Source organism: Martes martes (genome assembly GCF_963455335.1).
Source record: "Martes martes genome assembly, chromosome: X".
Taxonomy (NCBI): Eukaryota; Metazoa; Chordata; class Mammalia; order Carnivora; family Mustelidae; genus Martes; species Martes martes.
In genome coordinates this window covers 44,163,284-44,285,179 of record NC_137897.1, presented here as the reverse complement: position 1 = coordinate 44,285,179, position 121,896 = coordinate 44,163,284, and the positions used below count along the sequence as shown (strand labels likewise).

At 39.5% G+C, this 121,896-nt stretch overlaps 1 protein-coding gene, 1 long non-coding RNA gene and 1 pseudogene across 5 annotated transcripts; 2 read left to right on the top strand and 1 right to left on the bottom strand.

Annotated features, from left to right (window-relative positions):
• Positions 1 to 593: 593 nt before the first annotated feature.
• Positions 594 to 6,452, bottom strand: LOC308337156. The gene is made up of 3 exons (XR_013966297.1): positions 5,727 to 6,452; positions 5,399 to 5,453; positions 594 to 805 (listed from the first exon to the last, which is right to left on the bottom strand). It is a non-coding gene; the product is annotated as an uncharacterized lncRNA (long non-coding RNA).
• FAM120C (family with sequence similarity 120 member C) lies at positions 5,402 to 116,032 on the top strand (the record flags this gene model as incomplete). 3 transcript variants are annotated; one of them, XM_080795211.1, is made up of 16 exons in its annotated part: positions 5,768 to 6,460; positions 27,524 to 27,770; positions 29,462 to 29,544; positions 34,362 to 34,490; positions 51,100 to 51,202; positions 51,772 to 51,848; positions 52,292 to 52,572; positions 53,864 to 54,137; positions 54,801 to 54,972; positions 67,139 to 67,388; positions 105,327 to 105,441; positions 105,830 to 106,039; positions 107,654 to 107,855; positions 110,383 to 110,521; positions 110,908 to 110,965; positions 115,145 to 116,032. In XM_080795211.1, the coding sequence occupies 16 exons, from the start codon at positions 5,768 to 5,770 to the stop codon at positions 115,397 to 115,399; spliced, it is 3,288 nt and encodes a 1,095-aa protein (XP_080651337.1). In that variant the 3' UTR covers positions 115,400 to 116,032. The 3 variants fall into 3 exon arrangements, with proteins under 3 accessions (XP_080651338.1, XP_080651337.1, XP_080651339.1); XM_080795213.1 differs by lacking the exons at positions 105,830 to 106,039; positions 107,654 to 107,855 and having other exon boundaries at positions 115,145 to 115,902; XM_080795212.1 differs by lacking the exons at positions 27,524 to 27,770; positions 29,462 to 29,544; positions 34,362 to 34,490; ... (10 more) ...; positions 110,908 to 110,965; positions 115,145 to 116,032 and adding an exon at positions 14,531 to 14,816 and having other exon boundaries at positions 5,402 to 6,460.
• On the top strand, positions 82,116 to 83,706 carry LOC308336946 (beta-galactoside alpha-2,6-sialyltransferase 1-like; annotated as a pseudogene). Its single transcript has 2 exons — positions 82,116 to 82,474; positions 82,838 to 83,706. The product of its transcript is annotated as a beta-galactoside alpha-2,6-sialyltransferase 1-like (transcript).
• Positions 116,033 to 121,896: the final 5,864 nt, after the last annotated feature.

Here is a 121,896-nt window from a genome sequence, read left to right as displayed (position 1 = left end):
TCCCTTCTAAGCTCCTCGACCGCCAAAAACTGCTTTCTCCTAGTGTCCAGCTTTATTCCTGGCATGTAGTAGGGACCAAATCTGTTGAATGAATTAATGATTTCTATTTCACATTCTATCACACAGATATTAATGATATCTATTTCACAGATACAGTAAGGGATCAAAAGGCTAAGTAACTTGTTAAAGTTAGATAGCTGGGACGCCTGGATGGCTCAGTGGGTTAGGCTCGGGTCATGATCCCAGGGTCCTGGAATCGAGCCCCACATCGGGCTCTCTGCTTGGCAGGGAGTCTGCTTCCTCCTCTCTCTCCACCTGCCTCTCTGCCTACTTGTGATCTCTGTCAAATAAATAGATAAAATCTTTAAAAAAAATAGCTAATAAGGAGTTGAACTAATATTGGAACCCAGACCTTGGCTCCAAAGCACGCAACTTAAATACTATTCTGTGACATCTACTATCCCCTTCTGCTTTCAGGGCTTTGGCCTATGTTATCTCTACCCTCTCTGGCCTATTGAGCATAAAGTTTCTCCTCTATTAGGTATGTTAAGACTCTTGTGTACAAGTAATAAAAATCCAATTTGAACAAGCTTAAGCAAAAAGAGGAATTTATTATAAAGATGGTGGTGTCTCACAAAACCCAGGGATAATGCAGATGGACCTGAGGAACAAATAAAGTGGTTGAATGCAGCCAGGATTTTTCACTCTTCTCCAGCTCAATCCCAAATTCTCTGTGAAGGTACATAAAGGATGGCTCCTGCTACAACCATGAGGATAAGGCAGAGAAGGTGGTAGAAAAGGGGTGCTGGCAAGACAAAACAACAGATGTTTACCTATATTCCACCTATCTGCCCATAAACACATGCCATTTTCCCCATATCTACAATTCCAAAAATGCCCATACCTAACAGAATCCATGGATAAGTGCAAGTCACTTGCAACTTCTGCATCCAGAAGCAATAGCATAAGGTAGACATGCCCCTTCCTCATCTACTTCAGTGACAACCTAAATGTGGCTCCTCTTGATCCCACAACCTTCAGTAAACTTAACTGCAACCAATAGATCTAACATGAGAAATACAGAAATAGATTAACCACGATTAAAATCTGCTTTCCCTTTTAGGAAAGCAGAGGGGCACACCATTATTAGCCACCAGGTCCAAGTATGCACCATTTCCACCCGGATAGGAATAAAGGAAATAAATTACAGGCATAGAAAAACTTTTGGGGGGCACCTGGGTGGCTCAGTGGGTTAAAGCCTCTGCCTTAGGCTCAGGTCATGATCTCAGGGTCCTGGGATCGAGCCCCACATAGGGCTCTCTGCTCGGCAGGGAGCCTGCTTCCCCCTCTCTCTCTGCCTGCCTCTCTGCCTACTTGTGATCTCTCTGTCTGTCAAATAAATAAATAAATAAATAAAATCTTAAAAAAAAAAAAAACTTTTGGGAGTCAATTTACTAATGCACCTTCTCACTTAACCATCTGTACTTGGACCTATGGCATGTTCTAGAAGAGCAGTGATTCTCATGCTTGAGAATGCATTACAGTCACCTGGAGGTGACAGACCTGCAAATACTCTTCTCAACACAAACACTCCCTTCAAACACCTGTGCCAAGAGACTTGACCAACCTTAGTATGGCTTCTAGCAGCCTAAGGCTGGTTCCTGAGATGACCCATTTCCTATCTGGAAAGCCCAGGGCTGTTGCTCTAGCCAACACTTAAAGATAGGACCCTGACCTCCCTTTTTTAGAGCATTTACTAAAAAGGGCTTACAATTGTGGGGCGCCTGGGTGGCTCAGTGGGTTAAAGCCTCTGCCTTCGGCTCAGGTCAGGGGCCTGGGATGGAGCCCACACGGGCTCTCTGCTCAGCAGGGAGCCTGCTTCCCTTCCTCTCTCTGCCTGCCTCTCTCCTTACTTGTGATCTCTGTCAAATAAATTTTAAAAAGGGGGGGGGCTTACAATTGTTAGTTCTTCCCCTGCCCCCTTGAGATGTATATGTACCTCTTACAGCTCAGAAAGATATTTCTTAAGGACCTGAGGGCCGTTCCTTTGAAATGTAATCATCAGGAAGGCTAGAGCCTCTATCTCAAAGTCTCTGTAGGAACAGCACCCTAACTTTGATAATTGCCAGCTAGCAGACCTGGCCTAATCGCTTTTGCACTCTTACCCACTTTTTGTAATTTTTTCACTTCCCTGACTCTACTTGAGCCTCTGCCCCTTCTTTCTCTGTCCTCCCTCATCCTCCCTTTAAAACACCCAGTCACCTCTGCACAAGTGGGAACAGAGCCCAACTCTTTCCCCTACTGATTTCCCCTACTGGTTACGGAATCAAATCTGTTCTCGCTACCTTTTTTTTTTTATTTCAAGTTTTTATTTAAATTCTAGTTAACATATATGGTAAAATTGGTTTCAGGAGTAGAATTTAGTGATTCATCACTTATATATAACACCCAGTGTTCATCACAAGTCCCCTCCTCACCCAGCTTTCACTGCTTTAACTAATGTCGAGTTTTGTTTATCTTTGAAATTACTTAAAACACAGATTGCTGGCCCCACTCACAGAGTTTCTGATTCTACAGGTCTGAGGTGAGGCCTGAGAATTTCTGAGTTTGTAGGTGATGCTGATGTGCTGGTCTAGGGACCATACTTTGAAACTCACTGTTTACGATCCCTATTCACTAGATAAACGATTTTCTGGTGATACAACTTCCTCAAAACTTCATTTGACTGCCTGTGGATTTCATTTGAGGGGACTCAGAATGCTAATAACAAGTCCAAGAATCTTGTCAAAGTATTCTCTTTGAATCTTCAGATCTACTAAAGGGAATAACCTGGCTCATCATGTTGCAGGTTCTATCTCTAAGCACTCTACCTAATCATTTGGCTTATTCCCTCTGGCATTCTGCTCAAGGTCTCCAGTTCAGAGCTTGGGTAGATAATAATAGCCTGAGTTCAAAGCTATGAGGAGTCAGAGTGTGGGAGAGGGAGAAGCAGACTCTGTACTGAGCACCCAGCCCAATGCGGGGCTTGATCCCATGACCCTGAAATCACAGCCTGAGCCAAAATGAAGAGTCTGGTGCTTAACTGACTGAGCAACCCAGCCACCCCATCCCTCTTTTTCTGATTTTCTTTGGGTATGTTACACCTACCCTCTCTTCCTTGCATTCCAGCTGAATGCATTTACAGAGGGAAGACATCATCACACTTGGGGGATTTGGAGAACAAGGAATCTATAAGGCTTATACAGATAACCTCATTCCAATTACCTAGATGCCAATTTCCTAATCAGTGAAACATCTGACATGAGAGAGTTCTACTGCTCTAAGTCAGAAAAGCCCACAAATATCGGACACTCAGCAATTGCACATCTCTTGATACAGGCAGAAGGGCTGCTCTGTTTTGAGTCCCAAGAGCAATAAGCAACTGCTTCACTGCCAAATACCACAGAATGCCAACTTCCTGTTAACTGATGTGGAAGATCTCCAGTCTCTGCCAGTTCCATATTTTAGGGTCTGTAAATTGTCACACTCCATTTCCCATATCAGTTCTTGAAGGGTGTTCTTTTTGTGTGTGTATGTGTTTTTGTTTTGTCATAAGTAGTTTCTAACCCAATTCTGTCTGAAAAATAGTAATAGTAAGGATATGGGGTTGCCTCACAGGACCAAAAATGCATCAGGAATGATAAAGAACCTGGAACTTAAACACGAAGACTATCTCTCATTTCTGTGCTGGGAATCTGCATTTTTCTTCACTTTCTATAGACCAGTATATTTTACTTCTGTCCCTCTGTGGTAAAATTGCTGACAGCTTCCAAGTTTTATGCTTAGAGAAAAACTGATATCTCTGGCCCAATTCCAATTTTCTAGGGCATGAGATTCTTTTTTTTCTTTAAAGAGTTTATTTATTTATTTGACAGATGGAGATCACAAGTAGGCAGAGAGGCGGGGGGGGGGGAGCAGGCTCCCCGCTGAGCAGAGAGCCCCATGCGGGGCTCGATCCCAGGACCCTGAGATCATGACCTGAACCTAAGGCAGAGGCTTTAACCCACTGAGCCACCCAGGCGCCCCCAGGGAATGAGATTCTAATTGACTCAGCTTGGATTATTTGCCTGCCTTTGAACCATTCAGCTATGGTTATAAGAACATGGCAGTTTTTGTTGTAACTCTGTCAATGGTAGGAGGGTCAATTCTCAGAAAATGAGGGCTGAGAGACAATCCAATAGGTGTTCACTGTACTAGAAAACCTCTATTTTTTCCATCTTTCATCCCTTCAAGCCACTGTGCTCTCCTTTCACTGCTTGTTTTCAAGAGTTATCTGTGTGCACTGCTTCACCATCTATTTATTCCTTGCCAATCTAGCTTGTTCTGTCTTGTTCTTTTATGATATATTCCTTTATGGAGCTTGAAGCATTTTCAGCTTTTGAATCCTACTAGACTGTTCTCAAACTTCATCTTTACTACTCTTGGGTTCTGCACTTCTGCATTCTAACTCTGCCTGCTATTACCTCCCCTCTTTCATTATGTTCCAAGCCAGATCTGGCTGCTACTCATCATTATAAAACAGATCTTGTTTTCTGCCCTCCTCCTGCTAAAAGAGTGGGCCCTAAAAGCCAGTTAGTGCTACCTCAGAATCAACTGAGGAGCATGCTGAAAATCTATTTTTTCCTAAAATTCTGTACATCTGCAATTGTAGCCCTTGCAGTTATTCTGCAAGAGCTCCCTAACAGATTCACAGGGAGATTTGGAAACAAAGATCCTAACTATACGACGCTGTAGCACAGTGAATAGTGGAAAGGTACAACTTTGCAGTATAATCTGTGTTGGTGCTTATTCCCTGTCTGAAAAAAAAAAAGTGATACTCAATTTCACTTTGTCTCTGCATTGGGTTGGGCAAATAATGTCGATTTCACCACTCATAAATTGGGGTCAACAACTCTTCGAAGAATTACGGTGTTAAAAGTTAAGTGGGTTACTACAGAAATGTTGGTTAGCACTTACATTTCATATGTCCCATCTCATTCATTAAAAACTACGCATATTATTCCCCCCCACCCCGGCCCAAAGGAAAACGCTCCCTCCTAGGGAAATTTAGCGTTGTTTAGCTGATCTCAATTAATCCACGCTACTTCCTTTCCCATGATGCCTCACTTCTCCACCCCCAAACTCCTTTTCCTGGGAAAGGCGGTAAATATCCTGAAGCAACTCGGTGGATAGAGGGAATTGGTGTGCAAATCCTAAACACATATCACTCCCCGCCATCTCGGATCCTGTGAGCGCTAGGGTAGAAAGAGGTGGTAATCTTGTTCCTCGACTGCATCCTGAGGCCACAAAGAAGACTACAACTCCCAGGATGCCCCTCCGCCCTGGCCCGCTCCCCCTCCCGCAGCTGGAAAGCGTGTACCACAGAGAAGACGAGACAACATGGCTCCCGGAGGTGGAAGGAAGAAGCTTCACCCCTTTTGAAGCGGTGAAGAGCGGCCGGTGAGGGGGGAAAAAAAAAAAGACAAGTCACTAGAGCCCGTCATCGCTTTTATCCTGCCAGCTTCTCCTAAATCGGGTCGGCCTCACCCCTTCTCCCCACCCAAATCCGATCTGTGGTCTCCTCCCCACCCCGCCCTCATTCCCTCGCTCGCTCACCCCTCCCCTCGGGAATCCTTTTCCCGCCCCCTCGCCCCCCGCGGAGTGCGCACGCGCCCGCCCCCAGCTTCGCGCCCAGATCGCCGCCTAACCTGCTTGCGCAGCCGCTGTCTCGTCTGCCCACCGACGAAGCATGGGCGTCCAGGGCTTCCAAGAGTTCCTGGAGAAGCGCTGTCCCGGGGCCGTGGTGCCTGTGGACCTCCTCAAACTCGCGCGCACGGTCTCGCGCCAGCAGCAACAGCACCAGCATCGTCAGCTGCCGCCTACGGCAGCACTAGCGCCCGGGGCTCCACGCGCCACCAGGGGCTCAGCGCCTCTGCAACCGCCGCTCCCGCCCGCTGCCTTGGGTGCCTACTCCGGGGGCGCGGGGCCGACTCGGCACCATCACCCCGCTCACCACTTCCACCACCACGGCCAAGCGCACCCTGGGCTGCACCCGCCGCTGCCGCCGCCGCCCCCTCCGCTGCCCGGGGCCCGGGTGCTTGTGGACGCGGGCTCGGCGCTTCCGCGGCTTTATGGTGGCTACCAGACTGACTGGGTGTGTGGCGGCCAATGGAACGCCATGCTGGGCTACTTGTCAGCGCTATGCCAGGCTTGTGCCTATCCCGGCGGCGACGGCCTGGAGCTGGTGGTCATGTTCCCCGGGGGCCTGGGAAAGGACCGGCTGGCCGAATGGGGCCGTCGGTGCCAGGCCGAACGGCAGACAGCGCAACTGATCGTGGGACACGTGGGCAACAAGGGCACCCCTCCTCCACGGGCCTGGTTCCTGCCACCGGCCTGCCTGAGCCACTGCGTGAGGCTAGCACTCATCCGCTTCCGGGTCAAGGTGAGGGAGGGGCCGGATCTTAAATAATATGCCCCACACCTATTCCCTCCCAGCTAAACACCTAACCACCCACCTGCTAACCTGTCCCCCATCTACTCACCGCCTAATCAGCTAATCCACTTGCCTAACCTTGATCATTTTATCCATCTACCCACCCTTTCATACCCCCCTACTGGTTCGCTCACCAACACAACCACATCTGCCCATGTCATCCCAGTAACTCCCCTTACCTTCACGTATCCAGTGGCCTGTCTCTGGGTTTTAGCCGAATTTCTTTTGTGATCCCATCTTTCTCCTGCTGTCTTCTGCCTCAAGCTGACATGCCTTTTTCCACAATTTTCTACTTGGCATCTCTCTTAACGTATGTCTCTTTCCAACCTGGCAACAAATCAATTAAGCAGATAATCGAATACCTTTCTTCTACAACTTTTTCCCCCCATTTTGACCCTGTGCGCTTTTTTTTTTTTTTACCCATCTGTCCATTCGGCCTTTTTCATTTCAACATGCTTCTAGCTCCTCCTGCCTTAACCGAAACAAATAAAACAAAAACAAAAACAAAAACTACTGATTCAGTCACTGTTCAACAAGTGTTAGACCACTGAGAGTGAGGGGTTTAAGGGACTGTGAGACATGGTTTCCTGCCCTTTGAAAACCAAATATATAAACATGAAATTTATTTAATGGTATAAGTGTGTATGTGATTATGCTTTATGGTACAGACTGTAAGTACAGAATCTGTGTGTGGGAGGGTATATTATGGGCTAAAAGGGTCAGGGGAGACTTCTTGAAGAAGATGGATCTCTACTTCTTCAGGGATGGATTGGATTTGAATGGGTTATGGGTTTGGGAGGGCTACTTTAAGTGGGAGAAAGAGAATGAACAGAAGCAAAAAGGAATATCAAGCATGTGAGGCCCCGTGGGCAGTTAAATCCAATCTCTGCATGTAGTTGGTCACTGCATATGGGGCCTGGAGAAGAGCTTGGCAGCATTCCCCAGTTCTTGGCACCATTCCTGTTGCTCTGTTGCTTTCCCATACTCTTAGGTTTCAAGTTCTTACGTGTGAGGAATAGCAAGGCTTGAGAAGTAAAGGAGGTGGGCAGGAAGAAGAAAAAGTAGCACAGGATTGGGTAGGACAAAACCTCAAACCCATTTTCCAACCAAGGCTCTTGGGTATGTTGTCACAATTGGAAGACAGGACAGGGAATTGTGAGAATCATAACGAAATGGTCCTGGGTGGAGTAATGTGGAGGAAAAAAATCTCATCTGAGAGACTGGAAGACCTGCATCAAGAAGCTTGCAGTGGTCATAGAGTTTGTGACTACAGTCCATTCATGCTAGAACTCCTTGTGCACGTCATCAAATCTGTGTCTGGATTGGATAGATTATAGCTGTTTTTAATAACAAAATTTTTAGTAAAGAGCTATCTCAAACATACAAAGTAGCAAAAAAATACAACATCCATTTGTTTGCCTTCCTGACTGAACATTTTTCAATAGATTCTTCATTCATAAGGATTCTTTTTACTTTGTTTTCATTGCTGCCACCCAAGCTTTAAGGACTTTTTACCTCAGTGTCACTATTAACCTGGTTGCTGGTGACAGTGACTAACTGTATGTGCCAGGCGCTAATCTGTGTGCTTTAACAACAAAATTATTTCATTTGATCCTCACAATAACCTGTGAAGCAGTATTATCCCTGTTTTCCAAATAAGAAGCTGAGGCACAGGAGGTTTAGAAAGTTGCCCAAAGTCACCCAGCAATAAACGGCGGAGCTGAAATTCCAGGATTCATGCCCGGGCAGTCTGACTCCAGAGCTCATGATCTTAACAACAGTGCTCTAAGACGAATCTAAAGTGCCAATGTGATTATTAGATCCGTCCCATACTCACCTAAAATCTTCCCTGTTTCCTGGTAAAGACAGGTCTGAGTCATTTATTTATATTCATTTATTGCTTGCTGTAGGCTATGTACTATGCCTGTTGCCGAGGATTCCGATGTAAAAAAGGGAATCTCAGTACTTATGGAGGTCAGTTTAGTAAAAGACAAAACCAAGTTGTAGATACTGTGAGCTAATTGCAATTGATGAAAAATACGGCCCCTAGAGGGGGCATGGTTAATTCTGAATGAGGGTTTGAAAGTTGGGAAAGGCTTCACAGATTGGGCTGAGCCTTGAAAGAGGGCTGGGAAGGATATAGTTCAGGTAGTGGACAAGGGTGTGGAAACATAAATGACCAGTCATGAGATCTGAATGGATTTTGATTGTAGGTTGTCAGGAGAGTTAAACACTGAGTGTGGCTTTGTTGTTTCCAAACTTTTTTTGTTCATGCACCCTATCAATCAAAAGTTTTGAGAAGCAGCCTTACTATGGCCTACCAAAACTCTCTTTTACACAGTCTCATTTTTAAAATCCCAGTAGTTCATCCTAATAAGATGGATTGATAAACCAAGTATAGTGAAAATAGTAGAATCTCAGTGGTGGGTGTTTGTGTGCTCACTGCAAAATTTCAACTTTGTCCTATGAAGTTTTTCATAATATAATATTGGGGAAAAAATTCCCAATGGTCCTGAGAACAACCATTTGAGGAATATATAAATCTTATTCCCTATGCTAGATTGTAAACAGATTCTTTGATCTTTTCATATTCTCCATAATGTCCTGAATATTTTAGGTTTAGGATACATTTTTTTTTTTACCCCTGAATGAATAGGTCAGTAACTCTAAGAGAGTGGATTGTAGGGAGTAACTTTTAAAAAATGCGTAGTGTGGGTCTTAGTATAGTGGATTTAAGACTGGCTCCAAAATCATATTTGTAAAGTATCTGTAGTTGTTCTCAGTGAATGAAGTTCTCTTTCCTGGTTCTGGTTGGTGATTTTTATTGTTGGAGTGAAGGAAAGCTTCCTGGTTTATAGTACAGATTTAAAAAGTATTGGTTGATAACTGATCATGGTTTGCCTTTATAGAGGAATGTTCCACTATCTTGAAGATAGCAGTTTTTCACTTTGGATGATCTGCATGGCAACCATTTCTTTCAACTGAACTGCTAAGTGCTTCAGAACAAAACCCCCTACTTTATTTTTCCTCCCCTTGGTTTTGTTCTTCAGCTTAGGCCACAAAATTGGCCTTTATTCCTAATCTCATTTTCATTTGTAATTGAGAAAATAAAGGTTGAGGGATTAAATAAAAGATAAAATGCTAGGTTGTCCGTTTAGCTTTAGACAACGTAAGACTTCCCATGAGAAGATTCAGCGTATATTATTGGCATAAACTTTGTCGTTTGGTTGGTTTCTTTAGTATGTTCTGCAAACCTTTGTAGTGGCAATTGTTAATGGCAGGAAAATTAAGTAAACTGACCAGTTGCTAGCCTGTTCTCTTCTTAAGGGTCTGAAAAGTAGAGCAGCCAAAAGCAGTTTTAGATTGTAGTTTGGGAGATGACACGGGTGGTTCTGGGGATGAATGTTTTGTTTTAATGGTTAATGTATATTAGAAAAAAAAGAAAACATCAAACCCACCACTTCACAGTTATAATTCTTTAGAATGGGACCGTTAAAAACGAGTTGATTTAAAGAAGAGTATTAAGTTGCAGTACTTGAATGTGGCAGAAATCATGGTGGTGGTACAAGAACGATCAAAGTTTTGAAAAGTCTGACCAAAAGCTGATGTCATTTTATGCTTTCATTCTCTAAAATACAGTAGAGCAATGGCTGCTGTACTTCTGGGTTATTTATTTACCCTTAGTCATAGACACATTCTGAAAAGTCAGGGACACTTCTAGGTGCTCTAATGGTAGGAAAAATGATTATAATAATTATTATTACTACTTCTTGAGCACCAAGTTGTACATAAAGTGCTTTTTAAATATCTCATTTATGCCTTACAAGCTTGCAAGAATGCACAGTACTCTTCCCATTTTTAACAGTTGAATAACTGAGGTACAAAGGGGTGAAATGATTTTTCTTTGGTCTGTATACTGCTAAGTGCTGGATAAAAGTTCTTGTTCTGGGTCTGTGTTGCTCAAAGTCCCTTTCCACAATTCCACCACACTGTTTCCTTCTTTTTGTAGATTGTTGTGTAAGATTGTACACTTTTATTGACCAGATAATATGCATAAATACACGAAGAAAAACAATAAGTCAACTTGTTGAGCACTTAGTTTGTGCCAGCATTGCTAAATGTACAGTACTACCAATATAAAGCACATGTGTAAGCTAAGTGCCAAGTGAGTGAGTCACAGCAGTTTCTTCCTTTTTTGAATTTTCAGTCTCTCCCTCTGGTTCTTGCACTTACAGCATAAACAAGTAACCTTTAAACAACAAAAACTTTGCCTTTACTTTGTCATTCCCTTAAGCCATTCTTCTTCTTCTTTTATTTTTTTGTTCTCAGCCATTATAAGCCATTATTCTTATCCCATTCTTCCCTTCTAACCATTATTCATGAACAAAGAAGACTGTATTAATTCCCATTCTCTAGCCTGTTGCCACTTGATATCTGATGTCACCATTCTCATGCTGCCACATCCATTTCCACTCTTAACCTTTTTTGGTCTTCTGAGATAATTGACACTATTGAGCCGTCCTTTCCTTGAATTGCCTTCCTTGGATTTCATAATGCTGCATACTTCTCATTCTCTTTATAAGTCTCAAGTTCTTTCTCCTTTCCTAAGTTGCTCCTTCTCCTTCGCCTGCTTTCTTAAGCCTCAGTGCTCTCAAGGCTTCTGTCCTAGTCATATTCTTCTATATTCATTTCCTGAGCAATCTTACCATTATTATGGTTTTTAAATATTAACTATATTTTGATGATTCCTGTAGCTCTTTCTCTACACCCAAACTGCCTCATGAGCTTTTGACATGCCTTTTCAGCTCTACTACTCAATGTGTTATAGGTCATTTTAACCTTAAAAATATTCAAGATGGAGCTCATTGTTTTCCCCGAGAACTTGTTCTATTCCCAGTATTCTCTTTTTGTTTGAACATTGTCTTTTATCTATTTCAAGCCAGAGATGATGGAGTCTTTAATTCTTTACTTTCCTGTCACTTCCCATATTCAGTTGGTTACCTGGTCCTGTCACTTCTGTCTCAAAAATGTCTCCGGCGTCCAGCCAGTTCCACTCCCATTGCCTTATTCCAAGCTGCATCATTTCTTACCTGAACCATGAAAATAGCTTAACTTTTTCCTCTGCCATTTTCTGGACTATAGTCCCTCTTAACCATTGCTGTCAGGAATACCATCCTGAAGACCAAAGCTGACTTCATTGTATGCTCAAAGATACCCACTGGCTGCTTTTTGCCTACCCTCCCAAGTCCAGACTTCTCAGCATGGCAGACAGGGCCTTTTACAGTCTGATTCCAAACTCTGTCCAGCCTTATTTGGTGCTTACCTCTGCCCACACCTGTTCCAGCCATTGGAGTGTCCCAACCATCCTAAACTTTTTAGTTTCCTAGGCTTATGGTGTGCTCACCTAGTGCTTTGCCTGTGTTACTCTTACCCTTACATAGAAAATTCCTGCAGATTGCTCAAAAATTATCACTATGCATCTTTCCCAGCCAACATGAATGATATGCTGCCCAAATGCTCTTTAACCTCTCATTTTTTTCTCTTTCATAGTATTTTCATATCACATGTAATTCTCTTTTTTTTCCCATGCGGTACATTACATCCCCAAAACTCACTTATTTTATAACCTAAAGTTTGTATATAATTCTCTATATAATTCTCTTTTAATTGAATTCCAAGAGGGCAGGGATTTGGTTCCAGGGCTTGACACATTGTATACAATAATGGTTTTTGGGAGAGAGTGAGATTGTAGTAGATTGACTGACTGACTATAGAGAGTTTTAAAGGTCAGATAAGGAAGAATTTAGAATCAGTGTTTCATGATGTTATATATTAATTCCATGTAAGTCAACTTAAATTCGAAATGGAATTACAAAACTCTGTTAACTCAGTTTGGTAGCTGCTTAGCAATATATTTATAGAATAAAGCCCCTCTTGGTGGTAGTAATAATAGCAACCACATGGGCTGGATACCTTATATAGATTCATTATGCCATTTAATCCTCATAACCACCACTCAGGATATTTATTAATCTCCACTTTTATGGCTAAAATAAAAACAGACTCAGCATAGCTACTGGCCTGAGGTTGCATTGCTAGAACATGATTGAGCCAAGATACAAACCTAAATATTTTTGACACCAAAATCCTTCATCTTTAACATACTGTAATACCGTATAGTTGCATTTTAAATTAAACTTTTTCCAGAACATGTTTCTTATATTTAGTTTCTGTAGCATAATGGCTAAGAGCATAGAACTTGGAACCAGATTGTGTGGGTCTAAATCCTTGTTCTTCTACCTACTAGGTATGTAAACTTAGGCAAGTTAACCTCTCTGTGCCTTCGTTTCCTCATCTGGAAGATAAGGATAGTAATAATACCTGCATCACACACTTTGTTTTAAGTCTTAAATGATTTAACATCAGTGCTTGTAACATTACCTGGCACATAGTAAACACTATATAAATGCCAGCAGCTATTCGCACAAAGTATCTTATATGCCAAGTAAGTTGAACATGTTTCATTTTACTTTCATGCTTTAAGATTAACATGGCATGGCATGCAGGGTCCTTCATGATCTGCCTGCCATTCTCTGGCCTCATTTCACCGCATTTGTCTTATCAGGACAGTGATTGGTTTTCACTTCAAGTAACATTTTTTGAGCATCTACTTTGTGCGAGACCCTGTATCTAAGTACTATGAACAGTGGAATTCATTCAGTCAATGAGTATTTATTGGGCTTCTAGTGTATGCCAGGCACAGTTCAAGATTGTGAAGATAAAGTAGTGAACAAAATGGATTTGTGATCTTACGAACTTTACATTCTAATGGGGAGGACAAACAATAAACAAGATAAAAAGAATACATAGTGTTTTAGGTGGTATAGTAAGTGCTATGGAGGAAAATGAAACAGGGAAGTGAGATAAGGGAGTGCTGATGTCCAGGAGATTCTCTCTCTGTCTCTCTCCAGGACAATGTTGTCTGGTAGGGGAGACGAGTACAAAAATACAGTATGAGCCCTGAGGATCATTTCTCTGACCCTTGTCATAGGCCCAATAACGTGATCAATGGAAGTGGCAGAACCAGGGTGTGCATACCAGACACCAAAACCCTTGCCCTTTTACCTGTACCATGAGGGAAATTACAAAGGTTATGGCAAAGATGGCAGACTGGCAGCTCATAGGCCCACATATTTCTTAAAAGAACTTCATTGAATGATTTTTGTTGACCAGTAGTGTTTATCAGAATCTGAAATCAAGCAGCAGGTTTGGACTGAATATTAAGGCATCATCTAGTTGAATAATTTTTCACTTTCCTCTATTTAACTTGTATTATATGAATACATTTCTTTTTAAAAAAATGAGAATTTGTTGCCAGTATTTTAAAAATTGTGAAATGTTACAGAAAAGTCTGACTTTCCAACCACTTGTGAAATACCAGATCCTTTGGCAACATTGATTGCACCCTTTTGCTTAGCCACATGGTCTTCATTTATTGGAATCTCTACTGTTCCATGGTGTCTCCCTGACACAGTGACCAAGTGCCTCTTGCCATTCATGATAGCAGACTTCTAACAATGGCTCCCAATGTTCCCCACCTCCTGGTATTCACTATTCACATTCTTGTGTTATCGCCCCCTATCCCTTGTGTGTGTGCTGGACCTAATGACTTGTTTCTTAAAAAAAAAAAAAAAGAATTTATTGAAGACAGAGAGCATGAGTGGGGTGGGGGGTGGGACATAGGGAGAGGGGGAAGCAGACTCCCCACAGAGCAGGGAGCCCAATGTGGGGCTCCATCCCAGGACCCTGGGATCATGACCTGAGTTGAAGGCAGATGCTTAACTGACTAAGCCACTCAGACGCCCCCCCCCCCCAGTGACTTGTTTCTAATGAGCAGACTGAAGCAGTGATCAGATGTCACTTTCAAGATGAGGTTATAAAAAAAAAACTGTGACTTCCATCTTGTTTGCACTCTCTTTTTCTCTCTCTGGCTCTTCTTGCTTGATCACTCTGATGAAGCAAGCTGCCATGTTGTGAACTGCCCTATGGAGAGGCCCACATGACAAGAAACTGAGGGCAGCCTCCAACTAACAGCCAGTGAGGAACTGAGGCCCTCAGTCCAACAACCTGCAAGAAACTGAATCCTGCCAACAGCCAAGTGAGTGAGCTTGGAAGCGGATCCTCCCCAGTTGAGCCTTGAGATGACTGCAGACCTGCTAATACCCAGATTGCAGCCTGAGCCAGAGGACCCAGTTAAGCCATGCCCACAGATACTATGAGATAATAAATGTTTTATTAAGCCACTAAGTTTTGGGGGTAATTTGTTACGTAGATAATGAAAACACCATTGATTGCTGTGCTTGTACTTTTTTATAGTAGTTTTGGTAAGCATGAAATATTTCTTGTACCCACATCTATGAAAATTGACAAAAAATTATACAAGAAGGTCACATATTTAAAAATCATAATTTTTTCTTTTAATTCAGTGACAAGGGATTTGTGCTGTAGTGAAAAGAGCAAATGAGTTGAAGTCCAGAGACTTGCATTCAGGTCACTAGTTGGATCTTGGGTAATTTATTATTCCATTTTGAAGATCTTCATTTATAAAATGGATAAGGAAGTAATACCATGTTTCCCAGGACAGTCAAGAAAACTACTGGGTATAATGTATGGGAACATACTTTACATATGTGTTAGTTTGTATTAATTTCAGTCCCTCCTATGTTCCCATAGTACTCTTTACATATTTCCATTGGCTTATACTGTAATACATTGTGATTATCTGTTATATGCAGGTGACTTGATGGAAGGGACCATATTTCATTCATCTTTGCATCTCCTTACACAGTATTTGGACACATACCAAGTTGCAAAAAGCATTGGTTGAAAGAATGAAGGGTTGTTTTGTTAGATAACTAATGAAATTTTTAAAACACTAAAATATACTTCAAATTCTTAACCAAGGTATCTTTCAACTTTGGGAAACTTCCTTTTGCCAGTTTGCACATAGGCAGGCATGTCTATAAGAAGGACAATTTTTACAGATAAATCTTCATATAAGGTCACTATGTAAGGCTTAAATTTGGTCTATCGAATACTTCTTAGCACACCCAAAGCATCTGAACCAGAGCTATAAGAATAGACCAGTCCATCTTCTGGGCACTCTTACATCACAAAGAATACACTTAAGTCTACATATATTTTATGCCCTAAGGCAAGAAGCAGTCATCGGGCTTGAGGCATCGTCTTTTCTCTCTCTCTCTCTCTCTCTCTCTCTCTCTGCCTCTGTCTCTCTCAAATCAAAAAGCTGACAGTATCAACTGAAGAAGGTCATATATTCCTCTATATTATATCTAAATAAAATATATGTGTTGAAATACTGCAGTTTAAGACACCATTTTAAAATAAACCATTGTAAGAAGCATGACTAGTATAAAAATGAGGAGTCCTGAAACAAAAAGAGGTTTTAAGAGGGCTTGGAATTTCAATAGGCTGTGTTTTGGAAAACAAACAGAATAAGTGATACTGCTATGAATTGCATTTATATAGTGAATGAAGAATTTGCCAGGGCTTGAAAGTCTTTCATAGGTGGTGGTTTAAGAAAAAAGTTGTCTGTTGAGTACAGCAGAAATTACATCATAAACAAGCATTTGTAAAGATAGGAAATACTGTTGCTCAGGATGTTAAAGATTGGTGGCTGAACACTTTTAGGACAAATTGGCTCAAAAAGTTACTTGTGAAGTTTTAAATTGCAGCTAGTTACAAGAGATCTAAACACTACCCAAATACCTATAACACTTAACTATGTGCCTAGCCAGTAGTTCTCAAAGTATGGTCCCTGACCAACAGTACTGTATCACCTGGAAACTGGAAATGCAGATTCTCGGGCCCTGGTTTAGACCTACTGAGTCAGAAACTGGATATGGGGCTTGTCAGTCTGTTTTAACAAGCCCTCTAGCTGATTTTGATGCACCCTAAAGTTTGAGAACAACTGCACCTAGATAAAATTTATGTGTTAAGAATTTTGGTGGAATCTGACTCTTTTGGATTTGGAGTCTGTGACAGGCACATTCAGAAAAACCTGGATTTTGTGTGTTGAGGAAAGTCTTGAAATTTTTAGTATAGGTTGGTCAAAATTAAAACTACAGATAGTGCTTCTGCAAATAGTAGTGTTAATCTTGGGCTCAGAATACTTCAATCTGAAGCAGAAATACTTTATAAGGACTTAAAGCTTTTCATTGTGTCACTTCTTAGGGATTCAGTTTTTGTGCGGAAATGTTCAAAATGAATCATGTCAGGATCTAGTGGTTAACATTGTGGTTTACACCAAACACGGTTGAATACTTTGATTTATTAGATGCTAGACGTTATGGAAATCTGACCTATTATATATAGATTGATTGGCTTAGTTGAGGCATGGTAGTGAAGATACTGGAAAAAAAGGCAGGGCGGTGGGGGGGGTAACTTGTTTGGCATCCAAAGGCCATTCAGTGCATTAGCAAAGATTGAAATAAAATATTTGATCTGTTTGGTTGACATTGCAACTCATCTAGGCACTCTGAATAAAAGCAGATTTATTCAAAAGTAGCTTCACAAATGCATGGTTGTATTTGCTCATTCCTAGCAAAATTATGCCTTTGGGAAACTCATTTGGCGGGTGTTAAACTGGCTTCTTTACTGTGCTGAAATTGGTTTCCAAGAAATGAAAGTGATGGCCTGAACTATATCCCCAAAATTGCGGAATTGTCTTTGCATTCCAGGAAAGGCTCTCTGGTATTATATTTTATGAAAAGGAACTAATATTGTACAGTTAGCCTTTCTCAATTAATAATGTTCATGGTGTGAAAGAAGAGCTGCAATGGAGATACTGAATTACTGTACGATGGTACTGAAAATGAAGCACGATATCATTGGAATACCAGAATTCTACAAATATCTTGGGAGTTGTTATCCTAAATATAAAAAAAAAGCACTGTGTAAAATGTCTGTTAAGAAATGCCTGCATTTCTAAACAGCTGTTTTCCATTATGAAATAGGATAAAATTAATCATTCCCAATGAAGGGACCAAAGGCTAAATTCTTTACTGCACATCTTAACACAAAAATATAAGACCTAACATTGACCTTTTGGTATGTAATAAAGGCATCAGACCTCCTGTTCCAAGTTAAAGGAGAATAAATCACACACACACACAAATGTAATGATGAACTTTTTCTATTTTTGTAACAGGCTTTCTGATTTCTCAATCGTTAAAATTTGCTTTGGGCAGAACAGGTAGCCTATACTGGTATCTACTTGTCTCAAATGATTTCTCAGGACCTACAGAGAGTAGTACACACCATAGGCTTCATCTCTGCAAAATAAACAGACTATAGTTTATTTTATAACCACTTTTTCAGATCCTACATGCAAGGTATTTTATATAATTTCCTAAGTCTTTTTTTATTTAAATTCAATTAGCCAACTTATAGTACATCATTAGTTTCAGATGTAGTGTTAGTAATTTATGAGTAGTAATTTCTAAGTCTTAAAATCAGGAATTTGCAAAATCTCGACTTTATAGATGAAGAAGCTAAGTGACTTGCCCATGACTTACCCATCACTGGAATTTAAGCAGAGGTCCACTAGATACTAAAATTCCTGCTATATCTTCTGATGGTAGAAGTTACTCTCAAAGTAGAGTCTCTAGCCCCCAAATGAACCACATAGCTTCACAGTAATTGAGGTTACTAAAATTGGGTATTTGCAAATTAAAACTAGTACCTTAATAGCCTTTACCAACATTGGATCAGTGTTCTATCTCCAGTTTGATGGAGATATTTAATGGCAAAGATTATACAATGCATGTGTATGTAGATAGTTGAGATTCCTGCAGTCAGGAGAGAAGGCCAGTTTGTTGATGTTGCCTTAAATTGGTTTTTCTTTTTTTAATTGCTGCTGTTCTTACTTTTGAGTTCTACATTCTTTAGCTTCATGACTCTCAGTTTGGTCTCTTACCAGTTGCTGGGCTACACAGTATGTAGTGATGAAAATTTGTTTCAATAGTAGTTTTGGTCTCCACTTTTTCAGTAGTTAGACTCCAAGGCACAAAGTCCTTGCAGCTGAAATATAAACTGTCCATATTTCTATTGCTAAAGTGGACTTAAACATAATCCACCCCTCCCCTTGACTTACAAAGTGAAATGAGACATTAAACTTTTCTCAGAGAGTTGTTTTCCCTTGAGTTTTATAAATAAAAGTGTTGCATCCTCTGGATAGCATTGCCTCATTGACTGGTTAAGTCCCTTTCCTCTGTGGTTCCATGGCATCCTGTGGTAATAACTTCTTAACATGTATATTAAGTGTCTTACTCTGTGCCGTCTGCATCCTGGCACTTAGAAGGCCTTCAGTTTGTATTTGTTGTACTGAAGAGTGAGCTAGCAATTAAAAGCTATAGGCAGTTGTTCAGAATCTCAACTCTTACTTTCTTTAAAGTTCAAATGTGCTTCTTTTCTAAGTATTTTGGGTATGTTGTTTAAACTCACCTAAATCATTTTAGTCTCTTGAAAAATTGCAAGGTTAACAAATAACTGAATCAGTTTGAGCCAGGGACTGGAAGTCAGTCTGCTTACAGGTGGTAGCAGTCATCACACATGGAAATGGAGCCAGGGTACTCAGCTATTCTGAGGGGCATTGTGGCTAGAAGGTTTCTTCCTTTCCCTGGTCAGGATTTAATTGCCATCAGATAACTCTAGATATTTTGAGAAAAAAATAAATTGCCATGCGGTGTGATCTGACTAGAGAGCACTGTTTCTTCAACTTGCCTCATCATGACAATCACCTGGGGTTCTTGAAAGTAACTTAAGTGTTCATTGTTGGATGAATGAATAGAGAAAATATGGTTTATACATACAGTAGAATATTATTCAGCCTTACAAAAGGAAATCCTGCCATTTGGGACAACATGGATAACCTGGAGGACGTCATGCTAAGTGAAATAAGCCAGACACAGAAGGACAAGTCCTTCATGATACCACTTATATGAAGAATCTAAAATTGTCACTCACAGAAGCAGAGAGTAGAATGGTGGTGGCCAGGAGCTGTCAGGAAGGAGTATTGGGGAAGTATTAGTCAAAGGGTGCAAAGTTTTGGTTATAGAAGACAAATGAGTCCTAGAGATCTGTATAGCATAGTGCTCATGATTAATAAGTTACTTAGAACTTTGCTGAGACAGTAAATCTTATTTTAAGTGCTTTTATCACAAAAAATAAAAGGGCAGGAAGAAACTTCTGGAGGTTTTGGGTATGTGTATGGCATAGACCATGGTGATGATTCTTATCTCTAAACTTGAATTATATACATTAATTATGTACAGCTATTTGTATGTCAATCATACCTCAATAAAATGGTCTAAGAAATATATTCCCAGCCTAGCCCTAGATCTACTTAATCATACTTCTCAGAGGAGAGACCTGAAATAAGTATTACCTCTAGTGAATGGGGGTAAAAGGACTAGAGACATACCTCATTTTATTGCCCTTTGCTTTATTGCATTTCACAGACACTGCATTTTTTTTTTCAAATTGGAGATTTCTGACAACCCTGCATTAAGTCTGTTGGTACCATTTTTCCAACAGCATTTGCTGAAACAAGCCAGCTCCAACATCCCCTTAAGTCAAAGCCTAATCCAGAGGAAGGCCCTAACTCTCCTTAATTCTAAGAAGCTACAGAAGAAAAGTTTGAAGCTAGCAGAGGTTGGTTCATAATGTTTAAGGAAAGAATTCATCTCCAGAACATAAAACTGTATGGTAAAGCAGCAAGTGCTGATGTAGAAGCTGCAGCAAGTCATCCAGAAGATCTAGCTAAGGTATTCCATGAAGGAGGCTACATTAAACAGGTTTTCCATGTAGGTGAAATAGCCTTCTATTGGAAAAACATGCCATTTAGGACTTTCATAGCTAGAGAGGAGAAGTCAATGCCTGGCTTCAAATCTACAAAGAACAGGCTAACTTGTTAGGGGCAAATGTGGCTGGTAACTTTAAGGTGAAGCCAGTGCTCATTTACCATTCTGAAAATCCTAGGGCCCTTAAGAATTATGGTAAATATACTTTGCCTGTGCTCTATAAATGGGAGAACAAAGCCTGGATGATACCACATCTGTTTACAACATGGTTCACTGACTATTTTAAGCCCATAGGTGAGACCTACTGCTCAGAAAAAGAATCCTTTCAAAATATGACTGCCCATTGACGGTGTATCTGGTTACCCAAGAGCTCTGATGGAGATATACACTAAATTAATGTTGTTTTCATGCTTTCTAACACAGCACCCATTCTGCAGCCCATGAATTAAGGAATAATTTCAATTTTCAAGTCTTGTTATTTAAGAAATTTTCTAAGGCTATAGCTGCCATAGGTAGTGATTCCTCTGATGGATCTGGGCAGAGTAAACTGAAAATCTTCTGGGAAGAATTGACATCTGGGATAGTTGATGCCATCTGGAATACTAGATGCCTTTAAGAATATTCATGATTCATGGGAAGAAGTCAACATATCAACATTATTGAGAGTTCAGAATAAGTTGATTCCAACCCTCATGGATGACTTTGAGGTGTTCAAAACCAACAGAGGAAGTACTTTGCAGATATGGTAGAAAAAGCAATTAGAGGTAGAACCTGAAGGTGTGACTAAATTGCTGCAATCTCATAATAAAATGAACGGGTGAGGAGTTCTCTCTTATAGATGAACACAGAAAGTAGTTTCTTGAGATGGAATGTGCTCCTGGTGAAGATGCTGGGAAGATTGTTGCAATGACAACAAGTGGTTTAGAATATTACATAAACTTAGTTGATAAGCAGTGGCAGGATTTTGAGGTACTGACTCCACTTTTTTTTTTTAAAGATTTTATTTATTTATTTGACAGAAGTAGGCAGAGAGGCAGGCAGGGGGTGGGGGAAGCAGGCTCCCCGCTGAGCAGAGAGCCCAATGTGGGGCTCCATCCCAGGACCCCGGGACCATGACCTGAGCCGAAGGCAGAGGCTTTAACCCACTGAGCCACCCAGGCGCCCCTGACTCCACTTTTGAAAGAAATTTTACTGTGGGTAAAATGCTATCAAATGGCACCAGGTGCTACAGAGAAATATTCCTGAAAGGAAGAGTCAATCTGTGTGACAAACTTCACTACTGTCTTTAGAAATTACCACAGCCACCCTAGCCTTCAGCATCCACCACCCTGATCAGCCAGCAGCCATGAACATCGAGGCAAAACCCTGCACCACCAAAATGATTATGACTTGTAGCTCAGATGATTGTTAGTATTTTTTAACAATAAAGGATTTTTAAACTAAGGAATATACTTGGAGACATAATGCTGTTGTGCACTTAATAGACTACAATATAGTGTAAACATAACTTATATGCACTGGGAAACAAAAAAATTCATTTGGCTTGCTTTATTGAGATACTTGCTTTATTGCAGTGTGCTGGAACTGAACCCACAGTATCTCTGATGCATCCCTGTATTACTTTTCACCATATACCTTTCTGTATTTTTAAATTTTTTTTAAATCTGGAGTATGTTCTTTTATTCAGTTGTAATTTATCTTTTGTATTAAGTATTGCAATTCACATTATAAAAATTCAAAAGGTACAAAAGGATATTTGATAAAATCTCCCTTTCACCCCTGTCCATTGTCATTAGATTCTTTTCTCCAGCGTTGACCAATATAAGCAGTTAGTTGTGTATTATTCCAGAGTTATTATGCCTATGAGAGCAAATACTTAAAACTACTTGCTACACACACCATAAATATACATTTCAAAAAATAGTAGTGTACTATACATAATTTGTATTTTGCTTTTCTGTTTACTATATCATCATGATTTTTCCATGTGCATACATAAAAGTTTTGTGCTTATATTTTATGGTTCCACCCTATTCCGTTGTATGTATATGTAATAACTTATATAACTAGTCTCTTATTGATGGGCAGTTAGATTTTTCCCAGTTTTCAGCTATTATAATAATACTATAATGAATACTTGTACAGTTGCAGTGCTCTTGCCTATACCTAAGCACTTGTGTTGTTCCAAGTACTTTACATATCTAAAAGATCAATCCATAGAAGCAAAATTACTGGGTCAAAGGATATGTGCATTTGTAATTTTGACAGATCTTGCCAAATTTTTCTCCATAGAGATTATACCATTTACATGCCTACCTTCAATATTTGTGTGTGCCTGTTTCCCTTACCAGTATAATATTTGGTAATGTTATAGTTGAAATATCGTCTTTCAGTATTGTTTTAATTTTCCCTTCTTATCACAAGTGAATTTGATAATCTTCTTATATGCTTACAGTCAATTTGTTTTTTCGTTTTTTGTGTGTGAACTGTTTTCTTGTGTTGTTTGGTTTTTTCTTTTCTATTAGAGAAATTAACCCTCTATACTATGAGTTGCAGGTTTTTTTGCAGTTTGTCAGTTGTCTTTTGAGTTTACTTACTTTGGCTTTTCCCATACAGAAATGTTTTATTTTTATTTAGTCAAGAGGTTTGATCTTCCTCTTTGCTCTTACTGGGTTTTCTCTTATACATAAATTTTCCTCACTGTGAAATTATATTTTTAAAAATCACCATGAAATCTTCTATTATTTTTATGGTTATCCTAGTTAAAATGTGAGGAATGGATCTCTTATTGTTCTCAAACAAATGTCCAGTTATCTCAACACCATCTGTAGAATAATCCATATTATCTTTGTAATTTAAAAAGTGAGTTAGGGTTTTTGCAACAGGTAAATGGCATTTAATAAAGGCAGGGGCAACTGTTATAAATTAAGATACTTAGAAGCCATATCAACCAAACGCAGCATGTGGACCTTATTGGGATCCTGATTTGAACAAACCAGCTGTCAAAAGACATTTTTAAGGTAATCTTGGAAAATAGAGTAGGAACTGGATATTAAGATATTAAAAAACTTGTTAATTTTGGTGAAATGATAGTTTTGTTTGTTCTTTTTTAACTCTTCATCTGTTACAGATAAAGAAAGAAGTATTTATAGGTGGTTTGATATCTGGAATTTGCTTGAAAATATGCCAGAAATGACCAACAATCATACGAAAAGATGTTCAGCATCATTAACTATCAGAGAAATGCAAAATGAAAATGAGATATCACCTCATACTCATTAGGATTGCTACTATAAAAAAGAAAGGAAAAGAAGTTTTGGTGAGGTTGTGGAGAGGTTAGAACCTTATGCATTGTTGATGGGAATATAAAATCAAGCAACCTCTATGGAAAACAACATGGAAGTTCTTTTTAAAAATTAAAAAACTACTATGTGATTCAGCAATTCCACTTCTGAGTATTTACCCAAAAGAAGTGAAAACAGGATTTTGTTTTGTTTTTTAAAGATTTATTTATTTATTTATTTATTTGATGGCGAGAGAGACAGTGAGAGAGGGAACACAAGCAGGAGGAGTGGGGGAGGGAGAAGCAGGCTTCCCGCTGAGCAGGGAGCCCCATGTGGGGCTCGATCCCAGGACCCCAGAATCATGACCTGAGCTGAAGGCAGATGCTTAATCACTGAGCCACCCAGGCACCCCTGAAAACAGGATTTTGAAGAGATATTTTTCACATCTATGTTTACAGCAGTGTTAGTCATAATAGCCAAGAAGTGGAAGTAACCCATAAGTCCATTGATTAACAGAGGAAGAAATTGTGGTGTGTACATAGAATGGAATATTATTCAGCCTTAAAAAGAAAGCCTGTCACATACTACACTTTGAATGAATTTGAAGAACATTATGTTGAGTGAAAAAAGTCAGTCATAAAAAGACAAATACTGTATGCTTCCACTTATATGAGGTATCTAAAGTAGTCAAATTCATAGAAAGTGGAAGGGTGGTTGCCAGGAGCTGGGGGAGAGGTGAAAATGGGGAGTTGTTTAATGGGTATAGAGTTTCAGATCTGCAAGATTAAAAAGTTTTGGAGATGTGTTTCACAACAGTGTTATTAAATCTAACACTATTGAACTATACACTTAAAAATGGTTCAGATGGTGAATTTTATGTGGTTTTTTTAGTCATGACTTAAAAAGTGCATTTAAAGATGCCAGAACAGGGATGCCTGGGTGGCTCAGTTGGTTGGGCGGCTGCCTTCGGCTCAGGTCATGATCCCAGCAGCCTGGGATCGAGTCCCACGTTGGGCTGCTTGCTCGGCAGGGAGCCTGCTTCTCCCTCTGCCTGCCACTCTGTCTACCTGTGCTCGCTCACTCTCTCTCTCTCTCTGACAAATAAATAAAATCTTTGAAAAAAATAAAAATGCCAGAACAAAAGGGCTGCCTAGTAGATGAAACAATGACTTAACATTGATAGTGGTTGAAACAGGATAATGGTATCATAGAGATTCGTTATGGTATTTCCTTTACCTTTGTGTGTTTAAAATTTTCCATACGTTTTAAAAGTGAGATTTAGGGAGCATGGGCTTTGTAGACAGAGCTGAATTTGAATTCTAGTTCTACTTTTTAATAATTGGAATATAATTCACATAAGACCATAAAATTTACCATTTTTAAAAAAGATTTACTTAGAGAGAATGCACAGTTGGGTGGGAGGAGGGGTAGAGGGAGAGAAAGAATCCTTAAGCAGACTTCCACTGCATGCAGAGCTTGATCCCAGGATCCTGAGGTCATGACCTGAGCTGAAATCGAGAGTCTGCCACTCAACCGACTGAGACACTCAGGCACCCCAAAATTTACCATTTTTAAGGTGTATAAGTTGTAGTCACAGAGTTGTGCAGCTATGATCACTGTCTAATTCCAGAACATTTTTAACACCCCGAAAGGAAACTCAGTACCTTCTAGCAGTCATTCTTCATTTCCCTTTTCCCCCAGTCCCTAGAAACCACTAATGTATTTTTCCCTCTCAGTGGATTTTTCTATTCTGGAAAATTCATATAAAAGGAATCATATAATATGTGGCCTTTTTGTCTGGCTTCTTGCACTCGATATTGTTTTTAAGTTCATTGATGTTGTAGCATGAATCAGTACTTCATTCCTTTTTATAGCTAAATAATATTCCCTTGTATGGTTATACCATATTTTGTTTAACCATTTTTTCTGTCGATGGACATTTGGAATGCTCCGTGGCCCTGAGCAAGGCCACGGAGCCTCAGTTTCCTCATCTGTAAGATGGGACTTGTAACACCTACTTGGTCTGATTGTGATGAAGAGTTGGAAGGTACCGTACTTAGCACTACTCCTGGTACAGATGAATGCTCAGTGAGTGACTTGTATGAGAGGTATGCTGGAACAAACTAGCACCAGTGGACAGCATAAACTGTACTCCTACTCTGACTCAATTGGAGTTCATCATAATTCTAGGTGTAAATATGTTGCAGCACAAAGTAAGGATTTTTGGTTCCTTTGCTTGGAAAACAAACATGTACACACGTTGTGTGCTATCTGCTTATTAGTGACCCTCCCCTTGTGGACTTAATGTGTGACATGACTATCTGCTGTGACTAGTCTTCCCATAGCCTAGCAGAAGCTTAATGCATTGAAACTCCAGTCAGGCTGCAGAAAACTACCATTATTTTGTAATTTAAGTGAAAATAAAATAGGTTAGTTGAGTTCAGCAAAAATATTTAGGTCCATAGGTTTGAGAGCCAAAATCCAGGCTTTGTTCCTTCTGGCCATGCGACCTTAGGAATAGCAATGTAAAAATGGGGATGATAATAATAGATATGGCCTTATAAGATTGAATATTAAATGAGTTAATCAATGCAGAGTACTTGGAATGCTGCTTAGCACATAGTATGTATTCAGTACCTGTTAACCATTATTATTCATATTGTTATGCTCCAGGTTTTATGTTGGAATCAGGAATAAAGAGATAAATTAAGTCTCTGCAGTCAAGGAAGTTAGCAAGGTATAACCAGTATGCAGATTATCTCAGTATGTTCTAAGTGCAGGGATAGAGGCATACACCAGAAGGGCATTTAAGGGTCTGCCTCTGTTACATGAAAAATAATGTTCTCTAGGAAGAAGCCTGGTATGGTAGAAATAAGTGCATTCCGGGTTCAGAACAGCCTGGGTTTGAATCCTGTGTACTTTCATTCATTATGCAACTTTAGGGGCAGCCAACCTCTCATAGACTTAGTTTTCCCATTTCCAAAATGGGGTGACGTTTCTGACTTCTACGTGCTGGAAGTGCTCCGTGGTCTAAGATGTTCCTAAGAAAGCAAGCAAGGATTTTTTTTAAAGATTTATTTATTTATTTTAGAGAGACAGTGCAGCACCCCCCCAACCCCGGTGAGTTGGGGGAGGGGCACAGGGCGAGACTTTTCAAGCAGACTCCCTGCTGAGCATGGAGCCCAACCTGGGGCTCTGTCTCACCATCCATGAGATCATGACCTGAGCCAAAACCAAGAGTCAGAGGCTTAACCAACTGGGCCACCCAGGTACCCACAAGCAAGGATTTTTTTGAAAGGTGTTAGATTTTAAAAAAAAAGAGTTAGGTGAACTTAGAATCAGATTCTAACTATGTTAATTTAACCTGTCTGTGTCTATTTCTACATGTAAGTTTTTTCATCCATACCTACCTTATTCTTGGTTGTTCTGACAGTGAGATAATGTAGGTAAGGTATATGTGGCATATAGAAGGTGATGATCAATAAATAACAGCTTTATTATCTTTCTAACAAAGATTTCTTCTGTTACTGTGTACAGCAGAAACAAGTAATATATACCATGTTAATTTCAGTATTCTCTTGAAATGCCTCACACCACAGTTTCATGAAAGTACTGGGCATCCCAATGAAAACATAGATAATACTATCTTTGTTTATAGTAGGAATAATCAAGTTTGAATCTGGGAGAGACTTTTGTTGTTGTTGAGTATTGTGTTCAGCCGTGATCTTAGATCTTAAGAGTGATCTTAAATTTCAACTACAAAATTTTGTTACTAACTTTCTGGACTCTAACCAAATATAGTCAGTTTCTGTTACATGACATGTTCCTCTCTTCTTCCCTCCTAGGTCTTTCAGAGCCTTGAAGACCACCATTTGGAAGTGGTGGCTTTTTTCAGGGAAAATGGCTTCCATGGCCTTCTTGCCCATGATTCCGAGTATGCTCTCTACAATATTCCTTCTTACTACAGTTCCCATGCTCTGAAGCTGAGCTGGAATGGGAAGAATCTCACTACCAATCAGTTCCTGATGCAGGAGGTAGCCAAGCAGCTGGGCTTGAAGCGAATGAATTTTCCCATATTTGCTGCACTGCTAGGTAGGTATCCAAGAACAGGCTCCAGTGACTGGTGAAGTTTCCTGTTCCAATGTTAAGACATGAAGACCAGCAATTTAGCCTATCATAATTGAATTTATCTTTTTAAAGTCCACATGCTAAACACTGTACTGGGGAAAACCCAGCAGGCTTTTGGGCTTCTTACTAGAAACTCAGCATGTTTGTCTTATGAATTTACTATAGGACATCCTAGAAAATTATTTTGATTTTTGTAAAACTTTTTTTGTTACATTCCATAACATTTTATACAGAGTACTGTCTTGGGCCAAATGTTTTACTAGCCCCAGATAGCTTTGGTTCCCTATTCAGAGCATTAGCATTTCTTTCCTGCTGTCTCAATTTAGATGAAGAACACAAATTGTTGTATATGTTTTTCTTTTTCTCTTGTGCTAACATTGTATTATAAGAATTTCCAAACACACAGCAAAATTGAAAGAATTTGGTAGTGAAAATCCTATATATCCTGTATTTACCACCTATATTCTGCCATTAACATTTTCCTATACTTCCTTTATCATGTATCTGTCCATTCTAGCCATCCATCAATTTATCTTTTAAAGATGCATTTAAAAGTAAACTCCAGGGGAGCCTGGGTGGCTCAGTGGGTTAAAGCCTCTGCCTTCAGCTCAGGTCATGATCCCAGGGTCCTGGGATCGAGCCCCACATTGGGCTCTCTGCTCAGCAGGGAGCCTGCTTCTCCTCTCTCTCTGCCTGCCTCTCTGCCTACCTGTGATCTCTGTCTGTCAAATAAATAAATAAGATCTTTTTTAAAAAAAGTAAACTCCAGAGAGTTGGCTATGTTTTTTTTTTAAAGATTTATCTATTTATTTGAGAGAGAGAGAAAAAATGCAGGTGGGAGAGGGGCAGCGGGAGAGGGAGAGAGAATCTTAAAGCAGACTTCTGCAGAATGCAGAGCCTGATATGGGGCTCAGTCCCAGGATCCTGAGATCATGACCTGATCTGAAACCAAGAGTTGGACACTTAACCACCTGAGCCACCCAAGCACCCCGAGAGCTGATTATGTTTTCAGGTGGCTTTCTAAGTACTGACAGCATGAAGGTTAATATATTGTCTCAGGTGTAACCTCTGCTTATGATCCCAAAGGATTTGAGTTTGGCACATCTAATGGAGTCAGCACAAGTCATAGAATTAGGCCTGTGACAAATCACTGAAGTCACACCTCCCTGGTTTCAATTTCTTCATCTGTGAAATGGAATAGTATACCTCATTGTGTTATTGACAGAATTAAATGAAATGAGACGTATAAAATGCCCAGCACTTAGTAGGCAGTCAGTAATTGTGGCTGCTATTATAAAAGGCAGAATGACTAGATGATAGATAATAGCATGGGCTTTGGAGCTTGCTTCTTATCCTGGTGGGGGCACTTATTAACCAAGCTACTTCGGGCTATGTCACCAAACTTGTCTGAACCTCAGTTTCCTAATCTGTAAAATGGGGATGATAATACTCTTAGGCATGGTTATTACAATAATAAAACATATAATGCATGTGATACATAGTAAGTAATCAACACATAGATACTATAGATATTACATTGAGAATCTACACCTCTGTGAATTATTTGATTATTTTCTTCCCCAGAAGCCCTTTCATGGCCTGGAGGTTCTATGAAAACATTTGCACAGTCAATAAATCACAAATGTACTTTATAGGTAACCACATTCTTCCAGATGAGGACCTGGCTGCTTTTCACTGGAGCCTCTTGGGACCAGAGCATCCCCTTGCATCACTTAAGGTAAAGTGCCCCCATTTCCTGCCTATACATCCATGCTTAGGGGATATCAGGTTGTTTGCATTGGAGTTTTGATAGAATAATTACCTTTCATTAGGCTTAAAATATTTCAAATACAGAAATTATAATTATGATCAGTACCCTTAATATCTTTTTCCACTATAGTTAACACACAGTATTATATTACTTTGAGGTATACAGTATAGTGATTCAATAATTCCACACATCAAGCACTCACCAAGACAAGTGCACTCCTTAGTCACCATCACCTATTTAATCCCTCTCCACACCCATCCCTGTCTCTGGTAACCATCAGTTCTCTACAGTTAAGAGTCTGTTTCTTGATTTGTCTCTCTCTCTCTCTTTTTTTTTCTTTTGCTTTGTTCATTTTTTTCTTACTTAAATTCCACATGAGGGAAATCATATGGTATTTGTCTTTCTCTGACTGATTTATTTCACTTAGCAGTATACTCTGTAGCTCCATCCATGTCATTGCAAATGGCAAGATTTCATTCCTTTTTATGGCTGAATATATATATATATATATACATACACACATATATATATGTATGTATATATATACACACACACACACATAACACCCACACACATACACACACACATACATACTTACCACATCTTCTTTATCCATTTATCTATTGATGGACACTTGGGCTGCTTCCATAATATGGCTATTGTAAATAGTACTGCAATAAACATAGGAGTACATATATAGTTTTCAATTAGTGTTTTCATGTTCTTTGTGTAATACCCAGTAGTGCCATTACTGGATTGTAAGGCAGTTCTGTTTTTAACTTTTTGAGAAAACTCTGTACTGTTTTCCACAGTGCCAGCACCACTTTGCATTCCCACCAACAGTGCAGGAGGGTTCCTTTTTCTCCACATCTTCACCAACACCTGTTGTTTATTGTGTTTTTGATTTCAGCCATTCTGACAGGTGTGAGGTGATACTCATTGTTAGTTTTGATTTGCAGTTCCCTGATGATAAGTGATATTGAGCATCTTTTCATGTGTCTGTTGGCCATCTTCATGTCTTCTTTGGAGAAATCTCTGTTCATGTCTTCTGCCCATTTTTAAATTGGATTATTTGTCTTTTGGGGCGTTGAGTTATATCGGTTCATTCTATATTTTAGATATAAACCCCTTATATATGTCATTTGCAAATATCTTCTTCCATTCAGTTATAGGTTGCCTTTTCATTCTGTTGATTGTTTCCTTTACTGCACAGAAGCTTTTCATTTTGTAGTCCCAATAGTTTATTTTTCCTTTTGTTTCCCTTGCCTCAGGAGTCATGTCTAGAACAATGTTGTTATACAGATTACTGCCTGTGCCCTCTTCAAGGATTTTTATGGTTTCAGGTCTCACATTTAAGTCTTTAATCCATTTTGAGTTTCTTTTTGTGTATGGTGTAAGAGAATGGACAAGTTTCTTTCTTCTTCATGTACCTGTCCAGTTTTCCCAGCACCATCTCTTGAAGACAATACCCTTAATATCTTAAGGCTTCATATAAACCTATGAAGTAAAATACTAATACCCCAGTAAATGAGATAATGAGCGAAAGACTGAAGTGGACAGTTCACAAAAGAAGAAATATAGTGGCCAATAGTATGGCTATATAGGTGTTAAATCTCCCTAGTGATCACACATGTAAATCAAATGATTTTTTTTAACCTAAGAGTTTGGCAGATACTGAAAAACGAGTCTGTCCACTCCTGTCGAGGCTATGTTGAAACTGATACTCCCATACATTTCTGGTGGTAGTGTAAGTTGGTGAATATATAACTTTTCTCTAATTCTTTCACTCTGCTAGTTCATACCTTTCCCTCTCTCCTCAAGCCGCTGATACTCCTTCCTCCTTGCTCACTGTCAGCTCATGAGCTAGCTTCCCATTTCACTGAGGAAATGGAGGCATTTGAAACAGCACTTCACCGGCTCCTAGCCTTTCATCTTCTCACCTACATGCATCTATGTGCCCGCATGTTCTGCTTGCCTTGTGTTAACTGTGGATGACCTGTCCATGTTCCCGTCTAAGGCCAACCCCTCTACTGACATGCCAAATCACATTCCCTCTTGCTAACCGAAGAGCATCACTTTTGCAATTCTTACTTCTTTCTCCTGCATCATCAGTTTTTCTCTCTTCACTGGATTTTTCCCATCAGACTTATAACCATGCATCCATCTTAAAAAAAATAAAGCAAATCCTGTTCTTGACCTTACTCCCTCCATCCAAGCTATTGTTCCATCTTTCCTTTTCTCTATGGCCCACATTTCTTCCTTCCTTTATAGCAAAACCCTTTAGAGAATCATCTACACTTGAACTGTTTATTATCCATTTTCCCTATTCTTTCCGCAGTCTGTTTTAAATTGTTCTTGACGAGGTCCAGATGTTCATAATCCTTGATGTTAATAAATCTAATGGCCAGTTCTCAGTTTTCATCTTACTTGACCAGTTAGTGGCATTTGACCCAATTGCTTACTCCCTCTTCCTTAGAACATGTTCTTCACTTGGCTTTAAGGACACCACTCTCTTCTAGTTTCCCTTCTGCTTCACTGGCTGCTGCTACTGTTTCCTTTGTTGCTTCTTTGTCTTCTTTTCTACTTCTTATGTTTGGAGTGTCCCTGAATTCTGTCCTTGGTCCCTTCTCTCAGTTCTCCCTACACATTTTGCCTTAGTGATTAATAGCATCCAATCTCATGACTTTAAGTATCACCAATCCATTGATGACTCCTAAATCTGTATCTCTAGTGTTGACATCCCTCTTGAACTCCAGATTATAATATCTAACAGCCTACTAACCATCTTAAGGAAGTTTATCTAAGTGGAAACTTGTGATCTTTCCCCTAAATGTGTTCCTCCCAGAGCCTTCCCCATTTTTATTAATGGCAGTCTCATCCTTCTAATTGCTCAGGCTAAAAACCATAGGTCATCCTTGACTTCTTGCTCTCTTTCTCACACCCTGTATTTCCTCTGCCAACAAATACCATCAGTTCTCCCTCCAATATATGTCCACGTCTCACCATTTTCATTGCTACTACACTGGTCAAGCCACCATTATTTCTTGCTTGGATTATTAGAACATCTTATTGACTATTGGTCTTCTGTTTGCACTCTTCCCTCCCCAAAACCTATTCTCAGTACAACAGCAAGAGTGAAGGTTAAAAACTGATTCAGATCACGTTACTTCTGTATTCAAAATCCTCCAGTGGCTCTTCATGTCACTCACTCAATTGTGACCATGGCCTACAAAGTCCTGTACTGACTGGCCTCTGTTACAGTTATGATGTCATCTCTTCTTTTCTTTTGTTTGTAGAACCTTTGTACTTATTATTCCCTCTACTTGGGATGCTTTTCCCTCCCACATAGCTTTGTGCCTCACTCTTAAGAGGTTTTCTCAAATGTCATTCTCTCAGTGAGGCCTTTCCTGACCATCTTATTTAATATTATGTGCTTGTGCACATGCACGCACACACTTGAATTCCCAAGACCATCCTCTGCTTAGATTTTCTCCATAGCACTTATCTACATCTAGCACAGTATGCATTTTACTTGTTTATTCTGTTTGACTCCCCTCACCCTATCCTGACATGCCTACACTGCAATTTAAGCTTCCATGGGGATAGCGATCTTTCCGTCTTGTTCACTGCTTTATTCTTGGTGCCTGTGACAGTACCTAGTTAGTACACAATAGGCAGTAAACACTTGTTGAAGGAATCAGTGGTACAGCCTTTTGCCCAAACAATTTTATATAAAAAGTCTTTAAGAAGTTTATACTCTTTGACTAATTATAATTTTAGGAAGCTTGTAATTATATAACTGGAAAGTGAACAACAAATCATACCTACATTTTTATCATGGCATTAAAAAAACCCTGTATTTAAAAAATTTTCGAGCATCATAAAAATAGAGAAAATAATAGCATAGGCAGTCACTATTGTAACATCTTCTAGCTCCAACAGTTATCAAGATGTAGCCACACTTGCTGGTTTTTTTTTGTTTGTTTGTTTGTTTGTTTCTGTTGCTAATGTATTATAAAATAAATTCTGGACCTCAAGTCATTTTACTCGCACATTCTACGATATGCATCTCTAAAACATGAGGGCATTTTCATGCGTGAGCACAATGCCATTATTACTTTTAACAAAATTAATGATAATTTCTTGGTATCATTTTAATATCTAGTCCATTTTAAGATCTTCCTGATTGTCCCAAAAAGGCTTTTTTTGGTTAGTTCAAATCGGGATCCGAACCTGGTCTACAAATTAAAACCTTACCTTTAATAGCAAAATATTGAAGCAGCCAAATGGTATTATGAAAGAAAACTGATGAATTATGACAGTGTCATCAACTAGTGGCTCTCTCCATAGTAGGATTATAAATGATACGATGTTATCTTTCTTTATACTGTTTGATCTTTTCCAAGTGTTGTATACTGAGAATTACAGGGGAAAATATTTTCAAAGAAAAGATTTTAACTATCTATCAGTACATTTACTGAATTTGAATTCTCTGTCTTAGGCCTACGTCACTCTTTTTTTTTTAAAGATTTTATTTATTTATTTGACAGACAGAGATCACAAGTAGGCAGAGAGGCAGGCAGAGAGAGAGAGGAGGAAGCAGGCTCCCCATGGAGCAGAGAGCCTGATGTGGGGCTCGATCCCAGGACCCCGGGATCATGACCTGAGCCGAAGGCAGAGGCTTTAACCCACTGAGCCACCTAGGCGCCCCCTACCTCACTCTTTGTCTTAGTGATCCATCACTGATGTCAGTCAGTGTACCTTGCGTATCTTATCTCTTCTAGGTGCGAGCTCATCAGCTGGTGCTTCCTCCCTGTGATGTGGTGATCAAGGCTGTTTCTGAGTATGTTAGTTCCATCAAAGACCCCTCAAACCTGGATGTGGTTGGGAAGGATGTTTTCAAACAGTCTCAGGTAAGTTGGCTTCTACTTAAGAGTCACCAGTTTTCTTACCTTCACTAGTACCACCAGCAGATCTGATTTTTCTTCCTCTGTGCTACCTACCTTCTCTCCTTGTAGCTGCTTGTCTTCTCCGTGCTTACAGACCAGAGCCCTAAAGTTTCCTTTGAAAACAGTACTAGGCCTGGGCTGAAAGGGTTCTTTAGCTTTTCCCCACTAATTATCAATGTTATATAAGCTCATTCGGGAAAATTTAGAAAATAAAGCCACTTAAAATCTCATTGCTCACAAACAACTTGCTGTAATTATCACTCTAGAATATGTGCTTCTTCTCTTCTGTTCGTTTCAGTATATACTTTAAAGAAGTTTTTGCTTAGTAGAGGTTAATGGATAATGAAAAAGACTACAAGGTCCACATAAAACAAAAATCAATACATCATTGTTAATAATGAAATATGGGCTCTACTGGGAATTTGTCTTGTGAGATAAAATTTAAAGTTAGGAAAATAAGTTAGTTTTATTTCTAATAATTTAATTTATACTTGTACTATGGGTTTTTCAGTTTATTTTTAAAATTAACATAAAGTAAAACCAACATTTATATATGTGTGTATATAGTTCTGTGAATTTTTAGCACATGTGTAGATTAAACCACCCCAGAAATCTCTCATGCTGTCCCTTTGTAATCACACCGAAACATCACTACCTCCTGCAAACTACCAGTCTGTTCTCTGTCACTACAGTTATATCTTTTAGAGAATAACATATGAATGAAATCATACAGTATGTAATCTTTTAAGAATAACATTTTTCGGGGCGCCTGGGTGGCTCAGTGGGTTAAAGCCTCTGCCTTCGGCTCAGGTCATGATCCCAGGGTCCTGGGATCGAGCCCCGCTTCGGGCTCTCTGCTCCATGGGGAGCCTGCTTCCTCCTCTCTCTCTGCCTGCCTTTCTGCCTACTTGTGATCTCTCTCTCTCTGTGTCAAATAAATAAATAAATAAAAATCTTAAAAAAAAGAACAACATTTTTCTTTCAACATAATGCCTTCAGGAATCTTCTAAATTGTTACATATTACATCTATCAATAATTTATTCCTTTTTATTACCAAGTAGTATACATTGTATGGCTATACCATAATATGTTTATTTATTCACCCCTGGAAGATATTTGAGTTGTTCCCATTTTTTTGTGGTTTGAATAGAGTTGCTATAAACATTTGTGTACTGGGCCTTTTCTTATGAACAAAAGTTTTCATTTCCTTGGTGTGAATGCCTAGGAGTGAGATTTCGGGGTCGTATGGTAGGTACATCTTTAACTATAACTTTATAAGCCCCTGCCAAACCATTTTCCAGTATGGCTCTTCCATTCCTCCCTAGCTCTTGTTACTGTCAGTATTTTTTTACAGCCATTCTAAAAGGGGTATAATGGTAGTTCTCCATAATTTTAATTTGCATTTCTCAAATGAGTAATGATGAACACTTTTTTCTTGTGTGTATTTGCCATTCATCAACCCTTATTGGTGAATATTCTTCAACAGTCTTTTGTCCATTTTTACATGAGTTGTTTATTTACTCACTGTCGATTTTTGAGAGTTCTTTGTATATTCTTGCTTAAAGTCCTTTGTCAGGTATCTGGTTTGCAAATATTTTCTCCCAGCCCATAGTTTATTTTTACATTCTCTTAACAGTGTCTTTTTTTTTTAAAGATTTAATTAATTTATTTATTTGACAGAGAGATCACAAGTAGGCAGAGCAGCAGGCAGAGAGAGAGGAGGAAGCAGGCTCCCAGCTGAGCAGAGAGCCCGATGCGGGGCTCGATCCCAGGATCTTGGGATCATGACGTGAGCCGAAGGCAGAGGCTTTAACCCACTCAGCCACCCAGGCGCCCCTTAACAGTGTGTTTTGCAAAGGAAAAGTTTTAAATTTTCATCTGTTACGGATCATGCTTTTGGTGTCATCTATAAAAATCCTTTGCCTAACTGCAGGCATGCTAATGTTGTCCTGTTTTCTTGTAAAAATGATATACTTTTACATTTTACATTTAGAACAAATCATCCATTTTGAGTTCATTTTGTATAACGTGTCAGGTGTTTTTGTTTACATTTTGCGTATGGATGTTCAGTTGTTTCAGCAGTTCGTTGAAAAGACTGTCTTTTCTCCATTGAATTGCTGTTTGTGTGGGTCTATTTCTGAACACTGTTCTGTTGAGTTGACCCATGTATCTATCTCTTTGCAAATAAGACTGTCTTGAACACTGTATCTTTATGGTAAGTCAAAATTAGGTAGTGATCCTTCCAATTTTCTTTATCTTTTTCAAAATCATTTTGTCTATTCTAATTCCTTTCTCTCTCCATAATCATTTTAGAATAATCTTTTCCGTAGCCATAAAAATAATCCTGCTGGGATTTTAATGGGAATTCCTTGTATTAAATATACAATTGACCCTTTAATAACATGGGGGTTAGGGAGACTGACCCCCCCCCCCATGCAGTAAAAAAATCCATGTATAGGGACGCCTGGGTGTCTCAGTCAGTTAAGGATCTGCCTTTGGCTCAGGTCATGATCCCAGGGTCCTGGGATCGAGTCCCACATCAGGCTCCTTGCTCAGTAGGAAGGCTCCTTCTCCCTCTGCCTGCTCTGCCTATTCTGCCTGCAGCTCTCCGTGCTTCTGCTCTCTATTTGACAAATACATAAAATCTTTTTAAAAAATCCATGTATAATTTTTAATTCCCCCCAAACATAGCTGCTAATAGCCTATTGTTGCTTGGATGCATTACTGATGACATAAACTGTCAACCCATATTTTGTATGTTAAATGTACTATATACTGTATTCTTAGGATAAAGTAAGCTGGAGAAAAAAAAAGGTTATTAAGAAAATTATAAGGAAGAGAAAATGCATTTAAAGTACTGTATTGTATTTATCAAAAAAAAATCACATATAAGTGACCCACACAGCTCAAACCTGTGTTGTTCAAGGGTCAGCCGGATAGATGAATTTGAGTTTTCAGATCCAGTAATACAATTATCTCTCTCCATTCATTTAGTTCATATTTGATTTTTTTCATCAGCATTATATAGTTTTCATCATACAAGTCCCATACATTTTTTTCTTTTTTATTATTATTCTTTAAATTTAATTAATTAACATAAAATGTATTACTTGTTTCAGGGATACAGGTCTGTGATTCATCAGTCTTATAGTCTGTAATTCATCAGTCTTATATAATACTCAGTGCTCATTACAACACATAACCCTCCCCAGTGTCCATCACCCTGTTACCTTATCCTCCACCCTCTCCCCTCCAGCAACCCACAGTTTGTTTCCTAAGATTAAGAGCCTCTTATGATTTGTCTCCCTGTCTGGTTTCATCTTGTTTCATTTTTTCCTCTCTTCCCCTATGATCCTCTGTTCTTAAATTCCACATAGTCAGTAAGATTATATGATAATTGTATTTCTCTGATTAACTTATTTCGCTTAGCATCAGACTCTCTAGTTCCATCCACATCGTAGCAAATGGCAAGATTTCTGTTTTGGTGGCTGTATAATATTCCATCATAGATATATACACCATATCTTCTTCATCCATTTATCTGTCAGTGGACATCTGGGCTCTTTCCACAGTTTGGCTATTGTGGACATCGCTGCTATAAACATTGGGATGCAAGTGCCCCTTCAGATCACTACATTTGTATCTTTGGAGTAAATACCCAGTATTGCGATGGCTGCGTCATAGGGTAGCTCTATTTTCAACTTTTTGAGGAACCTTCATACTGTTTTCCAGAGTGGCTGCACCAAGAGTGGCTGCACCAGCTTGCATTCCCACCAACAGTGTAGGAGGGTTCCTCTTTCTCTGCATCCTCCCCAACATCTGTTGTTTCCTGATTTGTTAATTTTAGCTATTCTGACTGATGTGCGGTGGTATCTCATTGTGGTTTTGATTTGTATTTCCCTGATGCTGAGTGATATTGAGCACTTTTTCATGTGTGTGTTGGCCATTTGGAGGTCTTCTTTGCAGAAATGTCTGTTCATGTCTTCTGCCCATTTCTTGATTGGATTATTTGTTCTTTGGGTGTTGAGTTTGATAAGTTCTTTATAGATTTTGTACACTAGCCTTTTATCTGATATGTCATTTGCAAGTATCTTCTCCCATTCTGTCAGTTGTCTTTTGGTTTTGTTGACTGTTTCCTTGCTGTGCAAAAGCTTTTGATCTTGATGAAGTCCCAATAGTTCATTTTTGCCTTTGTTTCCCTTGCCTTTGGAGACATGTCCAGCAAGATATTGCTGTGGCTGAGGTCAAAGAGTTGCTACCTATGTTCTACTATAGGATTTTGATGGATTCTGTCTCACATTGAGGTCTTTCATCCATTTTGAATTTATTTTTGTATATGGTGTGAAAAGTGCTCGAGTTTCATTCTTTTGTATGTTGCTCTCTAGTTTTCCCAACACCATTTGTGAAAGAGAATTTTCCCATTGATATTCTTTCCTGCTTTATCAAAGATTAGTTGGCCATAGAGTGGAGCGTCCATTCTTGGGTTCTCTGTTCTGTTCCATTGATCTATGTGTCTGTTTTTGTGCCAGTACCATGCTGTCTTGATGATTATAGCTTTGTAATACAGCTTGAAGTCTGGAATTGTGGTGCCACCAGCTTTGGTTTTCTTTTTCAACATTCCTTCGGCTATTTGGGGTCTTTTCTGATTCCGTACAAATTTTAGGATTATTTGTTCCAGTTCTGTGAAAAAGGTTGATGGTATTTTGATAGGGATTGACCTGAATCTGTAGATTGCTCTAGGTGGCATAGACGTTTTAACAACATATGTTCTTCCAGTCTACGAGCATAGAATGTTTTTCCACTTCTTTGTGTCTTCCTCAGTTTCTTTCATGATTATTCTATAGTTTTATGAGTACAGATACTTTGCCTCTTTGGTTAGGTTTATTCCTAGGCATTTTGGGTGCAATTGTGACTCCTTATTTTTCTCTTCTGCTTCATTATTGGTGTATAGAAGTGCAACTGATTTCTGTGCATTGATTTTATATCCTGCCACTTTGCTGAATTCCTGTATGAGTTCTAGCAATATTGGGGTGGAGTCTTTGGGGTTTTCCACATAGAGGATCATGTCATCTGCAAAGAGCGAGAGTTTGACTTCTTCTTTGCAATTCAGATGCCTTTTATTTCTTTTTGTTTTCTGATTGCTGAGGCTAGGACAAGCCCCATACATTTTTTAACAGTTATTTAAGTATTTTATAATTAAGGCACCTATTTTTTTTTAATTTCAATTTCTAATTGTTCATTGCTACTGTATTAAAATATGATTTTTTTGTGTGTGTTGACCTTGTATCCTGTAACTTTCCTAAACTCACAAGAAGTTTTTTAGTAGATTTCTTGGTATTTCTGTGTAGATGATCAGTTGTCTGTGAATAAGGACAGTTTTATTTCTTCTCTAGTCTCTTTGCCTTTTTTTTTTTCTTACTGCACCATCTAGGATTTCCAAACAATGGTGAATAGGAGTGATAAGAGAGGCTATATCTTTTTCTCATGTTCTCAATCTTTGGGAAGAGCATTCAGTCAGAATTAAGTTTTATATTAGCTATAGGTTTTGTAGATGTACATTATCAGGGTGAGGAAGTTATTTTCCTCTTTTACTAAGAGTACTTATCATTAAAGGATGGTCTGTTTTGTCAAATGTATTTTATCTACTGATAAGCTCATGTGCTTTTTCTTCTTTAGTCCATAGATTTTTGAATATTGAACCTTCTTTGCATTCCCAGAATGTGGTGAAGGTATACTTCCTTTCTTATATTATTGGATTTGAATTACTAGTACTTTATTGAACATTTTTGCATTTATTTTCTTGAGGAATATTGGTCTATAGGGAGTTTTTTTGTGCTGTCTTTGTCTGGTTTGGTGTATCAGGGTAATGCTGGACTCAAATGAGTTGACAAGTGTTCTTCTCTTTTTGGGGGGAGAGATTGTGTAGAATTGGTTTTTCCTCTTTAATTGGTAGAATTTGCCAGTGATTTCTTGGAGAGATTTCTTTGAATTTATGCTGTTCAGAGTTTTCTAAGCTTCTTGAATATCTAAGTATGTCTTTTAGTAAATTTGAGAAGTTTTCAGCTATTTTTTTTTTCAGATAGTTTTCTTGTTCCATGTTTTCCTTTCCTTCCATGAGTATAATGACACCAATGTTAGAACTTTTGGTATTCCTGTGTATCCTTGAGCCTCTATATTTTTCAATAAAATTTTATTTTTGTCACTGATTTTCACACTGGATAATTTCTTTTGATTTATCATCAATTTCATTGACTCTTTCCTGGCTATAGAGCCCATCCAGTGAGGTTTTTTTTAATTTTGGTTATGAATTTGGTTATGAATTGTTATGTTCTAAAATTTCCATTTGGTTCTTCTTTACATATGATCTTTTTTTGCAGAGACTTTCCATCTTTCTTTTTTGTTTCAGATGTTTGCCTTACTTTCAAGCACTTTTATAAAGCTGCATTGACATCTTTGTCAGGTAATTCCAGCATGTTTGTCATCTCGGCATTGAGATTCTTGGTCTTGTTTCAGTATAATAGGGAATGTTTATAGTTTTGTTTTAGGAGGCAATTGACCCATTTAGGTTCAGACCACAGGTTCTTACCGTCCTTCTGTGGTCAGTGGTATCATTGTCAATGCAATTTTCAAAGTTTGCAAACTTATTTGGCTTAGTCCCATGTGTATGCTACCCACTCAGTATCCAGTCTGGGACTTGATTGGTTGTTTATTTCTTCAGTTCTCAGAGTCTGTTGTCTGCTGTTTAGTGTCAGATCCACCCATTCTGTTGCTCCCTCTCTATTATCTCTTCAGTACTTCTGGTTCATATGGTTCCACCCTTTCTCAGTATCTGGGGCTAACCAGCAGAAGGGTAGAAAGAGAGGAAAAGCATCAAAGGCTCACCTTAGCCTACTGAGACTGCTGCTTCTCTGATTGGAGAGGAAGGTTGCCATGCTGCCACATTAAGTTTGTTTCAGGCTGATACACATGAAAACAGAAAAAAGGAAAAGAAAAAAAATTGGGGTCTTTCCGTATACTTTCTTGAGTTTTCAAGAACCCCTTTCCCATTCTTCAAGCCAGAACTAAACTTGGGTTTCCCCTGGCGCTCTCTGTCCACATCAGTGTATGCTTCCAGGTGTTAGGCTGCAGTCTGTCCACACCAAGGGATACTGCAAGAAAAAGAAATGCTAAACTCACACTTGATTCTGTGATACTTTGAATTCTGGTCTTCTTCCCCAGTCCTCCTGCCACTGTTTACTTTTCAGAGTCTTCAAATAGTTGCTCCTAGGTTTTATAACAACCTTCCAGTGGGAATAAGGTAGTGTGTTTACTCCATCTTATCTGGAATGGAACTCTCTCTGTAGATTTTTTTTTTAAGCAAATAAAGCATGAAATCAGCACTTCTTTTTGGGAACATAAGTTTTCCTAACTAGTTATGTGGTAGCATAATCTAGCATCCATTACTTTACATCTGACTTCCTAGCATAATTAGAAAAAGGGTTGTTTTTCATTTAAAAAAGTGTACTTGGGCTTTATTTTCCCAAAGGGCTTAATTTCTTTTGATATTCAAATCATTATTTTTCCAAGTGCCTTTCCTAACATCTTCTTTCATAATTCTTTCTTCCACTGTTGTTGAACACTAACTGTACCAGATCTCTCGTTCCATGACTTCTCGCATGATGTACACAGTCCTCCATCATTTCCCTTGACTTAAGGACATCTTGACCTTTATGACAGATTTTGCTCATTTTGTTGATTCCCATTGTACTTTCAGCTGTTTGCAAAGGCACTGACTCACAAAGAAAGAAATTCACATAGTGAGTAGGGAGAGATGTTAGTGTTAAGTAGGAGATACTGTTTGGATGGAGAATAAATTTTCCTTCCCTTTTTTATTGTGATAAAATGTATATAATACAAAATTTACCATCTTAATCATTTTAAGTGTGCAGTTCAGTGGTATTAAATACATTCATAGTGTTGTGTACCCATCACCATCATCCATCTTCATTATTCTTCATCTTGTAAAACTGAAACTCTATACCCATTAAATGATAACTTTCCATTTTCCCCTCCCCTCCAGCCCTTGGCAACCCCAGTTCTACTTTCTTACCCTATGATGTTTTTAAAAGATTTTTATTTATTTATTTATTTGACAGAGAGCAAGGGAGAGAGAGAGCACAAGCAGGGGGAATAGCAGAGGGAGAGGGAGAAGCAGGCTTCCCACTGAGCAGGGAGCCTGATGTGGGACTCCATCCCAGGACCCTGAGATCATGACCTGAGCTGAAGGCAGACACTTAACTGACTGAGCCACCCAGGCGCCCTTCTTTCCCTATGATTTTAACCACTTTAGATGCCTCATCTAAATGGAATTAAACACTATTTGTCTTTTTGTGACTGCCTTATTTCACTTAGCACAATTTCCTCAAGGTTCACCCATGTTGTAACATGTGCCAGAATTTCTTTCCTTTTTAAAACCAAATAATATTCCATCATATGTTGACGGGAAAAATTTTGTAAGTGTTCATCTGAGTGGTGAATATTTTTGATGTTACACCTTTTGGTTCCCTTTATAACTTTATGATCTTTGGAATCTGGATAATGACTACTCATAATAACAAGGATCCCCCTTTTCACTAAACAATAAGAACATAAAATTTAAAAAATAGGGACTTTGCTGTGAATTCCACCCTAAATGCTTTACAGTGTTTCCTAGTTTCCTTTGTATGTATGTATGTATGTTTTGATGTGTAAAAATTTTTAACCTGCTTTTTTCACTTAACATTATGTCTTAAACCAGTTTTCATTGTTGTTGTACAATTTTCATACATATCATTTTTAGCACTTGTAGAATTATAGAGCTCTTCTAAACAAACATACAAAAACTGCTAGGTAATAACATTAAAGGACAATGTTCTACTCTGCTTCCCATGTTCTCTGGGGATCTATAGAAGAAAAGGGTAGGATATTATTAAATATGATCATATATTAAATACTGAATATACTTCCACAGACAAGGTCCCATGCTAGACACTAAAATATAAGTGTGAATAAACTCTTCTCTGTTCTTGCAGAACTTTTGTTTAAATGGGAGGCAGAGGCGCATAAATAAGTACAACGAAGAAAAACCACAATAAATATGTCACAAAAGGAAAGGTTTCATAGAAGTTGTACCCTTGAAGGAAGAGTAGATGTTATGTCAGGGCACAGAAGAGTGATACATTGAGAGACATACTCGTAATTCAGTATTTCAGGGAATGAGGTCATAGATCTTTACTCACTGATGTTGAATAGTTTACAAGTTAAGTGCAGAAAGCAAGTTGAAAAAAACAGTATAATAATATGATTCCACATATATGAAAAAAGCAAAACTATATTGGTATATATACATAATATGTATATGACAGACACAGATCAAACTGATAACACTAGTCACTTCTGGGGAGGGGAGTAAGTACAGAGCTATAGATATTAAGGAAGACTATGTCTTTTATCTTTTAGGAGATTGTTAGGTGTGTAATTAAATATAATCTGGAAATAATAGTGAATATGTAACTAATTGAACCTTGATACAGTGGAATATTATTCAGCCAAATATCATTCTGTAAGTCAGTAATTTGCATGTAATCTTGAGATTTGGGATACTTTTTCAGACAATTATATACTCAATAGATTATTGAGAAAGCAGAGTGATTTTATTTCTAAGTGAGGCTAGAGGACCTGGTGATCTTGATTTCTGTGTTTGTGTGCCTGAATGTTTATAAATAAAGACATCTCGAATGCTATATAGATCCTAGAATGTTAACAATTATAGATTCTGAGAGAGAAGATTATAAATGTTTAAAATTTTACTTTTTTGGATTACATATTTTAATAATTTTTATATATTTCTATAAGAAATGTTTCTTGTAGTTGGATGGTTATTTTGTAGAAGGTACTCAACATTGAGGCTATATGGTGAATTGGGCACTCTCAGGCATTGATAATGAGAGTATAACTTAAGACATCAGTTTTGGAAAGAGATTTACTATCATGTGTCAAAAGTCAATGCATTTTAGACTTAAAGACTCATGCGGATTGAAAGTGAGGAGATGGAGAACCATCTCTCGTGTAGTGGACATCACAAGAAAGCTGGAGTAGCCATGCTTCTCTCAGACAAATGAGATTCTAAAACAAAGACTAACAAGATAAAGAAGGGCATTAAATCATAATTAAGGGGTCTGTTCATCAAGAAGATCTAACAGTTATAAATATGTATGCCCCTAACTTGGGAGCACCCAAATATACAAATCAATTAATAATAAACATAAATCCATTGATAATAATACAATAATAGCAGGAGACTTTAACACCCCACTTACAGCAATGGACAGATCATCTAAGAAAAGCAACAGGGAAACTTGGCTTTGAATGACACACTGGACCAGGTGGACCTAACAGATAATATTCAGAACATTTCATCCTAAAGCAGCAGAATACACATTCTTTTCAAGTGCATGTGGAACATTCTCCAGAATGATTCACATACGGGGTCAAAAATCAGCCCTCAACAAGTACAAAGAGACTGAGATCATAATATGCATAGTTTTAGACCACAACATTACAAAACTTGAAGTCAACCATAAGAAAAAAAAAATGGAAAGACTGCAGATACATGGAGATTAAAGAACATTCTACTGAAGAATGAATGGGTTAACCAAGAATTAAAGAAGAAATTTAAAAATACATGGAAGCAAATGAAAATAGAAACATGACAGTCCAAAACCTTTGGGATGCAGCAATGGCAGTATTAAGAGGGAAGTACATTGCTACACAGTCCTACCTCAGGAAAGAAGAAAAGTCTCAAATACACAATCTAACCTTACACCTAAAGGAACTGGAAAAAGAACAGCAGATAACCACCTAAAGGAGCTAGAAAAAGAATAGCAAATAAAGTCTAAGTCCATGAGAAGAAGGGAAATAATAAAGATTAGAGCAGAAATAAACTATATAAAAACCAAACCAGGGACACCTGGGTGGCTCAGGAGGTTAAGCGTTTGCCTTTGGCTCAGGTCTGGATCTCGGGGTCCTGGGATTGAGTCCCGCATCGAGCTCCCTGCTCAGCGGGGAGTTGGCTTCTCTCTCTATGCTCTCCACCCCTACGTCAAATAAATAAATCTTTAAAAAAATAAAAATAAAAATAAAAACCAAACCAGAAGAAAACAAAACAAAAAATCCATAGAACAGGTTAAAAAAACTAAGAGCTAATTCTTTGAAATAATTAGGAAAATTGATAAACCCCTATCAAAAAGAAAGGAGAAAGGACACAAATAGATAAAAATCATGAGTGAAAGAGTAGCGATCACAACCAACACCACAGAAACACAGTTATAAAACAGTACTATGAAAAATTATATGCCAAAAAAACATGCAACTTGGAAGAAATGGACAAATTCCTAGAAACCTACAAACTGCCAAAACTGGAACAGAAACAAATAGCAAATTTGAACAGACCCATAACAGAAAAGAAATTAAATCAGTAATCAAAAAAATCAAAAATCTCCCAATGAACAAGAGCCCAGGGCCAGATGGTTTCCTAGGGGAATTCTATCAGATATTTAAATAAGAGTTAATATCTATTCTCCCCAAACTGTTTCAGAAAATAGAAATGGAAGGAAAAGTTCCAAACTCATTGTATGAAGCCAGTATTACCTTGATTCCAAAACCAACAAAGACCCCACGAAAAAGGAGAATTAAAGGCAACTATTCCTGATAAACATGGATGTAAAAATTCTCAGTAAACTACTAACAAATCAAATTCAACAATACATTAAAATAATTATTTATCATGTTCAAGTAGGATTTATTCCTGGGCCACAGAGGTGATTCAGTATTTACAAATCAATCACATCATATTAATAAAAGAAAGGATAAGAACCATATGATCCTATCAATAGATGCAAAAAAAGCATTTGACAAAATACAGCATCCTTTCTTGATAAAAACCCTCAACAATGTAGGGATAGAAGGAACTTACTTCAACCTCATATAGGCCATATACAAACGACCCACAACTAATATCATCCTCAATGGGGAAAAACTGAGAGCCCTTCCCCTATGGTCAGGAACAAGACAAGGATGTCTGCTGTCACCATTATTTAACATAGGCATCCAAATTGGCAAGGAAGAAGTCAAACTTTCACTATTGGCAGATAACATGATACTCTATGTAGAAAACCCAAAAGACTCCACCAAAAAATTGCTAGAACTCATACATGAATTCAGCAGAGTTGTAGAATATAAAATCAATGTGCAGAAATCTGCTGCATTTCTGTACACCAATAATGAAGCAGCAAAAAGAGAAATCAAGGAATTGATCCCCTTTGCAATTGCACCAAAAGCAAGAAGATACCTAGGAATAAACCTTACTATAAGGAGGTTAAAAAAATCTGTACTCTCAAAACTAGAGAACATTTATGAAAGAAATTGAGGAGGACACAAAGAAATGGAAAAGCATCCCATGTACATTGGAAGAACAAGCATTATTAAGATGTTTATACTACCCAAAGCAGTTTACACATTTAATGAAATCCCTATCAAAATACCACCAGCATTTTTCACAGAGCTGGAACAAAACATCCTACAGTTCGTATGGAACCACAAAAGATCCCAAATAGCCAAAGCAATCCTGAAAAAGAAGACTAAAACTGGAAGCATCACAGTTCCAGATTTCAAGTTATAGTACAAAGCTGTAGTCATTAAAACTGTATGCTGCTGACACAAAACAGACACATAGATCAGTGGAACAGAATAGAAAACCCAGAAATGAACCCTCAACTCTGTGGTCAACTAATCTTTGATAAGGCAGAAAGGAATATCCAATGGAAAAAGAAAACAGTTCCTTCAACAAATGGTGTTGGAAAAACTGACAGCAGCACGCACAAGTTTGAAACTGGATTACTTTCTTATACCATACACAAAAATAAATTCAAAATGGATGAAAGACCTCAACATGAGGCAGGAATCCATCAAAATCCTAGAGAACACAGGCATAAACCTCTTTCACCTTGGCAGCAGCAACTTCTTCATAGACACATCTCCAAAGGCAAGGGAAACAAAACCAAAATGAACTGTTCAGACTTATTCAAGATAAAAACTTCTGCACAGTGAAGGAAAAAGTCAACAGAACTAAAAGGCAGCATATGGAATGGGAGAAGATATTTACAAACAACATATCTGATAAAGGGCTAGTATCCAAAATCCATAAAGAACTTACTAAACTCAACACCCCAGAAAACAAATAATCCAGTTAGGAAATGGGCAGTAGACATGTATAGACACTTTTCCAAAAAAAGACATTCAGATGGCTAACAAACACATGAAAAGATGCTCAACATCACTCATCATCAGGGAAATGCAAACAAAAACTAACAATGAGTTACTACCTCACACCTGTCAGAATGGCTAAAATTAACAATACCAGGAACAACAGGTGTTGGTGAGGATGCAGAGAAAGGGGACCCTTCTTGCACTATTGGTGGGGATGCAAACTGGTACAGCTACTACTCTAGAGAACTTGGAGTTTCCTCAAAAAGTTAAAAATAGAACTACCCTACCATTCAGCAATTGTACTACTAGGCATTTATCCAAAGAATACAAAAATACAGATTCAAAGTGGTACATGCACTCTGATGTTTATAGCAGCATTATCAACAGTAGCCAAACTATAGAAAGAGCCCAAATGTCTTTAGGCTGATGAATGGATAAAGAAGATGTGATGTGTATATATATATTACACACACACACACACACACACACACACACACGTACAATGGAATATTACTCAGCCATCAAAAGAGTGAAATCTTCCCATTTGCGACAATGTGTATGGAACTAGAGTGTATTACCCTAAGTGAAATAAATGTCAGTCAGAGAAAGACTAATACCATATGATCTCACTCACATGTGGAATTTAAGAAACAAAACAGAGGATCATTAAGGAAGGGGGAAAAGAACAAATGGAGAGAGGGAAACAAGCTATAAGAGACTTTTTAAAAAAAGATTTAATTAATTTATTTATTTTAGAGAGAGTGGGGTGGAGGGCAGATGGGGAGAGAAGGGACAAGCAGACTCCTCATTGAGTGTGGAGCCTGGTGTGGGTTTGATCTCATGACCCCGATATTACAACCTTAGCCAAAGCCAAGAGTCAGATGCTCAACCGAGTGAGCCACTCAGGTGCCCCTAAACCATAAGAGATTCTTAACTATAGAGAACAAAGTGAGGGTTGATGGAGGGAGGCGTGTGGGGGATGGGATAGATGGGTAATGGTTATCAAAGAGGGCACTTTTGATGAGCACTGGGTGTTGTATGTAGTGATGAATCACTGAATTCTACTGTAGAAACCAATATTGCATGGTATGTTAACAAACTAAAATTTAAATTTAAAAAATGTGTCTATGAAAATGACCATATCCTTTGACCTAATATTTTCCACTTCTAAGAAGTGGACCTAAGAAGTCCCTATGAAATAATCCAAGAAATTTATGTAAAATTATGCTTATTAAAGCATTTTTATAATGATAAAGTAGAAATGACTTTAATAGTTTATATTCCATTTGATGAAATATTAGGAAGTTCATAAAATTATATTCAAGAGGACTTTAAAATTATGTTGGAAAAGGTTTGATAAGGAAAAGCTCCTTCTCAGTCAGCCCTAATCCCTCAGAGATGAACAGTATTTGTACTTCTTTTGCCATTGATCGGTTTTACTTCTACTTGAACTTCATATGTACTCTTTTGTGTCTGTCTCTCTTCTTTCACGTAGTATAAGGTGGTTGAGATTTGTCTGTGTTGCACTTCATTCTTTTTAGAACTGTGTAGTATTCCATTGTAGGAATCTACCACAATTTATCCATTCTTCTCTTGGTATACATTTGAGTTATTTGAGTTTGGGATATTATGAATAAAGTTCTTGTTAGCATTCTCATTCCTGTCTTTTGGTGGGCACATGTAATCATTTTTCCTGGGTAAATACTTGGAATTAGGATTGCTGCACCATATGGTACATATATGTTTAACTTTTTAAGAAACTGCCATTCGGTTGTCCAAATTGTACCAGTATATGCTCCTACCAGCGATGCACTGCAGTTCCAGTTATTCCATATCCGTACCAGTGCCTGATGCTTATAACCTTTAATTTTAACCATTCTATTGGATATATAGTGATGAAACATTGTGGTTTTTATATATGCCTAAGTGCTTTTTATTTTAGTGTTTATACCTTTTGAGCCAATGATTCCACTTTGGGGACATTTTCCTATGAACATAATCTGAAATCCAGAAAAAATTTATATGTACATATATGCTCTTTGTTGCATAACTTACAATAGCCAAATGTGAGAAATAACCTAAATGTCAGGTATTAGAGTAGTAGTTACATAATTTATGATAACATTTATACTTAAAAATATGGTCATTCAAAATTATAATAGAAGGAGGATATGAAATTATATAGTATCAACTACAGAAAAATGTGTATATTAAAATAGCCCAGCAATATGTCAACAAAAAATTTTATTTTAAAATACTGGATGAAGGGACGCCTGAGTGGCTTAGTCAATTAAGTGTCTGACTCTTGATTTCAGCTCAGGTCATGATCTCAGGGTCCTGGGATTGAGTTCCGTGTTGGGCTCTGTGATCAGTATGGAGTCTGCTTGATGATTCTGTTTCTCCTTCTGCCCCTCACCCCACTCACATGCTTGTTCTTGTTCTCTCTCTCTCTCTCTCTCTTCCCCCGCCCCTTAAATAACTAAATCTTTTTTTAAGATTTAAAAAATAAAATATATAAGATAAAATACTGGAAGAAAACAGACAAAGATATATTTGGGTGGTGGTACTGTGTAATTTTTCCCCGTTCTTATCTATTTTTTCTAATGATCATATGACCATTTTTGAATAGCACAAAATACAAGTAAACTTATTTTAAGCTTAATTTTTAAATTTTACATCTTATAATGCTTTCTCACTACTTAATTTTTTCTGCACCATGAAAAATTGCTCTCTGTGTTTCTTTTTTTTTCTTTTTTTTAAGATTTTATTTATTTATTTGACACAGAGAGAGAGACCACAAGTAGGCAGAGGGGCAAGAAGTGTCGGGGTGGGGGGAGAGCAGACTGCCCGCTGAGCAGACAGCCCGACGTGGGACTCGATCCCAGGACCCTGAGATCATGACCTGAGCCTAAGGCAGAGGCTTAACCCACTGAGCCACCCAAGCGCCCTCTTTTTCTTTCTTTCTTTTTTTTTTTTTAAAGATTTTATTTATTTATTTGACAGAGAGAAAGACACAGCAAGAGAAGGAACACAAGCAGGGGCAGTGGGAGAGGGAGAAGCAGGCTTCCCGCTGAGCAGGGCAGCGCCTGATGTGGGGCACGATCCCAGGACCCTGGGATCATGACCTGAGTCTAAGGCAGATACTTAACGACTGAGCCACCCAGCGCCCTTTGGGTTTCTTAAGATATTTAATTTCTGCTACTGTTTTGACTCTTCAATTATACATTGCATGAAAAACACACTCTCATGTTGTTTCTTCTCCTGAACATCTGATGTTCCAATGTCCAGTCCAGGACAGAAGATAAAATAGAGCGATTCAAGAAAGCAGTTGAATATTATTCTGTCACAACCAAACTCTCTTCACTGCCAGTGGGTCCCTCCTCCTTTCTAGGTAAGGCTTCCATCTGATACAGAGCTTCTGTATCCAAAGGGGAAACCAAGTCCCTTGTGGGAACTCCTGGGCCAGAGTGAAATGACTTGTATTGCACTCTTGTAGAAGTCGTTCCTATTTGGTGGATATTTTCCTTTTGATTTCCATGTAATAAGAGTGGTGACCTGAGACACGGGGCACTGGTTTCTCAAGTTTGTGGATGGCGTCCAATGCCATTTCCTTTGCTTGGGCTTCTTCTGGCACTAACCTCCATTATGGCCTGGTGTATGTAAAACAGCCCTGTCTTTGAGTTCAGGCCCGAGTTTGAATTCCACCTCTGCTGCTTAATACCTATGTGATCTTAACTAGTCACATTTACATGTATGTTATGTGGCTCATGATACCTATTTTATAGGATTTTTTAAAAAATAAAATAATTTCTCTAAGTTTCTTGTCATGGCACATAGCTGGTGTTCAATAAATTATAACTTATCTGTTAATAATTTTTCAAACAATGTGGGGTTAGCAGAATGTATGTGGTAGAATTACTAGGATTGACTGAAGTATATAACCCTTTCTCTTGGCTTCAGGTTTTCGAAATAATCGGCTTGGAAATCCTCCCCTTCCACGAAATCAGATGAGCACTATCTCTGCTGGAAAGCCAATGGTAATATCTTTCAAGAGTCCTAAGACCATGTGTTAGCATTAGACTCAGGTTGCTTCTTGATTTTTATACTCTGAGTTAAGGAGTTAAGGTAATTCAATGTTATCAGAATATCAAGGCTGTATATACCTATGTTGCATTCTCAACTTGAGGCTGGCAGATTATGTAAAGAAAACATCCAGATTAGTAACCACTAGGGCACTGTGAAGGTAGATTAGCTAATGTTGGAGAGTGGTTCTAGGAGACATGTATTGGTCCATTGTCCTGCCCCTGGAGGATTCTGTCCATATTTCACTGTTAGAATAATTTCTTATTATTCTCAGTAGGTTCTTTGTATCCCAACAATCCCTGCTACTGGCATTATCCACTGTATCACAACTTCTGAGGGAACCATTTTGGAGCCTGTTCAAATGTTAAATAGCTTTTCTGTCTGTTTTATCCTTTAGTTTTCTCACCATGTGCCCCAGAAAATGAAATATCCACCACCATTCCCAATGGGACCCAACTCCTCTCTTCTCTTCTCTCCCCATGCTTTGGGGGAATCCCATGCTTTTTCTGAGGATCCCATGCTGCAGGACAGCCCCTTTGCCAATTGGGCTGTCTCTTATGACTCCTCTGCATCCCATTTTCCCAATTACCTGACTTCCAAAACCTCACCTCCTTTGGGACCAGACTCTTCTCACTCCTCTTCCTCTGATGGTGATGAACCAAATGGAACCAGCTCTGAGTAAGTATCTCAATAGGCACTCAAGAGAACAGACTTCTGGAGAATCTATCTATCTATCTATCTATCTATCTATCTATATATATATATATATTTTTTTTTTTTAGCTGGTAACCTGGGTGGAGCATGGGGAAGTATATGTTTCTGGCTTTTCTCTGTGGCTCTTTACTCTTAAATGAAGTAGGAACACTCTGTGCTTGACTACTTCATACTCATATTGACTCTGCACCAGTGGTAATTTTCAGCTACCCATGCCCCTGAAATAAAAGGAAGCATTGCAGTTGGTTAGGAAAGCTGTAGGTATGGGTGTGCTACATTTCATGGCTGTCATTTTTTAATTTTGAGAGGGAAGGATTGAATGTAGAAAAAATGGTAATATTTATAGAATTGAAGTATTATATGCAGCCATCAAAAGAAATGAAATCTGGCCATTTGCAATGACGTGGATGGAACTAGAGGGTATTATGTTGAGCAAAATAAGTCAATCAGAGAAAGACAGTTGTCATATGATCTCCCTGATACGAGGAATTTGAGAGGAAGGGTGGGGGATTTGGGGGGTAGGGAAGGAAAAAATGAAACAAGATGGGATCAGGAGGGAGACAAACCATAAGAGACTCTTAATCTCACAAAACAAACTGAGGGTTGATGGAGGGGGTAGGGAGAGGGTGGTTGGGTTAGGGACATTGGGGAGGATATGTGCTATGGTGAGTGCTGTGAAATGTGTAAGCCTGATGATTCACAGACCTGTACCCCTGGGGCTAATAATACATTATATGTTAATAAAAATAATCTTAAAAAAAAAAGAATTGACGTATTAAAACAGTTGAGTATGCAGTTATATTGCTGAAGACAGGGTTCTGAGGATGAAAACAGTGGTATTTTATACTAGCTTATTTGTTCTTAGATTATTTCTCCAAGCAGATTCTTCCTGGGAAACACTGAGGTTTCAATTGTAATTAGTTTCTTAGAATGTAAGCTGACTCTAGACATGGCCTTTTATAAGGTGTAGAGGAAATGAATCAGGTCCAATACTAATTTAGTGTCTTGATTTCCAGAGGGTCTGGAAGAATCCTTAGCCTCAGAACAGACATCTTCAGTTAGAATGTCTTTTTTTTTTTTTTTACTATACTCATATGTTTATATCTTTGTTTTTTTTCCAGCTGAATTTTCTTATTATGTTAGTTACCATACATCATTAGTATTTGATGTAGTATTCAGTGATTCGTTATTTGCATATAACACCCAGTGCTCGTTACTCCTTTATCTCTTCTACAAGATCTTTTGAAATTTTTAGTCACATCACAGAAACACTTCAGCAGCAGCCTGGATGGGAGGATCCAAATGGTGACAGAGGGTCCTGGGTACAGCCCATCGATGCTGGAGTTGCAGATACCAGCCTGGGTGATGGAGAGCCCCACATCCCATCCCTGCTGTCTATGTCTACAAGGAACCACATGGACATCACCATTCCGCCCTTACCTCCAGTAGCTCCCGAAGTCTTACGGGTTGCTGAACACAGACACCGAAGGGGTCTTATGTACCCATATATCTATCATGTCCTCACTAAGGTAAGAGAGCACATTGGCACCTACCTCCCTGCTTTCAGCATTGTACTACACACTTCTAGAACCATAAGTTACCAGAGAAAATTCTAATTGGTTCTGAAGGGAGATAAAATACCAAGTATCCTGGGGCCCCTCATTGTATTAAGGGCCTCAGGTAAAGTGACGCCAGCAGGAGATGGAACTTTATAATAAATGAGGCCCCAAGAAGAGAACTATAATTGTGAGATGTCAAAGAGGATCATACACCATATTGATAGACTGTGGACTTAGGGCTGGACACAATCTAAGAAAAGGTTTTATGCCCTTGTTCTTTACACCCTTGTTCTTTACTACTTCTTCTATTTTTCCAGAGTTGTTTCCTTCCTCCAGTCTTACTATACAAATCTATCCCCCAGCAAAATGTCTAAGATGTGACTTTCTCCATTTAGTCAGCTACAGTCAGTCATGGCAGAGACTCTAAAAATGGAGCATAGCTTTTAAGCTGGCTATGATCAGGGGGCTTATTACAGCTTCTTTTTATTCTGAAACTGTTAAATACAAGTAGAAAATTTGGTAGCTTGGCTACAGAGGCTATAGTTCATTACTGATTCTTCTCAGCTCAATTCCAAATCTTGAGGTAACTCATTTTGTTCTTTTTCCTGGACTTTTTGTTATTGTTGTTGTTAGGGTGAGATTAAGATCCCCGTATGTATTGAGGATGAGTGTAACATGGAGCTGCCTCCAGCTGCTCTCCTGTTCCGGTCTGCACGTCAGTATGTTTATGGAGTCCTTTTCAGTCTGGCAGAAACACAGCGGAAAATGGAACGCCTAGCCATACGGCGGCGGCTACCTGTAGAAGGTAGGTTTAGTTCTAGCTTCAACAGCTCTCTCAGAGCTTGGTGTGGAACAAAAATGTCTGTGCAAGCACATCATAATACTTTTGGCTATGGAGCAGTCTTTGAGAAAATACATAATTCACCAGAATACACATTACTATGGGAACTGAATTAACTTAAGCCTCAATTATTTAATTATTAAGCATTCAGAATCACTACTACTTAAAAGAACCATGCTGGACTTCGGGAATGTAGAGGTATATCTGACATAGATTTTCCTCCTCAGTAAGGTTTTGTTGTGGATTTGATCCCGTAGAGAGTTGGAGCCATTGAGATGTTTTAAGCTGCAGAAGGACATGGTCAGATTAGTGTGTTCAGTAGAACCCTCTAGATTTCTGCTTCTGGGAAGATGGAGTACATATACTTTTCCTTATTTCTCCTGCTAAATACAACTGAAAGCCCAGGACATTATATATATATAGAAAGCACAAGACATTCTCAAAGGTGACAAGAAGAAGAATGCAGACTGGCTAAGGACTTTGGGATCCAAGGAGTAATGCAGTGGTGAGTTCCCTGGGTTTTCTTATTGCTGCATATATCCTAGACTAGGTGTGGGACAAGCTGGCAGCCCAGAAACACCCAACAGGTACAGACCAGTAAAAGCCCCAAGAAATGCCTTCTCACTCTAGTCAAAGGACCCAAAAGAAAGAACCTAGCAACACAACGTTTTCAGATAATAACCACTCTACACTAGTCAAATACCACGGAAAAACTGCAGCCCACCCTCACCCCTACTAGCAAAGGCCAGATAAATAACCTAGACTTCTATCCTTGCCAGACTGTATAACCAGGGAGAGAGGGGAGCTGAGAGGGGAGCCAGGGCTTTCATTCACTCCTGCTTGGCAGGAATGAGATAGCATCCCCCTTTATTCACTGTAGTGATAGCAGAAAATACCTGCTAAAACAACAAAATTAAAATAATATCCTTTTAAAATATTAAAGATCCTTTTAAAAGATTGAAATAAGAGTCTTTTAAAATAATATCCCAAATGTCCAGGTTTCAATTGAAAATCCTTCATCATACTAAGAACCAGAAAGATTTCAAACTGAGATCTCACACCAAGGAAAGAAAGTCAGTGGGTGCCATCATTGAGATGACATAGATGTTTGAATTACCTGATAGGGATTTCAAAGCAGCCATCATAAAAATGCTTTGACGAAGAGTTCTGAACATGCATGACACAACTTAAAAATAGAAAGTCTTAGCAACGAAACAGAAGATAGAAGAAAGGGAAATTAAGAACTAAAAAATACAATAACAAAATACTCAATAGATGGGTTAAATAACAAATTGGAGACAACAAAAGAAATAATCAGTGAATGTGGAGACATAACAATAGAAATTACTCAATTTGAATAATAGAAAATAGGCTGAAATAATGGACGGGGATCAGTGAAACTAAAACAAAAGGTCTAATATTTGTGTCATCACAGTTCCAGAAGGAGAGGTGGGAGAGGGTGGACTGCAGATGTATTCAAATAAATAATGGCTGGAATATTATAAAATTTGGGAAAAGCAAGCCCACAGATCCAGGAAACCAAGTGAATTATAAATAATACAAACCCAAAGAAATCCATGCGAAGATGTATCTTGATTAAACCTGTGAAAGCTAAAGGCAGAAAAATTCTTGAAAGCCTCCAGAGAAAAGCAATGCTTTACCTATTGTGGCAAAACAGTATGAATAACAGCTGATCTCTCTTCAGAAGCCAGAATCCAGAAGGAAGTTGCACAACATTTTCAAGGGCTGAAAGGAAAGAAATGTCAGGTTAGAATTCTGTATCAAACAAAAGCATCCTCCAGGAATGAAGGGGAAATCAACATATTCTCAGGTGAAGGAAAACTAGGATAATTTTTCACAAGCAGAACTGCAGTAAAAGAAGGGCTAAAGGTATTCCTCTTCACAAAAAGGAAATGATAAAAGGAGGAATCTTGGGAGGAGCTTGGGAAGATGGCAGAATAGGAGGACCCTGAGTTCACCCCGTCCCATGTTTCCAGTTAGATATCATCCACATCCAAGTCAATAAACTGGAGAGCGATCTGAAGACTGATAGAACAAACTGCACAAACAGTAGACAGATCTGTTCATACTTGTTTCTGAGTATGTTGGGGGACTTCTGAAACAAGGGAGCTGGCAGGTGCCATTTTCCATCCCCAACTGTCAGCATAAGCACAGAGACACCTGCTGGAGGTGGGGCTGCACAGACACTTGGCACCTAACTCACTAGCAGTGCTCCATGCCCCTGAGTTCTCCTGAGGACTTATCAACTCCAAGCGGCTGGTGGGCTCAGGGCAATTTTTAAAAAAAGATTTACTTATTTTAGAGAGACAGCGCAAGTAAGAGGGGCAGAGGGAGAAGGAGAGAGAATCCCAAGCAGACTACGTGCTGAGCATGGAGCCTGACATGGGATTTGATCCCACCACCTGAGCTGAGGCCAAGAGCTGGGCAGTTATGGGGCGCCTGGGTGGCTCAGTTGGTTAAGCATCTGCCATTGGCTCAGGTTGTGATCCCAGGGTCCTGGAATTGAGCCCCACTTCGGGCTCTCTGCCCAGCGGGGAGCCTGCTTCTCCTTCTCCTCTGCCTGCCATGCCCCTTGCTGTGCTTTCTCTCTGTCAAATGAATAAATACAATCTTTAAAAAAAAAGAGTTAGATGCTTAACTGACTACACCACCCAAGCACCCCAGGGCAAATTTTGTTAAAGCTGAACAGGTTCCCTACCCAGCCACGAGGTGCACGGCTGCCACTGAGCACCATGCATGTCTGTCACACTGTGCTTAGTTGTGCACCCCTAGCTACCCCTGTGTGATCTCCAGGACATGTGACCCCAGCCTCGAGCATGTACCACACTGAGCAGCAATCCTCCAGGCACTTTTTTGTGCACCCACAGGCATCATCTCCCACCATGCCCAGCTGCGTACCCCCAGCTGGTCTTGTATTTCTGGTTGCCCAGTGTGCAGCCTCCAACTACTACAACAGTAAAGGAGATCTGGCATAGGACTAGTTGCCCAGTGTATATTTTGCTAATACAACTGTCCTGTTCCCTTTCCTTGGTGGGTATGCCCCACTCCGCCAGAGCTAGCCTGCCTGGGTCCCACTACCACCATAGAGAGCAAGCACAACCCACAGCAGGCAGAGAGTCAGTACTGATGACTACATGGAAAGGAAAAGGGACCCATAAACAAAAGAAGGCCATAAGCAATATACATAGGATATTCTCCTGAAGTGCCAGATTCTGGTGAACAGGGGATTAACACTCCAGGACCTCTTTTTTATGAAGTCACTACTTTCAAGAGGAGAAGATGGAACTGACTTTGTTAACACACAGAAATTGACACAGAGAGGCAGACAAAATGAGAAAACAAATTTATCCCAACTGAAAGAAAGGATAAGGCCAAAGCCAGAGATCTAACCAAAACAGATGTAAGTAACATGCTGGATAAAGACATTAAAGCAATGATTCTAAGGATACTCACTGGACTTGAGAAAAGAGTGGAATACATGTGTGAGACACTTAACACAGAGATAGGGATGACATAGCAAAGATAAGGGGCACAATAAATGACATGAGAAACACACTTGATGGAATGAACAGCAAGATAGAAGAAGCAGAGGAACATGTACATGGAAACAAATGAAAATGAATTAGTGACCTAGGAGAGAGAGTAATGGAAAATAATCAAGCTGAATAAAGGAGAGAGAAAAGAATTACGCAAAACAAGAATAGACTTAGGGAACTCACTGACTCAGTTAAATGTAATAACATTTATATTACAGGAGTCTCAGAAGAGAGAGAAAGGTGGTCAGAAAGTGTATTTGAAGAAATGACAGCTGAAAAGTTCCCTAAGCTGGAGAAGGAAGCAGATACTCGGGTACAGGAGGCACAGAGAAACCCCAACAGAATCAACAAAAGCTGACCAAGAGCAAGACATATTGTAATTAAACTTATAAAGTATAGTGATAAAGAAAAAATTCTAAAGGTAGCAAGGTAAAACAAGTCATTAACTTACAAGGGAAAAATCATAAGGCTAGCAGAAGATTTTGCAACAGAAGCTTTGCAAGCCAGAAGGGAGTAGCATGATATACTTGAAGAGCTGAATGGGAGAAATGAAGAGTCAAGAATACTCTATCCAGCCAGGCTATCATTCAGAGTAGAAGGAGACTTAAAGAGTTCCCCAGACAAACAAACCTAAAGCAGTTCATGACCACTAAACCAGCCCTACAAGAAATATTAAAATGTGAGACCTGATGTTATAAAAATCCTAGAAGAGAACACAGGCAGGAACGTCTTTGTCATTAGCTGTGGTAGCTTCTTTCTAGATAGGCCTCCCGAGGCAAGGGAAACAAAAGCAAAAATAAACTCTTGGGACTATATCAAATAAAAAGCTTCTGCACTGCAAAGGAAACAATCAAAACTAAAAGGCAGAATGGGAGAAGATATTTGCACATGACATATCCACTAAAAGGCTAGTATCCAAAATATATAAAGGACTTACAAAACTCAAACCCAAAAAACAACCCAATTAAAAATTGGACAGAAGACATGAACAGACATTTTTCCATAGAAGACATCTAGGTAGCCAACAGGTACATGAAAAGATGCTCAAAATCACTCATCCTCAAGGAAGTGCATATCAAAACTACAATGAGGTAACACCTCACACCTGTCAGAATGGCTAAAATCAAAGACACAAGGAACAACAGGTATTGGCAAGGATGTAGAGAACCGGGAACCCTCTTGCAGTGTTGGTGAGAATGCAAAGTTGTACAGCCACTGTGCTAAATAGTATGGAAGTTCCTCAAAAATTTAAAACTGGAATGAACCAGTTTTTGTATGAATGAACCAGTATTTGTACTACTAGCTATTTACCCAAATACAGAGACACTAATTCAAAGGGATACATGCATCCTTATGTTTATAGCAGTATTTTTATAATAGCCACAATATGGAAATAGCCCAAGTGTCCCATCAGTTGGTGGATGGATAAAGATGTGGTGTGTGTATGGAATATAATGGAATATTGTATAGGAATATATAATGGAATATTATTAAGCCCTAATAGTAACTAAATCTTGCCATTTGCATCAATATTGGGAGCTAGAGAATATAATGCTAAGCAAAATAAGAGAAAGACAAATACCATATGATTTCACTAAATGTGGAATTTAAGAAACAAAATATATAAGCAAAGGAAAAAAATGAGAGATAGAGCAAAAAACAGGCTTTCCATAATAAGGAACAAATTCATGGGTACCAGAGCGGGGGAGTAGGAGGGTGGGTACATGTCCTGATGAGCACAGGGTGATGTATGAAAGTGCTGAATCACTGTATTGTACACCTGAAACTAGTAACACTGTATGTTAACTAACTAGAGTTAAAGTAGAAACTTAAAGAAGGAATCTTGCAACATCAGGAAGGAAGGAAAGACAATGGAGGGAACAAATATTTAGGTAAAAACAATAGACTTTGCTTTTCTTGAGTTTTCTAAATTTCACAGTTGAAGCAAAAGTATCACTGCTTAATTTGGTTCTTAGTGTCTGTAGGGAAAATATGTAAGACAGTTCTAAGTCAGGAAGATTAAAGGGATGTAACTGGTGAGGTTTCTATACTTGAACAGGTAAAATGTCAATGCCAGTAGACTGTGGTAACTTATGTGCACATAATGCAATGCCTAGAAAATGCATTAGAAAAGGTGTACTCAGAAATACTCAAAAACACTATAGATAAATCAACATGGAATTCTAAAATAAGTTCATATAACCTACAGGAAGGGAAGAGGAAGAAAGCAGAGATATGAAAAACAGAAAACAAACAAAAAAAATGATAGACTTAAGCCCTAACATCGATAATTACATTAAATGTAGTGGTCTAATTACACCAGTTAAAATACAGTCATTGGCAGACTGGATAAAAATCATAACCCAATTATGTGTTGCCTCCAAAAATTCACTTCAAATATAAGTGATATGTATGTTGAAAGTTGAATGATGGAAAATTATTTACCATGAAAACATTAAACAAAAGAAATTAGGAATGGCTATATTAATACCACATAAAGTAGACTTCGGAGCAAAGCAGATTGTCAGGAAAAGAGAGGGATATTATATACTGGTAAGAGTCAATATACCAAGAACACTAGCAATCCTAAATGTCTGTCACCAAACCACAGAGCCACAAAATATGTGATGCCACAACTGAGAAAACTTAGAAAGAGACAAATCCACAATTATAATCAGAGACTTCAACTCTGCTTTCAATAATGAGTAGAACAACTAGAAAGAAGATCATCAGGAATATAGAACTCAACAGTACCATTAATGAATAGGATCTAATTGACTATTAATAGAACATGCAACAAGAGGAAAATATATGTTCTTTTCACATGCCCACTTAACATATACCATGATAGATTATATCTTGGACCATGAAACAAACTCAGTAAACTTTTTTTTTTTATTAACATATAATGTATTTTTAGCCCCAGGGGTACAGGTCTGTGTGAATCACCAGGTTTACACACTTCACAGCACTCACCATGGCACATACCCTCCCCAATGTCCATAACCCAACCACCCTCTCCATACCCCCCTCCCCCCGGCAACCCTCAGTTTGTTTTGTGAGATTAAAGAGTCTCTTATGGTTTGTCTCCTTCCCAATCCCATCTTCATTTATTTCATTTATTCTTTTCCTACTCCCCAAGCCCCCCACGTTGCCTCTCAACTTCCTCATATCAGGGAGATCATATGATAGTTGTCTTTCTCCGATTGACTTATTTCACTAAGCATAAAACCCTCTAGTTCGATCCATGTCGTCGCAAATGGCAAGATTTCATTTCTTTTGATGGCTGCATAGTATTCCGTTGTATATATATACCACATCTTCTTTATCCATTCATCTGTTGATGACATCTAGGTTCTTTCCATAGTTTGGCTATTGTGGACATTGCTGCTATAAACATTCAGGTGCACATGCCCCTTCAGATCACTACATCTGTATCTTTAGGGTAAATACCCGGTCAAACTCAGTAAACTTAAGCTCATTAAAATTTATATAGAGTATATTCTCAGACCACTATGGAATCAAACTAGAAATTAAAAACAGAAAGGTAATAGGAAAACCTGGAAATACTTGGAAAATTACAAAGCACTTTAATACAATCCATGGGTCAAAGAACAAGTCTCAAGAGGAAGAAAGAAATACATGGAATGAAATGAAAATAAAAATACAGTATATGAGAGTCTGTGATATGGAGCGAAATTGCTGAGAAGGAAATTTATAGTACTAAATGCTCAAATTAGAGCATCATCTGCATTTTCACCTCAAGAAACAAGAGGAGGAGAAAGCTAAGCCTGCAGCAAACCAAAGTGAAGAATTAATAATAAAGAGTAAAAATCAATGAAATTGAAAACAGAAACATAATAGAGTAATTAGTGAAAAAAAAACCTGGTTCTTTGAAAAGAACAATAAAATTGACAAACTTCTAGAAAGTCTGCAAAGAAAATAGGGAACACATAATTACTAATACCAAGAATGAGGCAGGGAATAACACCATAGTACCTACAGATATCCAAAGGGTTATATGGGAATACTGTAAACAACTCTACACATAAATTTGACGACTGAAACAAAATGGAGCAATCTCTGAAAATTGCAAACTACCACAACACACCTAATATGAAATAGATCATTTGAATAGCCCTGTAAATACTAATAAAATTTAAATTGTCCCAAAAAAGAAATCTGACTGAATTGGTTTCACTGGAGAATTCTACTGAATTTTTAACAGATAATTTTCAAATCCCTATGTTGTACAACTGAAACTAATATAACATTTTATATCAATTATATTTCAATAATAAAATTTTTTAAAAATTTTAATGTAATCTCTACAGCCAGCATGGGGCTCGGACTCATGACTCTGTGAGCAAGAGTTGGATGCTCTACTGAATGAGCCAACCAGGCACCCCTCAATAATAATTCTTTTTTAAAAAGAGTACATAGAGTCTGTCTCGTAAGTCTTTTAATTTCCAACAGTGCTTTATACAGTCAGGCACTTATTGTGGACAATAAACCTTTAAATTGAAAAAAAAGAATTGCCATCAATTCTACACAAATCTTTTTCAGGAAATAAGAGAGAACACTTCCCAAATCACTCTATGAAGCCAGTATTATCCCAATACTAAAACCAGATAAAGACAGTATATAAAAACAGTACTTCAGACCAATATCCTTCATCAGTATAGATATAAAAGTTCTTAACAAAATATTCATCTGTAGAATTCAACAATATATAGAAAGAATTACACACCACTGCCCAGTAGGGTTTATTCTATCTTATAAGATTGGTTCAATATTTGAAAAATCAGTCTATGTAAACTACCATATAGACAGGATAAAAAAGAAAAAGTATCTGGTCATCTCAATGGATGCAGAAAAATATTTAACAAAATTTAACAGTTATGATAAAAAAAAAATCTCAGAAAACTAGGAGTAGAGAATCCTTCAACTTGATAAAGAACATCTACAAAAACCTTACAGCTAACATTACACTTCATGGTGAAAGACTGAATGTTTTTCTCTTAAAATCAGGAGTAAGGCTAGTTATGCCCTCACTGCTGCTCTTCAGCATAGTATTGGAACTTCGAGCCAGCATAGAAAGGCAAGAAAATTATACAGAAGACATACAGATCAGAAGGGAAGAAATAAAACTGTCCCTAGTTGTAGATGACGTAATCTATGTAGAAAATCACAATCTACAACAAAATTCCTAGAACTAATAAGTGAGTTCATCTTGTTTGTAGGATACATAAATTAATTTTATTTCTGTATACTGACAATGAATATGAAGAACCAAAATTTAAAAATACCATTTATAATTCCTCCAAAGAAAATGAAATACTTAGGCATAAATTTAACAAAAGATGTTCAAGGTCTGTATGCTGAAAATTATAAAATGCTGATGAAAGAAATCAGTGAAGAACTACATAAATGGAGAGACATAGATCTCCATGAATTGGAGGATTCAACATAGTAAAATGTCATTTCTCTTCAAATTGATATGCAGGTTTCACAAAATTCCTATCCAGATACCAGCAGGGTTCTTTGTAGATATATACAAGATTATTCTAATATTTATATGAAAAGACAAAGGAACTAGAACAGCTAAAACAATTTTGAAAAGGAGTAAGTGGGCAGCAATCACTCTATCTTGATTTTCAAGACTTTCTGTGTAGCTACAGTAATTAAGACTGTGTGGTATTGGTGATAGTAATATGGACAGACAGAGAAGTGAAACAGAATAGGGAATCCATAAATAGCCCCATGCAAGTACAACCAACTGATTTTTGACAAAGCTGCAGAAGTACTTCATTAAAGGAAGGATAGTCCTTTTAAAAAATGGTACTAGATGAATTGGACATCCATAGGTGAACAGGTACCACACATCTAGATTACTGTCTAAAATATATCAAGAACTCTTGATGGCTCAGTCGATTAAGCATCTGCCTTTGGCTCAGGTCATGATCCCAGGGTCCTGGGATCAAGTCCCACATTGGGCTTCCTGCTCACTGGGGAGTCTGCTTCTCCCTTTGTCTGCCACTCCCCCTGCTTGTGCTCGCTCTCTCGTTCTCTCTCTGGTAAAAAAAAATTTTTTTAAATAAAATATATAAAGAACTCTGAAAACTAAGCATTATGGAAACAGTCTGATTAGAAGATCAGCAAAAGAATTCAAACCTTTCACTGAAGAAATTATATGTGTGGCAAATAAAGACATGAAAAGATGTTTCGCATCATTAGCCATTAAAGAATTGCAATTTTTTTAGAAGGATTTTATTTATTTATTTGACAGAGAGACAGACAGTGAGAAAGGGAACATAGACAGGGAGAGTGGGAGAGGGTGAAGCAGGCTTCCCGCTAAGCAGGGAGCCCAGTGCAGGGTTCAATCCCATTACCCTGGGATCACGACCTGAGCCGAAGGCAGACACCTAGTGACTGAGCCACCCGGGTGCCCAAAGAATTTCAAATTAAAACCACAATGAGATATAACTATATACCTATCAGAATGGCTAAAATGAATAATGGTGTCAATACCACATGCTGGATTGGATGTGGAGGAACTAGATCACCCATAAATTGCTGGTAGGAATGTAAAATGGTACCGCCACTCTAGAAAATATTTTGGCATTTCCTTTCAAAAGTCAAAATAGACTTCTCGTGCACCCCAGCACTTACACTTTGGGGCATTTATCTCAGAGAAGTGAAGACTTACTTTCATGCAGGAACCTATAAACAAATATTCATAATAAATTTTATTTGTAATAGCCGCAAGCTGGGAACAACCCAGATGTCCTTCAAAAGATGAATGGTTGAACTATGGTATGGCTATACCATGGAATACTACTTGGCAAAAAAGTATTGATATATTCAGCAACATGGAAGGATCCTAAGGGCATTATGCCAGGTGCAAACGCCAATCTCAGAAGATTACATACTATATGATTCTATTTATATAACATTCTCCAATTGACAAAATCGTAAGGATAGAGAATAGATTAGCAGTTGCTAGGGATTAGGGATGGTGCTGTAAGGCATTGGGTGTGACCATAAAAGGGGTAGCATAAAGTAGATCTTTGTAGTAATTGAATAGTTCTGTATCTTGATTGCAGTGGTGGTTATACAAACCTCCGTGTGAGGGGTGCCTGGGTGGCTCACTGAGTTTAAGCATCTGCCTTCGGCTCAGGTCATAATGGTCCTGGGATAAAGCATTAGACTCTCTGCTTAGCGGGGAGTCTGCTTCTCCCTCTCCCTCAGCCTGCCACTCTGCCTACTTGTATTCTCTTTGTGTCAAATAAATAAATAGAATTAAAAAAAAAAAAAACTACCTGTGACATAGAACTATACACACAACTATACCAAGGTCAACTTCCTAGCTTTGATATTATAATTGTTTTAGATATAACTTTTGGGAGAAACTGGGTAAGGATACACAGGACCTCTCTCAACTATCTTTGTAACTCCCTATGAATTAATTATTTCAAAATAAAAATTTTGTTGAAAAGAGAATTCTCACGGTTGTGGAGCATGCATATGAGGTAGACCAGACAGGATGAAGTCTGGGACAGCACTCTGGAGACTTGTCAGGTGAAAGGTGATGAGATTTGAACCTCTGCAATATTTGTTGTGATGAAGAAAAGGGCACAGATATAAAACATAATCAAGTAATAGAATCAGCAGGACCTTGGAAATAACCAGATGTGTACAAGGTGAAGGAGAGTGTAGACTCTGGGATGACTTCCAGGTTTCTAGCTTGGGTAATTGATTAGATGCTAGATGTCTTAAGTAAAAGAGGCCATAGCTTAAGAGCCTGACATATACCAGAAGTAGACAGAAGCCATGTTTTCTTCATCTCTTAAACCTTCAAAAATCTAAAAGATGTTGATTTTTTTGAGAATTTTATGAAATTTTAAAAAATCTATAATAATAATCTATAAGTCTATAATGAAGGCAGATATTTTTAAAGATTTTTTATAAACATACAATGTATTGTTAGCCCCAGGGGTACAGGTCTGTGAATCGCCAGGTTTACATACTTCACAGCACTCATCATAGCACATACCCTCCCCAATGTCCATAATCCAACCACCCTCTCCCTACCCCCCTGCCCCCAGCAACCCTCAGTTTGTTTTGTGAGATTAAGAGTCTCTTATGGTTTGTCTTCCTCCCAATCCCATCTTGTATGAAGCCAGATACTTATGTAATTCTTAGTTGGACTTCTTTCCTTGCTAGCCTGGTACATGTACTTAAATGAGTTTTAATATAATTAACTGTGTGATTTTGAGACTTTATTTCTTCGTCTGAAAAATGGGCACTATGTTTTATGATAATATAGATACAATATTTCTCTCTCAGGATTAGAGTTCTGAGTTCTGAGAAATAAGTGAGAACTTTATATGTAAAGTTCTTAGCATGTATCAAACATCTGATAAGTGTTTACTATTCCTGCTGTTACTACTGTTAACAAGAAAAATTAATGGTAACAAAAAATAAAAAGATGTTGAAATATGACAGATCCTGTCAATTGTGGCCAGTTGACATTCTCTAGAACCTGTTTTTCCTCAATTTCTGTTTTCTAGTTCCTTCAGTGATCCTCAAAGAGTGGTCTGCCTATAAAGGGAAGTCTCCTCAAACCCCTGAGCTGGTGTCTGCACTGACGTTTCGGGAATGGACTTGCCCAAACCTCAAGAAGCTCTGGCTAGGCAAAGCCGTTGAGGACAAGAACAGAAGGATGCGGGCCTTCCTGGCCTGTATGAAGTCAGATACACCCAGTATGCTCAATCCAGCTAATGTCCCAACCCATCTGCTGCTCATGTGCTGTGTACTCCGGTAAGCCATGTGACAGGGAGGTGGCCAGTTCATTTCTCTTTTACTTTTTTCACATTTCCTTTAAGCATGTGTTTTTATGGTGTTTGGGGATGGGGAGGTTTTTGTTTTATGTTTAGCTTAGAATTCAGAAACACTGAAATTGATTCCTATGACAGTCTCCTCAGTTCATGATCCTCTGTCATCATCAGTTCATGCATGATCTGTGTGAACTTTCATATTTGGTTTTATGTTTGGTTTTTGTCCCCTTCAGTCTTTATTCATGATCTAATTCCCTTCTCTTCCTATAGTTACCCTCTCTTGGGTATTTGGTGTATGTCCTTCCAAGTCATTCTCCATGTATTTATTTAGACATGTGTGTATCCTTGCAGAGTCTATAGTGTTGTTTGCGTGTGTAGATTTTTTCCCCTTTTTTAACAGGAAAGGTGCTGTACATCTCATTCTACTTATTTTTTTCACTCTGTTATTTTTGAGATCTATCCATATTCATACATGGTTCATACCTCATGACTGCTGGATTATGTTCCATCAAATAGTAATGTCACAGTATTTTATTTATTGATTTCCAGTTCTTGGGTGTTCCAAACAGTGCTGCAGGAAGTATCTTCATAGATGTCTTTGTTTCTTTGTGTTCCTGTGTCAGTTTATCTGAAGTATATACTCAGGAGTAGAATTCCTGGACCCTATAAGATACGCATATAGGTTTTTTGCCATATATTGCCAAGTTGCTCTAGATCACTAATGTACTAATATATAGTTCTGTGAACAGCACTTAAGGGTTTCTCTTTCTTCGTAGTGTTGCCAGTACTGATATCACATAACTTCTTAATTTTTGCCAGTCCAGTGGGCTTCAAGTAGTATCTTTTTAAAAAGACTTTGTTTGTTTGTTTAAGAGAGGGGTGGGGGAAGGACAGAGGGAGGAAGAATCTGAAGCAGACTCTGCGCCGAGTGTAGAGCCTGACAGAGGGCTGGATGGGGGTCTGGATCTCATGACCATGAAATCGTGATCTGAGCCATATCCAAGAATCAGACACTTAGCCAACTAAGCCACCCAGGTGCCTCTCAAGTAGTATCTTTTATTTTACTTTTCATTTCTTTGACTATAGATGAGGTGAGCTTCTACTTTATACATATTAACCATTTGTTTTTCTCATTCTGTGCAGTGCCTGTTTATTTTACCTTGCAAGTTTTCTTTTAGGTTACTTGTCTTGCGGATCACAGAAGTTTCTTGTCAAATGTGTGTATATACATACGTATATAGCAAGTATCATTTCTGTATCTGTGTGTGTATATCAAATATACTTTCCATTCACAGTTTTTTAAAACTATGTACAATATTTTGTTGAACAAAAGTGCTTCATTTTCACGAGCTTTTTTATTTTTATAACTTCATACACACAGAAAAGTTGGAAGAATAGTATGGTGAACACCCATATGACCACTGCTTAGGTTCTATAACTAATATTTTACTATACTTACTTTATCTTATTATAACTGTCCATCTGTCCATCTTTAAACAGCCATTTATCCATCCTTTTGGATGCGTTTCCAAATAAGTTGCAGACATCAGTGTACTTCACGCCTAACCAAGAAATATTTAATTTTGGTTTTGTCACACCTTTCAAATTGTATCCGTGTGGTATGTGCTTTTGAACTCTTATTTAATAAATTCTCCCCTACCTTTGGGTCATAAAGATACTTCTCTACATTTTTTAATAGTATTATAATGTTGCCTTCCATGTCAGTTCTTTAATATAATGGGTATTCTGTATATTCTGTAAGGAAGGATCTGATTTTATTCTCTTTACATAATAAGCTAGTTTTCTCAACTCCATTTATTAAATGATCTCTTCTTTCCCCATTGATGTATATTACCACCTTTCTTATGTACCAGGTTCCTATATATTCATGAGTACATTGCTGGATTCATTTTTTTTTCCATTGCCTATTTGATCTCTGGCCAGGAGCACCTTGTTTAAATTATTATAAGTTTTTAATTTTCCTTAATATCAGGTAGGACAAATCTCCACTGTGTACTTTTCTTGTGTCAGACGTGTACTATTTCTGAATCATGTGATCTTTATTCTTCCACATATAATTTAGAATTCATCCAGTTTCCACAAAATCTTGTTGGAATTTTTTGGTTAATGAATTGAGTTTATAGATTAATTTCGGGAGAGTTCACATCTTTATCATGTTAAGTACTCCCATCCAGAGATCATAGTTTACCTCTCCCTTTATTTAGGTCTCTTCCTTTATATCTTAGTAGAGTTACTTTTTTTCCATAGAGGTCTGCATTTTAAAGTTGTAAGTACTTGATACATATTGTAGTGATTATGGTTGACATTCTGTTATCTGTTATACTTTCTCATTGTTTATTTGCTGATGTAGAGGAAGTAAATTTTTATGCAGAGAAGTCAATCTCAACAAGTCATCAGGGAAGCCTGGGTGGCTCAGTCGGTTAATCGTCTGCCTTCAGCTCAAGTCGTGATCCCAGGGTTCTGGGACCAAGTCCTGCATCAGACTCCCTGCTCAGCAGGAAGTCTGTTTCTCTCTTCTGTCCCTGTCTCTCCCCACGCCCAGCTCATGCTCTCTCTCTCTCTCTCTCTCACTCCCTCTCTTCCTGACAAATAAATAAATAAGATCTTTTAAAAAAAGTCATCAAAGGGTTACAGAGCATTGACCTTTAAAATTGGACAGACCTTAATTTGAATTCCGGCTTTGTCACTTTGCATCTTGGATAAGTCACTTTAACCTTTTAGAGCATTCATTCCCTTACCATAAATGGGTATAATAATTCTTATTTCTCAGAGCTCTTTAAGGAGTGAGGTAATACATGTAGGGGCCCTATCACATAATAGATGCTTAGTATTTTAATTTTCTAACTGCCTTGAGATTAAAATTGGTGATTTAAGAAGTCTCCCCAATAAGAATAATGACAGAATTCATTCCTCCTAGCTTCTAACATGTTTCTGGCCCATAGCCCTGAATATTAACTCTGGAATTACCTGTTTTGTTTACCTTTATTCTCAAAATACAGTAATAGCTCATTTTTCCATATGTTTGATTCTCTGGATTTTTTTAAACACTTCCAGGAGCATGAAAATAAGAATGGCTTATGAGTAGTTATAATAGCTATCACAAAGCCTAGGCTCTGATAGTCTTATAGGTTCCATATGCTTTCCCTGAAGAAAATCCCTTGGCCTCGTGCTCAACCTATTTATTCTTAATTTAGATACATTTCTGACAATTTGGTTATCTGGTTTTTCAGTGTACAACAGATCAGAAGCAGCAAATTGTAAGGGAGGTGAGACAAGGAATAGGACCTATTCTTAGAACCAGCCCCAGTGACAGCAATGATAAGTGGCAGCTTAAAAGCTGCCTAAAAGCAGGGGAAAAGATATAAAGATTACTTTTTTTAATAAAGATTTTTATTTACTTATTTGACAGAGATCACAAGTAGGCAGAAAGGCAGGCAGAGAGAGAGGAAGGGAAGCAGGCTCCCCGCTGAGCAGAGAGCCCGATGTGGGGCTCAATCCCAGGACCCTGGGATCATGACCTGAGCTGAAGGCAGAGGCTTTAACCCACTGAGCCACCCAGGTCCCCCTAAAGATTACTTTTAAAAAGACCTAAGAACCCATGCGGTAGAGGGGGAAACTGCCTTGTATAAACCAGGAACCTATATAAATTCATTAATAAAGCACAGGCAATAATCATTGTTCATAAAATCATCAAGAACAGGTTCTGTAATATTACATGTTATGTACCTGGCAATGTACTAAGTCAGCTCTTTGTGTACAATGCTTCTAATCCTCATAATAGTGCTAATATGTAAATATTACTTATCTCCATTTATACATGAGGGAACAAAGGCTCAAAGAGAAGTGACTTGCGAAGGTTACAAAGCTAGTAATGGGTAGTGTTAAGAGTTTGTACCCAAGTCTCTCCACCTCCGAATTCCTATGCTCTTTAAAAGACAAAATAATAGAAAAATACAGCCTTACAAATTAACATAAAATCTGGTTGGAAATTTAAAATTCAACTTTAAATGAAGATTAACTTATCCTAAGTACTGCATTGCTCAGCAATTTCAGATAAAGACTGGGTAGCAGTGTTGAACTGTGGCCTGACTGGGTACTAGGAGTCTAAACTCCTCAGTTGCTTCTGGTAACTATAGGTATAAGATACCTCTCATGGAAGTAAAATAATGCTGGGAAGTTGTGACTAAAAATTAATGTTGATGCAGCTCTTGGACAATTGGCCTAGAGAAAAGAGAGTCTACAGGACAGGCTAGTACGGTTTGAGGAAGGCATAACCTTCCAGGGGTGGGGTATAGCCCTGTTGAATGTGGAGAGGCATGTAGCAAGGCATTTCTAGCAAGGTTTCATTCAAATCTCAACAGTTTTCCAGAAACAGAACATGAAATTGAACAAGGTCATACCTCTAGATTTATGGGTAAAAGTTGAATCTTTCTGGACAAATAATCCTGTTAAAAAGCAGTGGATTTCTTATCAGCTGTAATAGGGCATTTGAGTTAAACATGTGCCATCCTGATATGTAAAAAGTAAAGATAAAAAAGAACTAGTTTTTGTTCACTTGACAGAATAATTCTAAAGTTTATTGGGAGAAACAAATGAAGAATAGCTTGGGATTATAAAAAAAGACCAGTCTTGCTTGGCTCAAACAAACAAAAATACCAAAATGTATTATAAATTTAAACTAAAATGATGTGATACTGGCATAAAAATTGACAGGTCATTGTTTCAGAGCAGATAATAGTAAGATCACACATGATAACTTAAAACAAGCCAAAGGAAGCTTCAAAAATCTGAGGAATAGAGGAATTTTTAAATAGTTGTTGAAAAAACTGTATTGGTATTTGGGGAGAAAACATCAAGTTTGGGCCTAGCCTCACATAAATTCCAGACGGATTTATTACAGAGATAAAGGGAAAAGAGAAAAGAGAAAAGATAGAATAAAAACTAAGCAATGATTTAACTGATCTTGAGAAAAGAAAGGAATTTTTAAATGAAAAGCTTAAGTCCAGGGCAATATCAAAAACAGTAACAGTGTCAGGGAAGGCAAACACTTCCATTGCCAGTGGTTGCTGTACACTGTGCTAAAAATTTAACTGATTGATCTGGGCAATATGATGGTCATAAAGGGCTTTGATAAGCTGCTTTATATTCCTGGGGCTCTGAAAGGTTGTATACATCCATAGGGCTATATACACACTTAAGAGAAACTGGAGAGAATGCCAATTACATATTCCTACCAGGCTGAACATGAGGCCTGCACAAGGTAAAAATAAAAGCCTGATTTATAGCTGCCTAAAATTTTAATGCATGTCTAACCTACACTTATATCCCCTTGGCAAAAATGGGAGCTTTATTAGCTCAAGATGTTTCTGCACAACCTTTGACTAATCATTGGCTGACCACTAAGCTATGCTGATCCAAGGGAGATGCCTAGGAAGCTAGGCTTAAAAATGAAAAGAAGAGTTAAAAATAAAAATCAAAATCTGGACAGGGCTATTGGGCCACATTTTGCAGGAGGGACACGCTCTGCAAAATTAGTCCAGACATTTCACTAAGCAAACAAAGCAATAGCAACAATAGTGCTTGGGGAGGGTTGCTGCAATATATGATTGAAAAGAAGACTTCCAAAGAAATAATAATGTGTGATTCATACACTGAACAAAGAGCACTGAATAGCAACTGTCTCTGAGGGAGTATGGATGTAGGACAAAGTAAATAAGAATTTTTAATACCTATAATAGATATATTCAGAAAACTAAAGGAAACCATATTTAAAAAATTGAAGTATGAGGGGCACCTGGGTGGCTCAGTTGGTTAAGCCTCTGCCTTCGGCTCGGGTCGTGATCCCAGGGTCCTAGGATTGAGCCCCTCATCGGGCTCTGAGCTCCACAGGGAGCCTGCTTCTCCCTCTCCCACTCGCCCTGCTTGTGTTCCCTCTCTTGCGGTATATCTCTCTGTCAAATAAATAAAATCTTTTAAAAAAATTGAAGTATGATAACAGTGACCCATCAAATTGAGAATAGCAGTGGAGAGATAGAAATTACAAAAAGAAACCAAATAGAGATTCAGGAATTGAAAAATACAATAATAGAAATGACAAATTAACTTGAAGGAAGAGGCTCCTTCTAGTAGATTTGAGCTGAGAGAAGAAAAAGATCAAGAAACTTGAAGGTAGGTCAATAGAGATTATCCAATCTGAAGAACAGAATGTAAAAAAGAAGAATAAAAATGAAAGGAGACTAAGATACCTATAAGGACATCACATATACCAACATATGCACAATAGGTGAACCTAGAGAGAGGGGGGTGGTTAGAAAAAAATACGTCAAGAACTAAGAAATGAAAACCTCCCAAATTTGGTGAAAAACATAAATCTACATATCCAAGATCAAAAACTCCAAGGTCAACTCAAAGATCCACACTCAAACACTGTTGAAAGACACAGACAGTCTTGGAAGAAGCAAGGGAAGTATAATTTATCACATATAAGGATTCAGAAGAAGATTAATAATAATCAAAATGTATGGGGCACCTGGGTGGCTCAGTCGTTAGGCATCTGCCTTCAGCTTAGGTCATGATCCCAGGGACCTGGGATTGAGCCCCGCATTGGGCTCCTTGCTCAGCAGGGAGCCTGCTTCTCTCTCTTCCACTCCCCCTGCTTGTATCCCCTCTCTCACTGTCTCTCTGTGTGTCAAATAAATAAATAAAATCTTAAAAAAGATGATCAAAAGGTGGAAGCACCTGTTTCCACTGATGGATGGATTGATAAAATGTGGTATATATGTAAAACGGAATATTATTCAGCCTTAAAAAGGAAGGAAATTCTGATGCATGATACAACACAGCTGAACCTTAAAGACATTATACTTTTTTAAAAGTTGTTTTTATTAACAAATAATGTATTACTTGCCCCAGGGGTACAGGTCTGTGAATCATCAGGCTTACACATTTCACAGCACTCACCATAGCACATATCCTCCCCAGTGTCCATAACCTAACCACCCTCTCCCTACCCCTCCCACCCCCCAGCAACCCTCAGTTTGTTTTGTGAGATTAAGAGTCTGTTATGGTTTGTCTCCCTCCCAATCCCATCTTGTTTCATTTTTTCCTTCCCTACCCCTCACAACCCCCTGCCCTGCCTCTCAAATTATTCATATCACAGAGAGATCATATGATAATTTTCTTTCTCTGATTGACTTCGCTCAGCATAATACCCTTTAGTTCCATCCACGTCATCGCAAATGTCAAGATTCCATTTCTTTTGATGGCTGCATAGTATTCCATTGTGTGTGTGTGTGTGTGTGTGTGTGTGTGTGTGTGTGTGTGTATACCACATCTTCTTTATCCGTTCTTCTGTTGATAGACATCTAGGTTCTTTCCATAGTTTGGCTATTCTGGACATTGCTGCTATAAACATTTGGGTGCACATGCCCTTTCGGATCACTACATTTGTATCTTTAGTTTAAATACCCCGTAGTACAATTGCTGGGTTGTAGGGTAGCTCTATTTTCAACTTTTTGAGGAACCTCCATGCTGTTTTCTGGAGTGGATGCACCAGCTTGCATTCCCACCAACAGTGTAGGAGGATTCCCCTTTCTCCGCATCCTCACCAGCATCTGTCATTTCCTGACTTGTTAATTTTAGCCATTCTGACTGGTGTGAGGTGGTATCTCATTGTGGTTTTGATTTGTATTTCCCTGATGCCGAGTGACGTGGAGCACTTTTTCATGTGTCTTTTGGCCATTTGGAGGTCTTCTTTGCACAAATGTCTGTTCATGAAAGACATTATACTTAAGTGAACTAGCCAGTCAGTAAAAACAAATACGGTGTGATTTAATTTATATGAGGTACCTAGAGTAGTCAGATTCAGAGATAGAAAGTAAAATGGTAATTTCCAGAGAGTTGAGGTTGGGGAAATAGGGAGTATTTAGTGGACATGAGTTTCAAGTTGAGAAGAATAAAAAGTTCTGCAGATGGATAATGGTGATGGTGTAAATGTACTTAATACCATTGTGAAATACACTGAACATTATTAACGTGGTAAATATTATATATATTTTACCACAAGAGAAAAAAAAGTCCATAAGGGGTAGGACCCTTCCTCTTCCCCTTCCAGAAGGACATAGTAAGGATGTAGACAAACACTCTCCCCAGGAAAATTGCAACTTATCTGGTGAAAATTATTTTTTTAATCACTTAACCCTTAAGCATATATAGCCAAGAAGATGAGGTTTCCTTTTCCCTGCTCTCGTTCTTGGGTTATGGTTTCACCTGGGGAGGAAAATATTGCCATTTCTCATCAATTCCTGCCCTGTGTCCAGGCAGGCATGGTAAAGAAGATCACCCACCCACCCCCCCCACTCAGGGCAGAAGGTCTAATCTAGGGGCAGCATGCCAGGAATACTTGGAGCCCTAATCATTCCCACCCCAACTCATGTGTAAGAAGGAGTTTCCGCACTGGGAGGATCAAGCCAGAAAGAGTAGGGGCTGCCAACTACCCCACCCTTTTTCAGTGCACACTTATAGAGCAGGGGTGTCACTTGTCACTCTGGGAATCAGAATGATGCACTGAGCAGTTCTTTTCAGGGAGAAAGTAGGCCATAAGAATGAGAAGCTCTACACCTGCCTGAAGGGACTGTCTTTACTTAGAGCAGAGTACGGAGAATTCTGTGCCTAAGAGTATGTCAAGAATAATAAGTATCTTGATGAACAATTAAGAGGAGACTGGTAGCTCCATGATCTGAGCAGAACACCAGGGAATCCAGGTTTTATAGAGGACACCAGGGAAAGAAACAGCCAAGAAGAACCCTCCCAGGATCAGAATGAACTCTGGAGATCAGGAATGGTGTATGCATGAGCTAGATGAAACCCACTCAGGAGCAACCAGAACAGGACACAGGACAGACTTCAAAGCATTCTCCAAACCACCCGAGATCATCAATACAGGGCAGATGCCTCACTGACACAAGTAACCAAAATACCACCTCTCATCAAGTATCAACTGAACAATAAGCTTTTCTGACCCAGAAGCAACTCCTAGGAAGCCAAGTTTAACACTAAAATAAAACTTATCATTGCCAGACTAGAAGATTATAAATACCCAGAGTTATGCCTTCTTAGCAGTGATCAGAGAAGGAACCTCCAAACTAATATTCCCTCACCGAATATGGTTCAAAAATGTGTAAACTCCCTGAACGATGAGAGAAGCCTTACTCTACATATTCGATGGTAAAAGGTAAAAATCTAACTGGCTAAGAAGGCTTAAGCAAAATCTTTGATCAGTTAGTGGCTTAAGCAGACCCAGGGGGAACATCTAGTTTGCTAAGCTAAAAGAAAAACAAGTAGAGACATCAGTAGAGACATCAGAGGCTGCACCCTACATTTCTATTTCAGAAATAGAGCTCACAGAATTAGTGCAGCCAAGTCACTAAATAAACAAGAGACCAACCAAGCAAACATCAACCAGCCAGAGGCTGGAGGGTGAGGTCAGTATCCAGTGTCATTACAGTATATTATCTAAAATATCCAGTTTTCAACAAAAAACTTCCAAGACTCTCTAAAAAACATGCAAGTCTGACCCACTCGTATTAAATAAAACAGGCTTTTTTTTTTTTTTAATTTGAGAGAGAATGAGAAAGAGAGAGCATGAGAAGGGGAGGATCAGAGGGAGAAGCAGACTCCCTGCCAAGCAGTGGGCCCGATGTGGGACTCGATTCCTGGATTCCGGGATCAGGACCTGAGTGGAAGGCAATCGCTTAACCAGCTGAGCCACCCAGGTGCCCATTAAACAGACTTTTAATGAAGCCTAGATTATAGACTTAGCAGACAGACTTAAAAGCAATTATTTTAAAAATGTTCAAAGAACCAAATGAAACCATGCATAAAGAATTAAAACATGATGATAGTGTCTCCTCAAATAGAGAATATCAGTAAAGAATAAGTATTTAAAACAACCAAGTGGACTACACTGGAGTTGATAAATATAGTAAACCAAAATGAAGTTTAGAGATCAACAGTAGATTTGAACTGACAGAAGGAAGAAGCAGCAAACTTGAAGACAGATTAATACAGATTATGTGGCCTGAAGGCCAGAAAGATAAAAGAATAAAGAAGACTGAACAGAGCCTCAGAAAAATGAGTGACACTATTAAGTGTACCAACATTCATGTAATGGGAGTACCAGCAGGGGGGATTAAAAAAATTCGAAAAAAAATGGCTGAAAACTTCCTAAATTTGACCAAAAAATCCCCACATTATTTCATACATTTCAGATGAGATGAGCTCAGAGAACCACACTAGACATAGTCAAAATGGTGAAAGACAAAGACAAAAAGAGGATCTTGAATGCTGTAAGGAAAAAAATGACTAATCGCATACAAGGAAACCACAAAGATTAGACTCTCATCCGAAACAATGGAGACCAGGAAGCATGGGACAACATAATTCAGTGTGCTTAAATATAAAATTCTCAGCTGCCAACTTTATATCCAATAATACTATGTTTCAGACGTGAGAGCCAAAGAAAGACATTAAAAGGTAAACTGAGAGAATGTGTTGCTAGCAGAATTCTGTTATAGGAAATACTAAAGGAAGTTTTACAGGCTGAAAGCAAGTAATAACAGACAATAATTCAAATTCATACTAAAAAACAACACCAGCAAAGGTAATTGTGTAGGTCAATACAGAAGACAGAATAATTGCATAGCTCTTATTTAAAATGTAATTGCATCAAACAATATGTACATAATTGTTGAGCCTATATCATATAAAAATGTATTTGACAAATCAGCAAAAAAGAAAGTGTATGGGAACAAAGATGTATTAGAGTAAGAAAATGACACCAGATGGTAAATCCACCAGTAGAGAACCAGAAATAATTAGGTTAATATGACAAAAACTATAAATATGTACTTGTTCTCCTCTCTACTCTTTTAAAAGAAATAAGATTGTGTAAGGTAATAATTATGACAGTGTATTCTTGGGTTTGTGCGGATGTAACATGTATAACAATAATACCACAAAAATGAGGGGTGGGAATGGAGCTACATAAGAATAAAGTTTTGATATTACACTGGAATGAAGTTAGTGTATATCTGAAGCAGGTACTGTTAAGATGTTTATTATAAGCCCTAGATAAAATAACTCAAAAATGTAATTTAAGGGGCACCCGGGTGGCTCAGTCCGTTAAGCATCTACCTTTCGCTCAGATCATAATCCCGGGATCCTGGGATTAGGCCCCACATAGGGCTCCCTGCTTAGGGGGAAGTCTGCTTCTCCCTCTTCCTCTGCCCCTCCCCTCTGCTCATGCTCATTCTCTACATGCTGTCTCTCTCTGTGTCACATAAATAAATAAAATCTTTAAAAATATGTAATTTAAAAATTATTAAAGGAATTAAAATGTTACACTAGAAAATGTCTACTTAAAAGAAAGAAGACAATAAAGAAGGAATGGTGGATCAAATAACACATGAGACATATAAAAAGCAAAATGACAGGTGCAAATCAATAATAACATTGAACTTGAGTGCATTAAAAGTCGAATCAAAAGGCAGAGATTGTCAGATTAGGTAAGAAAACAAAATCCAGCTATATGCTGTCCATAGGAAACAGAGTTTAGATTCAAAGATACAAATAGATGGACAGTAAAGAAGATGGGGGAAATATATACACGCAAACAACAACCGTAAGATTGCTGGAGTGGCTAAAAATATCAGACAAAATAAATATTAAGACAATAAAATGTTTCAGCTATAAAAAGGATTTAACTACTAATTCATGCCACAGCATGGATGAACCACAAAAAAACATTAGGCTGAGAAAGGCACCAGTCACGAATGGACTTATATCATGCAATTCTATTTATATGAAATGTTCAGAATAGGCAAATCCAAAGATTTTTATTTGCAAGGATCTTAAGGAGAGTGGCAAATATAGAATGAATGGGTACAAGGTTTCTTTTGGGAAGTTAAATGTCCTGGAATTAGATAGTGGTGATGCTTATACAACCCTGAGAATATACTAAAAAGCACTGAATTGTACCCATTTAATACTTGAAATGTTTAGTATGTTAATTTTATCTCAACCTGTAAAATAGAAAGGAGAGTAAAATAAATAGATTGCCAGATAAACAAAGATAAGGAGAATTTATTGCTACCACCTTGCATTATAGGAAGTATTAAATGATGTCCTTCAATGTGAGACCTGAAACTATAAAATCCTAGAAGAGAGCGTAGGCATCAGACATAACAACATTTTTCTAGGTATGTTTCCTGAGGCAAGAGAAACAAAAGCAAAAATAAACTGTTGGAACTACATCAAAATAAAAAGCTGCTGTACAGCAAAGGAAGCTATCAACAAAACTAAAAAGTAGTCTACCAAATGGGAGATGATATTTACGAATGACATATCTGGGGGCGCCTGAGTGGCTCAGTGGGTTAAGCCTCTGCTTTCGGCTCAGGTCATGATCTCAGGGTCCTGGGATCCAGCCCCACATCGGGCTCTCTGCTCAGTGGGGAGCCTGCTTCCCTTCCTCTCTCTGCCTGCCTCTCTGCCTACTTGTGATCTCTGTCAAATCTTAAAAAAAAAAAAAAAACAAATGACATATCTGATAAAGGGTTAGAAAAAGAACTTATACAATTCAACACCCCAAAAAACAAGTAATCTAGTTTAAAACAGGTAGAAGAATGTACATTCTCCAAAGAAGACATCCAGATGGCCAACATACACATGAAAAGATGCTCAACATCACTCATCATCAGGGAATGAAAATCAAAACTTCGGTGAGATACCACCTCACACCTGTCAGAAGGACTAAAACCAAAAACACAAGAAACACAGGTGTTGGTGAGGATGTGGAGAAAAGGGAACCCTCGTGCACTGTTGGGAGGAAGCCAAACTGGTGCAGCCGCTATGGAGGACAGTATGGACAATGCTCAAAAATTTAAAAATAGGGGGCACCTGGGTGGCTCAGTGGGTTAAAGCCTCTGCCTTCGGCTCAGGTCATGATCCCAGGGTCCTGGGATCGAGCCCCGCATCGGGCTCTCTGCTCAGCGGGGAGCCTGCTTCCCCCTTTCTCTCTGTCTGCCTCTGCCTACTTGTGATCTCTGTCTGTCAAATAAATAAATTAAAAAAAAATTTAAAAATAGAACTATCATATGATCCAATAATCACACCAACCTGAAGAATACAAAACACTAATTCAGAGTGATATATGCACCACAGTGATTATTGCAGCATTATTTACAATAGTCAGATTATGAGTGTAGCCCAAGTGTCCATCAATGGATGAATGGATAAAGCTGTGGTATTTGTATACAACAGAATATTTTTTAATCAGAAAAAAAAGAAAGAAAACTTGCCATTTGCAACATACTGGATGCATCTAGAGAGTATAATGCTAAATGAAATAAGAGAAAGACAAATACCATATGATTTCACTCATATATGAAATTTAAAAACAAAACAAAAAGAAACAAACCCAAAACAGGCTCTTAAGTATAGGGAACAGATGGCTATCAGAAGGGGGAGGTTGGTGAGGGGATGGGTGAAATAGGTGAAGAGGATTAATAGTACACTTACCTTGATGCACAATGAATAGTAGATAGAATTGTTAAATCACTATATTGTACACCTGAAACTAACTTAACACTGTATTAGCTATGCTGGAATTAGAACGAAAAAAAAAAAAAACAGTACATAAATATAGAAAACAGAAAAAAAATCGTGTCCTTTGGGCTGGAAGGCAATGACACCAAATGGACAAATAACGACCACCTGTAAAGGTAATTGCATAGACAAATATAAAAAGTTGTATAAGTATATTTTTCTAATTTACTCACTTAACTGATTTTTGGAAGATTTTATGTTCTTAGACTTGTAACCAAAAGCGCAGTTCATAGAAGGAAAAATTAATAAATTGGACCTTCTTAGAGCTAAAAACTTTTGCCAGCTGAGCTCTTTTCTTCCCTCTTTCACCATCCTATCCACCTCTCAGCCCAGGTCCCCCACTCCTACCCAGCAGAGCCTCCTGTGAGGACCTGGTACGTGGCACCAGGCTCCCTTGTGGCTGCAGGGCACAGAGTTGGCCGGCATCTGGTGGAGAGGAGTGGGGTGACAGGGCCGGGCCTGGGTGGACACCGGGCAGGAACAAAGGGAGCAGCTGCCTGTAAGGGCACAGAGCAGGCCGAGCAGCTGCAGCCCAGGTGGTCAAGTGTGCAGCAAGCAGGGTGGAGCCAGTTGTGGAGAGCTCTGCAGTGAGCAGCCCAGAGAGAGACAGTGAAGTCATGGAGCCCAGCCGAAAATGAACTGGTCTCCTTGAGCGTGCCCAAGCCCTGGGGCCAAGCCTCTGTCCCAGCACTGAGGTCTTCCTCATCCAGGAGCACTTTGATCCGGATGTGTGCCCCTACTCCTGGCCTAAGGAGAACCTTCTTTGCAAGAAGAGAACGTTTGCTTATTTGGCACATGAGCTGAGCTACAGGCACTGACCTTGGCCCTGGGAACATCAAGATGATTTGTGATCATCCTGAGATAAATGAACATTGGGCTCCAGGCTCAATAAAGTAAATATTCCTCCCATGGAGAACGGTGCTGGTTCCTGAAGACTGGAAGGACCTGCAGCCTCAGGGGCCTTAGCCAAAACCAGTCTTGTTTTCCTGTTCAGAACTGAGTGACTGCCTTGAATGCCTCTTTCATTATGATTCACACCAACTTGAAGAGATAGTTGAGTTGCTGTGTGCTGGCCTTTCTCCTATTTGCAGTCATCCTTGTGGGGAAGGAGAAGAAGAAACGGAGTTACAGTGATTCCCTTAAATTGCAAACCAGTCCCAGATGTTGAGAAGTTTGGGGAAATGGTCTATGGCTTCCAGCAACACCCAGAACCCCCACAGGGGCAACAAGGCCTTCAACATCCATGTCCTCAACAGGCCCCAGGGCCCAGCCAAGACCAAGCCAGAGCCCTCCTTCCAGGTGTGGAACAAGGACAGCTCTTCCAAAAACCTTGTCACCAGGCTGCAGAAAATCTGGAGGAATTATCTGAACATGAAGAAATATAAAGTGGGAATGGAGGAGATTATGCTAAGTGAAACAGGTCAAAGAGAGTCAATTATCATATGGTTTCACTTATTTGTGGAACATAAGGAATAGCATGGAGAACATAAGGAGAAGGGAAAAATGAAGGGGGAGAAGCTGGAGTGAGAGACAAACCATGAGAGACGATGGACTCCAGGAAACAAACAGAGGGTTTTAGAAGGGAGAGTGTTGGGGGGATGGGTGAGCCTGGTGATGGGTATCAAGGAGGGCACGTATTGCATGGAGCACTGGGTGTTATACGCAATGAATCGTGGAACACTACATCAAAAACTAATGATGTACTGTATGGTGGCTAACATAACAATAATTTTTTTTAAATTAAAAAAGAAATATAAAGTGTCTTATAAGGGGCTAGGGCCAGGCTTCAAGTTCAGTGCAGAGGCCCTGCACTGCCACCTCTGGGACCATGTGAACACATCCATAGTAAAGGCCACAGATTTTTCCCTTCAACGTTTCTGAATGGGAGGGTTTCCTGCCCAAGGAGAACATTGCGACCAAGCCTTGGCCATGGGGCAGATGTGCTACTATCTCAGGAGCAGAAAATCTCTGAAGTCCTCCCAGATGGGCCAAGAAGTAGATGATTATGATGCAGTCCTGTGGTTTAATGTGACACCTGCAACCAATTTCCAGGAAAATGTGGGCACAAAAACTACCATTCACCTGATGAACTCTCAATTGGTCACCTCTTTGGGACACTTCCTCAAGACAGCTTGTGCAGTGAGAGAATTGTGTGGGACCCATCTCTTTGCAATTCAGATATCCCAGCGTGGAACCAGAGCCCTGACTACAGCTTCTTTAAGCACTATAAGAGCTGTTGTGAGCTGCATCCTGATCAGCCTTTTTACATTCTCAAGCCTAAGATGCCTTGGGAGCTGTGGGACATCATTCAAGAAGTCTCCACAGAAGACATTCAGCCAAATCCCCCATCTTCTGGGATGCTTGGCGGCATCATCATCATCACCATCATCATCATGCTGTGTGACCAGGTGGATATTTACAAGTTCCTCCTATCCAAGTGCAAGACCAATGTGTGCTACTACTACCAGAAATTCTTTGGCAGTACCTGCACAGTGGGCACCTACCACTCACTCCTCTTTGAGAAGAATCTGGTGACGCACCTCAACCAGGGCACAGACGAGGACATTTACCTGCTTGGCAAAACTCCACTGCCTGGCTTCCGGAGAATTCACTGCTGAGCGTGGGCTCCCTGGTCATGTCCCCTAGCCCTTCTCCACCAAGCCTGGGCAGACCACATTCCTGAATAATCACAGCTTGCACTGTAGGCCTTCAGGCCACAAGAGTCCCAGGCTGTAGGAGCCCAACAGCAAGCAGCCAACAGCAACCAGTCTGCCCTGTAGCTACAGAGGTGTGTGAGCCCAAATCCTCCTGCCACACATGTACACACACACCTAGCTTTCTTTCCACACAAAGGTAAATGCAAGATCTACCTTTCTCACCAGAGCTGGGCTGTTTTCCCCATTGGAATGATGTTATTCTCACAAACCAACACTCTATTGCTTGAAATCTGCACCTAGACACTGATCTCATGTGTTAAAGAAATTCTCCCAAATTATGACTGGGCTTGCATATAGGGTGGCTCTGGGGCGCCAGTAAGTGGTACAGGACATAGGAAACATGCTCAGTCCCTTCAGTACAAAGTTGCCCCCACAAGGTCCATGCCTCTGAGAGAGGTGGTATTCTGTCTATCTAGCTGGTTTGGTGGGTCCTTAGGCTGGCTGCTTATGAGCAAAGGGTCTTGATGATCCCATAGCCATCTGGAGATGAGAGGCACAGAAGGGCACAGTCTTCATCCTCCTGTTCCTCATAGTTCAGTGAGAGAGAGACAGGGAGGATTCACTGTGTTCAATGCATGGGGTTGGGGGAGGGAGGTGTTGTGGAGAGGCAAGCACATTTGGGAGGGACCATACACTTGCTTCGTCTATGGCTGGAGAGGGCTTCACAGAACTGGGGCTGTGAAGGAAATTTTAGAGGAAGAGAAGAAACATGTCAAGCAAATATTTGAGTCATTTGAATTGTGTTTTCCTTTCTGCCTTTGTTGCCTGTACTTATTCTCTAAGGTCTGCCTGAACTTAAAGGCTCAAATTATTTTTTGAGGAAACCCCTAGCCCTGTCTAAGGTAGCAAGTACAGCCCCATGGCAGACACTAGGCAAGCCAGATGCCAAAAACTGGATTTGTCCAGGCTCACCCTGGCCTGACCCTACCCTGCAGCTGGGTTTGCCCACCATGTCTGCTGCTTCCCTATTGATGCCCACCCTACCCCCTCCTGACTGCAATCTTGCTTTTTCCCTTTGAAAGTAGTAGTTTTTTCCCCCTCTCTCAAATTGCTTTTAAGCATTTTCTACTTTAAAATTATCCTGACCTGACAATTTCTTTGTCCTTCATGGGCCTTTTGTGGAATGTCTCTCAGGGAGTGGGGTTGTGGTTCCCTAGAATTTAGTCACTCTCAGAAGTCAGAGCCTTAGAGATCATAACTGATTCTCCCAACATTTATCAGACTGCCTTGCCCTCCACCCCTCCAGCAAGGGAACAACGTCAAGCATCCAGACAGAGGCCTTGCTACCGCAGTCTGCAAACATGCTTCCAGGTAGTTTTGCTACCCCCTCCCCCAGTGAAGAACCACATTGGAATAGTCCAGCCTCCAGTGTGGAGAAAGTAAAGGACTCACATAGGGTCACAAAGTAATGCTATAGAGCCAGGGCTCCTAGACCCAGGATTCTGGACTCCTGGCTCCATGTGCTCAAGGGCCTCTTAAGCGTGAGCCAGAGACCAGCCATCTGGGACCTGCAGTGCTCATTTGCTGCCAAACACTTGGCTTAAATAAGCAGTAAAAGGAACCCTGAAAGGAGAAGCCCTGGGTTTTCAAATTGATGATCCCCTGTTTACTATCTGTGTCACCATGGGCGAAATCTCCTGAGACTGTTTCCTCATCTGTAAAATGGGGGTGATGAGCCTACATCAGGACTGTTGTGAGGGTCACATGAAACATCTGTCCTGGCACATAACAGGTGCTCAGTACATTGTGGTTTTCTTCCTTCCTTCCTTCATTAAGGACCTGTTCTGTGCTCACACCTGGTGAGGACCTTGCTTTGAAGGAGGGCAGAGAGGGGTTCCTGTCCTCAGAGAATTAACTATCTTATTAGGAGACAATAACTACCCTGCCTGGAACACCCAAGAAACCATCCAAGGCAGTGGAGGGTGCAGAACATGCCCCTCCTCCTCCTCCTCATCCCTGCTTGCAGTTCAGGCCTAATTCTGCTTGGGAATGGGTGGAGCACTTGGGCCACTTACTGCTATGTGGAGCAAGTCTTTTCTGCCTCTCTGGGCCCATGAATTCCTGGCCTGCTTTTTTTTTGGGGGGGGGGAGGGTAATCTCTATACCCAATGTAGGGCTTGAACTCACAACCCCAAGATCAAGAGTCACATGCTCTACTGACTGAGCTAGCCAGGCACCCGTCTGGGTTGGTTCCTGTTCTGATTGACACATTCATTTCAATCTTTGAATCACAAACACTGAGTGAGAGGAAGGTGGCAATCCATCAACAGAAGATAGGTGTTAGTGTGGACACTGAGACTATGCTGGGTAGATGCTAGCTTTTATTTGTTATTATTAATATAAGGGATCAGATTAATTTTTTGTGTGACTCTAGTTCTATAAACTTTTTAATTCTGTGTTCTTTATATATGGAAACTAGTAAAATGCACATAAGATAGTGTTATTATTGTTGGTCTAGTGACATGTTTAATATTTGTGACAGATAACTTAAAAATGATGACTGAGTGCTACAGGAAAGTCCCTCTCCATAAGGGGAGGAGGGTTCTGTCTTCATCAGTAGCCATCTGTTCATCCTATATCATGAGGTCCCCCTGTCCTTCCACCAATCACATAAGCTATTCACATTGGTTTAGAGACCTCAATCTCAGAAGCTTCAGAAACATGCCTAATCTAATTCTGAATTACCCAAAGATTATGTAAAATTTTTAAATAAGTATTTAAAAAATACTTTTGCCAATTGAAAGAAAGCCCATGTGAATAGGATGAAAAGACAAACTACAGGCTGGAAGAGAATGTTTGCAAACCACATATTCAGCAAAGGACTAGTATCTACAGTATTTAAAGAACTCTCAAAACTCAACAGTAAAAAAAACCAAAACACGAAAAACAACAACAACAAAAAAAAAAACCCAAACAATCCAATTTAAAAATGGGCAAAATACATGAGCAAACATTTCCCTGAAGAGGATATACAATAGCAAATAAATGCACAAAAAGATGTTCAATATTATTAGCCATTAGGGAAATGCAGATTAAAACCACAATGAGATATTACACAGCTATCAGAATGGCTAATAAAAAAAAAATAGTGATGGGGCACCTGGGTGGCTCAGTCAGTTAAGCATCCGACTCTTGATTTCAGCTCAAGTCATGATCTCAGGGCTGTGAGATCAAGCCCCATGACAGGCTCCATGCTGAGTGTGGAGCCTGCTTAAGATTCCCTCCCTCTCTCCCTCTCCTTCCACCCCTCCCCTGCATGCATGCACATGCTCTCTCTCTCAAAAAATAAATGTGATAATACCACATACTGGGGGGATATGGAGAAACTGGATCATTCATACAGTGGTGTTGGAAATGTCAAATGGTACAGCCACTTTGGAAAATAATTTGTCAGTTTCTTAAAAAATAACTATACAACCCAGAAATTGGACTCTTGGGCATTTATTCCAGAGAAATGAATTCTTATGTCCCCACAGAAACCTGAACACTAATGTTTATAGCATCTTTATCCTTAATACTCCAAAATTAGAAACAGCCCTGATGTCTTTCAATAGATGAATTGTTTATCTATTGTATGTGTATACCATGGAATTCTACTGACCAATAAAAAGCAACAAAATCTTGATAACACACAATAACTCAGAAGAGTCTTAAGGAAATTATGCTAAATTTTAATAGTCAATCCCAAAAGATTATATACTGTATGATTCCATTTATATGATGTTGTTGAAATGACAAAATTATGGAAATGGAGAACAGATTGGTTATTTCCAGAGGTTAGGAACATGGAGTGGGGGAAGAAGGTGGGTGTGGTTATAAAAGAGGCAATATGATGAATTCTTTTGATGACGGAACTGTTGTATCTTGACTGGGTCAGTGTCAATATCCTGGCTGTGATGTTGTATTATATTTTGCAAGATGGTACCATTGGGAGAGCTAGGTAAAGTGTTCACAGGATCCTTCTGTTTTATTCCTTAAAATTGCATATGAATCTACAATATCAAACTTAAAAGTTGAATTAAGAACTATGCTAAGGAAAGAAGCCAGTCACAAAAGACCACAAAATCCCATTTGTATGAAATGTTCAGCAAGGCAAATCCATGGAGATAGAAAGTAGATCCGTAGTTGCCTTTGGGGTGGGAATGAGGAGTGACTGCACAGGAGAATGAGGGATCTTTCTGGGGCAATGAAAATATTCTAAAACTCAATTGTCATGGTAGTTGCACAACTCTGTAAATTTACTAAACATCATTAAATTCTACACTTACAGTGGATGAGTTTTATGGTATATAAATTATACCTCAACTGAACTTTTTTAAGGGAAGTTTCTGTATATGTAAAATTTTTGCAAAGTAAAAATTTTATTTTAAAAAATGATTAGTGTTAAGGAAAAAAGATAAAGACTTGAGGCACTCCCCCACCAAAAAAAGGGAAGATGTAAAAAAGAGATCAATAATTATGAGAGCTTGTGTATCCCAAAATACATAAAATTAAAAGACAGATGACCAACAAGAAGTATTTGCAAGTCAGGACAGTTCATCTGTCAATATTCTCAACATATAATGGCTTTCTAATTACAAGTATACCTCGGAGATGTTGTGTGTTCGGCTCCAGACCACTGTGATAAAGTGAGTATCACAATGAAGTAAGTCAATTCAAGTATTTTGTTTGCTAGTGCATATAAAAGTTATGTTTACATTATATATTGTAGCCTGTTAAGTATACAATAACATTATATCTTAAAAAACAATGTATACACCTTAATTAAAAAATGCTTTAGTGCTACAAAATGCTTACCATCATCTGAGCTTTCAGCAAATCAATCTTTTTGCTGGTGGAGGGTCTTGCCTCAATGTTGATGGCTTCTGACTGATAGGGGTGGTGGATGCTGAAGGCTGGAATGGCTGTGGCAATTTCTTGAAGTAAGACAGCAGTGAAGTTTACCATTGACTCACTTTCACGGAGAGCAGGTGACTCCCTTGCTACACCCAGCTTCTACATCCAGCATATGCTGCCTCACCTTACACCTTTGTGTTATGGAGACTACCTCTTTCCTTAAACCTCATGAACCAGCCTCGGCTAGCTTCAAAATTTTCTTCTGCAGCTTCCTCACCTCTCTCAGCCTTCACACAATTGAAGAGAGTTAGGGTCTTGTTCTGGATTAGGTTTGGCTTAAGGGGATGTTGTGGCTGGTTTGATCCTCTACACAAACCACTAAAACTTCCTCCACATCAGTAATAAGACTGTTTCTCTTTCTTATCATTCATGTATTCACTGGAATAGTAAGAACCTTTTCTTTGCATTTACAACTTGGTTAACTGGCAGAAGAGGCCTAGCTTTCGTCCTATCTTGGCTTTTGACATGCCTTTCTCACTAAGTTTAATCATTTTTCAGTTTTGATTTAGAGTGAGAGATATGTGACTCTCCCTTTCACTTGAACATTTCCAGGCTGTTGTAGGGTTAACTGGCCTAATTTCAATACTGTTGTGTCTCAGGGAATAGGAAGGCCTGAGGAGAGGGAGAGGGACTGGGGAACAGCCAGTTGATGGCATAGTCGGAACACACACACACACACACACACACACACACACACACACATAGTTATCAGTTAAGTCCATGGTCATATATGGATGTGGTTTGTCATGCCCCCCAAAATAGTAGCAACATCAGATATCATTAATCACAGATCACCATAACAACCATAATAAAGATGAAAGCATAGGAAATATTGTAAGAAATATCAAAATGCGATACAGACACACTGAGCAAATGCTGTTGGGAAAATGGTACTGATAGACTTGCTCGAGGCAGGGTTGTCACAAACCTTCAATTTGTAAAAAGTGCAGTATTTGCAAAGCACAATGAAACAAGATATGCCTGCACTAGCACCCCAAAACAAAAATGGGTAAATGACACTCTTCAGATTCATTTGTTTACAATGAACAAAAGCCATCTCTGCCTACCAGGTAGGCTCATTGTCTTCCAAGGAAAAGAAAGGTACACACAGGGAATAGTGCTGGAAAGGCAGAAATGGAGACTGCCTACTCTTTCATGGGCCTGTGTCACTCTTTCTGTTTCATCACTCTTGGGATCTCTTAATTCAAGTTCTTGAGAGTCTGGCAAGTCATGGATTGATTTGACTTAGCTTAGCTATCTACTCTGTGTCCAAATAGCTGTCACTATCATAAAGATTAAAGCCTTAGATTATCTGAGAAGGAGCTATAAGTAGGACAAGAAAATTGATAGTTTATGATAGACATAGAGCAGTCATAGAAGTATATAAGTGTTTGTAAAAAAATATGCAGCCTTGTGGTGCCTGGGTGGCTTAGTTGGTTAAGCATCTGCCTTTGGCTCAGGTCGTTATCCCAGGGTCCTGGGATTGAGCCCCAAGTTAAGCTCCCTGCTCAGCAGAGAGCCTGTTTCTTTCTCTCGCACCGCTGCTCCCCCTGCTTTTGCATGCTCTCTTTCTCTCCCTCTCATAAATAAATGAAATCTTTAAAAAATGCAACCTCATCATTAGCAATCAACGAGCTATTTAAATAGCAAGAGCCTTTTTTGCCCATTAAATCATTAAAGATTAACGATAACAATACATGCTTATACACTGCTAGAAGATGGGACAAACTAGTATGGAAAACAGTTTGGCAAAATGTATTGAGGACCTTCAAAATAGACGTAACTTTGGCTTAGTAATTCCAAATCTAGGAATCTATCCTAAGAGAATGAATAATCAGAGATACTGATGAGATATGTATGTGATCTTTGTAGTATTATTTATACTATTTATACTATTATATATAACATATGTAAAAAGAAAAACAGGTTTCCACCGTTATAGGAATGTTCAAGTAAACTGGCATGTTCACATCATGAATATGCAGTCATTAAAAATTATGTTTTTGGTTAAAATGTCCATACTACCCAAAGCAATCTACACATTCAGTGCAATCCCTATCAAAATACCAATATTTGCCACAAAACTAGAAGAAATCATACTAAAATTTGTGTGGAACCACAAAGGACCCTGAATAACTAAAGCAACCTTGTGAAAGAAAAAGCTGGAGGTATCATAATTCCAGATTTTAAGATATACTGCAAAGCTGTAGTAATCAAAACAGTATGGTACTGGCACAAAAATAGACACAAAGATCAGAGAAATGAAATAGAGACCCCAGAGATAAGCCTGCACTTACATGGTCAATTCATCTGTAACAAAGGAGGCAAGACTATACAATGGGGAAAAGATAGTCTCTTCAATAAATGGTACTGGGAAAACTGGGCCGCTTTCTGACGCCTTACACAGAAATAAATTCAAAATGGATTAAAGACCTAAATATGAGTCCTAAAGCCATAAAAATCCTAGAAGAGAGCATAGGCACTAACTTCCTTGACATTGGCCTGGCAACATTTTTCTAGATATGTCTCCTAAGGCAAGAGAAACAAAATCAAAAATAAACTATTAAGACCACACCAAAACAAAAAGATTTTGCACAGTGAAAAAAATCAACAAAAAGACAACCTACTGAATGGGAGAAGATATTTGCAAATGATATATCTGATAAGAGGTTAATATCCAAAATACATAAAGAACTTCTACAACTCAACACCAGAAGGCAATCCAATTAAAAAATGGACAGAGAGCTTAAATACACATTTTTCCAAAGACATCCAGATGGCTAACAGACACATGAAAAGATGCCCAACACCACTCATCATTGGGAAATGCAAATCAAAACCATAGTGAGATATCACCTGTCAAATAGCCAAAATCAGAAGTACAGGAAATAACAAGTGTTGATGAGGATGTGAAGAAAAGGGAACCCTGGTGCACTGCAGATGGAAAGTAAATTGGTATAGCCACTGTGGAAAACAGTATGGAGGTTCCTCAAAAAATTACAAATAGAAATACCATATGATCCAATAATTCCGCTGCTGGGTATTTACCCAAACAAAAATACTAATTCAAAAAGACATAAGCACCCCTGTGTTTATTACAGCATTATTTACGATGGCCAAGATACGGAAGGAACCTAACTGTGCATCAATAGAGGAATGGATAAGAATGGTGTGTGTGTGTGTGTGTGTGTGTGTAATGGAATTTTACACAGCCATACAAAAAGATGAGATTGTGTCAATTGAGACAACATGAAAGGACCTAGGGGGTATTATGATAAGTGAAATAACACAGACTGAAAAAGAAAAATACCATATGATTTCACTTACATGTGGAATCTAAAAAATCAAATGAATTAACCAAACAAAAAACAGAATCAGACTTATAAATACAGAGAACAATGTGATGGTTGCCAGAGGACAGTGGGTGGGGGCTGGGCAAAGTGGGTGAAGGGGAGTGGTAGATAGAGGCTTCCATTTATGGAATGAGTAAGCCATGGGAATAAAAGGCACAGCATAGGGAATATAGTCAATGATATTTTATTTTTATTTTTTATTTTTTTTAAAGATTTTATTTATTTATTTAACAGACAGAGATCACAAGTAGGCAGAGAGGCAGGCAGAGAGAGAGAGAGAGGAGGAAGCAGGCTCCCTGCTGAGCAGAGAGCCCGATGCGAGGCTCGATCCCAGGACGCTGGGATCATGACCTGAGCCGAAGGCAGAGGCTTTAACCCACTGAGCCACACAGGCGCCCCTCAATGATATTTTAATAGCTTTGTATGGTAACAGATGGTAGCTACACTTGTGACCAGAGCATAATATATAAACTTGGTACATCTGGGTGGCTCAGTCAGTTAAGTATCTGCTTTCAGCTCAGGTCATGATCTCCAGGTCCTGGGATTGAGCCCCTCATTGGGCTTCCTGTTCAGGGGAGAGTCTGCTCTTCTCTCTCTCCCCCCTCCCTCCCTCTCCCTCGGCCCCTCCCTACTGCTCATTCTCTCTCTCACAAATAAAATCATATATATATAAAATCACTGAGTTGTACACCCGAAACTAATGTAACGTTGTGTGTCAGCTATACTCAAATGAAAAAAAAATTTAAGATTTTATTTATTTATTTGACCAGAGAGAAGGGAGAGAGAGATAAAGTGCATGCGCAAGCTGGGGGAGGGGTAGAGGGAGAGGGAGAAGCAGGATCCCCACTGAGCAAGGAGTTAGATGCGGGACTCGATCCCAGGGTCCTGGGATCATGACCTGAGCTGATGGTAGACACTTAACCCACTGAGCCACCCGGGCATCCCATCAAATGAAAAAAAATAAAGAAAACAAAAGGTAAATGTTTTTGAAAAGTAATTAATGAATGAAGAGTTCTCATAATGTTTGTTGAGTGAAAAAAGTAAGATACAGAATTCTATTTATTGAAATAGAGAAAAATTGAGATTTGAGATGCTAAGAAGAAGGAAGCCAAAATCATAATCTTAACAGTGGTAATATCTGAATGGTAAGAGTACAGATTATTTCCGTGTTTATCTTTCATTTCCTTTATACTTTGTTGTTGCTTTTTTCCTATTTTCTGAATGATAATGAACTTTTGAAATCAGAATAAAATCATAAATACTACTTAAAATTAAAAGAAGTGAAGTAAATGGGGAAACTACCATATATTAAAGCATATTTAAAACTTAAGTCAGCATGGTACTGGCATAAGAAATAAAAATAGAATAAATAGGGTAGAAACAGATCCTTGTATAAATGAGAATTTAATATATGATATGAGGGCCTCATCAAATAGTAAAGGAAGACATAGACCATAATTAGTTCAGTTACAAATGGTAACCAGTAGTGCTGCTATGGCAGGCACTATGCTAAGATTTTTAAGATTTTATTTATTTATTTGACAGACAGTTCACAAGTAGGCAGAGAGGCAGGCAGAGAGAGAGGAGGGGAAGCAGGCTCCTGCAGAACAGAGAGCACGATGTGGGGCTCGATCCCAGGACCCTGGGACCTTGACCTGAGCCGAAGGCAGAGGCTTTAACCCACTGAGCCACCCAGGCGCCCCTATGCTAAGTGCTTTTATGTGCATTTTCTCCTTTACTTATTACAATCTTTTGAGATGTAGGTAGTATTATCCCCATTTTAGAGATGAGGAAGAGAACTACAGCCCCTAGAAGCTGAAGAAGCATTTGCCCAGAATCACATAGAAAAGAAGTAGAACCTAGATTGGGACCAACTATGTCAGACTCCAAGTATGTATTCTTTGCTACTATGTTCTGTGTACATAACATTTATGGCAGAGTGTCTAGAATACAAGAGGCATTTAGTAAATGTTGCTCATATGAGTAACTTATAGTTTGCTGCATATATTGTAATATATAATGTTTGTACATAGTATGTATAATAACATAGGGCGCCTGGGTGGCTCAGTGGCTTAAGCCTCTGCCTTTGGCTCAGGTCATGGTCTCAGAGTCCTGGGATCGAGCCCTGCATCGGGCTCTCTGCTCGGCAGGGAGCCTGCTTCCCTCTCTCTCTCTCTCTGCCTGCCTCTCTACCTACTTGTGATCTCTCTCTCTGTCAGATAAATAATTTTTTAAAAAAATCTTTATAATCACATGAATACTACTAAGAGTAATCAAGCTGTCTTGTCATGGGGAATTAGTAATCCTGTGATTTTTTTCCGGAATAAATCCCCAATGGAATCATATAATTTAAAAAATAACACATGATGAGCATCACCAAATATTGGTTGATTTAATAATTACTGTTTTCTCTTGTCTCATTCACTCTCTTTGGACACTGTCCTCTCTTTCTTATAATTCATTCAAGGCTGGCTGATTAGCAGTGTTGGCCAAAAGATGGAGCTAGCATTTCCTTATAAATATCCTGCCATAGACTCATTTTTTCAGCAAACATTTTTTTTAATGTTTTAATTTTTTTTATAAACATATAATGTATTAGCCCCAGGGGTACAGGTCTGTGAATCGCCAGGTTTACACACTTCACAGCACTCACCATAGCACATATCCTCCCCAGTGTCCATAACCCCACCACCCTCTCCTGTCCCCCCCTCCCCCTGGTCACCCTCAGTTTGTTTTGTGACAGTAAGAGTCTCTTATGGTTTGTCTCCCTCCCGATCCCATCTTGTTTCATTTATTCTTTTCCTACCCCCCAAACCCCCCACGTTGCATCTCCACTTCCTCATATCAGGGAGATCATATGATAGGTGTCTTTCTCCGATTGACTTATTTCGCTAAGCCTAATACCCTCTAGTTCCATCCACATCGTCGCAAATGGCAAGATTTCATTTCCTTTGATGGCTGCATAGTATTCCATTGTATATATATACCACATCTTCTTTTTTTTTTTAAAGATTTTATTTATTTATTTGTCAGAGAGAGAGAGGAGCGAGAGCGAGCACAAGCAGACAGAGTGGCAGGCAGAGGCAGAGGGAGAAGCAGGCTCCCTGCCAAGCAAGGAGCCCGATGTGGGAATCGATCCCAGGACGCTGGAATCATGACCTGAGCTGAAGGCAGCCGCTTAACCAACTGAGCAACCCAGGCATCCCTGTACCACATCTTCTTTATCCATTCATCTGTTGATGGGCATCTAGGTTTTTTCCATAGTTTGGCTATTGTGGACATTGCTGCTACAAACGTTCGGGTGCACGTGCCCCTTTGGATCACTACATTTGTATCTTTAGTGTAAATACCCAGTAGTGCAATTGCTGGGTCGAAAGGTAGCTCTATTTTCAACTTTTTGAGGAACCTCCATGCTGTTTTCCAGAGTGGTTGCACCAGCTTGCATTCCCACCAACAGTGTATGAGGGGTCCCCTTTCCCGCATCCTCGCCAGCATCTGTCATTTCCTGACTTGTTAATTTTAGCCATTCTGACTGGTGTGAGGTGGTATCTCATTGTGGTTTTGATTTGTATTTCCCTGATGCCGAGTGATGTGGAGCGCTTTTTCACGTGTCTGTTGGCCATCTGGATGTCTTCCTTGCAGAAATGTCTGTTTCTGTCCTCTGCCCATTTCTTGATTGGATTATTTGTTCTTTGGGTGTTGAGTTTGCTAAGCTCTTTATAGATTTTGGATACTAGCCCTTTATCTGATATGTCGTTTGCAAATATCTTCTCCCATTCTGTCAGTTGTCTTTTGGTCTTGTTAACTGTTTCCTTTGCTGTGCAAAAGCTTTTGATCTTGATGAACTCCCAACAGTTCATTTTTGCCCTTGCTTCCCTTGCCTTTGGCGACATTCCTAGGAAGAAGTTGCTGCGGCTGAGGTTGAAGAGGTTGCTGCCTGTGTTCTTAAGGATTTTGATGGATTCCTTTCTCACGTTGAGGTCCTTCATCCATTTTGAGTCTATTTTCGTGTGTGGTGTGAGGAAATGGTCCAATTTCATCTTTCTGCATGTGGCTGTCCAATTTTCCCAACACCATTTGTTGAAGAGGCTGTCTTTTTTCCATTGGACATTCTTTCCTGCTTTGTCGAAGATTAGTTGACCATAGAGTTGAGGGTCTATTTCTGGGCTCTCTATTCTGTTCCATTGATCTATGTTTCTGTTTTTGTGCCAGTACCATACTGTCTTGATGACGACAGTTTTGTAATAGAGCTTGAATTCCGGAACTGTGATGCCACCAACTTTAGCTTTCTTTTTCAATATTCCTTTGGCTATTTGAGGTCTTTTCTGGTTCCATGTAAATTTTGGGATTATTTGTTCCATTTCTTTGAAAAAAATGGATGGGATTTTGGTAAGGATTGCATTAAACATGTAGAGTACTTTGGGTAGCATAGACATTTTCATAATATTTGTTCTTCATGAGCATGGAACATTTTTCCATTTCTTTGTGTCTTCCTCAGTTTCTTTCACGAGTACTTTATAGTTTTCTGAGCATAGATTCTTTGCCTCTTTGGTTAGATTTATTCCTAGGTATCTTGTGTTTTGGGTGCAATTGTAAATGGAATTGACTACTTAATTTCTCTTTCTTCTGTCTTATTATTGGTGTAGAGAAATGCAACTGATTTATGTGCACTGATTTTATATCCTGACACTTTCCTGAATTCCTGTACAAGTTCTAGCAGATTTGGAGTGGAATCTTTTGGGTTTTCCACATATAGTATCATATCATCTGCAAAGAGTGATAGTTTGACTTCTTCTTTGCCAATTTGGATGCCTTTAATTTCTTTTTTTTTGTCTGATGGCTAAGGCTAGGACTTCTAGTACTGTGTTGAATAGCAGTGGTGATGATGGCCATCCCTACCGTGTTCCTGACCTTAGCGGAAAAGCTCTCAGTTTTTCTCCATTGAGGATGATATTTGCGTTGGGTTTTTCATAGATGGCTTTGATAATATTGAGGTATGTGCCCTCTATCCCTACACTTTGAAGAGTTTTGATCAGGAAGGGATGCTGTACTTTGTCAAATGCTTTTTCAGCATCTATTGAGAGTATCATATGGTTCTTGTTCTTTCTTTTATTAACGTATTGTATCACATTGATTTGTGGATGTTGAACCAACCTTGCAGCCCTGCAATAAATCCCACTTGGTCGTGGTGAATAATCTTTTTAATGTACTGTTGGATCCTATTGGCCAGTATTTTGGTGAGAATTTTTGCATCTGTGTTCATCAAGGATATTGGTCTGTAATTCTCTTTTTTTGATGGGGTCTTTGTCTGGTTTTGGGATCAAGGAGATGCTGGCCTCATAAAATGAGTTTGGAAGTTTTCCTTCTATTTCTATTTTTTGGAACAGTTTCAGGAGAATAGGAATTAATTCTTCTTTAAATGTTTGGTAGAATTCCCCCTGCGAAGCCATCTGGCCTGGGCTTTTGTTTGTTCGGAGATTTTTGATGACTGTTTCAATCTCCTTACTGGTTATAGGTCTGTTCGGGTTTTCTATTTCTTCCTGGTTCAGTTGTGGTAGTTTATATGTCTCTAAGAATGCATCCATTTCTTTCAGATTGTCAAATTTGTTGTTGTAGAGTTCCTCATAATATGTTCTTAAAATTATTTGTATTTCTTTGGTGTTGGTTGTGATCTCTCCTCTTTCATTCATGATTTTATTTCTTTGGGTCCTTTTGATAAGTCTGGCCAGGGGTTTGTCAATCTTATTAATTCTTTCAAAGAACCAGCTCCTAGCTTCGTTGATTTGTTCTATTGTTTTTTTGGTTTCTATTTCATTGATTTCTGCTCTGATCTTTATTATTTCTCTTCTCCTGCTGGGTTTAGTTTTTTGTTGTTGTTGTTGTTGTTGTTGTTCTTTCTCCAGCTCCTTTAGGTGTAGGGTTAGGTTGTGTATTTGAGACCTTTCTTGTTTCTTGAGAAAGGCTTGTATCACTATGTATTTTCCTCTCAGGACGGCCTTTGCTGTGTCCCACAGATTTGGAACCGCTGTGTTTTCATTATCATTTGTTTCCATGAATTTTTTCAATTCTTCTTTAATTTCCTGGTTGACCCATTCATTTTTTAGAAGGATGCTGTTTAGTCTCCATGTATTTGGGTTCTTTCCAAATTCCTTCTTGTGATTGAGTTCTAGCTTCAGAGCATTGTGGTCTGAAAATATGCAGGGAATGATCCCAATCATTTGATACCGGTTGAGACCTGATTTATGACCCAGGATGTGGTCTATTCTGGAGAATGTTCCATGTGCACTAGAGAAGAATGTATATTCTGTTGCTTTGGGATGGAATGTTCTGAATATATCTGTGATGTCCATCTGGTCCAGTGCGTCACTTAAGGCCTTTATTTCCTTGTTGATCTTTTGCTTAGATGATCTGTCCATTTCAGTGAGGGGAGTGTTAAATTCCCCTACTATTATTGTATTATTGTCAATGTGTTTCTTTGATTGTGTTATTAACTGGTTTATATAATTGGTTGCTCCCATGGTAGGGGCATAGATATTTAAAATTGTTAGATCTTCTTGTTGTACAGACCCTTTGAGTATGATATAGTGTCCTTCCTCATCTCTTATTATAGTCTTTGGCTTAAAATCTAATTGAGCTGATTTAAGGATTGCCACCCCAGCTTTCTTTTGATGTCCATTAGCATGGTACATTTTTTTCCACCCCCTTACCTTAAATCTGGAGGAGTCTTTGGGTCTAAAATGAGTTTCTTGTAGGCAGCATATTGATGGGTTTTGGTTTTTTATCCATTCTGATACCCTGTGTCTTTTGATTGGGGCATTTAGCCCATTTACATTCAGGGTAACTATTGAGAGATATGAATTTAGTGCCATTGTATTGCCTGTAAGGTGACTCTTCCTGCATATCGTCTCTGTTCCTTTCTGGTCTACTACTTTTAGGGTGTCTCTTTGCTTAGAGGACCCCTTCCAGTATTTCCTGTAGAGCTGGTTTGGTGTTTACAAACTCTTCTGGTTTTTGTTTGTCCTGGAAGCTCTTTATCTCTCCTTCTATTTTCAATGATAGCCTAGCCGGATATAGTATTCTTGGCTGCATGTTTTTCTCGTTTAGTGCTCTGAATATATCATGCCAGTTCTTTCTGGCCTGCCGGGTCTCTGTGGATAAGTCTTCTGCCAATCTAATATTTTTACCATTGTATGTTACGGACTTCTTGTCCCGGGCTGCTTTCAGTATTTTCTCTTTGTCGCTAAGACTTGTAAGTTTTACTATTAGATGACGGGGTGTGGACCTATTCTCTACTGATTTTGAGGGGGGTTCTCTGCGCCTCCTGGATTTTGATGCTTGTTTCCTTTGCCATATTAGGGAAATTCTCTACAATAATTCTCTCCAATATACCTTCTGCTCCCCTCTCTCTTTCTTCTTCTTCTGGAATCCCAATTATTCTAATGTTGTTTCCTCTTATGGTATCACTTATCTCTCGAATTCTCCCCTCGTGTTCCAATAGTCATTTGTCTCTTTTTTGCTCAGCTTCTTTATTCTCTATCATTTGGTCTTCTATATCATGAATTCTCTCTTCTGCCTCATTTATCCTAGCAGTAAGAGCCTCCATTTTTGATTGCACCTCATTAATAGCTTTTTTTATTTCAGCTTGGTTAGATTTTAGCTCTTTTATTTATCCAGAAAGGGCTTTTATTTCTCCTGACAGGGTTTCTCTGATATCTTCCATGCCTTTTTCAAGCCCGGCTAGAACCTTGAGAATCGTCATTCTGAAGTCTAGATCTGACATATTACCCATGTCTGTATTGATTAGGTCCCTAGCCTTAGGTGTTGCCTCTTGTTCTTTTTTCTGTGGTGAGTTTTTCTGCCTTGTCATTTTGTCCAGATAAGAATATATGAAGGAGCAAATAAAATACTAAGAGGGTGGCAAAGACCCCAGGAAAATGTGCTTTAACCAAATCAGAAGAGACCCCGAATCATGGGGGGGAGAAAGGGGGAAAAAAGTTCAGAAAAAAAAAATTTAAAGAAGAAAACAAATAAAGAAAAAATATGAAAAAGAAAATATTTAGACTGGTGACTAGAACAGGGTCACCCACTTAATTTTGGGAGTATTTTGGTCTCTTAGAAGAAACTACCTCCCAAAATTTTAAAGAATGAAAAACGTATATAAAGGTAAACACAATGAAGGGATGGAATATGACTATAAAGAAGAAAAAGATTTTTTTTTAATTTCTAAAAAAAGGAGTTGATAGGGTAAGTTGGTTGGGAGAACAAAGAAAAAGAAGGTGGAGAGAATTTGCTCAGACTGGAGACTAGAAGAAGCCCTGTGCTAGATTTAGGGTGTATTTCAATCTATTAGAAGAAGTTGTACCCCAAATTTTTAGAAGAAAAAACCCTATGTGTACACAAAAAATAAAGTTAGATACAATGAAGAATAAAATCTGACTATAATAATGAAGGTTCAAAAAACATTTTTTTTTAATGAAAGGTATTATTAAGATAAACTAGTTAAAAAACGTTAAAAGAGGAAAGGGTAATAGTTTAAAAAAATTAGCAGAAGAAAAAAATAAAATTAAAAAAAATTAATTAGCTTTGCAAGACTAAAGAATCATGGGGAGAAGGCCATGAATTCCATGCTTTGCTTTCTCCTTCTCTGGAGTTCTACTGTTCTCCTTGGTAAGTGAACTTGGTCTTGGCTGGATTTTTTTTTAAGATTTTATTTATTTATTTGACAGACAGAGATCACAAGTATGCAGAGAGGCAGGCAGAGACAGAGAGGAGGAAGCAGGCTCTCTGCTGAGCAGAGAGCCTGATGTGGGGCTCCATCCCAGGACCCCGAGATCAGGACCTGAGCCGAAGGCAGAGGCTTAACCCACTGAGCCACTCAGGCACCCCTTGGCTGGATTTCTTGTTGATCTTCTGGGAGGGGGGGCTGTTGTAGTGATTCTCAAGTGCCTTTGCCCGAGGCAGAATTGCACTGCCTTTACCAGCGGCCGGGCTAAGTAATCGGCTCGGGTTCACTTTAGGGAGCTTTTGTTCCCTGAATGCTTTCCGTAGATTTCCGGAGGACGGGAATGAAAATGGCAGCCTCCAAATCTCTAGCCCGGAGGAGCCAAGAGCTCCGGTCCCCACTCCTCAGTACACCCTCAGAGAAAAGCGCTCAATCACTCCTGTCTCCCTGGCCTCTGGCTGCGCTCTGAGCTCACCCAGCCTGCGACCAAGCGTCTCTGTCTCTGGCACACAGCTCTGCCTGGAGTCTCCAAACCCCACAGATCCCTGAGGTCTTCCGGGGGGGCTCTCCCCGGATGTTGTGGGGACCCCACTCACAGAGCAGTGGCCCTTGCCACGGATTACAGTTGAAGGTGACCCCGAGCTGAGCGCTCACTCCTCGGCTCTGTCTCTGTAGCCGGCTTCCCCACTCTAATAACCTGCAAGCTCTGTGACACTCAGACACCACCGATCCTTCTGTGACCCCGCGGGACCTGAGGCCACGCTGTCCCCGCGTGGGCTTCACCCCAGTTTAGCCTCTGGAGCGATGTCCCTCAGTGGAGCAGACTTTTAAATGTTCTGATTTTGTGCTCCATTGCTCCACCGCTTGCCGGGAGCCGGCCCCTCCCCCCGCAGTGTATCTTCGCGTCGCTTTGGATTCACTTTTCCACTGTTCCTGCCTTTCAGAAAGTGGTCGATTTTCTGTCTCTAGAATTGTTGCTCTTCTCTTCCATCTCCTGTTGGATTTGTAGGTGTTTGGAATGGTTTGATAAGCTATCTAGCTGATCTCCTGCTACCTGATGTCATCTCAGCCTGCTACTTCTCCGCCATCTTGACTCCTCCCCCTCAGCAAACATTTTTTGCACATCCATTCTGCCATGCATCATGCTAGAGTTAGAGAAATGTGAGAAATTGCAGATTAACATTAACAAGTATAAACCAAGCCAACCAAAAATCTCACATCCTTAGGAAATTAAATGTTCTCTCCTCTGTGAGGCCTTCTCTGATTCTCCCAGGTGAATTTAGTCACTCTTTCCTAAGAGCACCCAAAACAACCTGTTCAACTTGTAAAGTCACATCCCTCTCATTGTATTAGTCTTTCAGTGAGCCTGCCTGTTTCCCACACTTGACTTCTTTAGGAGCTCCTTTAGGTCAGTTTTTCTTTCATAGTAGTCAGGATATGACTGGTACAATTTGCCTTTGGAGGATTTTTGTTGAGGTTTTTTGGTTTGGCTTTTTTTTTTTTCCATGACCTGGTTGATGCATTCAGTCAGTGCCCTAATAAATATTTACTGATACCTACTCTATGCCATGTACTATGTTAGATAGTGTATAATAAATATGAATAAGAAACAAGACAATAGACAAGGCCAAACAGACAAGGTCCTAGATCTCATGAGATCTCACATGGCCACTTGAAAGAAATATGTTTTCTTTGTACAAAATCAACCGAGCATTTGAATCTTATTTATTGTATTGCTCAAATCTTCTGTGATTTTAAATGTATTTCAGGCGTATTTTACATGTTAAAGCTTAATGGTAGTATGCTAAAGTCTCCCACTATAATTGCATTTCTGTTCATTTTCTTCTATTTTTGCTTCACATTTTACCAACAAAATCAGATGGAAAGATTAAAAATAAAAGAATGTGCAAAGGTAAATCAATGAAGTATAAATCAAAAGAAGGAAACAGTATTAGTAAATAAAATAGTTCCCAAGGCAAAAAAACACTGACAAAGGAGAGTATTTTATATTGAGAGAAAATAAAAGCTCTGAATTGTGCACTGTATAATATAGCATCAAAAAGTGTAAAATAGGGGTGCTTGCATGGCTCAATTGGTTAAGTATCTGCCTTAGGCTCAAGTCATGATCCCAGGGTCCTGGGATCGAGCCCCACTTTGGGCTCTCTGCTCAGCGGGGAGCCTGCTTCCCTCTCTCTCTCTGCCTGCCTCTCTGCCTACTTGTGATCTCTCTCTCCCTCTGTCAGATAAATAAATAAACCCTTTAAAAATTTTTTTAAAAAGTATAAAATAGATTATAAGCTATAAATACATTTTCTAAAGGGAGAATGTGTGGACAGGGAAGAGGGTAGAAATTGTTCTTTATTTGTGGCCCAGGAAGATACCTCCTGTAAAGCCCAGTAATTTAGAACTTCATTTGTAAAGAAGCAACAGAGCTTGTTGGCACGTCCTGTAGTCCCAGAAATACCCTGGAGTTCAGGGAAATGACAGTCAGGCTTGAAGAAAGAGTAGTGGCAGGAGGACTGTCTGTGCTGTTGTGATCGTTCTGGATGAGGAAACAGCAGGTTAGAGATTCAAAGCCGGGGTGCCTGGCTGCAGAGCCCAGGCTCTTTCCAGGGCACTGTACTGCCTCCTAGTAGTAGTAATGGGATCAGAGTCCCCAGGAATTCATTCCATGTGCCACTCAGAAGAGACCAGCCTTTGCTTTAAATGCCAGCTTTCTCACACAGCTCCAATAAATGTGAATCATCATTGTCTTGTGGGTCTTCAGGAAGCTATGGACAAAGACATAGATGTATTTTTTTTTCATCTTTCTCTTCCTCTTTCTGCATTTTCTGTGCTTAGAACATTAAAACATACTCAGTTCATGAAGTTCAGGTCAAATACTCATCAATGAGTACTTACTTCTTTTAATTAGTAAATTTCCTATCTTGGGAAATGGCCCCATCATCTAGCCGTCTGCCCAAGCCAGAATTCTAGGAATCTTAGACTCCTCTTTTTTCTTTACCCCCTTCCCATAACATGCACGACCAAGTCCTATGGATTTATCTCCTTAGTAGCTCTTGTGTTCATCCCCTGGTCCTCTCCATCCCCAGGCCAGTGCTTTTGTTCATAACTTTTCGGCCACAGGTTGCTATAGTTGCCTCCCAACTGGTACCCATGCCTATTGTCTCTTGCCCTTTGAGCCAGTCACTATCACTGTCCTGCTGATAGTCCTTAAGTGTCTTACATTTTCAGAACCAAGGTCCAAATTCCTTAATTCTGTTTTTTGAGACACTTCATGATCCCGCCTTTTGTTTTTTTTATGTTTTATTGAGAAAAAATTGATACACATCACTGTATAAGTTTAAGGAGTACAGCATGATGGTTTCATTTATATATATTGTGAAATGATTACCACAATAGGTTTAGTTCACATCCATCATCTCCTATAGATACAAAGAAAAAGAAAAAAATTTCTCTTGCTGATGAGAGTTCTTAGGAGCTAGTGTCTTAACTTTCCTATGCACCACACAGTAGTGTTAGCTATAGTCATCATGTACCTTATCTCTAGTACTCATTTATCTTATAACTGGAAGTTTGTACCTTCTGACCACCTTCCCTCAACCCATCCTTCCCCCAGCATCCCCTCACCTTTGGTAACCACAACTCTGGTCTTTTTTTCTAAGAGTTCAGTTTTTTTAAGATTTCACATATAAGTGAAATCATACACTATTTGTCTTTCTCTGTCTGACTTATTTCACTTAGCATAATACTTTCAAGTTTCCTCCATATTATTGCTAATGGTAGGATTTCTTCATTTTTTATGGTCGAATAATATTCTGTTATATTTGCATATATTACCACAACTGTTTTATACACTCATCCATCAGTGGTCACCTAGGTAATTTCCATGTCTTGGCTATTATAAATAATGCTTCAGTGAACATGGGGGTTGCAGATTTCTTTTTGAGTTAGTGTTTTCATTTCTTCTGGACATATTCCCAAAGGTGGGATTGCTCAATTATATGGCCGTTCTATTTTTAATTATTTGAGGAACCTCCATACTGGTTTCCATAGTCTGGCCTACTTTATAATCCTGCCTTCTGTCACTGCAAACCTGCTAAGCTCCAGCATTATGGAACCTGCTGTATCATCCTGAACTCCACACCTCTGTGCCTTCACGCGTACTATTTGCTCAACCTAGGACATCCTTTCTCCCCCTTTTGTTTTACTTATTTCCACAGGCCCTTTGAAACCCAGCTCCTACTGACTTTTTTTCAGGATGCCCTCTCTCACTTTTCCAGCCTCACTGTCTTCTGTGCTCGTGTAGCACCCTGGGCATTCTTCTATCTTGGTACTTAACACTCTCCTGTCATTGTTGATGAATGTGCCTATCTCCTCTACCTCCTAGACTGCAAGCAACCAGAGGCAGAGATGCTTTTACTTTATTCTTTTGGAATTGCCAGAACCTAGCCTGGAGTCTGGTCCATGATAGGTTCGTAGCTTAGTAAATGTTTATGAAATGAATAAATGAGCTTTTGTGGTTCAATAATGATGCTTTTATTTTCTAGGTACATGGTTCAGTGGCCTGGGGGCCGAATCCTGCATCGCCATGAGCTTGACACTTTCCTTGCTCAGGCAGTATCTACCCAGCTTTATGAACCCGATCAGCTTCAAGAACTCAAGGTGATTTGATCTTCCATCACTTAAATTCTTTCTTCTATGAGCTCACAGCTTTCCTTTTGGTTTTTCCTCATTAGCTTTGGGTGTTCTTTTTTGTCTTTAATTTTTAAATTTTTTCATAATCTGACAGGCCAAAAAAAAGGTATCTCAAGGTGGTGTCTTTTTAAAGTTTTAAAGTTGATGTCTTTTTTGGGGAGGGGGGCGGGTAATGAGTGTCTTTCAAACTCTCCTGGAATGACATGGATCGAAGCTACTAGTGAACTCAGATGTCTGTAATTAAAAGCCAACATGTTCAAATTTAACTAGAATAATCTACACAATGGAGACAAGAGTAAATGTAACCAATAACAATAAGTTTTTAATAGTAGTTTTTCGTCTGTGGTGGTTTCAGATTGAGAAACTGGATGCCCGAGGGATCCAGCTTGCTGCCCTCTTCATGAGTGGGGTCGACACAGCTCTGTTTGCTAATGATGCCTGTGGCCAGCCAGTCCCGTGGGAGCACTGCTGCCCTTGGATATACTTCGATGGCAAGCTGTTCCAGAGCAAGTTAATTAAAGCGGGCCGAGAGCGAGTATCCTTGGTTGAGCTCTGCGATGGCCAGGTACCAGCAAGTTGGGCAGCTGCTAAGGACCATCTCTGATCTGCCATGGGGATAAATTGGCAGAGGGTGGAAAGGAGCACAGACATTAGAAGGGGAAGGGAGAATGTATCTGCCATTAACCGCACTTGGTCAAGGATCAGCCCAAAGGCCCAGAGTCTGATATGTACATGCTCTAAAATCGTACGTTGGAAAGTATTTTTTATGAACTTCAAATTTTCATAATATTTTCTTACTGAATACTTCTTGCCCATGGAATACTCAGATATACTATATGCCTTTCCTGCAATTCTTAGAATTTCATTTCCCTTATTTGCAAAATAAAAAAAAAACCTGTTATATACTTTTGCAAGTGATGATATCTTTTTTTAAATTTTTTTTAATTTCTTTTCAGTGTCCCAGAATTCATTGTTTATGCACCACACCCAGTGCTCCATGCAATACGTACCCTCCATAATACGCACCACCAGGCTCACCCAACCTCCCAACCCCAACTCCTCCAAAACCCTCAGATTGTTTTTCAGAGTCAACAGTCTCTCATGGTTCATCTCCCCCTCCAGTTTCCCCCAACTCCCTCTTTTGTAGAGGAACTATGTTTGGAGCTAGAAGAGGGTAGTAAAGTAGATGACAGAGTAGAAGCAGGGGATTTTTTACAGTGAAATCTTAGGAAAGATGAGGAAAGGCACCCTTACTTACTCCTTTATCCGTTTGGGTGGAATGAGCTGAGGGACTAGAATAGGAGTCGTCGAACTACCTCAAAATGCAAAACTTGGAATTTTTATTCCAGTCAAGTTTTTTTTTTTTCCAGTCAAGTTTAATTGGAACACAGCCACATTCATTCATTTATGTATTGTCTACAACTGCTTTCCCCCCGACAATAGCAGAGTTGTATAGTTGTGACAGAGACAGTTTGGCCTGCAAATCCTATCTGGCCCTTTTCAGAACTGGTTTGCTGACCTCTGGCCTAGAGCCATGGACTAATCCTAGACAGAGGTCATGGTCTCTGATCCTGGGTGTGGAGGAAAAGGTTAAAAAGCTTGGCATATGTCAGGTTTTATTCTTCTCTTGTTCATCTAATTCTGTTATCTCCCCCTTAAAAAATAACCTAGCGTATTTCTGGTCATGTGGTAGACCATCAGTAAATACTTATGGTTGTGTTTGTCTTCCTTGACCTAGTCACTGTACCTCAGCAAGCCCTTGGTCAGAGCTAATATGATCATTTGGTGTCACGTAAAAAGTGCCAGGCAGGTTTTTCCTGGGTATGGCTCCTTGAGCCATTTAGCCCAGGTCTCAGTTCTCTTAATGGCAATGGATTCGTGAAACTGTAACTAGAATGCCCAGTACTATGCCCGAAATATAGAAGTTAAAAAATGGCAGCTTTGGGGGTGCCTATGTGGCACAGTCGGTTTAATCCGACTCTTGGCTTTGGTTCAGGTCGTGATCTCAGGGTTGTGAGATCAAGCCCTCATCGGGCTCTGCACTCAGTGTGGAGTTGGCTTGGGTTTCTCTCTGTCTCCCTCTGCCCCTCCCCCCTACCCCATCTCTCTCTGAAATAAATAAATAAATCTTTAAAAAAAAATGGCGGTTGCTATTATTAATTTTGTTCTTCCTTTGAAGGCTGACCTGGCAACCAAAGTGGAAAAGATGAGACAGAGTATCCTTGAAGGAGTCAACATGAACCATCCACCACCTTCTGCTCTACTTCCATCACCTACTTTTGTGTCTCCCATGGTGCCCTCTCTCTACCCTGTTTCACTTTATTCCCGAGCCATGGGCTCAATGCCACCTCCCCCTCAAGGACGGAGCCGGGGATTTGCGGGTCAGTACCTAAGAATGAGGTATTTGTCATCCTCAGTCTATTTCATAGTAGTCTATCCAGTAATTATTGCCAGATACTGAATCAGCAGTTTTTTATATATGTATTATCTAATTTACCTTCTGTGCTGTGCTGTGGTAGTTTGAAGAGGAGTTTATTGACAGGGGTGTGGCCTAGATGTAGCCTAGGAAGTCCACTGACTTCCCAGACCATGCTCCATAGAGGTAGTTGGTCCCTGAGGATTTGACTGTCACCAACTAAACTCACAAAGTAACTGATGTAGAAACCAGGAGGTACTTTATTACTTCCGAGAACTATATCTCAGGTGAACTGGATCACCAAAGTTGCCGGTTAGCTCACTCATTCCCCATAGGCAGATGTACATAGGAGCTTCCAGAAAGACCAGATGGGAGGTAAGAGTAAATGACCAGTGTCCACAGACAACCATACCTGATGTACCCATTTTCGCTCTGGGGGTAGATGACACATTTCCAGAAGCATGGAGAGAAATAAAATATAGTCCGTGCCCGCCAGGGGATTGCAGTTTAGTGGGGAAAACAAATACACACACATATACCCAGACATACCTAAGTATAAATTATGGTGACACCTGAGCTGTGGCTTAGTGATGAATAGACAGTCATGCTTAGGTAGCTCAGATAGTGATCCTAATAATTCAAACAACCTTGGCAAAACACGATATTTTAATAGGGACATATTGACATGAAATATCAAGGTTCTGTGATCAGGTGGGAGTGTCATTGCTGTGGTTGGAAGTGTTTGTTGTCTATTGCTCATCATTTAAAAAAAATAAAGCTGGAAGTTGAAGTTTGTCTTCAATTTAGGCTCATAAATTTCAGTATGCATATTTAGTTCAAGGCTCTACTTAGATGAGCAGTGTGAATGTCTGCTCTGTTCAATCAGCTAATGAACAAGTGTTATAAACCAGGGAGCTGGCCATTCATTCATTCCATTCCTTGAAACTGACTTTAGAGATCCTTGCTCTCATTTTTTGTGCATTGATTTTATTGTGTCTCAGAAGACAGCCTTAATTAAGGTTAAGTTCTCCGGAGGTCCTTTACGTTGTCCCAGCTCCCAGTGATGCCTGGTCTCCAGTTACTGGTGGTTCATGAGGAGCCTCTTGCCTCCTGAAAGGCCACAATAAGATCCCCAAATGCAAGTCTTTCTAGCCTTCTTAGGACTAGCTAGTACCCTAGTTCCTTAGACTCCCACTGTCATATGAATGAAGCGCTCTTTACTGCTGACCTGCTAAGTGAGCGAAGGGTTATTAACATTCGTGTTTTTTCCATAAACTAAAATTAAAATTATTCTGTGAAGACTTTCTTTTGTGCCAGATTACAAAGCTCTGTTGTGCTGGTGAGCTCATATGTATATACAGCATTGGAATTTCCTGTTTTAAGGAGATATGCTATCTTGTCTTAAATTAGTTCTGGTTTTCAACTGTTGCTATTCTCGCTTATTAATTATTAATTGCTTTCAGTTTAGTTTCATTATTTTCCATTTAGTTTGGTTGTTTGGCTAAGCCTCCACTGTGTCATGGTATGTATTTGACTCAAAAGTGGTTTGGGTTCACTTTATATTAAGTAACTAGAATTTGAATAAAACTTAAAAGAAAAAGAAAAATCATTTGGCCCAAATGAATAAACAAACAAAAATCAGAATCAGTCCCTTAATTAGAGAACAAACTGATGGTTGCCACAGAGGAGGGAGGTGGGGGGCTGGGCAGAATGGGTGAAAGGGAGTGGGAGGTACAAGCTTCCAATTATGGAATGAATAAGTCACAGGGATGAAAAGCACAGTGTATCTAGTCAATGGTATTGTAATAGCGTTGTATGCCGACAGATGTTAGCTGCCCTTGCGGTGAGCAGAGCGTGACTCTGTAGTTGTCAAATCCCTGTGTTGTACACCTGAAACTAGTGTAACATTGTGTGTCAACTAAACTTTAATAAAGAGAAAAAAGAAAGGAAAATAAAAGTGGTTTTGGCATATAATTTTCTAATAACTAGATTTTAGGACATTCATTCTTTCAACAAATATTGCATGCCTACTCTGTGCCAGCCAGGCTCTGTAGCCGAAAAATGTGTCGTCCACACCCAGCTTGCCAAAGTGGTTGTCCTACAGATCTTCAACCCCTGTCCCTAAATTCACTTCTACCATGAACCTTTGTTGTTATCACAGAGTCTTTTTTTTTAAGATTTTATTTATCTATTTGACAGAGAAAGAGACAGCGAGAGAGGGAACACAAGCAGGAGGAATGGGAGAGGCAGAAGGAGAAGCAGACTCCCCACTGAGCAGGGAGCCCGATGCAGGGCTCGATCCCAGGACCCTGGGATCATGACCTGAGCCGAAGGCAGACGCTTAACCAACCGAGCCACCCAGGCGCCCCCAGAGTCTTTATCATAGAGAAATGGAAATAAGCAGAGTAGGGGGCACTGTAGGATCTTTTGTCCCACCTCTTATCCTACCTTGCACTTAGCATTCATTACTGCCCTTCTTCCTGTCTTTCCAGGTCTCCATCCAATCCCACCCCAAGGAGGAAAACTGGAGATTGCTGGGATGGTTGTGGGCCAGTGGGCTGGCAGTAGGTCCTCCAGGGGCCGAGGCTCTTTTGGCATGCAAGTTGTTTCTGTCGGTGGGCCAGGAAAAGGGTATGTATTCCAGTAGGTTGATATGAGCTAATGTCAATCAAGGTGCCATTGGGAAAATGCCCAACTACTGAATACTTCTATTAAGGTAAGAGGCATTAACTAACTTTCCATTTTTAAAGCCAGTTTTCAGTTTAGTTCAGCAAACATACACTATATTCCCAGCCTCAATGAAAAAGTTTTTGCCCTAGAGGAGGGCATGGGACACAGAACAATTTAGTATAATACAAAAATAAGAGAGATAAAGGTTTACAATGGTAACACAGAGGAAGGGCACCTAACTTAAGGGAGTCAAACTTCCTAGAGGAGGTGAGTAGTTAACTAAGTGAAAACGTGGGTATGGACTCTGTGTGTTCCTCAGGATCACTTTTTCCCCTCACTTTCTACAGGCATGGAAAAGAACAGACTGGTAGAGGATCCAAAGGACATAAAAAAGGAAACAAACAAGTAAGCCCTGTTTTGAGATTATCTAGCTTCTGTTTGATACCTCTTGTCTTTTCACCTAACTTGCAAAAGATCAGATCAGGCATGGAAAACTGTGTTTTGGGGGCTTCTCCCAGCATTTGAGTTCATTCTTTTGCTCTAGTGAGGGTCTAGTGAGGGTTAGCCTGCCCAGGCTGTTCGCACAATGCTGCAGAGTGTCATTCTTTCCTCTGAATGAGACTACAGGACAGAAACCAGGTCCTGTGTCCTGAACACCTGTACCTACCATAGTATGTGCTACATGCAGCCACAAAAGGGCCAGAGTGAAGTTAACAGTGGGATTTCCAGCTGCTCGGGCTTTCTGAGTAGAGATGCTTAGAAAATTGGACTTCAGCCTTTGCTGAATATGAGAAGGAAGGAGATGTTGCCATTTTGTTTATTCTTAATGGCTCAAAATGGTCTTAAACTTTCCTCTAAGGTACACCTTGAATTATATCACAGTTTCCACTGGTCTTCATTAGACATGCCCCTCTCCCCAGACATGAAGAACCTAATCTTTATTGAACCAGAATCTTGTACTGGACTCAGCCTGCTGGGCTCCTCCTAGTATAGCAGCTATCGTTTCTTTCTTCCTTCATTTTTCTTTCTTTCTTTTCTTTCATTTATTTAGAGAGTGCTCATGAGCAGGGTGGGGGTGAGGCCAAGGGAGAGGAGAGGGAGAGAGAGATTCTTAAGCAGGTTCCATGTCCAACGCAGAGCCCATTGCGGGGCTCGATCTCACAACCCTGAGATCATGACCTAAGCTGAAATCAAGAGTCGAACACTTAACCGACTGAGCCACGCAGGCACCCTAAGAGCTATTGTTTCTTGAATGCCTCCTTTCTACCACGCCCTCTACTAGACATTTTACATGCAGTTTCTAATCCTCCCAAGGGTCACTGATGAGACCATATTGCAAAGCAGCTTTGACATAGGTTCTCAGTCCTGAATTAGCTCTCCTGTATACAGCCAGCCCTCACTGCATCCAGTTAATCTCCACTGTCTAATGCTTTCTCAAAGATACATATTTGCTTTAATGTTATTTTGAGCTAAAAATGGAACTAGAATGGTAAGTCCTCCACACAAGTCAGAGAGCAAGAACTTTGAGATTTTTCTAGAGCTTCTCAACTTTTTCCAGAAGCTGTTCAGTAAGATATAAGGGATTATACCTAGAAGGAAAACTGGTCACTCAGATAGGCTCCCATAAGGTAATACAACCTTGATTAACTAACCATGATTCAGGGTCTGATCATTAGGTATGCGGTCTGAAAAACCTGATTTTTTTTTTTGGTACAGTAAGAGTAGATCTCTCTCTCTCTGTCAGGGGTTGACTCACATTAACTAAGATCACGGAAATAGCTATGTGGATATGACTGAAAGAGTGGCACTGGGGAGAAGGGAGGGAGTGAAAGATACTGAAAGATCTGTGAAAGATCTTGTGAAAGGTATGAATTTACAGCACTTTATCTCAATCAAGTACTTTATGCAGTAAGTATTGTGATATATTGTAGAGTTACTCTTTTCTGGTCACTCTTATAAAAACTTGTGAAGTATTTATTATTCTCCATTTGAAACTGAGGCTCAGAGGGATGAAACATCTTGCCCCAAATTATCCATCAAGTCAATATCAGTGTTGCCCTTCCAGTCTGAGCTGATTCCAAAGCCTGTTGCTGTCCTGATTCCCCTGCAGTATAACAACTCTGATTGGTAGAGACAAGATTCAGACTTAGGTCTGGCTGACCCTAGTGCATATGCTCTTAACCATTTCTACCAGAGCTTGCTTTCTTTAAGTGTAAGCTGCAAGGGAAACCATGGTATCGTAAGTTTGCTAGGAGACTTGGAATCAAACAATAGTATTAGCTAGAATTTATTGAGTTTGTACAGTGTGCCAGGCACAACATGTTCTAAGTGCTTTACATGGAGTGTCTCATTGAATCCTTATAGGAATTTAAAAAACAGATACTATTATTACATTTTACAGTTGAAGAAACTAAGGGAAAAAGTAGGGATGGTAGATGATCTTGAGTTTCTCTTTGTGAAGATTACTGGGGATATGGTTACCTACTCCAGAGGTAGCCTGGCCAAGGAAATTCTCATGTTAACTTTGTTTTTAACTGAGGCATGGTTCCTGCACAGAGCTGCTGCTGATGGCCATGATGACTCTCCTTTTTCTATTCACTCACCCTTTCTTCAGAGTATGAGATCATTGTTCCAGCTTATTTAATCTGCTTACATTATAGTCCTGTGTTCTTTATTTTTCTCAAGTCTTTTTAAATTTTTTTTTAGTGATCTCTGCACCCAGCATGGGGCTTGGATTCACAACCCCAAAATCAAGAGGCACATGCTCCACCAACTGAGCCAGCCAGCTGCCCCCATAGTCCTGTCCTCTTGAGATTATTCTTAGGCCACTGGAGTATTGTGTATTTTCGTATTCTTAAGTCACTTATTGGTAATGTTTTGATATCTTTGTTGACTCCCTCGGGTGGCTAATTCCATCCATTGTGCAGATTTTTACTTGTTTCATCTTTTTTCCAGGTTCTTGAGCAACATTTTATAGTAGTGCCCATGTTGTACAGGTTTTGGAGCCAAGGGATCTCACTTTGAATCTGGCTCTGCCACTTACTAGCTCTGTGACCTTATACAAGTTACTTAACTTCTCTGTGGCCTAGTTTCCTAATCTGTAAAATGGAAAAATTGGCATCTACCTCACAGAGTTATTATGAGCACCACATGAGATGATAGATGTAAAGAGGTTTTCACAGAGCCTGTAACATGGGAAGTACTCAGTAAAAATTTGTAATTGACCACAGATTCAACAGGTATTAGATTTCCATTACATTGAATTGAATTTTAAGTAAATAAATACATAAATCTTTACAAAAATTTTTTTAAAAATATTTGCATTATGTATTGTATCTTAATGGAAAGAATGAGGTCTTTGGAGTCAAATAGACTTGGATGCAAGTCTAGGCATGCCAGTGACCTTGAGCAAATCATTTTATTTTTCTGAGCCTCATTGGTCTTATCCATAAATTGGACAAGAGAGTACCTGGCATGCCCAACAACTTAGCAATCGGAAGCTGCTATTTTCCTAAATAAATTCCTCATGGAGAGACAGCCCTGCATTGCAAGCTAATGCAGTTCATGTCATTAGCATTACAATAGCAGTCATGTCCCAGGAATTATCAGAAAAATAGGTGGCAGTTTTTAGTTATGAAAGATTCTGTGGAGTGGTACACAGAGATCTTCTGGTGTTCCTTTCCTTTCATTTACATGTCCAGTTCTTAGCATTGGACAGGACAGTATTGTGCAGCAGCTAAAGGAAACAGACTTTAGAGGCTGACCCACCTGGCATGGAATCCTGGCCCCACTGCTTTCTATCTGAGTGTCCTTGAGCGAGTTACTTTAGTCTTTCTCAGCCTCAGCTTCCTCATCTGTAAATGGGGCATCATATCTACCATTTAGGGTTCCTACTAGTATTAGAAAAAGATATCATAAAGCTTTGTAAATGACAACTGTGTCATTGCGTGGTTGTCATGGCTATTGAGTTTCGGTCAAATCCATCTATTGTCACCCTAAGTTCTCAGGACAGTCATCGGAGTGTACTGTTAGGTGGTAACAAGCTTTGAAGAACTGAAGCAGCTTCTGGAGGCTAGCTTAGGAACATGTTTGGGAAGCGTCAGCCAGTGTGGGTAATTACCAATTCCACTGACTCTCTCCGTCTTTGACAGGGCACTTCTTTTTTTTTTTTTTCCCATGGGGAAATTATTTTATTTTCTTGGATGTTAACCTTAAATACTTTTATCTCAGCAGGCATTATTATTATCTCTAATATCGTCAAATATCAGGTGTGTCAGGTATCAAAGGCAATCTCTTGGGCTCTGCTGCCTTGACAGCAAATCATGGTCTTGGGAGTCCTTGTGGAGCTGAATGCATGGCTTCCGAGAATGTTTTTTTTATAATTTTTAAAAATTTTTTGTTAACATGTAATGTATTATTAGCCCCAGGGATACAGGTCTGTGAATCGCCAGGTTTACACTTCACAGCACTCATCATAGCACATACCTTCCCCAATGTCCATAACCCAACCACCTTCCCCTATCCCCCTCCCCCGGCAACCCTCAGTTTGTTTTGTGAGATTAAGAGTCTCTTACGGTTTGACAGGGCACTTCTGATGGAGTTTCTAAATCCCTGGAGCCTCATCAGGGTCGGTCCCACTCACAGGTAAATGGAAACAGTGGCACATCAATCAAAGAAGAGAAGAGTGATCATCACCTTCCAGCTTCATCCCAGTGTGCCTTACCCAGAGACAACAACATGTGTAATAATGGTAACCGCTACTTCCCTGCGAAGAATGGGGAGAAGAGCCGCTTGCGAGAGCAAAAGCTAGGAACTGTGGCACAGCAGAAGGAAGGGTAATGAGCAGAAGATGGCTTCAGCAGATCAGGAAGAGAGGAAAACCTATACTTTTCTGATTGTAGGCCCAAGTTAGAGGAGGACATGAATGCTTACCCTAGATTTACCCAGGATTTTATTGGGATGTCCTATTGTATTCATCTTTTTCCATTCCCTTTTTCTGGACCTCCAGACTTAGTGGTCGGCTTCTGGGGAAGCTCTGGCCAGAGATGAATGGCAGCAGCACTAGCTCCTATTCTCAAATCGAATATGAAGTGCCAATATTCTCTTTGCCTCCCCTGGGAGTGTAGTAAGGCAGTGTCTGTCAGAAATCTGGTGTCATCACATAAGGCCCTATAGAAAAGTTCCAGCTTTGGTTTTCTGAGTCTTCGTCACGTTAATCATTTACAAAACCCATGGATGGTAGGGGTAGGGACTGCCATCTGTGGCCTCCTAACTTGTATTTTCCTCTATGAAGTAGTGGGACCTTGGTATTTAATCCGTACCCTCCTCTCACTCTTTCTCCCCATTCACCTAACCCAGGATTTTGCACCACCGCCTCTAACTCTGGCCTGACAATCAGATGGGTAAATGTTTTCAGGGAAGTGAAATAGTATTGGTTTATTTTATTTTATTTTATTTTTTATTTTATTTTATACACTTAAAAAAAAAACTACCAATGGCCTTTGTACTGGGGGATTCTAGTGAGTCGGAAAAGTACTGGGCAGATTTTTCCTGCCTCTGAACTAATGCATTGTTTGTAAAGTAGAAGATGTGGCGCAGTTCACCCACTCCCTGCTGCCCACACCCTGAAAGGGTGGGAATCAATGTATTAAAACTGAGTACGAAAGGGAACTGAAAAGACAGTGCATGCATGTGTGTGTGTGTGTGTGTGTGTGTGTGTGTGTGTGTGTGTGTGTGTATGGATGTGTGGGTGGATGTATATATGAATGTGTGTGTCTATATGCATACACATACCCTTTATATAAAAGAGACAGATCTATTTATCTATGCGTATTTTATATATATAAATATGTGTGTGTGTACACACATGCACACATACATTACATACATGGTGATGTCTCAGAGGATTTACTGAATTTCTCAGAAATGCTTCCACTGCTAGGGAGTGGTGGGTTTCAAAAGACCACACTTTAAAATCCTTACTGAGTCACAGCCCATCAGTTACGAGAAGATGGGCTTCTCTAAAGCAGACAAAAAGTACTTTCCAGAGATCGCCTGCTCAGAACAACAAACAGTTGGGTTGTCACAAGTTTAATCTTGAACAGAGCCGTTACATCCCATAGAGTGAGTGCAGGGAGGTTGGAATGGCATGGGGGAAGATTCGAGCCTTTCCTTCAGCCGGCCGGCCGGAATAGCCACGTTCAGAGAGAAAAAGGGAATGGGAGGTGATTACCAGGGCTTTCAGCCAATTTGGAGGAAACCTCACCTGGAACTCCTGGGTCAAACTGGCCACAGGCTAGAATTGATTGCCATGAATCCCTGAAGGAGAGAGGACTAGCATTGGAAAGATGGGTAGGGAAGTGTGAGGAAATCGACACTTTGATTTTACATGCCTAGATTGTTTTATTTGTTCATTGACGTTTTGACTACTGGATCTTTTCATTTGCTTTGCAAGGAAGATTTCAGAGGACTCTGGCCCAGGCCTTTAGGGGCATTCTGGAAAGCTCCCAGCCCCTGAGGAGGCCAGAATCTGTCCAGGACAAAAAAAAAAGTTGTTCTTCCTTTGCGGAAGATACTCTTGAGACAACCTTGCATTTCCAGTTTCCCTCCTCAGCAGCTTCGGTATGAGGGAAGGGAACGTGGCTTACAACAGATTAGCATTGTGTCTTCATTCAGGAACTGAGGCTTCCAGCCTTATACATCTCCTTTTGGGCTTTGTGATATTCTTGCCCAAGAAGTACCATTTCTACAGGAATTCAACTGACTAGACTTCTAGCAGGGTTTCTCTCTCTTTTTGAAAAACCCCATGCACGTTAACCCACAGTAGGTCCTTGGTGATTTTTTTCCAGACAACCACAAGGCTGTTTGCTCACTGCCCACTTATAATGAGTGCATCATAAGAGACTGGAAACAGTCTCAGACTGTTTAATCCTAGTCAGGCCCAGTTTAAAAGAACCCACATCTTGTAGGGGGAGGGAGCCCTGGAATTCCTCTCCCCCTGCCCAGATACTTCTTACATAAACCAAAGCAAGATGACAAGAGTGCACATTTGGCAAGATATAACCGGGAACAAAGTGTACAGAGACCTCCTCTTTGGAATTTGCTCCCTTAATTTGGGCCCTCCTCTTCTCGTGGACCTGCCCAGCCTTTCACAAAAGTCTTGAAGGGTAGGATGATTGTGTCCAGCAAAATCGGAATTTGGTAACGAGCTTAGGTGGCTTGGAAGTTTCTGGAGCCACAGATGGAGGAATCCTCAAAGCTCTAAAAATGACTAGAATTACTGAGCTGAGTTAAATTAAGTATGTAGGCACCATTTTCTAATAGGAAGTACTTGGAGTTCTATGGAAAGGTATTTTCTTCGGTTGCTGTTTCTGTGCATCTTGAATCTATTTGACACAATCAAGTGACAGTATTGTTAAATCTCACAGCCTTAAGAAAATTTCTTATTTTGTAGGCATTCACTGTGAGAAGTAAAATTGCTGCTTTGACAGGGATGATTTCAGTTTGCCAAAAGGCTTGCTTCTCTCCCTTCCACACACCTCTGCTTTCTCCTAGCCTGGCCCAGGGTAAAGTAAGTGGCTCGCTTCCAACCTTGATTTTTATTTGGACTTCAGCGTTTGGAAGGTTATAAGAAAGAACCAAAAAGGGCCACATTCCTGAATTTAAATTTTCTGCCAAAATACGCAGCTTAAAAGCCAGAAAAGCTCAGATTCATTACTGAAAGATGAACTTTTTCTTATCTGAGGACAAATTGGGGAAGGTGGGTCTGCTCTTTGCTGCGAGTACCACTTGAAGAGACTGTCATCCTCTACTTGAGGTTCCATTTCTTACTATAATGTGTGTGGCTTCTCTTGAACAAAGTCATACAGGTACCCCCAGAAATGACCCCTTGACCTTGTAGGGCCACAGGCAAAAGCACCCTGGTTGTATATAGCCACTGATTCCCAAGGACCTGCAGTTCTTGATTTCTGCTGGTATGTCTTAGGGTCAGCCTATAACTCCCATCCTTATTCAGTGGCCCAACAAACTTCTGCTCACTTGCATCATTTTCATTCTGAGCCAGGAGGACTTTGGGTAGACTTTAAAGCCCAAGAAATGGCACTTGCTTTGACCAGTGACATTTGATTTTAGTCTCCTTCTTGATTTTCTGGCATTATTGATTGGCCAAGTCACATTAGCTTCTTTTGATCACAGAGGAAAACAGCCAGACAAGGCATTAGGGAGGGTGGTTAAGGTGGGGGTGGGGGGTGGGGGAGGAATGCTTACGTAGCGTAGGGAGAATGTGGAAGTAACTGTTTGGTTATAGTGATCCAGTCCGTTGGAGCCTTGGCTCGTGTGGGCATGTCAGTGATACCCTTTCAGTCTCTAAGACCCCCTCTCCTTTGAAATGACAATACAAGTAGACCACAGTTTAAAGTAGCTAGTAGACTTCTACTAAGGTTTAATCGTTATACTTGTTCACTTCCTGTTGCATATTTCCTAAATATGCTTGGGGTTTTGGGGCAGGGGGTAAGTTTTCACTCTTCCATGGTATGTCACTCTATATTTTTCTCCCTCTTGTGACTTTGGCATCTTTAATTTGACTTTCTATTCTCTTTCCCTTGGCTTTATTGCAGTAGTCTGCTGGGGCAGGTAGAGCTCAGTGCACTTATTCCCTTATTATTGCTGATTACCTTCATTATTGTCAAAGGTTGTTTTGATGTTCTCAGAAGATAACTTCATTTTTTTTTTTTTACAAAATCATCTTCTCCAAGTTAAAAGCAAAATAAAATACCCCCTGTGCTAGGGTGCCCATTTCAGCTTTTGACATTGCCGTTGTACTTTTATAGCTCTTTTTGTCTGTGTTGGTAGTGACTAATGACTAGTGAATTTTCATGTAAATGAAGCAAATTAAATATTTCAGATTAATCTCTCATAACTCTGCCAAATCTGATGATTTCATTTTAGTTACTTCCCCCCAAGACACTTCCCCTCCTTTTATTTTATTCTATTCTCTTCTATTTTTAGAATAACATACTAGGTTAAAGAAACTTTAACTGCAAGGAGTCAATGATTTTTAGTGCTCCCTGATAAATGATGTTATTGACAAAGTAAATTCTTTCATTGTTTTTTCCTGTGTTAATATCTCTTCTCCTGTGCTCTTGACAGTGTGTTTAGTGGATGGATAATACGTATTTCTCTTTCCCACTCCCAGATTCCAAATTCCCTGCCTTTTTGGCCCACCTCACCACAAAAGCTCCATAGTTTATTAATGTAAGTTTGAATGGATGCTTCTTAGGGGAAACTGCAGGAATTTCTGGAAGTGTTTCAGAAAGGAATGAAAATGTCTCAGGAGTTGTTCTGTGATGGAAATTGGTCTGTTGTTCTGTTAATGCTGATTGAAAGAAACTTACAGTGCTTAATAAAAGTCTATTCTTTTAGTAAAAAAATGTGAAATAATTTTGGGTGTGTGAAGTTTAATTTCTTCTCCCATTCCTGGATCCCTTTCTGCAAGTGGGGGATATGCTTATCTCAATTCAGAAATGTTGCACAAAGATTTAGGAGCCTGTTTGTAGGTGAATATCAGGGCAAGAGAAACACGACAAGAATCATCAAAAGGAAAGGTATGTTTAGCTTCCTACTGAACTTTTTAATGTGGATGTTCTAAAGGCACTTTTGACTTGACATTTCCCAGACTGAACCCATCCTCTCTTCTGAAGCCTCCTCCTCTCCGTGAGCACCACCACCTTCCACTCAGTGGTCGAAATCACAAACCAACCTGGGAGTTCTCCTAGACTCAGGGCTTTCCCTCATTTCTGAAATCCAGCTCGTGACAAGATCTGTTGATAATACTCAGCCAGCTTTCTGTTTCTCATATCTGTCTCCTTTTTGTCTGAGCTGCTGTGGTTTAGCTCAGGCCTCTTCACGTCTCACCTGGATTATTGTAGTTGCTCCCCTGTCTTATGCCTAACTGGGAAATTATAAGCAACATTTCATGTTTAAGCATTATGCACCTTTGCCCAGTGAAAGGGCCAGTAGCTTTTTTTTTTTCAGGTTCTTAAAGAAGGCTATGACTCAAGAGACATTAAGAACCACTGCTTTAATCCACTATGTATATCAGCTTCCAGAGTAATCCCTCCTAACATGCTGTACCCCCAATTTCATGGTCCCTTCATAATCAGGCCCCTGACCACTTCCCTAGCCTCATTTCCTACAACCCTAACCCACTTCAGCAACACTAAAGTGTATCCCATACAGCTCTTAATATCCATTCTTCTCATTTGCTTATACCATTGCCTAGAATGCCTCTCTCCCTTTGACTCTGGTGCATTCTCAACTTGACCCCCCAAGATTCAGCTCATAGCTTTGTGATTCTTTTCTTGATCCCTGACTAGGGATCCCTGTACAGACTCTTCACGCCCAGTCCTATAGCACTTTCCTGCATCTCTGCCCCTCAGTTAAACTGGATCATCTCTGTCCTCTTGGCACCTACCACCCAGCATGCACCTAACAAATCAAGGACAGCTAAGCCACCTTTGGAAATATTCCCTGGTATAAAGCAGATTGTAGACTTCTGAGGCAGGATGTGTTGATGGCAAAAACACAAGATTGAGGATGAAGGTTTAGCACTGGATGGTATTCACTTAAATGTGTTATGGGGCTATAAAAAGAAAAAAAAACAACTGTGAGCTCTGAGTCACCTTTGAGCCATAGAGGGATGCTTATAAACACCTTACGCTTAACTGAAAACTCTTATTTGTAATATACTTTGTTTTATATTGGCTTCATTGTGGCTACAGATGCCTTTTCCTAACCTTTGATCTTTGGGGGTTGGGAGTCAGAAATTAATAGTAGGAAATCTTGAGCATTTGGCTTTTGAAAGTTACTGTTTATTGAGTACCTGTTGGGTACAAAGCTCTTGCAGCTTATTTCTAATCTTCAAACCACTCTGCAAAGTAAGTACCATCCCCACTTTGTACATGAGCAGATGCATTCAATGGCGCCCAAGTTTGCACACGCTAATGAGCAATAAAACCAGGGTTCTAAATCTAAGTTCGTTTTTACTAAGTAGATAACTTTTTCTCTGCCTGCCCACCATTCCTTCTTCTTTCTAGCCATTAAACCCAGTTTTCCCCCTTGGGGTAGTGCTCCTCCCTATCTTGGGGTAGAGAAGGCTTGGTGGTCAGTCATATGGCTTCACCTTCCCCAGTGGGATGGCTGTATGATCTAAGTAGGGCCAGTTGTGCTTTTTCATGGATTTGAGGGAGAAAGTGACAAAGGATTAAAATATAGCTCTTAAACTTACAACATTAGGAATAATGTGAGCCTAGAACATTGCCTTCTATTTATATCTTCTA